Source organism: Cervus elaphus, unplaced genomic scaffold, assembly GCF_910594005.1.
Source record: "Cervus elaphus unplaced genomic scaffold, mCerEla1.1, whole genome shotgun sequence".
Lineage (NCBI taxonomy): Eukaryota > Metazoa > Chordata > Mammalia > Artiodactyla > Cervidae > Cervus > Cervus elaphus.
Genome location: NW_025316781.1, coordinates 5557576 through 5700592, shown reverse-complemented (window position 1 = coordinate 5700592; position 143017 = coordinate 5557576). Strand labels below are relative to the sequence as shown.

The 143017-nt window shown below is 49.1% G+C and overlaps 1 protein-coding gene, 1 long non-coding RNA gene and 1 other non-coding gene across 3 annotated transcripts; 1 reads left to right on the top strand and 2 right to left on the bottom strand.

Moving 5' to 3' along the window:
• Positions 1–64473: 64473 nt before the first annotated feature.
• On the bottom strand, positions 64474–113803 carry LOC122691392 (proto-oncogene tyrosine-protein kinase receptor Ret-like). The gene is given in 20 exon segments (XM_043897965.1): positions 64474–64781; positions 66255–66278; positions 66280–66358; positions 67406–67543; positions 68815–68885; positions 71005–71127; positions 71210–71424; positions 72622–72729; positions 74150–74297; positions 76779–77044; positions 77987–78109; positions 78925–79035; positions 80555–80680; positions 81395–81653; positions 83780–83979; positions 85260–85455; positions 86745–86986; positions 89350–89637; positions 91442–91705; positions 113486–113803. Coding segments are annotated over 20 exon segments (3231 nt in total). The 5' UTR covers positions 113556–113803; the 3' UTR covers positions 64474–64601.
• Positions 113804–113853: 50 nt separating this feature from the next.
• On the top strand, positions 113854–137317 carry LOC122691395. Its single transcript, XR_006340405.1, has 6 exons — positions 113854–113920; positions 114419–114504; positions 116212–116281; positions 136128–136279; positions 136510–136665; positions 137200–137317. It is a non-coding gene; the product is annotated as an uncharacterized LOC122691395 (long non-coding RNA).
• TRNAE-UUC lies at positions 130731–130803 on the bottom strand. Its single transcript has one exon. It is a non-coding gene; the product is annotated as a tRNA-Glu (tRNA).
• Positions 137318–143017: the final 5700 nt, after the last annotated feature.

Below are 143017 nucleotides of genomic sequence, written 5' to 3'. Positions count from 1 at the left end.
GAAACAGGGGAGAAGAATACGAGGAGCAAGAAAAAAAAAGCAAAATACAAAAACGAGGAGAACACAAGGGGCGAAAATCAGAGGAGGATCAACAGTATGCCACTACGTGGAGTAAGAGAAGTGTGAAAAACCCGAGGCGAAGAAACAGGGGAGAAGAATACGAGGAGCAAGAAAAAAAAAGCAAAATACAAAAACGAGGAGAACACAAGGGGCGAAAATCAGAGGAGGATCAACAGTATGCCACTACGTGGAGTAAGAGAAGTGTGAAAATGCTGATGCGAAGAAACAGGGGAGAAGAATACGAGGAGCAAGAAAAAAAAAGCAAAATACAAAAACGAGGAGAACACAAGGGGCGAAAATCAGAGGAGGATCAACAGTATGCCACTACGTGGAGTAAGAGAAGTGTGAAAATGCTGATGCGAAGAAACAGGGGAGAAGAATACGAGGAGCAAGAAAAAAAAAGCAAAATACAAAAACGAGGAGAACACAAGGGGTGAAAATCAGAGGAGGATCAACCGTATGCCACTACGTGGAGTAAGAGAAGTGTGAAAAACCCGAGGCGAAGAAACAGGGGAGAAGAATACGAGGAGCAAGAAAAAAAAAGCAAAATACAAAAACGAGGAGAACACAAGGGGCGAAAATCAGAGGAGGATCAACAGTATGCCACTACGTGGAGTAAGAGAAGTGTGAAAAACCCGAGGCGAAGAAACAGGGGAGAAGAATACGAGGAGCAAGAAAAAAAAAGCAAAATACAAAAACGAGGAGAACACAAGGGGCGAAAATCAGAGGAGGATCAACAGTATGCCACTACGTGGAGTAAGAGAAGTGTGAAAAACCCGAGGCGAAGAAACAGGGGAGAAGAATACGAGGAGCAAGAAAAAAAAAGCAAAATACAAAAACGAGGAGAACACAAGGGGCGAAAATCAGAGGAGGATCAACAGTATGCCACTACGTGGAGTAAGAGAAGTGTGAAAAACCCGAGGCGAAGAAACAGGGGAGAAGAATACGAGGAGCAAGAAAAAAAAAGCAAAATACAAAAACGAGGAGAACACAAGGGGCGAAAATCAGAGGAGGATCAACAGTATGCCACTACGTGGAGTAAGAGAAGTGTGAAAAACCCGAGGCGAAGAAACAGGGGAGAAGAATACGAGGAGCAAGAAAAAAAAAGCAAAATACATAAACGAGGAGAACACAAGGGGCGAAAATCAGAGGAGGATCAACAGTATGCCACTACGTGGAGTAAGAGAAGTGTGAAAAAGCTGATGCGAAGAAACAGGGGAGAAGAATACGAGGAGCAAGAAAAAAAAAGCAAAATACAAAAACGAGGAGAACACAAGGGGCGAAAATCAGAGGAGGATCAACAGTATGCCACTACGTGGAGTAAGAGAAGTGTGAAAAACCCGAGGCGAAGAAACAGGGGAGAAGAATACGAGGAGCAAGAAAAAAAAAGCAAAATACAAAAACGAGGAGAACACAAGGGGCGAAAATCAGAGGAGGATCAACAGTATGCCACTACGTGGAGTAAGAGAAGTGTGAAAATGCTGATGCGAAGAAACAGGGGAGAAGAATACGAGGAGCAAGAAAAAAAAAGCAAAATACAAAAACGAGGAGAACACAAGGGGCGAAAATCAGAGGAGGATCAAAAGTGTAGCACTACGTGGAGTAAGAGAAGTGTGAAAATGCTGATCCGAAGAAACAGGGGAGAAGAATACGAGGAGCAAGAAAAAAAAGCAAAATACAAAAACGAGGAGAACACAAGGGGTGAAAATCAGAGGAGGATCAACAGTATGCCACTACGTGGAGTAAGAGAAGTGTGAAAAACCCGAGGCGAAGAAACAGGGGAGAAGAATACGAGGAGCAAGAAAAAAAAAGCAAAATACAAAAACGAGGAGAACACAAGGGGCGAAAATCAGAGGAGGATCAACAGTATGCCACTACGTGGAGTAAGAGAAGTGTGAAAAACCCGAGGCGAAGAAACAGGGGAGAAGAATACGAGGAGCAAGAAAAAAAAAGCAAAATACAAAAACGAGGAGAACACAAGGGGCGAAAATCAGAGGAGGATCAACAGTATGCCACTACGTGGAGTAAGAGAAGTGTGAAAAACCCGAGGCGAAGAAACAGGGGAGAAGAATACGAGGAGCAAGAAAAAAAAAGCAAAATACAAAAACGAGGAGAACACAAGGGGCGAAAATCAGAGGAGGATCAACAGTATGCCACTACGTGGAGTAAGAGAAGTGTGAAAAACCCGAGGCGAAGAAACAGGGGAGAAGAATACGAGGAGCAAGAAAAAAAAAGCAAAATACAAAAACGAGGAGAACACAAGGGGCGAAAATCAGAGGAGGATCAACAGTATGCCACTACGTGGAGTAAGAGAAGTGTGAAAAACCCGAGGCGAAGAAACAGGGGAGAAGAATACGAGGAGCAAGAAAAAAAAAGCAAAATACAAAAACGAGGAGAACACAAGGGGCGAAAATCAGAGGAGGATCAACAGTATGCCACTACGTGGAGTAAGAGAAGTGTGAAAATGCTGATGCGAAGAAACAGGGGAGAAGAATACGAGGAGCAAGAAAAAAAAAGCAAAATACAAAAACGAGGAGAACACAAGGGGCGAAAATCAGAGGAGGATCAACAGTATGCCACTACGTGGAGTAAGAGAAGTGTGAAAAACCCGAGGCGAAGAAACAGGGGAGAAGAATACGAGGAGCAAGAAAAAAAAAGCAAAATACAAAAACGAGGAGAACACAAGGGGCGAAAATCAGAGGAGGATCAACAGTATGCCACTACGTGGAGTAAGAGAAGTGTGAAAAACCCGAGGCGAAGAAACAGGGGAGAAGAATACGAGGAGCAAGAAAAAAAAAAGCAAAATACAAAAACGAGGAGAACACAAGGGGCGAAAATCAGAGGAGGATCAACAGTATGCCACTACGTGGAGTAAGAGAAGTGTAAAAATGCTGATGCGAAGAAACAGGGGAGAAGAATACGAGGAGCAAGAAAAAAAAAGCAAAATACAAAAACGAGGAGAACACAAGGGGCGAAAATCAGAGGAGGATCAACAGTATGCCACTACGTGGAGTAAGAGAAGTGTGAAAATGCTGATGCGAAGAAACAGGGGAGAAGAATACGAGGAGCAAGAAAAAAAAAGCAAAATACAAAAACGAGGAGAACACAAGGGGCGAAAATCAGAGGAGGATCAACAGTATGCCACTACGTGGAGTAAGAGAAGTGTGAAAAACCCGAGGCGAAGAAACAGGGGAGAAGAATACGAGGAGCAAGAAAAAAAAAGCAAAATACAAAAACGAGGAGAACACAAGGGGCGAAAATCAGAGGAGGATCAACAGTATGCCACTACGTGGAGTAAGAGAAGTGTGAAAAACCCGAGGCGAAGAAACAGGGGAGAAGAATACGAGGAGCAAGAAAAAAAAAGCAAAATACAAAAACGAGGAGAACACAAGGGGCGAAAATCAGAGGAGGATCAACAGTATGCCACTACGTGGAGTAAGAGAAGTGTGAAAAACCCGAGGCGAAGAAACAGGGGAGAAGAATACGAGGAGCAAGAAAAAAAAAGCAAAATACAAAAACGAGGAGAACACAAGGGGCGAAAATCAGAGGAGGATCAACAGTATGCCACTACGTGGAGTAAGAGAAGTGTGAAAAACCCGAGGCGAAGAAACAGGGGAGAAGAATACGAGGAGCAAGAAAAAAAAAGCAAAATACAAAAACGAGGAGAACACAAGGGGCGAAAATCAGAGGAGGATCAACAGTATGCCACTACGTGGAGTAAGAGAAGTGTGAAAAACCCGAGGCGAAGAAACAGGGGAGAAGAATACGAGGAGCAAGAAAAAAAAAGCAAAATACAAAAACGAGGAGAACACAAGGGGCGAAAATCAGAGGAGGATCAACAGTATGCCACTACGTGGAGTAAGAGAAGTGTGAAAAACCCGAGGCGAAGAAACAGGGGAGAAGAATACGAGGAGCAAGAAAAAAAAAGCAAAATACAAAAACGAGGAGAACACAAGGGGCGAAAATCAGAGGAGGATCAACAGTATGCCACTACGTGGAGTAAGAGAAGTGTGAAAAACCCGAGGCGAAGAAACAGGGGAGAAGAATACGAGGAGCAAGAAAAAAAAAGCAAAATACAAAAACGAGGAGAACACAAGGGGCGAAAATCAGAGGAGGATCAACAGTATGCCACTACGTGGAGTAAGAGAAGTGTGAAAATGCTGATGCGAAGAAACAGGGGAGAAGAATACGAGGAGCAAGAAAAAAAAAGCAAAATACAAAAACGAGGAGAACACAAGGGGCGAAAATCAGAGGAGGATCAACAGTATGCCACTACGTGGAGTAAGAGAAGTGTGAAAAACCCGAGGCGAAGAAACAGGGGAGAAGAATACGAGGAGCAAGAAAAAAAAAGCAAAATACAAAAACGAGGAGAACACAAGGGGCGAAAATCAGAGGAGGATCAACAGTATGCCACTACGTGGAGTAAGAGAAGTGTGAAAAACCCGAGGCGAAGAAACAGGGGAGAAGAATACGAGGAGCAAGAAAAAAAAAGCAAAATACAAAAACGAGGAGAACACAAGGTGCGAAAATCAGAGGAGGATCAACAGTATGCCACTACGTGGAGTAAGAGAAGTGTGAAAAACCCGAGGCGAAGAAACAGGGGAGAAGAATACGAGGAGCAAGAAAAAAAAAGCAAAATACAAAAACGAGGAGAACACAAGGGGCGAAAATCAGAGGAGGATCAACAGTATGCCACTACGTGGAGTAAGAGAAGTGTAAAAATGCTGATGCGAAGAAACAGGGGAGAAGAATACGAGGAGCAAGAAAAAAAAAGCAAAATACAAAAACGAGGAGAACACAAGGGGCGAAAATCAGAGGAGGATCAACAGTATGCCACTACGTGGAGTAAGAGAAGTGTGAAAATGCTGATGCGAAGAAACAGGGGAGAAGAATACGAGGAGCAAGGAAAAAAAAGCAAAATACAAAAACGAGGAGAACACAAGGGGCGAAAATCAGAGGAGGATCAACAGTATGCCACTACGTGGAGTAAGAGAAGTGTGAAAAACCCGAGGCGAAGAAACAGGGGAGAAGAATACGAGGAGCAAGAAAAAAAAAGCAAAATACAAAAACGAGGAGAACACAAGGGGCGAAAATCAGAGGAGGATCAACAGTATGCCACTACGTGGAGTAAGAGAAGTGTGAAAATGCTGATGCGAAGAAACAGGGGAGAAGAATACGAGGAGCAAGAAAAAAAAAGCAAAATACAAAAACGAGGAGAACACAAGGGGCGAAAATCAGAGGAGGATCAACAGTATGCCACTACGTGGAGTAAGAGAAGTGTGAAAAACCCGAGGCGAAGAAACAGGGGAGAAGAATACGAGGAGCAAGAAAAAAAAAGCAAAATACAAAAACGAGGAGAACACAAGGGGCGAAAATCAGAGGAGGATCAACAGTATGCCACTACGTGGAGTAAGAGAAGTGTGAAAATGCTGATGCGAAGAAACAGGGGAGAAGAATACGAGGAGCAAGAAAAAAAAAGCAAAATACAAAAACGAGGAGAACACAAGGGGCGAAAATCAGAGGAGGATCAAAAGTGTAGCACTACGTGGAGTAAGAGAAGTGTGAAAATGCTGATGCGAAGAAACAGGGGAGAAGAATACGAGGAGCAAGAAAAAAAAAGCAAAATACAAAAACGAGGAGAACACAAGGGGTGAAAATCAGAGGAGGATCAACAGTATGCCACTACGTGGAGTAAGAGAAGTGTGAAAAACCCGAGGCGAAGAAACAGGGGAGAAGAATACGAGGAGCAAGAAAAAAAAAGCAAAATACAAAAACGAGGAGAACACAAGGGGCGAAAATCAGAGGAGGATCAACAGTATGCCACTACGTGGAGTAAGAGAAGTGTGAAAAACCCGAGGCGAAGAAACAGGGGAGAAGAATACGAGGAGCAAGAAAAAAAAAGCAAAATACAAAAACGAGGAGAACACAAGGGGCGAAAATCAGAGGAGGATCAACAGTATGCCACTACGTGGAGTAAGAGAAGTGTGAAAAACCCGAGGCGAAGACAGGGGAGAAGAATACGAGGAGCAAGAAAAAAAAAGCAAAATACAAAAACGAGGAGAACACAAGGGGCGAAAATCAGAGGAGGATCAACAGTATGCCACTACGTGGAGTAAGAGAAGTGTGAAAAACCCGAGGCGAAGAAACAGGGGAGAAGAATACGAGGAGCAAGAAAAAAAAAGCAAAATACAAAAACGAGGAGAACACAAGGGGCGAAAATCAGAGGAGGATCAACAGTATGCCACTACGTGGAGTAAGAGAAGTGTGAAAAACCCGAGGCGAAGAAACAGGGGAGAAGAATACGAGGAGCAAGAAAAAAAAAGCAAAATACAAAAACGAGGAGAACACAAGGGGCGAAAATCAGAGGAGGATCAAAAGTGTGGCACTACGTGGAGTAAGAGAAGTGTGAAAATGCTGATGCGAAGAAACAGGGGAGAAGAATACGAGGAGCAAGAAAAAAAAAGCAAAATACAAAAACGAGGAGAACACAAGGGGCGAAAATCAGAGGAGGATCAACAGTATGCCACTACGTGGAGTAAGAGAAGTGTAAAAATGCTGATGCGAAGAAACAGGGGAGAAGAATACGAGGAGCAAGAAAAAAAAAGCAAAATACAAAAACGAGGAGAACACAAGGGGCGAAAATCAGAGGAGGATCAACAGTATGCCACTACGTGGAGTAAGAGAAGTGTGAAAATGCTGATGCGAAGAAACAGGGGAGAAGAATACGAGGAGCAAGGAAAAAAAAGCAAAATACAAAAACGAGGAGAACACAAGGGGCGAAAATCAGAGGAGGATCAACAGTATGCCACTACGTGGAGTAAGAGAAGTGTGAAAAACCCGAGGCGAAGAAACAGGGGAGAAGAATACGAGGAGCAAGAAAAAAAAAGCAAAATACAAAAACGAGGAGAACACAAGGGGCGAAAATCAGAGGAGGATCAACAGTATGCCACTACGTGGAGTAAGAGAAGTGTGAAAATGCTGATGCGAAGAAACAGGGGAGAAGAATACGAGGAGCAAGAAAAAAAAAGCAAAATACAAAAACGAGGAGAACACAAGGGGCGAAAATCAGAGGAGGATCAACAGTATGCCACTACGTGGAGTAAGAGAAGTGTGAAAAACCCGAGGCGAAGAAACAGGGGAGAAGAATACGAGGAGCAAGAAAAAAAAAGCAAAATACAAAAACGAGGAGAACACAAGGGGCGAAAATCAGAGGAGGATCAACAGTATGCCACTACGTGGAGTAAGAGAAGTGTGAAAATGCTGATGCGAAGAAACAGGGGAGAAGAATACGAGGAGCAAGAAAAAAAAAGCAAAATACAAAAACGAGGAGAACACAAGGGGCGAAAATCAGAGGAGGATCAAAAGTGTAGCACTACGTGGAGTAAGAGAAGTGTGAAAATGCTGATGCGAAGAAACAGGGGAGAAGAATACGAGGAGCAAGAAAAAAAAAGCAAAATACAAAAACGAGGAGAACACAAGGGGTGAAAATCAGAGGAGGATCAACAGTATGCCACTACGTGGAGTAAGAGAAGTGTGAAAAACCCGAGGCGAAGAAACAGGGGAGAAGAATACGAGGAGCAAGAAAAAAAAAGCAAAATACAAAAACGAGGAGAACACAAGGGGCGAAAATCAGAGGAGGATCAACAGTATGCCACTACGTGGAGTAAGAGAAGTGTGAAAAACCCGAGGCGAAGAAACAGGGGAGAAGAATACGAGGAGCAAGAAAAAAAAAGCAAAATACAAAAACGAGGAGAACACAAGGGGCGAAAATCAGAGGAGGATCAACAGTATGCCACTACGTGGAGTAAGAGAAGTGTGAAAAACCCGAGGCGAAGACAGGGGAGAAGAATACGAGGAGCAAGAAAAAAAAAGCAAAATACAAAAACGAGGAGAACACAAGGGGCGAAAATCAGAGGAGGATCAACAGTATGCCACTACGTGGAGTAAGAGAAGTGTGAAAAACCCGAGGCGAAGAAACAGGGGAGAAGAATACGAGGAGCAAGAAAAAAAAAGCAAAATACAAAAACGAGGAGAACACAAGGGGCGAAAATCAGAGGAGGATCAACAGTATGCCACTACGTGGAGTAAGAGAAGTGTGAAAATGCTGATGCGAAGAAACAGGGGAGAAGAATACGAGGAGCAAGAAAAAAAAAGCAAAATACAAAAACGAGGAGAACACAAGGGGCGAAAATCAGAGGAGGATCAACAGTATGCCACTACGTGGAGTAAGAGAAGTGTGAAAAACCCGAGGCGAAGAAACAGGGGAGAAGAATACGAGGAGCAAGAAAAAAAAAGCAAAATACAAAAACGAGGAGAACACAAGGGGCGAAAATCAGAGGAGGATCAACAGTATGCCACTACGTGGAGTAAGAGAAGTGTGAAAATGCTGATGCGAAGAAACAGGGGAGAAGAATACGAGGAGCAAGAAAAAAAAAGCAAAATACAAAAACGAGGAGAACACAAGGGGCGAAAATCAGAGGAGGATCAACAGTATGCCACTACGTGGAGTAAGAGAAGTGTGAAAATGCTGATGCGAAGAAACAGGGGAGAAGAATACGAGGAGCAAGAAAAAAAAAGCAAAATACAAAAACGAGGAGAACACAAGGGGTGAAAATCAGAGGAGGATCAACCGTATGCCACTACGTGGAGTAAGAGAAGTGTGAAAAACCCGAGGCGAAGAAACAGGGGAGAAGAATACGAGGAGCAAGAAAAAAAAAGCAAAATACAAAAACGAGGAGAACACAAGGGGCGAAAATCAGAGGAGGATCAACAGTATGCCACTACGTGGAGTAAGAGAAGTGTGAAAAACCCGAGGCGAAGAAACAGGGGAGAAGAATACGAGGAGCAAGAAAAAAAAAGCAAAATACAAAAACGAGGAGAACACAAGGGGCGAAAATCAGAGGAGGATCAACAGTATGCCACTACGTGGAGTAAGAGAAGTGTGAAAAACCCGAGGCGAAGAAACAGGGGAGAAGAATACGAGGAGCAAGAAAAAAAAAGCAAAATACAAAAACGAGGAGAACACAAGGGGCGAAAATCAGAGGAGGATCAACAGTATGCCACTACGTGGAGTAAGAGAAGTGTGAAAAACCCGAGGCGAAGAAACAGGGGAGAAGAATACGAGGAGCAAGAAAAAAAAAGCAAAATACAAAAACGAGGAGAACACAAGGGGCGAAAATCAGAGGAGGATCAACAGTATGCCACTACGTGGAGTAAGAGAAGTGTGAAAAACCCGAGGCGAAGAAACAGGGGAGAAGAATACGAGGAGCAAGAAAAAAAAAGCAAAATACAAAAACGAGGAGAACACAAGGGGCGAAAATCAGAGGAGGATCAACAGTATGCCACTACGTGGAGTAAGAGAAGTGTGAAAAACCCGAGGCGAAGAAACAGGGGAGAAGAATACGAGGAGCAAGAAAAAAAAAAGCAAAATACAAAAACGAGGAGAACACAAGGGGCGAAAATCAGAGGAGGATCAACAGTATGCCACTACGTGGAGTAAGAGAAGTGTGAAAAACCCGAGGCGAAGAAACAGGGGAGAAGAATACGAGGAGCAAGAAAAAAAAAGCAAAATACAAAAACGAGGAGAACACAAGGGGCGAAAATCAGAGGAGGATCAACAGTATGCCACTACGTGGAGTAAGAGAAGTGTGAAAAACCCGAGGCGAAGAAACAGGGGAGAAGAATACGAGGAGCAAGAAAAAAAAAGCAAAATACAAAAACGAGGAGAACACAAGGGGCGAAAATCAGAGGAGGATCAACAGTATGCCACTACGTGGAGTAAGAGAAGTGTGAAAAACCCGACGCGAAGAAACAGGGGAGAAGAATACGAGGAGCAAGAAAAAAAAAGCAAAATACAAAAACGAGGAGAACACAAGGGGCGAAAATCAGAGGAGGATCAACAGTATGCCACTACGTGGAGTAAGAGAAGTGTGAAAATGCTGATGCGAAGAAACAGGGGAGAAGAATACGAGGAGCAAGAAAAAAAAAGCAAAATACACAAACGAGGAGAACACAAGGGGCGAAAATCAGAGGAGGATCAACAGTATGCCACTACGTGGAGTAAGAGAAGTGTGAAAATGCTGATGCGAAGAAACAGGGGAGAAGAATACGAGGAGCAAGAAAAAAAAGCAAAATGCAAAAACGAGGAGAACACAAGGGGCGAAAATCAGAGGAGGATCAACAGTATGCCAATACGTGGAGTAAGAGAAGTGTGAAAAACCCGAGGCGAAGAAACAGGGGAGAAGAATACGAGGAGCAAGAAAAAAAAAGCAAAATACAAAAACGAGGAGAACACAAGGGGCGAAAATCAGAGGAGGATCAACAGTATGCCACTACGTGGAGTAAGAGAAGTGTGAAAAACCCGAGGCGAAGAAACAGGGGAGAAGAATACGAGGAGCAAGAAAAAAAAAGCAAAATACAAAAACGAGGAGAACACAAGGGGCGAAAATCAGAGGAGGATCAACAGTATGCCACTACGTGGAGTAAGAGAAGTGTGAAAATGCTGATGCGAAGAAACAGGGGAGAAGAATACGAGGAGCAAGAAAAAAAAAGCAAAATACAAAAACGAGGAGAACACAAGGGGCGAAAATCAGAGGAGGATCAACAGTATGCCACTACGTGGAGTAAGAGAAGTGTGAAAATGCTGATGCGAAGAAACAGGGGAGAAGAATACGAGGAGCAAGAAAAAAAAAGCAAAATACAAAAACGAGGAGAACACAAGGGGCGAAAATCAGAGGAGGATCAACAGTATGCCACTACGTGGAGTAAGAGAAGTGTGAAAAACCCGAGGCGAAGAAACAGGGGAGAAGAATACGAGGAGCAAGAAAAAAAAAGCAAAATACAAAAACGAGGAGAACACAAGGGGCGAAAATCAGAGGAGGATCAACAGTATGCCACTACGTGGAGTAAGAGAAGTGTGAAAATGCTGATGCGAAGAAACAGGGGAGAAGAATACGAGGAGCAAGAAAAAAAAAGCAAAATACAAAAACGAGGAGAACACAAGGGGCGAAAATCAGAGGAGGATCAACAGTATGCCACTACGTGGAGTAAGAGAAGTGTGAAAAACCCGAGGCGAAGAAACAGGGGAGAAGAATACGAGGAGCAAGAAAAAAAAAGCAAAATACAAAAACGAGGAGAACACAAGGGGCGAAAATCAGAGGAGGATCAACAGTATGCCACTACGTGGAGTAAGAGAAGTGTGAAAAACCCGAGGCGAAGAAACAGGGGAGAAGAATACGAGGAGCAAGAAAAAAAAAGCAAAATACAAAAACGAGGAGAACACAAGGGGCGAAAATCAGAGGAGGATCAACAGTATGCCACTACGTGGAGTAAGAGAAGTGTGAAAAACCCGAGGCGAAGAAACAGGGGACAAGAATACGAGGAGCAAGAAAAAAAAAGCAAAATACAAAAACGAGGAGAACACAAGGGGCGAAAATCAGAGGAGGATCAACAGTATGCCACTACGTGGAGTAAGAGAAGTGTGAAAAACCCGAGGCGAAGAAACAGGGGAGAAGAATACGAGGAGCAAGAAAAAAAAAGCAAAATACAAAAACGAGGAGAACACAAGGGGCGAAAATCAGAGGAGGATCAACAGTATGCCACTACGTGGAGTAAGAGAAGTGTGAAAAACCCGAGGCGAAGAAACAGGGGAGAAGAATACGAGGAGCAAGAAAAAAAAAGCAACATACAAAAACGAGGAGAACACAAGGGGCGAAAATCAGAGGAGGATCAACAGTATGCCACTACGTGGAGTAAGAGAAGTGTGAAAAACCCGAGGCGAAGAAACAGGGGAGAAGAATACGAGGAGCAAGAAAAAAAAAGCAAAATACAAAAACGAGGAGAACACAAGGGGCGAAAATCAGAGGAGGATCAACAGTATGCCACTACGTGGAGTAAGAGAAGTGTGAAAAACCCGAGGCGAAGAAACAGGGGAGAAGAATACGAGGAGCAAGAAAAAAAAAGCAAAATACAAAAACGAGGAGAACACAAGGGGCGAAAATCAGAGGAGGATCAACAGTATGCCACTACGTGGAGTAAGAGAAGTGTGAAAAACCCGAGGCGAAGAAACAGGGGAGAAGAATACGAGGAGCAAGAAAAAAAAAACAAAAAACAAAAAAAAGGAGAACACAAGGGGCGAAAATCAGAGGAGGATCAACAGTATGCCACTACGTGGAGTAAGAGAAGTGTGAAAAACCCGAGGCGAAGAAACAGGGGAGAAGAATACGAGGAGCAAGAAAAAAAAAGCAAAATACAAAAACGAGGAGAACACAAGGGGCGAAAATCAGAGGAGGATCAACAGTATGCCACTACGTGGAGTAAGAGAAGTGTGAAAAACCCGAGGCGAAGAAACAGGGGAGAAGAATACGAGGAGCAAGAAAAAAAAAGCAAAATACAAAAACGAGGAGAACACAAGGGGCGAAAATCAGAGGAGGATCAACAGTATGCCACTACGTGGAGTAAGAGAAGTGTGAAAAACCCGAGGCGAAGAAACAGGGGAGAAGAATACGAGGAGCAAGAAAAAAAAAGCAAAATACAAAAACGAGGAGAACACAAGGGGCGAAAATCAGAGGAGGATCAACAGTATGCCACTACGTGGAGTAAGAGAAGTGTGAAAAACCCGAGGCGAAGAAACAGGGGAGAAGAATACGAGGAGCAAGAAAAAAAAAGCAAAATACAAAAACGAGGAGAACACAAGGGGCGAACATCAGAGGAGGATCAACAGTATGCCCCTACGTGGAGTAAGAGAAGTGTGAAAATGCTGATGCGAAGAAACAGGGGAGAAGAATACGAGGAGCAAGAAAAAAAAAGCAAAATACAAAAACGAGGAGAACACAAGGGGCGAAAATCAGAGGAGGATCAACAGTATGCCACTACGTGGAGTAAGAGAAGTGTGAAAAACCCGAGGCGAAGAAACAGGGGAGAAGAATACGAGGAGCAAGAAAAAAAAAGCAAAATACAAAAACGAGGAGAACACAAGGGGCGAAAATCAGAGGAGGATCAACAGTATGCCACTACGTGGAGTAAGAGAAGTGTGAAAAACCCGAGGCGAAGAAACAGGGGAGAAGAATACGAGGAGCAAGAAAAAAAAAGCAAAATACAAAAACGAGGAGAACACAAGGGGCGAAAATCAGAGGAGGATCAACAGTATGCCACTACGTGGAGTAAGAGAAGTGTGAAAAACCCGAGGCGAAGAAACAGGGGAGAAGAATACGAGGAGCAAGAAAAAAAAGCAAAATACAAAAACGAGGAGAACACAAGGGGCGAAAATCAGAGGAGGATCAACAGTATGCCACTACGTGGAGTAAGAGAAGTGTGAAAAACCCGAGGCGAAGAAACAGGGGAGAAGAATACGAGGAGCAAGAAAAAAAAAGCAAAATACAAAAACGAGGAGAACACAAGGGGCGAAAATCAGAGGAGGATCAACAGTATGCCACTACGTGGAGTAAGAGAAGTGTGAAAATGCTGATGCGAAGAAACAGGGGAGAAGAATACGAGGAGCAAGAAAAAAAAAGCAAAATACAAAAACGAGGAGAACACAAGGGGCGAAAATCAGAGGAGGATCAACAGTATGCCACTACGTGGAGTAAGAGAAGTGTGAAAAACCCGAGGCGAAGAAACAGGGGAGAAGAATACGAGGAGCAAGAAAAAAAAAACAAAATACAAAAACAAGGAGAACACAAGGGGCGAAAATCAGAGGAGGATCAACAGTATGCCACTACGTGGAGTAAGAGAAGTGTGAAAAACCCGAGGCGAAGAAACAGGGGAGAAGAATACGAGGAGCAAGAAAAAAAAAGCAAAATACAAAAACGAGGAGAACACAAGGGGCGAAAATCAGAGGAGGATCAACAGTATGCCACTACGTGGAGTAAGAGAAGTGTGAAAAACCCGAGGCGAAGAAACAGGGGAGAAGAATACGAGGAGCAAGAAAAAAAAAGCAAAATACAAAAACGAGGAGAACACAAGGGGCGAAAATCAGAGGAGGATCAACAGTATGCCACTACGTGGAGTAAGAGAAGTGTGAAAAACCCGAGGCGAAGAAACAGGGGAGAAGAATACGAGGAGCAAGAAAAAAAAAGCAAAATACAAAAACGAGGAGAACACAAGGGGCGAAAATCAGAGGAGGATCAACAGTATGCCACTACGTGGAGTAAGAGAAGTGTGAAAAACCCGAGGCGAAGAAACAGGGGAGAAGAATACGAGGAGCAAGAAAAAAAAAACAAAATACAAAAACGAGGAGAACACAAGGGGCGAAAATCAGAGGAGGATCAACAGTATGCCACTACGTGGAGTAAGAGAAGTGTGAAAAACCCGAGGCGAAGAAACAGGGGAGAAGAATACGAGGAGCAAGAAAAAAAAAGCAAAATACAAAAACGAGGAGAACACAAGGGGCGAAAATCAGAGGAGGATAAACAGTATGCCACTACGTGGAGTAAGAGAAGTGTGAAAAACCCGAGGCGAAGAAACAGGGGAGAAGAATACGAGGAGCAAGAAAAAAAAAGCAAAATACAAAAACGAGGAGAACACAAGGGGCGAAAATCAGAGGAGGATCAACAGTATGCCACTACGTGGAGTAAGAGAAGTGTGAAAAACCCGAGGCGAAGAAACAGGGGAGAAGAATACGAGGAGCAAGAAAAAAAAAGCAAAATACAAAAACGAGGAGAACACAAGGGGCGAAAATCAGAGGAGGATCAACAGTATGCCACTACGTGGAGTAAGAGAAGTGTGAAAAACCCGAGGCGAAGAAACAGGGGAGAAGAATACGAGGAGCAAGAAAAAAAAAGCAAAATACAAAAACGAGGAGAACACAAGGGGCGAAAATCAGAGGAGGATCAACAGTATGCCACTACGTGGAGTAAGAGAAGTGTGAAAAACCCGAGGCGAAGAAACAGGGGAGAAGAATACGAGGAGCAAGAAAAAAAAAGCAAAATACAAAAACGAGGAGAACACAAGGGGCGAAAATCAGAGGAGGATCAACAGTATGCCACTACGTGGAGTAAGAGAAGTGTGAAAAACCCGAGGCGAAGAAACAGGGGAGAAGAATACGAGGAGCAAGAAAAAAAAAGCAAAATACAAAAACGAGGAGAACACAAGGGGCGAAAATCAGAGGAGGATCAACAGTATGCCAATACGTGGAGTAAGAGAAGTGTGAAAAACCCGAGGCGAAGAAACAGGGGAGAAGAATACGAGGAGCAAGAAAAAAAAAGCAAAATACAAAAACGAGGAGAACACAAGGGGCGAAAATCAGAGGAGGATCAACAGTATGCCACTACGTGGAGTAAGAGAAGTGTGAAAATGCTGATGCGAAGAAAAAGGGGAGAAGAATACGAGGAGCAAGAAAAAAAAAGCAAAATACAAAAACGAGGAGAACACAAGGGGCGAAAATCAGAGGAGGATCAACAGTATGCCACTATGTGGAGTAAGAGAAGTGTGAAAAATCCGAGGCGAAGAAACAGGGGAGAAGAATACGAGGAGCAAGAAAAAAAAAGCAAAATACAAAAACGAGGAGAACACAAGGGGCGAAAATCAGAGGAGGATCAACAGTATGCCACTACGTGGAGTAAGAGAAGTGTGAAAAACCCGAGGCGAAGAAACAGGGGAGAAGAATACGAGGAGCAAGAAAAAAAAAGCAAAATACAAAAACGAGGAGAACACAAGGGGCGAAAATCAGAGGAGGATCAACAGTATGCCACTACGTGGAGTAAGAGAAGTGTGAAAATGCTGATGCGAAGAAACAGGGGAGAAGAATACGAGGAGCAAGAAAAAAAAAGCAAAATACAAAAACGAGGAGAACACAAGGGGCGAAAATCAGAGGAGGATCAACAGTATGCCACTACGTGGAGTAAGAGAAGTGGGAAAAACCCGAGGCGAAGAAACAGGGGAGAAGAATACGAGGAGCAAGAAAAAAAAAGCAAAATACAAAAACGAGGAGAACACAAGGGGCGAAAATCAGAGGAGGATCAACAGTATGCCACTACGTGGAGTAAGAGAAGTGTGAAAAACCCGAGGCGAAGAAACAGGGGAGAAGAATACGAGGAGCAAGAAAAAAAAAGCAAAATACAAAAACGAGGAGAACACAAGGGGCGAAAATCAGAGGAGGATCAACAGTATGCCACTACGTGGAGTAAGAGAAGTGTGAAAAACCCGAGGCGAAGAAACAGGGGAGAAGAATACGAGGAGCAAGAAAAAAAAAGCAAAATACAAAAACGAGGAGAACACAAGGGGCGAAAATCAGAGGAGGATCAACAGTATGCCACTACGTGGAGTAAGAGAAGTGTGAAAAACCCGAGGCGAAGAAACAGGGGAGAAGAATACGAGGAGCAAGAAAAAAAAAGCAAAATACAAAAACGAGGCGAACACAAGGGGCGAAAATCAGAGGAGGATCAACAGTATGCCACTACGTGGAGTAAGAGAAGTGTGAAAAACCCGAGGCGAAGAAACAGGGGAGAAGAATACGAGGAGCAAGAAAAAAAAAGCAAAATACATAAACGAGGAGAACACAAGGGGCGAAACTCAGAGGAGGATCAACAGTATGCCACTACGTGGAGTAAGAGAAGTGTGAAAAACCCGAGGCGAAGAAACAGGGGAGAAGAATACGAGGAGCAAGAAAAAAAAAAGCAAAATACAAAAACGAGGAGAACACAAGGGGCGAAAATCAGAGGAGGATCAACAGTATGCCACTACGTGGAGTAAGAGAAGTGTGAAAAACCCGAGGCGAAGAAACAGGGGAGAAGAATACGAGGAGCAAGAAAAAAAAAGCAAAATACAAAAACGAGGAGAACACAAGGGGCGAAAATCAGAGGAGGATCAACAGTATGCCACTACGTGGAGTAAGAGAAGTGTGAAAAACCCGAGGCGAAGAAACAGGGGAGAAGAATACGAGGAGCAAGAAAAAAAAAACAAAATACAAAAACAAGGAGAACACAAGGGGCGAAAATCAGAGGAGGATCAACAGTATGCCACTACGTGGAGTAAGAGAAGTGTGAAAAACCCGAGGCGAAGAAACAGGGGAGAAGAATACGAGGAGCAAGAAAAAAAAAGCAAAATACAAAAACGAGGAGAACACAAGGGGCGAAAATCAGAGGAGGATCAACAGTATGCCACTACGTGGAGTAAGAGAAGTGTGAAAAACCCGAGGCGAAGAAACAGGGGAGAAGAATAAGAGGAGCAAGAAAAAAAAAGCAAAATACAAAAACGAGGAGAACACAAGGGGCGAAAATCAGAGGACGATCAACAGTATGCCACTACGTGGAGTAAGAGAAGTGTGAAAATGCTGATGCGAAGAAACAGGGCAGAAGAATACGAGGAGCAAGAAAAAAAAAGCAAAATACAAAAACGAGGAGAACACAAGGGGCGAAAATCAGAGGAGGATCAACAGTATGCCACTACGTGGAGTAAGAGAAGTGTGAAAAACCCGAGGCGAAGAAACAGGGGAGAAGAATACGAGGAGCAAGAAAAAAAAAGCAAAATACAAAAACGAGGAGAACACAAGGGGCGAAAATCAGAGGAGGATCAACAGTATGCCACTACGTGGAGTAAGAGAAGTGTGAAAAACCCGAGGCGAAGAAACAGGGGAGAAGAATACGAGGAGCAAGAAAAAAAAAGCAAAATACAAAAACGAGGAGAACACAAGGGGCGAAAATCAGAGGAGGATCAACAGTATGCCACTACGTGGAGTAAGAGAAGTGTGAAAAACCCGAGGCGAAGAAACAGGGGAGAAGAATACGAGGAGCAAGAAAAAAAAAGCAAAATACAAAAACGAGGAGAACACAAGGGGCGAAAATCAGAGGAGGATCAACAGTATGCCACTACGTGGAGTAAGAGAAGTGTGAAAAACCCGAGGCGAAGAAACAGGGGAGAAGAATACGAGGAGCAAGAAAAAAAAAGCAAAATACAAAAACGAGGAGAACACAAGGGGCGAAAATCAGAGGAGGATCAACAGTATGCCACTACGTGGAGTAAGAGAAGTGTGAAAAACCCGAGGCGAAGAAACAGGGGAGAAGAATACGAGGAGCAAGAAAAAAAAAGCAAAATACAAAAACGAGGAGAACACAAGGGGCGAAAATCAGAGGAGGATCAACAGTATGCCACTACGTGGAGTAAGAGAAGTGTGAAAAACCCGAGGCGAAGAAACAGGGGAGAAGAATACGAGGAGCAAGAAAAAAAAAGCAAAATACAAAAACGAGGAGAACACAAGGGGCGAAAATCAGAGGAGGATCAACAGTATGCCACTACGTGGAGTAAGAGAAGTGTGAAAAACCCGAGGCGAAGAAACAGGGGAGAAGAATAAGAGGAGCAAGAAAAAAAAAGCAAAATACAAAAACGAGGAGAACACAAGGGGCGAAAATCAGAGGAAGATCAACAGTATGCCACTACGTGGAGTAAGAGAAGTGTGAAAATGCTGATGCGAAGAAACAGGGCAGAAGAATACGAGGAGCAAGAAAAAAAAAGCAAAATACAAAAACGAGGAGAACACAAGGGGCGAAAATCAGAGGAGGATCAACAGTATGCCACTACGTGGAGTAAGAGAAGTGTGAAAAACCCGAGGCGAAGAAACAGGGGAGAAGAATACGAGGAGCAAGAAAAAAAAAGCAAAATACAAAAACGAGGAGAACACAAGGGGCGAAAATCAGAGGAGGATCAACAGTATGCCACTACGTGGAGTAAGAGAAGTGTGAAAAACCCGAGGCGAAGAAACAGGGGAGAAGAATACGAGGAGCAAGAAAAAAAAAGCAAAATACAAAAACGAGGAGAACACAAGGGGCGAAAATCAGAGGAGGATCAACAGTATGCCACTACGTGGAGTAAGAGAAGTGTGAAAAACCCGAGGCGAAGAAACAGGGGAGAAGAAAAAGAGGAGCAAGAAAAAAAAAGCAAAATACAAAAACGAGGAGAACACAAGGGGCGAAAATCAGAGGAGGATCAACAGTATGCCACTACGTGGAGTAAGAGAAGTGTGAAAAACCCGAGGCGAAGAAACAGGGGAGAAGAATACGAGGAGCAAGAAAAAAAAAGCAAAATACAAAAACGAGGAGAACACAAGGGGCGAAAATCAGAGGAGGATCAACAGTATGCCACTACGTGGAGTAAGAGAAGTGTGAAAAACCCGAGGCGAAGAAACAGGGGAGAAGAATACGAGGAGCAAGAAAAAAAAAGCAAAATACAAAAACGAGGAGAACACAAGGGGCGAAAATCAGAGGAGGATCAACAGTATGCCACTACGTGGAGTAAGAGAAGTGTGAAAAACCCGAGGCGAAGAAACAGGGGAGAAGAATACGAGGAGCAAGAAAAAAAAAGCAAAATACAAAAACGAGGAGAACACAAGGGGCGAAAATCAGAGGAGGATCAACAGTATGCCACTACGTGGAGTAAGAGAAGTGTGAAAAACCCGAGGCGAAGAAACAGGGGAGAAGAATACGAGGAGCAAGAAAAAAAAAGCAAAATACAAAAACGAGGAGAACACAAGGGGCGAAAATCAGAGGAGGATCAACAGTATGCCACTACGTGGAGTAAGAGAAGTGTGAAAAACCCGAGGCGAAGAAACAGGGGAGAAGAATACGAGGAGCAAGAAAAAAAAAGCAAAATACAAAAACGAGGAGAACACAAGGGGCGAAAATCAGAGGAGGATCAACAGTATGCCACTACGTGGAGTAAGAGAAGTGTGAAAAACCCGAGGCGAAGAAACAGGGGAGAAGAATACGAGGAGCAAGAAAAAAAAAGCAAAATACAAAAACGAGGAGAACACAAGGGGCGAAAATCAGAGGAGGATCAACAGTATGCCACTACGTGGAGTAAGAGAAGTGTGAAAAACCCGAGGCGAAGAAACAGGGGAGAAGAATACGAGGAGCAAGAAAAAAAAAGCAAAATACAAAAACGAGGAGAACACAAGGGGCGAAAATCAGAGGAGGATCAACAGTATGCCACTACGTGGAGTAAGAGAAGTGTGAAAAACCCGAGGCGAAGAAACAGGGGAGAAGAATACGAGGAGCAAGAAAAAAAAAGCAAAATACAAAAACGAGGAGAACACAAGGGGCGAAAATCAGAGGAGGATCAACAGTATGCCACTACGTGGAGTAAGAGAAGTGTGAAAATGCTGATGCGAAGAAACAGGGGAGAAGAATACGAGGAGCAAGAAAAAAAAAGCAAAATACAAAAACGAGGAGAACACAAGGGGCGAAAATCAGAGGAGGATCAACAGTATGCCACTACGTGGAGTAAGAGAAGTGTGAAAAACCCGAGGCGAAGAAACAAGGGAGAAGAATACGAGGAGCAAGAAAAAAAAAGCAAAATACAAAAACAAGGAGAACACAAGGGGCGAAAATCAGAGGAGGATCAACAGTATGCCACTACGTGGAGTAAGAGAAGTGTGAAAAACCCGAGGCGAAGAAACAGGGGAGAAGAATACGAGGAGCAAGAAGAAAAAAGCAAAATACAAAAACGAGGAGAACACAAGGGGCGAAAATCAGAGGAGGATCAACAGTATGCCACTACGTGGAGTAAGAGAAGTGTGAAAAACCCGAGGCGAAGAAACAGGGGAGAAGAATACGAGGAGCAAGAAAAAAAAAGCAAAATACAAAAACGAGGAGAACACAAGGGGCGAAAATCAGAGGAGGATCAACAGTATGCCACTACGTGGAGTAAGAGAAGTGTGAAAAACCCGAGGCGAAGAAACAGGGGAGAAGAATACGAGGAGCAAGAAAAAAAAAGCAAAATACAAAAACGAGGAGAACACAAGGGGCGAAAATAAGAGGAGGATCAACAGTATGCCACTACGTGGAGTAAGAGAAGTGTGAAAAACCCGAGGCGAAGAAACAGGGGAGAAGAATACGAGGAGCAAGAAAAAAAAAAGCAAAATACAAAAACGAGGAGAACACAAGGGGCGAAAATCAGAGGAGGATCAACAGTATGCCACTACGTGGAGTAAGAGAAGTGTGAAAATGCTGATGCGAAGAAACAGGGGAGAAGAATACGAGGAGCAAGAAAAAAAAAGCAAAATACAAAAACGAGGAGAACACAAGGGGCGAAAATCAGAGGAGGATCAACAGTATGCCACTACGTGGAGTAAGAGAAGTGTGAAAAACCCGAGGCGAAGAAACAGGGGAGAAGAATACGAGGAGCAAGAAAAAAAAAGCAAAATACAAAAACGAGGAGAACACAAGGGGCGAAAATCAGAGGAGGATCAACAGTATGCCACTACGTGGAGTAAGAGAAGTGTGAAAAACCCGAGGCGAAGAAACAGGGGAGAAGAATACGAGGAGCAAGAAAAAAAAAGCAAAATACAAAAACGAGGAGAACACAAGGGGCGAAAATCAGAGGAGGATCAACAGTATGCCACTACGTGGAGTAAGAGAAGTGTGAAAAACCCGAGGCGAAGAAACAGGGGAGAAGAATACGAGGAGCAAGAGAAAAAAAGCAAAATACAAAAACGAGGCGAACACAAGGGGCGAAAATCAGAGGAGGATCAACAGTATGCCACTACGTGGAGTAAGAGAAGTGTGAAAAACCCGAGGCGAAGAAACAGGGGAGAAGAATACGAGGAGCAAGAAAAAAAAAGCAAAATACAAAAACGAGGAGAACACAAGGGGCGAAAATCAGAGGAGGATCAACAGTATGCCACTACGTGGAGTAAGAGAAGTGTGAAAATGCTGATGCGAAGAAACAGGGGAGAAGAATACGAGGAGCAAGAAAAAAAAAGCAAAATACAAAAACGAGGAGAACACAAGGGGCGAAAATCAGAGGAGGATCAACAGTATGCCACTACGTGGAGTAAGAGAAGTGTGAAAAACCCGAGGCGAAGAAACAGGGGAGAAGAATACGAGGAGCAAGAAAAAAAAAGCAAAATACAAAAACGAGGAGAACACAAGGGGCGAAAATCAGAGGAGGATCAACAGTATGCCACTACGTGGAGTAAGAGAAGTGTGAAAAACCCGAGGCGAAGAAACAGGGGAGAAGAATACGAGGAGCAAGAAAAAAAAAAGCAAAATACAAAAACGAGGAGAACACAAGGGGCGAAAATCAGAGGAGGATCAACAGTATGCCACTACGTGGAGTAAGAGAAGTGTGAAAATGCTGATGCGAAGAAACAGGGGAGAAGAATACGAGGAGCAAGAAAAAAAAAGCAAAATACAAAAACGAGGAGAACACAAGGGGTGAAAATCAGAGGAGGATCAACAGTATGCCACTACGTGGAGTAAGAGAAGTGTGAAAAACCCGAGGCGAAGAAACAGGGCAGAAGAATACGAGGAGCAAGAAAAAAAAAGCAAAATACAAAAACGAGGAGAACACAAGGGGCGAAAATCAGAGGAGGATCAACAGTATGCCACTACGTGGAGTAAGAGAAGTGTGAAAAACCCGAGGCGAAGAAACAGGGGAGAAGAATAAGAGGAGCAAGAAAAAAAAAGCAAAATACAAAAACGAGGAGAACACAAGGGGCGAAAATCAGAGGAGGATCAACAGTATGCCACTACGTGGAGTAAGAGAAGTGTGAAAAACCCGAGGCGAAGAAACAGGGGAGAAGAATACGAGGAGCAAGAAAAAAAAAGCAAAATACAAAAACGAGGAGAACACAAGGGGCGAAAATCAGAGGAGGATCAACAGTATGCCACTACGTGGAGTAAGAGAAGTGTGAAAAACCCGAGGCGAAGAAACAGGGGAGAAGAATACGAGGAGCAAGAAAAAAAAAGCAAAATACAAAAACGAGGAGAACACAAGGGGCGAAAATCAGAGGAGGATCAACAGTATGCCACTACGTGGAGTAAGAGAAGTGTGAAAAACCCGAGGCGAAGAAACAGGGGAGAAGAATACGAGGAGCAAGAAAAAAAAAGCAAAATACAAAAACGAGGAGAACACAAGGGGCGAAAATCAGAGGAGGATCAACAGTATGCCACTACGTGGAGTAAGAGAAGTGTGAAAAACCCAAGGCGAAGAAACAGGGGAGAAGAATACGAGGAGCAAGAAAAAAAAAGCAAAATACAAAAACGAGGAGAACACAAGGGGCGAAAATCAGAGGAGGATCAACAGTATGCCACTACGTGGAGTAAGAGAAGTGTGAAAAACCCGAGGCGAAGAAACAGGGGAGAAGAATACGAGGAGCAAGAAAAAAAAAGCAAAATACAAAAACGAGGAGAACACAAGGGGCGAAAATAAGAGGAGGATCAACAGTATGCCACTACGTGGAGTAAGAGAAGTGTGAAAAACCCGAGGCGAAGAAACAGGGGAGAAGAATACGAGGAGCAAGAAAAAAAAAAGCAAAATACAAAAACGAGGAGAACACAAGGGGCGAAAATCAGAGGAGGATCAACAGTATGCCACTACGTGGAGTAAGAGAAGTGTGAAAATGCTGATGCGAAGAAACAGGGGAGAAGAATACGAGGAGCAAGAAAAAAAAAGCAAAATACAAAAACGAGGAGAACACAAGGGGTGAAAATCAGAGGAGGATCAACAGTATGCCACTACGTGGAGTAAGAGAAGTGTGAAAAACCCGAGGCGAAGAAACAGGGGAGAAGAATACGAGGAGCAAGAAAAAAAAAGCAAAATACAAAAACGAGGAGAACACAAGGGGCGAAAATCAGAGGAGGATCAACAGTATGCCACTACGTGGAGTAAGAGAAGTGTGAAAAACCCGAGGCGAAGAAACAGGGGAGAAGAATAAGAGGAGCAAGAAAAAAAAAGCAAAATACAAAAACGAGGAGAACACAAGGGGCGAAAATCAGAGGAGGATCAACAGTATGCCACTACGTGGAGTAAGAGAAGTGTGAAAAACCCGAGGCGAAGAAACAGGGGAGAAGAATACGAGGAGCAAGAGAAAAAAAGCAAAATACAAAAACGAGGAGAACACAAGGGGCGAAAATCAGAGGAGGATCAACAGTATGCCACTACGTGGAGTAAGAGAAGTGTGAAAAACCCGAGGCGAAGAAACAGGGGAGAAGAATACGAGGAGCAAGAAAAAAAAAAGCAAAATACAAAAACGAGGAGAACACAAGGGGCGAAAATCAGAGGAGGATCAACAGTATGCCACTACGTGGAGTAAGAGAAGTGTGAAAATGCTGATGCGAAGAAACAGGGGAGAAGAATACGAGGAGCAAGAAAAAAAAAGCAAAATACAAAAACGAGGAGAACACAAGGGGCGAAAATCAGAGGAGGATCAACAGTATGCCACTACGTGGAGTAAGAGAAGTGTGAAAAACCCGAGGCGAAGAAACAGGGGAGAAGAATACGAGGAGCAAGAAAAAAAAAGCAAAATACAAAAACGAGGAGAACACAAGGGGCGAAAATCAGAGGAGGATCAACAGTATGCCACTACGTGGAGTAAGAGAAGTGTGAAAAACCCGAGGCGAAGAAACAGGGGAGAAGAATACGAGGAGCAAGAAAAAAAAAAGCAAAATACAAAAACGAGGAGAACACAAGGGGCGAAAATCAGAGGAGGATCAACAGTATGCCACTACGTGGAGTAAGAGAAGTGTGAAAATGCTGATGCGAAGAAACAGGGGAGAAGAATACGAGGAGCAAGAAAAAAAAAGCAAAATACAAAAACGAGGAGAACACAAGGGGTGAAAATCAGAGGAGGATCAACAGTATGCCACTACGTGGAGTAAGAGAAGTGTGAAAAACCCGAGGCGAAGAAACAGGGGAGAAGAATACGAGGAGCAAGAAAAAAAAAGCAAAATACAAAAACGAGGAGAACACAAGGGGCGAAAATCAGAGGAGGATCAACAGTATGCCACTACGTGGAGTAAGAGAAGTGTGAAAAACCCGAGGTGAAGAAACAGGGGAGAAGAATAAGAGGAGCAAGAAAAAAAAAGCAAAATACAAAAACGAGGAGAACACAAGGGGCGAAAATCAGAGGAGGATCAACAGTATGCCACTACGTGGAGTAACAGAAGTGTGAAAAACCCGAGGCGAAGAAACAGGGGAGAAGAATACGAGGAGCAAGAAAAAAAAAGCAAAATACAAAAACGAGGAGAACACAAGGGGCGAAAATCAGAGGAGGATCAACAGTATGCCACTACGTGGAGTAAGAGAAGTGTGAAAAACCCGAGGCGAAGAAACAGGGGAGAAGAATACGAGGAGCAAGAAAAAAAAAGCAAAATACAAAAACGAGGAGAACACAAGGGGCGAAAATCAGAGGAGGATCAACAGTATGCCACTACGTGGAGTAAGAGAAGTGTGAAAAACCCGAGGCGAAGAAACAGGGGAGAAGAATACGAGGAGCAAGAAAAAAAAAGCAAAATACAAAAACGAGGAGAACACAAGGGGCGAAAATCAGAGGAGGATCAACAGTATGCCACTACGTGGAGTAAGAGAAGTGTGAAAAACCCGAGGCGAAGAAACAGGGGAGAAGAATACGAGGAGCAAGAAAAAAAAAAGCAAAATACAAAAACGAGGAGAACACAAGGGGCGAAAATCAGAGGAGGATCAACAGTATGCCACTACGTGGAGTAAGAGAAGTGTGAAAAACCCGAGGCGAAGAAACAGGGGAGAAGAATAAGAGGAGCAAGAAAAAAAAAGCAAAATACAAAAACGAGGAGAACACAAGGGGCGAAAATCAGAGGAGGATCAACAGTATGCCACTACGTGGAGTAAGAGAAGTGTGAAAAACCCGAGGCGAAGAAACAGGGGAGAAGAATACGAGGAGCAAGAAAAAAAAAGCAAAATACAAAAACGAGGAGAACACAAGGGGCGAAAATCAGAGGAGGATCAACAGTATGCCACTACGTGGAGTAAGAGAAGTGTGAAAAACCCGAGGCGAAGAAACAGGGGAGAAGAATACGAGGAGCAAGAAAAAAAAAGCAAAATACAAAAACGAGGAGAACACAAGGGGCGAAAATCAGAGGAGGATCAACAGTATGCCACTACGTGGAGTAAGAGAAGTGTGAAAAACCCGAGGGGAAGAAACAGGGGAGAAGAATACGAGGAGCAAGAAAAAAAAAGCAAAATACAAAAACGAGGAGAACACAAGGGGCGAAAATCAGAGGAGGATCAACAGTATGCCACTACGTGGAGTAAGAGAAGTGTGAAAAACCCGAGGCGAAGAAACAGGGGAGAAGAATAAGAGGAGCAAGAAAAAAAAAGCAAAATACAAAAACGAGGAGAACACAAGGGGCGAAAATCAGAGGAGGATCAACAGTATGCCACTACGTGGAGTAAGAGAAGTGTGAAAAACCCGAGGCGAAGAAACAGGGGAGAAGAATACGAGGAGCAAGAAAAAAAAAGCAAAATACAAAAACGAGGAGAACACAAGGGGCGAAAATCAGAGGAGGATCAACAGTATGCCACTACGTGGAGTAAGAGAAGTGTGAAAATGCTGATGCGAAGAAACAGGGGAGAAGAATACGAGGAGCAAGAAAAAAAAAGCAAAATACAAAAACGAGGAGAACACAAGGGGCGAAAATCAGAGGAGGATCAACAGTATGCCACTACGTGGAGTAAGAGAAGTGTGAAAAACCCGAGGCGAAGAAACAGGGGAGAAGAATACGAGGAGCAAGAAAAAAAAAGCAAAATACAAAAACGAGGAGAACACAAGGGGCGAAAATCAGAGGAGGATCAACAGTATGCCACTACGTGGAGTAAGAGAAGTGTGAAAAACCCGAGGCGAAGAAACAGGGGAGAAGAATACGAGGAGCAAGAAAAAAAAAGCAAAATACAAAAACGAGGAGAACACAAGGGGCGAAAATCAGAGGAGGATCAACAGTATGCCACTACGTGGAGTAAGAGAAGTGTGAAAAACCCGAGGCGAAGAAACAGGGGAGAAGAATACGAGGAGCAAGAAAAAAAAAGCAAAATACAAAAACGAGGAGAACACAAGGGGCGAAAATCAGAGGAGGATCAACAGTATGCCACTACGTGGAGTAAGAGAAGTGTGAAAAACCCGAGGCGAAGAAACAGGGGAGAAGAATACGAGGAGCAAGAAAAAAAAAGCAAAATACAAAAACGAGGAGAACACAAGGGGCGAAAATCAGAGGAGGATCAACAGTATGCCACTACGTGGAGTAAGAGAAGTGTGAAAAACCCGACGCAAAGAAACAGGGGAGAAGAATACGAGGAGCAAGAAAAAAAAAGCAAAATACAAAAACGAGGAGAACACAAGGGGCGAAAATCAGAGGAGGATCAACAGTATGCCACTACGTGGAGTAAGAGAAGTGTGAAAATGCTGATGCGAAGAAACAGGGGAGAAGAATACGAGGAGCAAGAAAAAAAAAGCAAAATACAAAAACGAGGAGAACACAAGGGGTGAAAATCAGAGGAGGATCAACAGTATGCCACTACGTGGAGTAAGAGAAGTGTGAAAATGCTGATGCGAAGAAAAAGGGGAGAAGAATACGAGGAGCAAGAAAAAAAAAGCAAAATACAAAAACGAGGAGAACACAAGGGGCGAAAATCAGAGGAGGATCAACAGTATGCCACTACGTGGAGTAAGAGAAGTGTGAAAAACCCGAGGCGAAGAAACAGGGGAGAAGAATACGAGGAGCAAGAAAAAAAAAGCAAAATACAAAAACGAGGAGAACACAAGGGGCGAAAATCAGAGGAGGATCAACAGTATGCCACTACGTGGAGTAAGAGAAGTGTGAAAAACCCGAGGCGAAGAAACAGGGGAGAAGAATACGAGGAGCAAGAAAAAAAAAGCAAAATACAAAAACGAGGAGAACACAAGGGGCGAAAATCAGAGGAGGATCAACAGTATGCCACTACGTGGAGTAAGAGAAGTGTGAAAATGCTGATGCGAAGAAACAGGGGAGAAGAATACGAGGAGCAAGAAAAAAAAAGCAAAATACAAAAACGAGGAGAACACAAGGGGCGAAAATCAGAGGAGGATCAACAGTATGCCACTACGTGGAGTAAGAGAAGTGTGAAAAACCCGAGGCGAAGAAACAGGGGAGAAGAATACGAGGAGCAAGAAAAAAAAAGCAAAATACAAAAACGAGGAGAACACAAGGGGCGAAAATCAGAGGAGGATCAACAGTATGCCACTACGTGGAGTAAGAGAAGTGTGAAAAACCCGAGGCGAAGAAACAGGGGAGAAGAATACGAGGAGCAAGAAAAAAAAAGCAAAATACAAAAACGAGGAGAACACAAGGGGCGAAAATCAGAGGAGGATCAACAGTATGCCACTACGTGGAGTAAGAGAAGTGTAAAAATGCTGATGCGAAGAAACAGGGGAGAAGAATACGAGGAGCAAGAAAAAAAAAGCAAAATACAAAAACGAGGAGAACACAAGGGGCGAAAATCAGAGGAGGATCAACAGTATGCCACTACGTGGAGTAAGAGAAGTGTGAAAAACCCGAGGCGAAGAAACAGGGGAGAAGAATACGAGGAGCAAGAAAAAAAAAGCAAAATACAAAAACGAGGAGAACACAAGGGGCGAAAATCAGAGGAGGATCAACAGTATGCCACTACATGGAGTAAGAGAAGTGTGAAAAACCCGAGGCGAAGAAACAGGGGAGAAGAATACGAGGAGCAAGAAAAAAAAAGCAAAATACAAAAACGAGGAGAACACAAGGGGCGAAAATCAGAGGAGGATCAACAGTATGCCACTACGTGGAGTAAGAGAAGTGTGAAAATGCTGATGCGAAGAAACAGGGGAGAAGAATACGAGGAGCAAGAAAAAAAAAGCAAAATACAAAAACGAGGAGAACACAAGGGGCGAAAATCAGAGGAGGATCAACAGTATGCCACTACGTGGAGTAAGAGAAGTGTGAAAAACCCGAGGCGAAGAAACAGGGGAGAAGAATACGAGGAGCAAGAAAAAAAAGCAAAATACAAAAACGAGGAGAACACAAGGGGCGAAAATCAGAGGAGGATCAACAGTATGCCACTACGTGGAGTAAGAGAAGTGTGAAAAACCCGAGGCGAAGAAACAGGGGAGAAGAATACGAGGAGCAAGAAAAAAAAAGCAAAATACAAAAACGAGGAGAACACAAGGGGCGAAAATCAGAGGAGGATCAACAGTATGCCACTACGTGGAGTAAGAGAAGTGTGAAAAACCCGAGGCGAAGAAACAGGGGAGAAGAATACGAGGAGCAAGAAAAAAAAAGCAAAATACAAAAACGAGGAGAACACAAGGGGCGAAAATCAGAGGAGGATCAACAGTATGCCACTACGTGGAGTAAGAGAAGTGTGAAAAACCCGAGGCGAAGAAACAGGGGAGAAGAATACGAGGAGCAAGAAAAAAAAAGCAAAATACAAAAACGAGGAGAACACAAGGGGCGAAAATCAGAGGAGGATCAACAGTATGCCACTACGTGGAGTAAGAGAAGTGTGAAAAACCCGAGGCGAAGAAACAGGGGAGAAGAATACGAGGAGCAAGAAAAAAAAAGCAAAATACAAAAACGAGGAGAACACAAGGGGCGAAAATCAGAGGAGGATCAACAGTATGCCACTACGTGGAGTAAGAGAAGTGTGAAAAACCCGAGGCGAAGAAACAGGGGAGAAGAATAAGAGGAGCAAGAAAAAAAAAGCAAAATACAAAAACGAGGAGAACACAAGGGGCGAAAATCAGAGGAGGATCAACAGTATGCCACTACGTGGAGTAAGAGAAGTGTGAAAAACCCGAGGCGAAGAAACAGGGGAGAAGAATACGAGGAGCAAGAAAAAAAAAGCAAAATACAAAAACGAGGAGAACACAAGGGGCGAAAATCAGAGGAGGATCAACAGTATGCCACTACGTGGAGTAAGAGAAGTGTGAAAAACCCGAGGCGAAGAAACAGGGGAGAAGAATACGAGGAGCAAGAAAAAAAAAGCAAAATACAAAAACGAGGAGAACACAAGGGGCGAAAATCAGAGGAGGATCAACAGTATGCCACTACGTGGAGTAAGAGAAGTGTGAAAAACCCGAGGCGAAGAAACAGGGGAGAAGAATACGAGGAGCAAGAAAAAAAAAGCAAAATACAAAAACGAGGAGAACACAAGGGGCGAAAATCAGAGGAGGATCAACAGTATGCCACTACGTGGAGTAAGAGAAGTGTGAAAAACCCGAGGCGAAGAAACAGGGGAGAAGAATACGAGGAGCAAGAAAAAAAAAGCAAAATACAAAAACGAGGAGAACACAAGGGGCGAAAATCAGAGGAGGATCAACAGTATGCCACTACGTGGAGTAAGAGAAGTGTGAAAAACCCGAGGCGAAGAAACAGGGGAGAAGAATACGAGGAGCAAGAAAAAAAAAGCAAAATACAAAAACGAGGAGAACACAAGGGGCGAAAATCAGAGGAGGATCAACAGTATGCCACTACGTGGAGTAAGAGAAGTGTGAAAAACCCGAGGCGAAGAAACAGGGGAGAAGAATACGAGGAGCAAGAAAAAAAAAGCAAAATACAAAAACGAGGAGAACACAAGGGGCGAAAATCAGAGGAGGATCAACAGTATGCCACTACGTGGAGTAAGAGAAGTGTGAAAAACCCGAGGCGAAGAAACAGGGGAGAAGAATACGAGGAGCAAGAAAAAAAAAGCAAAATACAAAAACGAGGAGAACACAAGGGGCGAAAATCAGAGGAGGATCAACAGTATGCCACTACGTGGAGTAAGAGAAGTGTGAAAAACCCGAGGCGAAGAAACAGGGGAGAAGAATAAGAGGAGCAAGAAAAAAAAAGCAAAATACAAAAACGAGGAGAACACAAGGGGCGAAAATCAGAGGAGGATCAACAGTATGCCACTACGTGGAGTAAGAGAAGTGTGAAAAACCCGAGGCGAAGAAACAGGGGAGAAGAATACGAGGAGCAAGAAAAAAAAAGCAAAATACAAAAACGAGGAGAACACAAGGGGCGAAAATCAGAGGAGGATCAACAGTATGCCACTACGTGGAGTAAGAGAAGTGTGAAAAACCCGAGGCGAAGAAACAGGGGAGAAGAATACGAGGAGCAAGAAAAAAAAAGCAAAATACAAAAACGAGGAGAACACAAGGGGCGAAAATCAGAGGAGGATCAACAGTATGCCACTACGTGGAGTAAGAGAAGTGTGAAAAACCCGAGGCGAAGAAACAGGGGAGAAGAATACGAGGAGCAAGAAAAAAAAAGCAAAATACAAAAACGAGGAGAACACAAGGGGCGAAAATCAGAGGAGGATCAACAGTATGCCACTACGTGGAGTAAGAGAAGTGTGAAAAACCCGAGGCGAAGAAACAGGGGAGAAGAATACGAGGAGCAAGAAAAAAAAAGCAAAATACAAAAACGAGGAGAACACAAGGGGCGAAAATCAGAGGAGGATCAACAGTATGCCACTACGTGGAGTAAGAGAAGTGTGAAAAACCCGAGGCGAAGAAACAGGGGAGAAGAATACGAGGAGCAAGAAAAAAAAAGCAAAATACAAAAACGAGGAGAACACAAGGGGCGAAAATCAGAGGAGGATCAACAGTATGCCACTACGTGGAGTAAGAGAAGTGTAAAAATGCTGATGCGAAGAAACAGGGGAGAAGAATACGAGGAGCAAGAAAAAAAAAGCAAAATACAAAAACGAGGAGAACACAAGGGGCGAAAATCAGAGGAGGATCAACAGTATGCCACTACGTGGAGTAAGAGAAGTGTGAAAATGCTGATGCGAAGAAACAGGGGAGAAGAATACGAGGAGCAAGGAAAAAAAAGCAAAATACAAAAACGAGGAGAACACAAGGGGCGAAAATCAGAGGAGGATCAACAGTATGCCACTACGTGGAGTAAGAGAAGTGTGAAAAACCCGAGGCGAAGAAACAGGGGAGAAGAATACGAGGAGCAAGAAAAAAAAAGCAAAATACAAAAACGAGGAGAACACAAGGGGCGAAAATCAGAGGAGGATCAACAGTATGCCACTACGTGGAGTAAGAGAAGTGTGAAAATGCTGATGCGAAGAAACAGGGGAGAAGAATACGAGGAGCAAGAAAAAAAAAGCAAAATACAAAAACGAGGAGAACACAAGGGGCGAAAATCAGAGGAGGATCAACAGTATGCCACTACGTGGAGTAAGAGAAGTGTGAAAATGCTGATGCGAAGAAACAGGGGAGAAGAATACGAGGAGCAAGAAAAAAAAAGCAAAATACAAAAACGAGGAGAACACAAGGGGCGAAAATCAGAGGAGGATCAAAAGTGTAGCACTACGTGGAGTAAGAGAAGTGTGAAAATGCTGATGCGAAGAAACAGGGGAGAAGAATACGAGGAGCAAGAAAAAAAAAGCAAAATACAAAAACGAGGAGAACACAAGGGGTGAAAATCAGAGGAGGATCAACAGTATGCCACTACGTGGAGTAAGAGAAGTGTGAAAAACCCGAGGCGAAGAAACAGGGGAGAAGAATACGAGGAGCAAGAAAAAAAAAGCAAAATACAAAAACGAGGAGAACACAAGGGGCGAAAATCAGAGGAGGATCAACAGTATGCCACTACGTGGAGTAAGAGAAGTGTGAAAAACCCGAGGCGAAGAAACAGGGGAGAAGAATACGAGGAGCAAGAAAAAAAAAGCAAAATACAAAAACGAGGAGAACACAAGGGGCGAAAATCAGAGGAGGATCAACAGTATGCCACTACGTGGAGTAAGAGAAGTGTGAAAAACCCGAGGCGAAGAAACAGGGGAGAAGAATACGAGGAGCAAGAAAAAAAAAGCAAAATACAAAAACGAGGAGAACACAAGGGGCGAAAATCAGAGGAGGATCAACAGTATGCCACTACGTGGAGTAAGAGAAGTGTGAAAAACCCGAGGCGAAGAAACAGGGGAGAAGAATACGAGGAGCAAGAAAAAAAAAGCAAAATACAAAAACGAGGAGAACACAAGGGGCGAAAATCAGAGGAGGATCAACAGTATGCCACTACGTGGAGTAAGAGAAGTGTGAAAAACCCGAGGCGAAGAAACAGGGGAGAAGAATACGAGGAGCAAGAAAAAAAAAGCAAAATACAAAAACGAGGAGAACACAAGGGGCGAAAATCAGAGGAGGATCAACAGTATGCCACTACGTGGAGTAAGAGAAGTGTGAAAATGCTGATGCGAAGAAACAGGGGAGAAGAATACGAGGAGCAAGAAAAAAAAAGCAAAATACAAAAACGAGGAGAACACAAGGGGCGAAAATCAGAGGAGGATCAACAGTATGCCACTACGTGGAGTAAGAGAAGTGTGAAAAACCCGAGGCGAAGAAACAGGGGAGAAGAATACGAGGAGCAAGAAAAAAAAAGCAAAATACAAAAACGAGGAGAACACAAGGGGCGAAAATCAGAGGAGGATCAACAGTATGCCACTACGTGGAGTAAGAGAAGTGTGAAAAACCCGAGGTGAAGAAACAGGGGAGAAGAATACGAGGAGCAAGAAAAAAAAAGCAAAATACAAAAACGAGGAGAACACAAGGGGCGAAAATCAGAGGAGGATCAACAGTATGCCACTACGTGGAGTAAGAGAAGTGTGAAAAACCCGAGGCGAAGAAACAGGGGAGAAGAATACGAGGAGCAAGAAAAAAAAAGCAAAATACAAAAACGAGGAGAACACAAGGGGCGAAAATCAGAGGAGGATCAACAGTATGCCACTACGTGGAGTAAGAGAAGTGTAAAAATGCTGATGCGAAGAAACAGGGGAGAAGAATACGAGGAGCAAGAAAAAAAAAGCAAAATACAAAAACGAGGAGAACACAAGGGGCGAAAATCAGAGGAGGATCAACAGTATGCCACTACGTGGAGTAAGAGAAGTGTGAAAATGCTGATGCGAAGAAACAGGGGAGAAGAATACGAGGAGCAAGGAAAAAAAAGCAAAATACAAAAACGAGGAGAACACAAGGGGCGAAAATCAGAGGAGGATCAACAGTATGCCACTACGTGGAGTAAGAGAAGTGTGAAAAACCCGAGGCGAAGAAACAGGGGAGAAGAATACGAGGAGCAAGAAAAAAAAAGCAAAATACAAAAACGAGGAGAACACAAGGGGCGAAAATCAGAGGAGGATCAACAGTATGCCACTACGTGGAGTAAGAGAAGTGTGAAAATGCTGATGCGAAGAAACAGGGGAGAAGAATACGAGGAGCAAGAAAAAAAAAGCAAAATACAAAAACGAGGAGAACACAAGGGGCGAAAATCAGAGGAGGATCAACAGTATGCCACTACGTGGAGTAAGAGAAGTGTGAAAAACCCGAGGCGAAGAAACAGGGGAGAAGAATACGAGGAGCAAGAAAAAAAAAGCAAAATACAAAAACGAGGAGAACACAAGGGGCGAAAATCAGAGGAGGATCAACAGTATGCCACTACGTGGAGTAAGAGAAGTGTGAAAATGCTGATGCGAAGAAACAGGGGAGAAGAATACGAGGAGCAAGAAAAAAAAAGCAAAATACAAAAACGAGGAGAACACAAGGGGCGAAAATCAGAGGAGGATCAAAAGTGTAGCACTACGTGGAGTAAGAGAAGTGTGAAAATGCTGATGCGAAGAAACAGGGGAGAAGAATACGAGGAGCAAGAAAAAAAAAGCAAAATACAAAAACGAGGAGAACACAAGGGGTGAAAATCAGAGGAGGATCAACAGTATGCCACTACGTGGAGTAAGAGAAGTGTGAAAAACCAGAGGCGAAGAAACAGGGGAGAAGAATACGAGGAGCAAGAAAAAAAAAGCAAAATACAAAAACGAGGAGAACACAAGGGGCGAAAATCAGAGGAGGATCAACAGTATGCCACTACGTGGAGTAAGAGAAGTGTGAAAAACCCGAGGCGAAGAAACAGGGGAGAAGAATACGAGGAGCAAGAAAAAAAAAGCAAAATACAAAAACGAGGAGAACACAAGGGGCGAAAATCAGAGGAGGATCAACAGTATGCCACTACGTGGAGTAAGAGAAGTGTGAAAAACCCGAGGCGAAGAAACAGGGGAGAAGAATACGAGGAGCAAGAAAAAAAAAGCAAAATACAAAAACGAGGAGAACACAAGGGGCGAAAATCAGAGGAGGATCAACAGTATGCCACTACGTGGAGTAAGAGAAGTGTGAAAAACCCGAGGCGAAGAAACAGGGGAGAAGAATACGAGGAGCAAGAAAAAAAAAGCAAAATACAAAAACGAGGAGAACACAAGGGGCGAAAATCAGAGGAGGATCAACAGTATGCCACTACGTGGAGTAAGAGAAGTGTGAAAAACCCGAGGCGAAGAAACAGGGGAGAAGAATACGAGGAGCAAGAAAAAAAAAGCAAAATACAAAAACGAGGAGAACACAAGGGGCGAAAATCAGAGGAGGATCAACAGTATGCCACTACGTGGAGTAAGAGAAGTGTGAAAATGCTGATGCGAAGAAACAGGGGAGAAGAATACGAGGAGCAAGAAAAAAAAAGCAAAATACAAAAACGAGGAGAACACAAGGGGTGAAAATCAGAGGAGGATCAACAGTATGCCACTACGTGGAGTAAGAGAAGTGTGAAAAACCCGAGGCGAAGAAACAGGGGAGAAGAATACGAGGAGCAAGAAAAAAAAAAGCAAAATACAAAAACGAGGAGAACACAAGGGGCGAAAATCAGAGGAGGATCAACAGTATGCCACTACGTGGAGTAAGAGAAGTGTGAAAAACCCGAGGCGAAGAAACAGGGGAGAAGAATACGAGGAGCAAGAAAAAAAAAGCAAAATACAAAAACGAGGAGAACACAAGGGGCGAAAATCAGAGGAGGATCAACAGTATGCCACTACGTGGAGTAAGAGAAGTGTGAAAAACCCGAGGCGAAGAAACAGGGGAGAAGAATACGAGGAGCAAGAAAAAAAAAGCAAAATACAAAAACGAGGAGAACACAAGGGGCGAAAATCAGAGGAGGATCAACAGTATGCCACTACGTGGAGTAAGAGAAGTGTGAAAAACCCGAGGCGAAGAAACAGGGGAGAAGAATACGAGGAGCAAGAAAAAAAAAGCAAAATACAAAAACGAGGAGAACACAAGGGGCGAAAATCAGAGGAGGATCAACAGTATGCCACTACGTGGAGTAAGAGAAGTGTGAAAAACCCGAGGCGAAGAAACAGGGGAGAAGAATACGAGGAGCAAGAAAAAAAAAGCAAAATACAAAAACGAGGAGAACACAAGGGGCGAAAATCAGAGGAGGATCAACAGTATGCCACTACGTGGAGTAAGAGAAGTGTGAAAAACCCGAGGCGAAGAAACAGGGGAGAAGAATACGAGGAGCAAGAAAAAAAAAGCAAAATACAAAAACGAGGAGAACACAAGGGGCGAAAATCAGAGGAGGATCAACAGTATGCCACTACGTGGAGTAAGAGAAGTGTGAAAAACCCGACGCAAAGAAACAGGGGAGAAGAATACGAGGAGCAAGAAAAAAAAAGCAAAATACAAAAACGAGGAGAACACAAGGGGCGAAAATCAGAGGAGGATCAACAGTATGCCACTACGTGGAGTAAGAGAAGTGTGAAAATGCTGATGCGAAGAAACAGGGGAGAAGAATACGAGGAGCAAGAAAAAAAAAGCAAAATACAAAAACGAGGAGAACACAAGGGGTGAAAATCAGAGGAGGATCAACAGTATGCCACTACGTGGAGTAAGAGAAGTGTGAAAAACCCGAGGCGAAGAAACAGGGGAGAAGAATACGAGGAGCAAGAAAAAAAAGCAAAATACAAAAACGAGGAGAACACAAGGGGCGAAAATCAGAGGAGGATCAACAGTATGCCACTACGTGGAGTAAGAGAAGTGTGAAAAACCCGAGGCGAAGAAAAAGGGGAGAAGAATAAGAGGAGCAAGAAAAAAAAAGCAAAATACAAAAACGAGGAGAACACAAGGGGCGAAAATCAGAGGAGGATCAACAGTATGCCACTACGTGGAGTAAGAGAAGTGTGAAAAACCCGAGGCGAAGAAACAGGGGAGAAGAATACGAGGAGCAAGAAAAAAAAAGCAAAATACAAAAACGAGGAGAACACAAGGGGCGAAAATCAGAGGAGGATCAACAGTATGCCACTACGTGGAGTAAGAGAAGTGTGAAAAACCCGAGGCGAAGAAACAGGGGAGAAGAATACGAGGAGCAAGAAAAAAAAAGCAAAATACATAAACGAGGAGAACACAAGGGGCGAAAATCAGAGGAGGATCAACAGTATGCCACTACGTGGAGTAAGAGAAGTGTGAAAAACCCGAGGCGAAGAAACAGGGGAGAAGAATACGAGGAGCAAGAAAAAAAAAGCAAAATACAAAAACGAGGAGAACACAAGGGGCGAAAATCAGAGGAGGATCAACAGTATGCCACTACGTGGAGTAAGAGAAGTGTGAAAAACCCGAGGCGAAGAAACAGGGGAGAAGAATACGAGGAGCAAGAAAAAAAAAGCAAAATACAAAAACGAGGAGAACACAAGGGGCGAAAATCAGAGGAGGATCAACAGTATGCCACTACGTGGAGTAAGAGAAGTGTGAAAAACCCGAGGCGAAGAAACAGGGGAGAAGAATACGAGGAGCAAGAAAAAAAAAGCAAAATACAAAAACGAGGAGAACACAAGGGGCGAAAATCAGAGGAGGATCAACAGTATGCCACTACGTGGAGTAAGAGAAGTGTAAAAATGCTGATGCGAAGAAACAGGGGAGAAGAATACGAGGAGCAAGAAAAAAAAAGCAAAATACAAAAACGAGGAGAACACAAGGGGCGAAAATCAGAGGAGGATCAACAGTATGCCACTACGTGGAGTAAGAGAAGTGTGAAAAACCCGAGGCGAAGAAACAGGGGAGAAGAATACGAGGAGCAAGAAAAAAAAAGCAAAATACAAAAACGAGGAGAACACAAGGGGCGAAAATCAGAGGAGGATCAACAGTATGCCACTACGTGGAGTAAGAGAAGTGTAAAAATGCTGATGCGAAGAAACAGGGGAGAAGAATACGAGGAGCAAGAAAAAAAAAGCAAAATACAAAAACGAGGAGAACACAAGGGGCGAAAATCAGAGGAGGATCAACAGTATGCCACTACGTGGAGTAAGAGAAGTGTGAAAATGCTGATGCGAAGAAACAGGGGAGAAGAATACGAGGAGCAAGGAAAAAAAAGCAAAATACAAAAACGAGGAGAACACAAGGGGCGAAAATCAGAGGAGGATCAACAGTATGCCACTACGTGGAGTAAGAGAAGTGTGAAAAACCCGAGGCGAAGAAACAGGGGAGAAGAATACGAGGAGCAAGAAAAAAAAAGCAAAATACAAAAACGAGGAGAACACAAGGGGCGAAAATCAGAGGAGGATCAACAGTATGCCACTACGTGGAGTAAGAGAAGTGTGAAAATGCTGATGCGAAAAAAAAGGGGAGAAGAATACGAGGAGCAAGAAAAAAAAAGCAAAATACAAAAACGAGGAGAACACAAGGGGCGAAAATCAGAGGAGGATCAACAGTATGCCACTACGTGGAGTAAGAGAAGTGTGAAAAACCCGAGGCGAAGAAACAGGGGAGAAGAATACGAGGAGCAAGAAAAAAAAAGCAAAATACAAAAACGAGGAGAACACAAGGGGCGAAAATCAGAGGAGGATCAACAGTATGCCACTACGTGGAGTAAGAGAAGTGTGAAAAACCCGAGGCGAAGAAACAGGGGAGAAGAATACGAGGAGCAAGAAAAAAAAAGCAAAATACAAAAACGAGGAGAACACAAGGGGCGAAAATCAGAGGAGGATCAACAGTATGCCACTACGTGGAGTAAGAGAAGTGTGAAAAACCCGAGGCGAAGAAACAGGGGAGAAGAATACGAGGAGCAAGAAAAAAAAAGCAAAATACAAAAACGAGGAGAACACAAGGGGCGAAAATCAGAGGAGGATCAACAGTATGCCACTACGTGGAGTAAGAGAAGTGTAAAAATGCTGATGCGAAGAAACAGGGGAGAAGAATACGAGGAGCAAGAAAAAAAAAGCAAAATACAAAAACGAGGAGAACACAAGGGGCGAAAATCAGAGGAGGATCAACAGTATGCCACTACGTGGAGTAAGAGAAGTGTGAAAAACCCGAGGCGAAGAAACAGGGGAGAAGAATACGAGGAGCAAGAAAAAAAAAGCAAAATACAAAAACGAGGAGAACACAAGGGGCGAAAATCAGAGGAGGATCAACAGTATGCCACTACGTGGAGTAAGAGAAGTGTAAAAATGCTGATGCGAAGAAACAGGGGAGAAGAATACGAGGAGCAAGAAAAAAAAAGCAAAATACAAAAACGAGGAGAACACAAGGGGCGAAAATCAGAGGAGGATCAACAGTATGCCACTACGTGGAGTAAGAGAAGTGTGAAAAACCCGAGGCGAAGAAACAGGGGAGAAGAATACGAGGAGCAAGAAAAAAAAAGCAAAATACAAAAACGAGGAGAACACAAGGGGTGAAAATCAGAGGAGGATCAACAGTATGCCACTACGTGGAGTAAGAGAAGTGTGAAAAACCCGAGGCGAAGAAACAGGGGAGAAGAATACGAGGAGCAAGAAAAAAAAAGCAAAATACAAAAACGAGGAGAACACAAGGGGCGAAAATCAGAGGAGGATCAACAGTATGCCACTACGTGGAGTAAGAGAAGTGTGAAAAACCCGAGGCGAAGAAACAGGGGAGAAGAATACGAGGAGCAAGAAAAAAAAAGCAAAATACAAAAACGAGGAGAACACAAGGGGCGAAAATCAGAGGAGGATCAACAGTATGCCACTACGTGGAGTAAGAGAAGTGTGAAAAACCCGAGGCGAAGAAACAGGGGAGAAGAATACGAGGAGCAAGAAAAAAAAAGCAAAATACAAAAACGAGGAGAACACAAGGGGCGAAAATCAGAGGAGGATCAACAGTATGCCACTACGTGGAGTAAGAGAAGTGTGAAAAACCCGAGGCGAAGAAACAGGGGAGAAGAATACGAGGAGCAAGAAAAAAAAAGCAAAATACAAAAACGAGGAGAACACAAGGGGCGAAAATCAGAGGAGGATCAACAGTATGCCACTACGTGGAGTAAGAGAAGTGTGAAAAACCCGAGGCGAAGAAACAGGGGAGAAGAATACGAGGAGCAAGAAAAAAAAAGCAAAATACAAAAACGAGGAGAACACAAGGGGCGAAAATCAGAGGAGGATCAACAGTATGCCACTACGTGGAGTAAGAGAAGTGTGAAAATGCTGATGCGAAGAAACAGGGGAGAAGAATACGAGGAGCAAGAAAAAAAAAGCAAAATACAAAAACGAGGAGAACACAAGGGGCGAAAATCAGAGGAGGATCAACAGTATGCCACTACGTGGAGTAAGAGAAGTGTGAAAAACCCGAGGCGAAGAAACAGGGGAGAAGAATACGAGGAGCAAGAAAAAAAAAGCAAAATACAAAAACGAGGAGAACACAAGGGGCGAAAATCAGAGGAGGATCAACAGTATGCCACTACGTGGAGTAAGAGAAGTGTGAAAAACCCGAGGTGAAGAAACAGGGGAGAAGAATACGAGGAGCAAGAAAAAAAAAGCAAAATACAAAAACGAGGAGAACACAAGGGGCGAAAATCAGAGGAGGATCAACAGTATGCCACTACGTGGAGTAAGAGAAGTGTGAAAAACCCGAGGCGAAGAAACAGGGGAGAAGAATACGAGGAGCAAGAAAAAAAAAGCAAAATACAAAAACGAGGAGAACACAAGGGGCGAAAATCAGAGGAGGATCAACAGTATGCCACTACGTGGAGTAAGAGAAGTGTAAAAATGCTGATGCGAAGAAACAGGGGAGAAGAATACGAGGAGCAAGAAAAAAAAAGCAAAATACAAAAACGAGGAGAACACAAGGGGCGAAAATCAGAGGAGGATCAACAGTATGCCACTACGTGGAGTAAGAGAAGTGTGAAAATGCTGATGCGAAGAAACAGGGGAGAAGAATACGAGGAGCAAGGAAAAAAAAGCAAAATACAAAAACGAGGAGAACACAAGGGGCGAAAATCAGAGGAGGATCAACAGTATGCCACTACGTGGAGTAAGAGAAGTGTGAAAAACCCGAGGCGAAGAAACAGGGGAGAAGAATACGAGGAGCAAGAAAAAAAAAGCAAAATACAAAAACGAGGAGAACACAAGGGGCGAAAATCAGAGGAGGATCAACAGTATGCCACTACGTGGAGTAAGAGAAGTGTGAAAATGCTGATGCGAAGAAACAGGGGAGAAGAATACGAGGAGCAAGAAAAAAAAAGCAAAATACAAAAACGAGGAGAACACAAGGGGCGAAAATCAGAGGAGGATCAACAGTATGCCACTACGTGGAGTAAGAGAAGTGTGAAAAACCCGAGGCGAAGAAACAGGGGAGAAGAATACGAGGAGCAAGAAAAAAAAAGCAAAATACAAAAACGAGGAGAACACAAGGGGCGAAAATCAGAGGAGGATCAACAGTATGCCACTACGTGGAGTAAGAGAAGTGTGAAAATGCTGATGCGAAGAAACAGGGGAGAAGAATACGAGGAGCAAGAAAAAAAAAGCAAAATACAAAAACGAGGAGAACACAAGGGGCGAAAATCAGAGGAGGATCAAAAGTGTAGCACTACGTGGAGTAAGAGAAGTGTGAAAATGCTGATGCGAAGAAACAGGGGAGAAGAATACGAGGAGCAAGAAAAAAAAAGCAAAATACAAAAACGAGGAGAACACAAGGGGCGAAAATCAGAGGAGGATCAACAGTATGCCACTACGTGGAGTAAGAGAAGTGTGAAAAACCAGAGGCGAAGAAACAGGGGAGAAGAATACGAGGAGCAAGAAAAAAAAAGCAAAATACAAAAACGAGGAGAACACAAGGGGCGAAAATCAGAGGAGGATCAACAGTATGCCACTACGTGGAGTAAGAGAAGTGTGAAAAACCCGAGGCGAAGAAACAGGGGAGAAGAATACGAGGAGCAAGAAAAAAAAAGCAAAATACAAAAACGAGGAGAACACAAGGGGCGAAAATCAGAGGAGGATCAACAGTATGCCACTACGTGGAGTAAGAGAAGTGTGAAAAACCCGAGGCGAAGAAACAGGGGAGAAGAATACGAGGAGCAAGAAAAAAAAAGCAAAATACAAAAACGAGGAGAACACAAGGGGCGAAAATCAGAGGAGGATCAACAGTATGCCACTACGTGGAGTAAGAGAAGTGTGAAAAACCCGAGGCGAAGAAACAGGGGAGAAGAATACGAGGAGCAAGAAAAAAAAAGCAAAATACAAAAACGAGGAGAACACAAGGGGCGAAAATCAGAGGAGGATCAACAGTATGCCACTACGTGGAGTAAGAGAAGTGTGAAAAACCCGAGGCGAAGAAACAGGGGAGAAGAATACGAGGAGCAAGAAAAAAAAAGCAAAATACAAAAACGAGGAGAACACAAGGGGCGAAAATCAGAGGAGGATCAACAGTATGCCACTACGTGGAGTAAGAGAAGTGTGAAAATGCTGATGCGAAGAAACAGGGGAGAAGAATACGAGGAGCAAGAAAAAAAAAGCAAAATACAAAAACGAGGAGAACACAAGGGGTGAAAATCAGAGGAGGATCAACAGTATGCCACTACATGGAGTAAGAGAAGTGTGAAAAACCCGAGGCGAAGAAACAGGGGAGAAGAATACGAGGAGCAAGAAAAAAAAAGCAAAATACAAAAACGAGGAGAACACAAGGGGCGAAAATCAGAGGAGGATCAACAGTATGCCACTACGTGGAGTAAGAGAAGTGTGAAAAACCCGAGGCGAAGAAACAGGGGAGAAGAATACGAGGAGCAAGAAAAAAAAAGCAAAATACAAAAACGAGGAGAACACAAGGGGCGAAAATCAGAGGAGGATCAACAGTATGCCACTACGTGGAGTAAGAGAAGTGTGAAAAACCCGAGGCGAAGAAACAGGGGAGAAGAATACGAGGAGCAAGAAAAAAAAAGCAAAATACAAAAACGAGGAGAACACAAGGGGCGAAAATCAGAGGAGGATCAACAGTATGCCACTACGTGGAGTAAGAGAAGTGTGAAAAACCCGAGGCGAAGAAACAGGGGAGAAGAATACGAGGAGCAAGAAAAAAAAAGCAAAATACAAAAACGAGGAGAACACAAGGGGCGAAAATCAGAGGAGGATCAACAGTATGCCACTACGTGGAGTAAGAGAAGTGTGAAAAACCCGAGGCGAAGAAACAGGGGAGAAGAATACGAGGAGCAAGAAAAAAAAAGCAAAATACAAAAACGAGGAGAACACAAGGGGCGAAAATCAGAGGAGGATCAACAGTATGCCACTACGTGGAGTAAGAGAAGTGTGAAAAACCCGAGGCGAAGAAACAGGGGAGAAGAATACGAGGAGCAAGAAAAAAAAAGCAAAATACAAAAACGAGGAGAACACAAGGGGCGAAAATCAGAGGAGGATCAACAGTATGCCACTACGTGGAGTAAGAGAAGTGTGAAAAACCCGACGCAAAGAAACAGGGGAGAAGAATACGAGGAGCAAGAAAAAAAAAGCAAAAAACAAAAACGAGGAGAACACAAGGGGCGAAAATCAGAGGAGGATCAACAGTATGCCACTACGTGGAGTAAGAGAAGTGTGAAAATGCTGATGCGAAGAAACAGGGGAGAAGAATACGAGGAGCAAGAAAAAAAAAGCAAAATACAAAAACGAGGAGAACACAAGGGGTGAAAATCAGAGGAGGATCAACAGTATGCCACTACGTGGAGTAAGAGAAGTGTGAAAAACCCGAGGCGAAGAAACAGGGGAGAAGAATACGAGGAGCAAGAAAAAAAAGCAAAATACAAAAACGAGGAGAACACAAGGGGCGAAAATCAGAGGAGGATCAACAGTATGCCACTACGTGGAGTAAGAGAAGTGTGAAAAACCCGAGGCGAAGAAACAGGGGAGAAGAATAAGAGGAGCAAGAAAAAAAAAGCAAAATACAAAAACGAGGAGAACACAAGGGGCGAAAATCAGAGGAGGATCAACAGTATGCCACTACGTGGAGTAAGAGAAGTGTGAAAAACCCGAGGCGAAGAAACAGGGGAGAAGAATACGAGGAGCAAGAAAAAAAAAGCAAAATACAAAAACGAGGAGAACACAAGGGGCGAAAATCAGAGGAGGATCAACAGTATGCCACTACGTGGAGTAAGAGAAGTGTGAAAAACCCGAGGCGAAGAAACAGGGGAGAAGAATACGAGGAGCAAGAAAAAAAAAGCAAAATACAAAAACGAGGAGAACACAAGGGGCGAAAATCAGAGGAGGATCAACAGTATGCCACTACGTGGAGTAAGAGAAGTGTGAAAAACCCGAGGCGAAGAAACAGGGGAGAAGAATACGAGGAGCAAGAAAAAAAAAGCAAAATACAAAAACGAGGAGAACACAAGGGGCGAAAATCAGAGGAGGATCAACAGTATGCCACTACGTGGAGTAAGAGAAGTGTGAAAAACCCGAGGCGAAGAAACAGGGGAGAAGAATACGAGGAGCAAGAAAAAAAAAGCAAAATACAAAAACGAGGAGAACACAAGGGGCGAAAATCAGAGGAGGATCAACAGTATGCCACTACGTGGAGTAAGAGAAGTGTGAAAAACCCGAGGCGAAGAAACAGGGGAGAAGAATACGAGGAGCAAGAAAAAAAAAGCAAAATACAAAAACGAGGAGAACACAAGGGGCGAAAATCAGAGGAGGATCAACAGTATGCCACTACGTGGAGTAAGAGAAGTGTAAAAATGCTGATGCGAAGAAACAGGGGAGAAGAATACGAGGAGCAAGAAAAAAAAAGCAAAATACAAAAACGAGGAGAACACAAGGGGCGAAAATCAGAGGAGGATCAACAGTATGCCACTACGTGGAGTAAGAGAAGTGTGAAAAACCCGAGGCGAAGAAACAGGGGAGAAGAATACGAGGAGCAAGGAAAAAAAAGCAAAATACAAAAACGAGGAGAACACAAGGGGCGAAAATCAGAGGAGGATCAACAGTATGCCACTACGTGGAGTAAGAGAAGTGTAAAAATGCTGATGCGAAGAAACAGGGGAGAAGAATACGAGGAGCAAGAAAAAAAAAGCAAAATACAAAAACGAGGAGAACACAAGGGGCGAAAATCAGAGGAGGATCAACAGTATGCCACTACGTGGAGTAAGAGAAGTGTGAAAATGCTGATGCGAAGAAACAGGGGAGAAGAATACGAGGAGCAAGGAAAAAAAAGCAAAATACAAAAACGAGGAGAACACAAGGGGCGAAAATCAGAGGAGGATCAACAGTATGCCACTACGTGGAGTAAGAGAAGTGTGAAAAACCCGAGGCGAAGAAACAGGGGAGAAGAATACGAGGAGCAAGAAAAAAAAAGCAAAATACAAAAACGAGGAGAACACAAGGGGCGAAAATCAGAGGAGGATCAACAGTATGCCACTACGTGGAGTAAGAGAAGTGGGAAAATGCTGATGCGAAGAAAAAGGGGAGAAGAATACGAGGAGCAAGAAAAAAAAAGCAAAATACAAAAACGAGGAGAACACAAGGGGCGAAAATCAGAGGAGGATCAACAGTATGCCACTACGTGGAGTAAGAGAAGTGTGAAAAACCCGAGGCGAAGAAACAGGGGAGAAGAATACGAGGAGCAAGAAAAAAAAAGCAAAATACAAAAACGAGGAGAACACAAGGGGCGAAAATCAGAGGAGGATCAACAGTATGCCACTACGTGGAGTAAGAGAAGTGTGAAAAACCCGAGGCGAAGAAACAGGGGAGAAGAATACGAGGAGCAAGAAAAAAAAAGCAAAATACAAAAACGAGGAGAACACAAGGGGCGAAAATCAGAGGAGGATCAACAGTATGCCACTACGTGGAGTAAGAGAAGTGTGAAAAACCCGAGGCGAAGAAACAGGGGAGAAGAATACGAGGAGCAAGAAAAAAAAAGCAAAATACAAAAACGAGGAGAACACAAGGGGCGAAAATCAGAGGAGGATCAACAGTATGCCACTACGTGGAGTAAGAGAAGTGTAAAAATGCTGATGCGAAGAAACAGGGGAGAAGAATACGAGGAGCAAGAAAAAAAAAGCAAAATACAAAAACGAGGAGAACACAAGGGGCGAAAATCAGAGGAGGATCAACAGTATGCCACTACGTGGAGTAAGAGAAGTGTGAAAAACCCGAGGCGAAGAAACAGGGGAGAAGAATACGAGGAGCAAGAAAAAAAAAGCAAAATACAAAAACGAGGAGAACACAAGGGGCGAAAATCAGAGGAGGATCAACAGTATGCCACTACGTGGAGTAAGAGAAGTGTAAAAATGCTGATGCGAAGAAACAGGGGAGAAGAATACGAGGAGCAAGAAAAAAAAAGCAAAATACAAAAACGAGGAGAACACAAGGGGCGAAAATCAGAGGAGGATCAACAGTATGCCACTACGTGGAGTAAGAGAAGTGTGAAAATGCTGATGCGAAGAAACAGGGGAGAAGAATACGAGGAGCAAGGAAAAAAAAGCAAAATACAAAAACGAGGAGAACACAAGGGGCGAAAATCAGAGGAGGATCAACAGTATGCCACTACGTGGAGTAAGAGAAGTGTGAAAAACCCGAGGCGAAGAAACAGGGGAGAAGAATACGAGGAGCAAGAAAAAAAAAGCAAAATACAAAAACGAGGAGAACACAAGGGGCGAAAATCAGAGGAGGATCAACAGTATGCCACTACGTGGAGTAAGAGAAGTGTGAAAATGCTGATGCGAAGAAAAAGGGGAGAAGAATACGAGGAGCAAGAAAAAAAAAGCAAAATACAAAAACGAGGAGAACACAAGGGGCGAAAATCAGAGGAGGATCAACAGTATGCCACTACGTGGAGTAAGAGAAGTGTGAAAAACCCGAGGCGAAGAAACAGGGGAGAAGAATACGAGGAGCAAGAAAAAAAAAGCAAAATACAAAAACGAGGAGAACACAAGGGGCGAAAATCAGAGGAGGATCAACAGTATGCCACTACGTGGAGTAAGAGAAGTGTGAAAATGCTGATGCGAAGAAACAGGGGAGAAGAATACGAGGAGCAAGAAAAAAAAAGCAAAATACAAAAACGAGGAGAACACAAGGGGCGAAAATCAGAGGAGGATCAACAGTATGCCACTACGTGGAGTAAGAGAAGTGTGAAAAACCCGAGGCGAAGAAACAGGGGAGAAGAATACGAGGAGCAAGAAAAAAAAAGCAAAATACAAAAACGAGGAGAACACAAGGGGCGAAAATCAGAGGAGGATCAACAGTATGCCACTACGTGGAGTAAGAGAAGTGTGAAAAACCCGAGGCGAAGAAACAGGGGAGAAGAATACGAGGAGCAAGAAAAAAAAAGCAAAATACAAAAACGAGGAGAACACAAGGGGCGAAAATCAGAGGAGGATCAACAGTATGCCACTACGTGGAGTAAGAGAAGTGTAAAAATGCTGATGCGAAGAAACAGGGGAGAAGAATACGAGGAGCAAGAAAAAAAAAGCAAAATACAAAAACGAGGAGAACACAAGGGGCGAAAATCAGAGGAGGATCAACAGTATGCCACTACGTGGAGTAAGAGAAGTGTGAAAAACCCGAGGCGAAGAAACAGGGGAGAAGAATACGAGGAGCAAGAAAAAAAAAGCAAAATACAAAAACGAGGAGAACACAAGGGGCGAAAATCAGAGGAGGATCAACAGTATGCCACTACATGGAGTAAGAGAAGTGTGAAAAACCCGAGGCGAAGAAACAGGGGAGAAGAATACGAGGAGCAAGAAAAAAAAAGCAAAATACAAAAACGAGGAGAACACAAGGGGCGAAAATCAGAGGAGGATCAACAGTATGCCACTACGTGGAGTAAGAGAAGTGTGAAAATGCTGATGCGAAGAAACAGGGGAGAAGAATACGAGGAGCAAGAAAAAAAAAGCAAAATACAAAAACGAGGAGAACACAAGGGGCGAAAATCAGAGGAGGATCAACAGTATGCCACTACGTGGAGTAAGAGAAGTGTGAAAAACCCGAGGCGAAGAAACAGGGGAGAAGAATACGAGGAGCAAGAAAAAAAAGCAAAATACAAAAACGAGGAGAACACAAGGGGCGAAAATCAGAGGAGGATCAACAGTATGCCACTACGTGGAGTAAGAGAAGTGTGAAAAACCCGAGGCGAAGAAACAGGGGAGAAGAATACGAGGAGCAAGAAAAAAAAAGCAAAATACAAAAACGAGGAGAACACAAGGGGCGAAAATCAGAGGAGGATCAACAGTATGCCACTACGTGGAGTAAGAGAAGTGTGAAAAACCCGAGGCGAAGAAACAGGGGAGAAGAATACGAGGAGCAAGAAAAAAAAAGCAAAATACAAAAACGAGGAGAACACAAGGGGCGAAAATCAGAGGAGGATCAACAGTATGCCACTACGTGGAGTAAGAGAAGTGTGAAAAACCCGAGGCGAAGAAACAGGGGAGAAGAATACGAGGAGCAAGAAAAAAAAAGCAAAATACAAAAACGAGGAGAACACAAGGGGCGAAAATCAGAGGAGGATCAGCAGTATGCCACTACGTGGAGTAAGAGAAGTGTGAAAAACCCGAGGCGAAGAAACAGGGGAGAAGAATACGAGGAGCAAGAAAAAAAAAGCAAAATACAAAAACGAGGAGAACACAAGGGGCGAAAATCAGAGGAGGATCAACAGTATGCCACTACGTGGAGTAAGAGAAGTGTGAAAAACCCGAGGCGAAGAAACAGGGGAGAAGAATAAGAGGAGCAAGAAAAAAAAAGCAAAATACAAAAACGAGGAGAACACAAGGGGCGAAAATCAGAGGAGGATCAACAGTATGCCACTACGTGGAGTAAGAGAAGTGTGAAAAACCCGAGGCGAAGAAACAGGGGAGAAGAATACGAGGAGCAAGAAAAAAAAAGCAAAATACAAAAACGAGGAGAACACAAGGGGCGAAAATCAGAGGAGGATCAACAGTATGCCACTACGTGGAGTAAGAGAAGTGTGAAAAACCCGAGGCGAAGAAACAGGGGAGAAGAATACGAGGAGCAAGAAAAAAAAAGCAAAATACAAAAACGAGGAGAACACAAGGGGCGAAAATCAGAGGAGGATCAACAGTATGCCACTACGTGGAGTAAGAGAAGTGTGAAAAACCCGAGGCGAAGAAACAGGGGAGAAGAATACGAGGAGCAAGAAAAAAAAAGCAAAATACAAAAACGAGGAGAACACAAGGGGCGAAAATCAGAGGAGGATCAACAGTATGCCACTACGTGGAGTAAGAGAAGTGTGAAAAACCCGAGGCGAAGAAACAGGGGAGAAGAATACGAGGAGCAAGAAAAAAAAAGCAAAATACAAAAACGAGGAGAACACAAGGGGCGAAAATCAGAGGAGGATCAACAGTATGCCACTACGTGGAGTAAGAGAAGTGTGAAAAACCCGAGGCGAAGAAACAGGGGAGAAGAATACGAGGAGCAAGAAAAAAAAAGCAAAATACAAAAACGAGGAGAACACAAGGGGCGAAAATCAGAGGAGGATCAACAGTATGCCACTACGTGGAGTAAGAGAAGTGTAAAAATGCTGATGCGAAGAAACAGGGGAGAAGAATACGAGGAGCAAGAAAAAAAAAGCAAAATACAAAAACGAGGAGAACACAAGGGGCGAAAATCAGAGGAGGATCAACAGTATGCCACTACGTGGAGTAAGAGAAGTGTGAAAATGCTGATGCGAAGAAACAGGGGAGAAGAATACGAGGAGCAAGGAAAAAAAAGCAAAATACAAAAACGAGGAGAACACAAGGGGCGAAAATCAGAGGAGGATTAACAGTATGCCACTACGTGGAGTAAGAGAAGTGTGAAAAACCCGAGGCGAAGAAACAGGGGAGAAGAATACGAGGAGCAAGAAAAAAAAAGCAAAATACAAAAACGAGGAGAACACAAGGGGCGAAAATCAGAGGAGGATCAACAGTATGCCACTACGTGGAGTAAGAGAAGTGTGAAAATGCTGATGCGAAGAAACAGGGGAGAAGAAAACGAGGAGCAAGAAAAAAAAAGCAAAATACAAAAACGAGGAGAACACAAGGGGCGAAAATCAGAGGAGGATCAACAGTATGCCACTACGTGGAGTAAGAGAAGTGTGAAAAACCCGAGGCGAAGAAACAGGGGAGAAGAATACGAGGAGCAAGAAAAAAAAGCAAAATACAAAAACGAGGAGAACACAAGGGGCGAAAATCAGAGGAGGATCAACAGTATGCCACTACGTGGAGTAAGAGAAGTGTGAAAAACCCGAGGCGAAGAAACAGGGGAGAAGAATACGAGGAGCAAGAAAAAAAAAGCAAAATACAAAAACGAGGAGAACACAAGGGGCGAAAATCAGAGGAGGATCAACAGTATGCCACTACGTGGAGTAAGAGAAGTGTGAAAAACCCGAGGCGAAGAAACAGGGGAGAAGAATACGAGGAGCAAGAAAAAAAAAGCAAAATACAAAAACGAGGAGAACACAAGGGGCGAAAATCAGAGGAGGATCAACAGTATGCCACTACGTGGAGTAAGAGAAGTGTGAAAAACCCGAGGCGAAGAAACAGGGGAGAAGAATACGAGGAGCAAGAAAAAAAAAGCAAAATACAAAAACGAGGAGAACACAAGGGGCGAAAATCAGAGGAGGATCAACAGTATGCCACTACGTGGAGTAAGAGAAGTGTGAAAAACCCGAGGCGAAGAAACAGGGGAGAAGAATACGAGGAGCAAGAAAAAAAAAGCAAAATACAAAAACGAGGAGAACACAAGGGGCGAAAATCAGAGGAGGATCAACAGTATGCCACTACGTGGAGTAAGAGAAGTGTGAAAAACCCGAGGCGAAGAAACAGGGGAGAAGAATAAGAGGAGCAAGAAAAAAAAAGCAAAATACAAAAACGAGGAGAACACAAGGGGCGAAAATCAGAGGAGGATCAACAGTATGCCACTACGTGGAGTAAGAGAAGTGTGAAAAACCCGAGGCGAAGAAACAGGGGAGAAGAATACGAGGAGCAAGAAAAAAAAAGCAAAATACAAAAACGAGGAGAACACAAGGGGCGAAAATCAGAGGAGGATCAACAGTATGCCACTACGTGGAGTAAGAGAAGTGTGAAAAACCCGAGGCGAAGAAACAGGGGAGAAGAATACGAGGAGCAAGAAAAAAAAAGCAAAATACAAAAACGAGGAGAACACAAGGGGCGAAAATCAGAGGAGGATCAACAGTATGCCACTACGTGGAGTAAGAGAAGTGTGAAAAACCCGAGGCGAAGAAACAGGGGAGAAGAATACGAGGAGCAAGAAAAAAAAAGCAAAATACAAAAACGAGGAGAACACAAGGGGCGAAAATCAGAGGAGGATCAACAGTATGCCACTACGTGGAGTAAGAGAAGTGTGAAAAACCCGAGGCGAAGAAACAGGGGAGAAGAATACGAGGAGCAAGAAAAAAAAAGCAAAATACAAAAACGAGGAGAACACAAGGGGCGAAAATCAGAGGAGGATCAACAGTATGCCACTACGTGGAGTAAGAGAAGTGTGAAAAACCCGAGGCGAAGAAACAGGGGAGAAGAATACGAGGAGCAAGAAAAAAAAAGCAAAATACAAAAACGAGGAGAACACAAGGGGCGAAAATCAGAGGAGGATCAACAGTATGCCACTACGTGGAGTAAGAGAAGTGTAAAAATGCTGATGCGAAGAAACAGGGGAGAAGAATACGAGGAGCAAGAAAAAAAAAGCAAAATACAAAAACGAGGAGAACACAAGGGGCGAAAATCAGAGGAGGATCAACAGTATGCCACTACGTGGAGTAAGAGAAGTGTGAAAATGCTGATGCGAAGAAACAGGGGAGAAGAATACGAGGAGCAAGGAAAAAAAAGCAAAATACAAAAACGAGGAGAACACAAGGGGCGAAAATCAGAGGAGGATTAACAGTATGCCACTACGTGGAGTAAGAGAAGTGTGAAAAACCCGAGGCGAAGAAACAGGGGAGAAGAATACGAGGAGCAAGAAAAAAAAAGCAAAATACAAAAACGAGGAGAACACAAGGGGCGAAAATCAGAGGAGGATCAACAGTATGCCACTACGTGGAGTAAGAGAAGTGTGAAAATGCTGATGCGAAGAAACAGGGGAGAAGAATACGAGGAGCAAGAAAAAAAAAGCAAAATACAAAAACGAGGAGAACACAAGGGGCGAAAATCAGAGGAGGATCAACAGTATGCCACTACGTGGAGTAAGAGAAGTGTGAAAATGCTGATGCGAAGAAACAGGGGAGAAGAATACGAGGAGCAAGAAAAAAAAAGCAAAATACAAAAACGAGGAGAACACAAGGGGCGAAAATCAGAGGAGGATCAAAAGTGTAGCACTACGTGGAGTAAGAGAAGTGTGAAAATGCTGATGCGAAGAAACAGGGGAGAAGAATACGAGGAGCAAGAAAAAAAAAGCAAAATACAAAAACGAGGAGAACACAAGGGGTGAAAATAAGAGGAGGATCAACAGTATGCCACTACGTGGAGTAAGAGAAGTGTGAAAAACCCGAGGCGAAGAAACAGGGGAGAAGAATACGAGGAGCAAGAAAAAAAAAGCAAAATACAAAAACGAGGAGAACACAAGGGGCGAAAATCAGAGGAGGATCAACAGTATGCCACTACGTGGAGTAAGAGAAGTGTGAAAAACCCGAGGCGAAGAAACAGGGGAGAAGAATACGAGGAGCAAGAAAAAAAAAGCAAAATACAAAAACGAGGAGAACACAAGGGGCGAAAATCAGAGGAGGATCAACAGTATGCCACTACGTGGAGTAAGAGAAGTGTGAAAAACCCGAGGCGAAGAAACAGGGGAGAAGAATACGAGGAGCAAGAAAAAAAAAGCAAAATACAAAAACGAGGAGAAGACAAGGGGCGAAAATCAGAGGAGGATCAACAGTATGCCACTACGTGGAGTAAGAGAAGTGTGAAAAACCCGAGGCGAAGAAACAGGGGAGAAGAATACGAGGAGCAAGAAAAAAAAAGCAAAATACAAAAACGAGGAGAACACAAGGGGCGAAAATCAGAGGAGGATCAACAGTATGCCACTACGTGGAGTAAGAGAAGTGTGAAAAACCCGAGGCGAAGAAACAGGGGAGAAGAATACGAGGAGCAAGAAAAAAAAAGCAAAATACAAAAACGAGGAGAACACAAGGGGCGAAAATCAGAGGAGGATCAACAGTATGCCACTACGTGGAGTAAGAGAAGTGTGAAAATGCTGATGCGAAGAAACAGGGGAGAAGAATACGAGGAGCAAGAAAAAAAAAGCAAAATACAAAAACGAGGAGAACACAAGGGGCGAAAATCAGAGGAGGATCAACAGTATGCCACTACGTGGAGTAAGAGAAGTGTGAAAAACCCGAGGCGAAGAAACAGGGGAGAAGAATACGAGGAGCAAGAAAAAAAAAGCAAAATACAAAAACGAGGAGAACACAAGGGGCGAAAATCAGAGGAGGATCAACAGTATGCCACTACGTGGAGTAAGAGAAGTGTGAAAAACCCGAGGTGAAGAAACAGGGGAGAAGAATACGAGGAGCAAGAAAAAAAAAGCAAAATACAAAAACGAGGAGAACACAAGGGGCGAAAATCAGAGGAGGATCAACAGTATGCCACTACGTGGAGTAAGAGAAGTGTGAAAAACCCGAGGCGAAGAAACAGGGGAGAAGAATACGAGGAGCAAGAAAAAAAAAGCAAAATACAAAAACGAGGAGAACACAAGGGGCGAAAATCAGAGGAGGATCAACAGTATGCCACTACGTGGAGTAAGAGAAGTGTAAAAATGCTGATGCGAAGAAACAGGGGAGAAGAATACGAGGAGCAAGAAAAAAAAAGCAAAATACAAAAACGAGGAGAACACAAGGGGCGAAAATCAGAGGAGGATCAACAGTATGCCACTACGTGGAGTAAGAGAAGTGTGAAAATGCTGATGCGAAGAAACAGGGGAGAAGAATACGAGGAGCAAGGAAAAAAAAGCAAAATACAAAAACGAGGAGAACACAAGGGGCGAAAATCAGAGGAGGATCAACAGTATGCCACTACGTGGAGTAAGAGAAGTGTGAAAAACCCGAGGCGAAGAAACAGGGGAGAAGAATACGAGGAGCAAGAAAAAAAAAGCAAAATACAAAAACGAGGAGAACACAAGGGGCGAAAATCAGAGGAGGATCAACAGTATGCCACTACGTGGAGTAAGAGAAGTGTGAAAATGCTGATGCGAAGAAACAGGGGAGAAGAATACGAGGAGCAAGAAAAAAAAAGCAAAATACAAAAACGAGGAGAACACAAGGGGCGAAAATCAGAGGAGGATCAACAGTATGCCACTACGTGGAGTAAGAGAAGTGTGAAAAACCCGAGGCGAAGAAACAGGGGAGAAGAATACGAGGAGCAAGAAAAAAAAAGCAAAATACAAAAACGAGGAGAACACAAGGGGTGAAAATCAGAGGAGGATCAACAGTATGCCACTACGTGGAGTAAGAGAAGTGTGAAAAACCCGAGGCGAAGAAACAGGGGAGAAGAATACGAGGAGCAAGAAAAAAAAAGCAAAATACAAAAACGAGGAGAACACAAGGGGCGAAAATCAGAGGAGGATCAACAGTATGCCACTACGTGGAGTAAGAGAAGTGTGAAAAACCCGAGGCGAAGAAACAGGGGAGAAGAATACGAGGAGCAAGAAAAAAAAAGCAAAATACAAAAACGAGGAGAACACAAGGGGCGAAAATCAGAGGAGGATCAACAGTATGCCACTACGTGGAGTAAGAGAAGTGTGAAAAACCCGAGGCGAAGAAACAGGGGAGAAGAATACGAGGAGCAAGAAAAAAAAAGCAAAATACAAAAACGAGGAGAACACAAGGGGCGAAAATCAGAGGAGGATCAACAGTATGCCACTACGTGGAGTAAGAGAAGTGTGAAAAACCCGAGGCGAAGAAACAGGGGAGAAGAATACGAGGAGCAAGAAAAAAAAAGCAAAATACAAAAACGAGGAGAACACAAGGGGCGAAAATCAGAGGAGGATCAACAGTATGCCACTACGTGGAGTAAGAGAAGTGTGAAAAACCCGAGGCGAAGAAACAGGGGAGAAGAATACGAGGAGCAAGAAAAAAAAAGCAAAATACAAAAACGAGGAGAACACAAGGGGCGAAAATCAGAGGAGGATCAACAGTATGCCACTACGTGGAGTAAGAGAAGTGTGAAAATGCTGATGCGAAGAAACAGGGGAGAAGAATACGAGGAGCAAGAAAAAAAAAGCAAAATACAAAAACGAGGAGAACACAAGGGGTGAAAATCAGAGGAGGATCAACAGTATGCCACTACGTGGAGTAAGAGAAGTGTGAAAAACCCGAGGCGAAGAAACAGGGGAGAAGAATACGAGGAGCAAGAAAAAAAAAGCAAAATACAAAAACGAGGAGAACACAAGGGGCGAAAATCAGAGGAGGATCAACAGTATGCCACTACGTGGAGTAAGAGAAGTGTGAAAAACCCGAGGCGAAGAAACAGGGGAGAAGAATACGAGGAGCAAGAAAAAAAAAGCAAAATACAAAAACGAGGAGAACACAAGGGGCGAAAATCAGAGGAGGATCAACAGTATGCCACTACGTGGAGTAAGAGAAGTGTGAAAAACCCGAGGCGAAGAAACAGGGGAGAAGAATACGAGGAGCAAGAAAAAAAAAGCAAAATACAAAAACGAGGAGAACACAAGGGGCGAAAATCAGAGGAGGATCAACAGTATGCCACTACGTGGAGTAAGAGAAGTGTGAAAAACCCGAGGCGAAGAAACAGGGGAGAAGAATACGAGGAGCAAGAAAAAAAAAGCAAAATACAAAAACGAGGAGAACACAAGGGGCGAAAATCAGAGGAGGATCAACAGTATGCCACTACGTGGAGTAAGAGAAGTGTGAAAAACCCGAGGCGAAGAAACAGGGGAGAAGAATACGAGGAGCAAGAAAAAAAAAGCAAAATACAAAAACGAGGAGAACACAAGGGGCGAAAATCAGAGGAGGATCAACAGTATGCCACTACGTGGAGTAAGAGAAGTGTGAAAATGCTGATGCGAAGAAACAGGGGAGAAGAATACGAGGAGCAAGAAAAAAAAAGCAAAATACAAAAACGAGGAGAACACAAGGGGCGAAAATCAGAGGAGGATCAAAAGTGTAGCACTACGTGGAGTAAGAGAAGTGTGAAAATGCTGATGCGAAGAAACAGGGGAGAAGAATACGAGGAGCAAGAAAAAAAAAGCAAAATACAAAAACGAGGAGAACACAAGGGGTGAAAATCAGAGGAGGATCAACAGTATGCCACTACGTGGAGTAAGAGAAGTGTGAAAAACCCGAGGCGAAGAAACAGGGGAGAAGAATACGAGGAGCAAGAAAAAAAAAGCAAAATACAAAAACGAGGAGAACACAAGGGGCGAAAATCAGAGGAGGATCAACAGTATGCCACTACGTGGAGTAAGAGAAGTGTGAAAAACCCGAGGCGAAGAAACAGGGGAGAAGAATACGAGGAGCAAGAAAAAAAAAGCAAAATACAAAAACGAGGAGAACACAAGGGGCGAAAATCAGAGGAGGATCAACAGTATGCCACTACGTGGAGTAAGAGAAGTGTGAAAAACCCGAGGCGAAGAAACAGGGGAGAAGAATACGAGGAGCAAGAAAAAAAAAGCAAAATACAAAAACGAGGAGAACACAAGGGGCGAAAATCAGAGGAGGATCAACAGTATGCCACTACGTGGAGTAAGAGAAGTGTGAAAAACCCGAGGCGAAGAAACAGGGGAGAAGAATACGAGGAGCAAGAAAAAAAAAGCAAAATACAAAAACGAGGAGAACACAAGGGGCGAAAATCAGAGGAGGATCAACAGTATGCCACTACGTGGAGTAAGAGAAGTGTGAAAAACCCGAGGCGAAGAAACAGGGGAGAAGAATACGAGGAGCAAGAAAAAAAAAGCAAAATACAAAAACGAGGAGAACACAAGGGGCGAAAATCAGAGGAGGATCAACAGTATGCCACTACGTGGAGTAAGAGAAGTGTGAAAAACCCGAGGCGAAGAAACAGGGGAGAAGAATACGAGGAGCAAGAAAAAAAAAGCAAAATACAAAAACGAGGAGAACACAAGGGGCGAAAATCAGAGGAGGATCAACAGTATGCCACTACGTGGAGTAAGAGAAGTGTGAAAATGCTGATGCGAAGAAACAGGGGAGAAGAATACGAGGAGCAAGAAAAAAAAAGCAAAATACAAAAACGAGGAGAACACAAGGGGTGAAAATCAGAGGAGGATCAACAGTATGCCACTACGTGGAGTAAGAGAAGTGTGAAAAACCCGAGGCGAAGAAACAGGGGAGAAGAATACGAGGAGAAAGAAAAAAAAAGCAAAATACAAAAACGAGGAGAACACAAGGGGCGAAAATCAGAGGAGGATCAACAGTATGCCACTACGTGGAGTAAGAGAAGTGTGAAAAACCCGAGGCGAAGAAACAGGGGAGAAGAATACGAGGAGCAAGAAAAAAAAAGCAAAATACAAAAACGAGGAGAACACAAGGGGCGAAAATCAGAGGAGGATCAACAGTATGCCACTACGTGGAGTAAGAGAAGTGTGAAAAACCCGAGGCGAAGAAACAGGGGAGAAGAATACGAGGAGCAAGAAAAAAAAAGCAAAATACAAAAACGAGGAGAACACAAGGGGCGAAAATCAGAGGAGGATCAACAGTATGCCACTACGTGGAGTAAGAGAAGTGTGAAAAACCCGAGGCGAAGAAACAGGGGAGAAGAATACGAGGAGCAAGAAAAAAAAAGCAAAATACAAAAACGAGGAGAACACAAGGGGCGAAAATCAGAGGAGGATCAACAGTATGCCACTACGTGGAGTAAGAGAAGTGTGAAAAACCCGAGGTGAAGAAACAGGGGAAAAGAATACGAGGAGCAAGAAAAAAAAAGCAAAATACAAAAACGAGGAGAACACAAGGGGCGAAAATCAGAGGAGGATCAACAGTATGCCACTACGTGGAGTAAGAGAAGTGTAAAAATGCTGATGCGAAGAAACAGGGGAGAAGAATACGAGGAGCAAGAAAAAAAAAGCAAAATACAAAAACGAGGAGAACACAAGGGGCGAAAATCAGAGGAGGATCAACAGTATGCCACTACGTGGAGTAAGAGAAGTGTGAAAAACCCGAGGCGAAGAAACAGGGGAGAAGAATACGAGGAGCAAGAAAAAAAAAGCAAAATACAAAAACGAGGAGAACACAAGGGGCGAAAATCAGAGGAGGATCAACAGTATGTCACTACGTGGAGTAAGAGAAGTGTGAAAAACCCGAGGCGAAGAAACAGGGGAGAAGAATACGAGGAGCAAGAAAAAAAAAGCAAAATACAAAAACGAGGAGAACACAAGGGGCGAAAATCAGAGGAGGATCAACAGTATGCCACTACGTGGAGTAAGAGAAGTGTAAAAATGCTGATGCGAAGAAACAGGGGAGAAGAATACGAGGAGCAAGGAAAAAAAAGCAAAATACAAAAACGAGGAGAACACAAGGGGCGAAAATCAGAGGAGGATCAACAGTATGCCACTACGTGGAGTAAGAGAAGTGTGAAAATGCTGATGCGAAGAAACAGGGGAGAAGAATACGAGGAGCAAGAAAAAAAAAGCAAAATACAAAAACGAGGAGAACACAAGGGGCGAAAATCAGAGGAGGATCAACAGTATGCCACTACGTGGAGTAAGAGAAGTGTGAAAAACCCGAGGCGAAGAAACAGGGGAGAAGAATACGAGGAGCAAGAAAAAAAAAGCAAAATACAAAAACGAGGAGAACACAAGGGGCGAAAATCAGAGGAGGATCAACAGTATGCCACTACGTGGAGTAAGAGAAGTGTGAAAAACCCGAGGCGAAGAAACAGGGGAGAAGAATACGAGGAGCAAGAAAAAAAAAGCAAAATACAAAAACGAGGAGAACACAAGGGGCGAAAATCAGAGGAGGATCAACAGTATGCCACTACGTGGAGTAAGAGAAGTGTGAAAAACCCGAGGCGAAGAACCAGGGGAGAAGAATACGAGGAGCAAGAAAAAAAAAGCAAAATACAAAAACGAGGAGAACACAAGGGGCGAAAATCAGAGGAGGATCAACAGTATGCCACTACGTGGAGTAAGAGAAGTGTGAAAAACCCGAGGCGAAGAAACAGGGGAGAAGAATACGAGGAGCAAGAAAAAAAAAGCAAAATACAAAAACGAGGAGAACACAAGGGGCGAAAATCAGAGGAGGATCAACAGTATGCCACTACGTGGAGTAAGAGAAGTGTGAAAAACCCGACGCAAAGAAACAGGGGAGAAGAATACGAGGAGCAAGAAAAAAAAAGCAAAATACAAAAACGAGGAGAACACAAGGGGCGAAAATCAGAGGAGGATCAACAGTATGCCACTACGTGGAGTAAGAGAAGTGTGAAAATGCTGATGCGAAGAAACAGGGGAGAAGAATACGAGGAGCAAGAAAAAAAAAGCAAAATACACAAACGAGGAGAACACAAGGGGCGAAAATCAGAGGAGGATCAACAGTATGCCACTACGTGGAGTAAGAGAAGTGTGAAAATGCTGATGCGAAGAAACAGGGGAGAAGAATACGAGGAGCAAGAAAAAAAAAGCAAAATGCAAAAACGAGGAGAACACAAGGGGCGAAAATCAGAGGAGGATCAACAGTATGCCACTACGTGGAGTAAGAGAAGTGTGAAAAACCCGAGGCGAAGAAACAGGGGAGAAGAATACGAGGAGCAAGAAAAAAAAAGCAAAATACAAAAACGAGGAGAACACAAGGGGCGAAAATCAGAGGAGGATCAACAGTATGCCAGTACGTGGAGTAAGAGAAGTGTGAAAAACCCGAGGCGAAGAAACAGGGGAGAAGAATACGAGGAGCAAGAAAAAAAAAGCAAAATACAAAAACGAGGAGAACACAAGGGGCGAAAATCAGAGGAGGATCAACAGTATGCCACTACGTGGAGTAAGAGAAGTGTGAAAATGCTGATGCGAAGAAACAGGGGAGAAGAATACGAGGAGCAAGAAAAAAAAAGCAAAATACAAAAATGAGGAGAACACAAGGGGCGAAAATCAGAGGAGGATCAACAGTATGCCACTACGTGGAGTAAGAGAAGTGTGAAAATGCTGATGCGAAGAAACAGGGGAGAAGAATACGAGGAGCAAGAAAAAAAAAGCAAAATACAAAAACGAGGAGAACACAAGGGGCGAAAATCAGAGGAGGATCAACAGTATGCCACTACGTGGAGTAAGAGAAGTGTGAAAAACCCGAGGCGAAGAAACAGGGGAGAAGAATACGAGGAGCAAGAAAAAAAAAGCAAAATACAAAAACGAGGAGAACACAAGGGGCGAAAATCAGAGGAGGATCAACAGTATGCCACTACGTGGAGTAAGAGAAGTGTGAAAAACCCGAGGCGAAGAAACAGGGGAGAAGAATACGAGGAGCAAGAAAAAAAAAGCAAAATACAAAAACGAGGAGAACACAAGGGGCGAAAATCAGAGGAGGATCAACAGTATGCCACTACGTGGAGTAAGAGAAGTGTGAAAAACCCGAGGCGAAGAAACAGGGGAGAAGAATACGAGGAGCAAGAAAAAAAAAGCAAAATACAAAAACGAGGAGAACACAAGGGGCGAAAATCAGAGGAGGATCAACAGTATGCCACTACGTGGAGTAAGAGAAGTGTGAAAAACCCGACGCAAAGAAACAGGGGAGAAGAATACGAGGAGCAAGAAAAAAAAAGCAAAATACAAAAACGAGGAGAACACAAGGGGCGAAAATCAGAGGAGGATCAACAGTATGCCACTACGTGGAGTAAGAGAAGTGTGAAAATGCTGATGCGAAGAAACAGGGGAGAAGAATACGAGGAGCAAGAAAAAAAAAGCAAAATACACAAACGAGGAGAACACAAGGGGCGAAAATCAGAGGAGGATCAACAGTATGCCACTACGTGGAGTAAGAGAAGTGTGAAAATGCTGATGCGAAGAAACAGGGGAGAAGAATACGAGGAGCAAGAAAAAAAAAGCAAAATGCAAAAACGAGGAGAACACAAGGGGCGAAAATCAGAGGAGGATCAACAGTATGCCACTACGTGGAGTAAGAGAAGTGTGAAAAACCCGAGGCGAAGAAACAGGGGAGAAGAATACGAGGAGCAAGAAAAAAAAAGCAAAATACAAAAACGAGGAGAACACAAGGGGCGAAAATCAGAGGAGGATCAACAGTATGCCACTACGTGGAGTAAGAGAAGTGTGAAAATGCTGATGCGAAGAAACAGGGGAGAAGAATACGAGGAGCAAGAAAAAAAAAGCAAAATACAAAAACGAGGAGAACACAAGGGGCGAAAATCAGAGGAGGATCAACAGTATGCCACTACGTGGAGTAAGAGAAGTGTGAAAATGCTGATGCGAAGAAACAGGGGAGAAGAATACGAGGAGCAAGAAAAAAAAAGCAAAATACAAAAACGAGGAGAACACAAGGGGCGAAAATCAGAGGAGGATCAACAGTATGCCACTACGTGGAGTAAGAGAAGTGTGAAAATGCTGATGCGAAGAAACAGGGGAGAAGAATACGAGGAGCAAGAAAAAAAAAGCAAAATACAAAAACGAGGAGAACACAAGGGGCGAAAATCAGAGGAGGATCAACAGTATGCCACTACGTGGAGTAAGAGAAGTGTGAAAATGCTGATGCGAAGAAACAGGGGAGAAGAATACGAGGAGCAAGAAAAAAAAAGCAAAATGCAAAAACGAGGAGAACACAAGGGGCGAAAATCAGAGGAGGATCAACAGTATGCCACTACGTGGAGTAAGAGAAGTGTGAAAAACCCGAGGCGAAGAAACAGGGGAGAAGAATACGAGGAGCAAGAAAAAAAAAGCAAAATACAAAAACGAGGAGAACACAAGGGGCGAAAATCAGAGGAGGATCAACAGTATGCCACTACGTGGAGTAAGAGAAGTGTGAAAAACCCGAGGCGAAGAAACAGGGGAGAAGAATACGAGGAGCAAGAAAAAAAAAGCAAAATACAAAAACGAGGAGAACACAAGGGGCGAAAATCAGAGGAGGATCAAAAGTGTGGCACTACGTGGAGTAAGAGAAGTGTGAAAATGCTGATGCGAAGAAACAGGGGAGAAGAATACGAGGAGCAAGAAAAAAAAAGCAAAATACAAAAACGAGGAGAACACAAGGGGCGAAAATCAGAGGAGGATCAACAGTATGCCACTACGTGGAGTAAGAGAAGTGTGAAAAACCCGAGGCGAAGAAACAGGGGAGAAGAATACGAGGAGCAAGAAAAAAAAAGCAAAATACAAAAACGAGGAGAACACAAGGGGCGAAAATCAGAGGAGGATCAACAGTATGCCACTACGTGGAGTAAGAGAAGTGTGAAAAACCCGAGGCGAAGAAACAGGGGAGAAGAATACGAGGAGCAAGAAAAAAAAGCAAAATACAAAAACGAGGAGAACACAAGGGGCGAAAATCAGAGGAGGATCAAAAGTGTGGCACTACGTGGAGTAAGAGAAGTGTGAAAAACCCGAGGCGAAGAAACAGGGGAGAAGAATACGAGGAGCAAGAAAAAAAAAGCAAAATACAAAAACGAGGAGAACACAAGGGGCGAAAATCAGAGGAGGATCAACAGTATGCCACTACGTGGAGTAAGAGAAGTGTGAAAAACCCGAGGCGAAGAAACAGGGGAGAAGAATACGAGGAGCAAGAAAAAAAAAGCAAAATACAAAAACGAGGAGAACACAAGGGGAGAAAATCAGAGGAGGATCAACAGTATGCCACTACGAGGAGTAAGAGAAGTGTGAAAAACACGAGGAGAAGAAAAAGTGGAGAACAATACGAGGAGCAAAAAAATAAAAATAAAAGACAAATACGAGGAGCAGACAAGGGGGGAAAATAAGAGGAGGATCAAAAGTGTGGAAATACGAGGAGCAAGAAAAGTGGGAAAAACACGAGGAGAAGAAAAAGGGGAGAACAATACGAGGAGCAAAAAAGAAAAAAAAAAGAAAATACGAGGAGCAGAAAAGGGGGGAAAATAAGAGGAGGATCAAAAGTGTGGAAATATGAGGATCAAGAAAAGTGGGAAAAACACGAGGAGAAGAAAAAGGGGAGAACAATACGAGGAGCAAAAAAAAAAAGAAAAATACGAGGAGCAGACAATGGGGGAAAATAAGAGGAGGATCAAAAGTGTGGAGATACGAGGAGCAAGAAAAGTGGGAAAAACACGAGGAGAAGAAAAAGGGGAGAACAATACGAGGAGCAAAAAAAAAAAAGAAAAGAAAAAGTCAAGGAGCAGACAAGGGGGAAAAATAAGAGGAGGATCAAAAGTGTGGAAATACGAGGAGCAAGAAAAGTGGGAAAAACACGAGGAGACGTAAAAGGGGAGAACAATACGAGGAGCAAAAAAAAAAAAAGAAAATACGAGGAGCAGAAAAGGGGGGAAAATAAGAGGAGGATCAAAAGTGTGGAAATATGAGGAGCAAGAAAAGTGGGAAAAACACGAGGAGAAGAAAAAGGGGAGAACAATACGAGGAGCAAAAAAAAAAAAGAAAAGAAAAATTCGAGGAGCAGACAAGGGGGAAAAATAAGAGGAGGATCAAAAGTGTGGAAATACGAGGAGCACGAAAAGTGGGAAAAACACGAGGAGAAGAAAAAGGTGATAACAATACGAGGAGCAAAAAGAAAAAGAAAAATACGAGGAGCAGACAAGGGGGGAAAATAAGAGGAGGATCAAAAGTGTGGAAATACGAGGAGCAAGAAAAGTGGGAAAAACACGAGGAGAAGAAAAAGGGGAGAACAATACGAGGAGCAAAAAAAAAAAGAAAAATACGAGGAGCAGAAAAGGGGGGAAAATAAGAGGTGGATCAAAAGTGTGGAAATACGAGGAGCAGGAAAAGTGGGAAAAACACGAGGAGAAGAAAAAGGGGAGAACAATACGAGGAGCGAAAAAAAAAAAAAAAAAGAAAAATACGAGGAGCAGAAAAGGGGGAAAAATAAGAGGAGGATCAAAAGTGTGGAAATACGAGGAACAAGAAAGGTTTGAAAAACCCGAGGCGAAGAAAAAAGGGAGAAGAATACGAGGAGCAAAAAAAAAAAAAGAAAAAGAAAAATACGAGGAGCAGACAAGGGGGGAAAATAAGAGGAGGATCAAAAGTGTGGAAATACGAGGAGCAAGAAAAGCGGGAAAAACACGAGGAGAAGAAAAAGGGGAGAAGAATACGAGGAGCAAAAAAAAAGAAAAATACGAGGAGCAGACAAGGGGGGAAAATAAGAGGAGGATCAAAAGTGTGGAAATACGAGGAGCAAGAAAAGTGTGAAAAATCCCAGGAGCAGGAAAAGGGGAGAAAAATACGAAGAGCAAAAAAAAAAAAAAAAACAGAAAAATACGAGGAGCAGAAAAGTGTGAAAAATAACAGGAGCATCAAAAGTGTGAAAATACGAGGAGCAAGAAAAGTGTGAAAAATCCCAGGAGCAGGAAAAGGGGAGAAAAATACGAGGAGCAAAAAAAAAAAAAAAAGACGAGGAGCATGAAAAGGTGTGAAAAATGCGAGGAGCCAAAAAAAAAAAAAATCCCCTGAGAGTTCTGCCCCGCCCTCTCCTCTATCATCTTAAGCTGCTGGGCAATGTGATCATCACACATATTTTCACATCCTTTAAAAAAAACATAGTTTTAAAAAAAATGCCTAAATGTAAATGGATGCAAAGTCAGACATTTACAAACAAAAAGGTTCAGAGCAGACTTTGGTTTCATTCAAACCAGAAACACTCTTAAAAAGCATTACAGAGAGTAAGGACAGTGCAGAGAGCAGGAACAATGTGGCTAGAATCTAGTAAATGCATGTGAAATTCTACCATAGAGTTTGTTTTCAATCCATGTGGAGGGGAGGGTGCGAGGGAGGGGAACATTATTACAGTCCCCCAGGGGTGTCTCCTCCTCTGACAGGCCATCATCATACAACAGTGAGTCGGATGGGGTGGACATGGCCAGGTCCAAGTAGTCCTGGAAGGGAGAGAGACCTGGTCACTCCTGGAGCAGGTCATTGCTGGACATGCCCACCCCTCCCCACCCCCGCCCTGCCTGATAGCAGAAGCCCCAGCCGAGTCCCACCCCGCACCTATCAACCTCTCGCCAGATCTGAGCCCCTGGCCAGGTCTGTCAGCATGAGTTCCCCCAGCCTCTGGTCCTCATCACAGAAAATCACCTCTTGGAGGCAGAAATGTGTTCCCTCATTGTTCTGGTCCTCTCTCTGCAGCGCTAGGGGCACCAGGCCCAGCACTGGAGAACAGGCCTGTTTATAAAACCTGAGGCTCTGGGATTGCAGTCCCGTGACTCATGTGGGAAGGCCAAGACACATTCCCCATCTGCTCCACACTTTCTGGCTTCCCTCCAGGCACTCCTGCCATCTCCAATATCAAGTCAGGACCAAGAAATCTGAGTCATCGGTGTGGGTTTTGCATAAGATGCTGCTAGAGGCTTCAGCTCCCAAGCAGGATGATTTGTGAGGACCGGCTACTTCCACTGCCCTGGTTAAAGGTGTCAAGAATGCTTCCAGTGTGTTTCTGGCTGGTTCTCAGCACTGTTCTAGGAAAGCTGTTTGTAGGCATCAGCTATTACCTCTGTTTAGGGCAAATCATAGGATGTGCCCAAACGATACACCAAGGTTGGGTTTTATTCCAAGGGGCCCAGTCCATGCATCTTGCCTTCCATGTTTGGAGAAATGACAACTTTCAGTAACTGTGTCAATTTAAGGATGAAACCACCAGAGGGCAAGCAAGGTCTGTGTCTATTTTCTTTACTTGCATCCCCAGCATCTAAGGCAGAATACAGGAGGCAGCCCATTGCCCAATCAATATTAGTGAAAACTGTGTTGATTTCCTCTATCACCTAGAGTTGTAAACTGGAGGCACACAGATATGTTGTTTGGCCCACACTGAGCTTTTGGAAATTGCTATAAAAACTGGGAAACATAAACATCCCTTAAAAAGCCCTGGCATGCTGGCACTCTTATTCCTACAGGTTACATTGTCTATGGTAACAGGTCCTTCAGAGCCAGCTGGTAGGTTACTATTTGTCACAGTTTCCACTGCTCCCTTCACTTCCCACCCCTAGCCAGACCCTTCATAGAATCTGAATTTAGGACACATTCATTCCAACTTTACTTCCTCAAGTTCCATTATTGAAAATAATTTTGTTTGGCTTTGGCATATCTTCTTCCCACCCCTGTCTGTGGAGGGCTCTTCCTAAGTGTCAAGGTAAAAATCCTGGTTTCTCCCTAATTTCAAGAAGTCCAAGAGGCCTGGATTAAGGATAAAGGTTCGTGCCCGCCCCGCCCCCTGCCCCCAGTCTGCCCTGCCCCCTACCAGGAGACGACATGACCATCTCACTCTGCACAGCCGCACTCTGCCTTTGTATTGGGAATTCCATGAACTGGGGTGAGGGAAGTGGCACCAGGGATTGGCTCCGGGTACTCACTCTGCTCTTAACCATCATCTTAGATATCTAGGTCTTTGCTGATGTCGGCAAACACTGGCCTCTTGTCTGGTTCCCGCTTCCAGCACTGCAGCATTAGACTGTACCTGGTGAGACAAACAGGTGGGTGGTGACAATCCAGCAAGGATTGCCCAGTCACAACCACCACACCCAGTACAGTGCACCTGGGCCCCAGAGGCTCTGGTCCAAAATCCCAAAGCTGTTCCTGTGTCACTGACATCCTTCTCTGAGTTGGGCCAGGGTATGATGGGTCAGCAGGGGCTCACAGTGTCTGGCGCTGTGGTCCAGCCATGCTTGTTATGGCAGCTAACGCAGAAATGCCAGTCCTTAAAACTCTTATGAAGGATGAACTGTGTATGAACACAAAAACCTGCCAAGCACACTCTGTCTTGCACCTCCCTCCCTCCCTCCCCTGGGGCTCTGGCAGGGCTGCAGGGGCCACCTTGTGGGTGAGTGCTGGGCCTGTGCCTGCCAGTCTAGGGTGCCCAGGGAGGCAGCACCTACTCACCCTTGCACTCCCACAGCCCTGAGCCAGGCACATGGCAGGTGCATGACAGACTTTGTAGAATGAATGGACCAGTGTGTGTCTAACTATGGACGACCCCCTTCTCATGTGTTCTCAACCTGTTCTCCAAGGATCATCTGATGGAACCACCATTTGATGAGAAGATTCTGGTGCCCTCGAGCTGAAGTCCAGGTGCCATCTGCCTGCTCTTTGTCTGCCTTGGTGTCTCCACTTGGGCGCTCCCCTGTATGTACCCCTGGGGCCATTCTGAATTACCTGCCCCTCCCCAAGCATCCTGGGACAGGTCTCTAGCCTTAGACTGAAGCTGCTCCCTCATCCTTCCACCACCTCTCCTGGGGTCCTGCTCCCCCTCAGCTTGTAAGTCCCCCCAGGAGGCCCACCCAGCCCCCAGTGGAATCTGGGTCCCCAGCATCTGCCATCATGCCCAAGGGTGGTTCTCTGTCATCTGTGCCTTTGTCTTAGCCCGTTGCTTCCAGCTGCCCAGCTCGCCTAGGGCTGGCACCCAGGGCTGCCCAGCAGTGGGAAAGGATGAGTGTGCATGACCCCATCCCTCCAAAACCTGGAGTGTCAGTGGCTGGGGAGGCTGGACCAGAGAAAGCATGCTCACATCTCCTCGCTGCAGTTGTCTGGCCTCTCCATCCGATAGTCTGTCTTCAGAAGGTTGAAGAGCCGCTCTGGAGGAATCCCAGGGTAGGGGTTGCCGCCCAGGGTCACAATCTCCCACAGCAGGACACCAAAGGACCACCTGCAGAACCAGAGGGCCAATGAGCGACTGCACTGAGTCTGTGGCATCCTCAGCGCCCCAGATATCCTCCCCCTGGGCAGCAACAGGACCCGAGTTCCCTGTACAGAGAGTGGTCCAAGTGCCCACAGTTTCAGCCTAGGCTGACCAGACAGATGGAAGTGGAATGGAGGCGGGACCAGGTGTCTGCCTGCCCTGCCCCAACCCCCTGGCAAGCTGCTGCCCAAGCTCAGCCCCCATATCCAAAAAGGGCAGGTGGCTGACCCCTGAGGTGAAGCTCTGTAGCATCAGAGACGGCACAGGGAATGCAAATGAGCACAGTGAAAAGCAGGTCAAACTGAGGCCACAGGGCACCAGGGCACTCTGCAAAACCCTTTCACCTTTTCTGTGTGCCTGGAAATTTTCATAAGATGTTAAAAGGAAAAAACACTGCAATGGGAAAATATCAACTGTGAGGGAAAATTTACTGTCAAGTGGGGACAAAATCATCACAAAACAGCATTATCACACAAGCCCGTTTACAGTAATAAAGAATGCCTGCATGCCACGGACAACTCTAGGCAAGGCCTGTGAGTGCTGGCCGTAGTTATTTTGGGATGGTGGGGCCCCATTGACTTTTAGTCTCATTATGCTTTCCCCTGCATTTCCAGTTGTTTTACAGTCCACTTGGTAATCAGAACACAGCTGTTAAAACTGTTTAAGAATTGCCTTTTCACAGCCTACTTTATTTAAAACATGCAAGGCTGTTTACAGCAGAACATTTGGAAACAAGTCTGTTGTGGTTTTCAAAACAATTGAGAATGCAGTTGGACTTGGAAGACTTTGAGTTTTGGTCTTGGAGCAGTTTGGGTACCGGAAACCCATTCAAGGTCACTCCACCCTAAACCTGTCTCTGGGTGGGGACCAGTCTCCAGGGACCTGCTTGAAGCCCGCTCACACTCAGGCTCACAGAGAGGGAACTGTTCAGCTGGGACTGTGTGTCACTGAGATGTCCAAAGAGAGGGCAGGGGAGGTGGGGGAGGCAAGGGGGCTGCAGCTATGGCTCACATCCTCATGCATTCCACCGTGGCACTCAGAACTACTGCCTGGGCCTTTGCCATTTGCTGTGTGAGTACACAAAGCTTCCCCATCCACAGCCCCCCAGTTTGGGGAGGTCACTCTGGACGGCTGGAATGAGCTGACAGGGACTCAGGGCAACTCTGTTCCCCAGCAGAGCTGCCCAGACAGGTGCATACATGTAACCTCCACCCCAGGAAGGCAACACCCAGACTCACACATCACTCTGGGTGGTGTAGATATGATCAAAGAGGGACTCAATGGCCATCCACTTGACTGGGATCCGACCCTAAGGAAGGAGTGAAAGAAAGGCATTAACGTTGCTCTGAGATCCTAGGAACTGGTGTGTGTGGGGGACACATCTCAGGCTCTTTCAGCTCTTAGGGAACACTGAGTAATGACTCCAGTGTGTTCCTGGGTAGAGGCCAGCAGCCCAGCCTCACAGGGGCTGGAGTCCTAGCCCCGCCTTCCTAGGCTTGGCTGAGACCCCCGAGGGAGTCAGTCGGCCTGCCCACAGCTATACAAGGTGTGCTGGTCATGCACCACATCCCAAGGAATTGATGCTAAGTGCAAGCCAGGCCCCACTGTGGTCACTTCTCGGGAGATCAGGGGCACTGCACCCTGGGTGCTGCCCAGTGGGTAGGCTGGAAGCACTTCCATCAAGATCTCCCCTGATTTCTGAGGGTGAAGGGGTCTGGGAAGCCAACATCCAGTGTTTCCATCTTGGGAATTTCTGACACAAATGAACACACTAAAGGCCTTTCTAAGAAGCTCTGAGCGAAGAAATCAATGTGAGTGTCTTGAGTCTGATTTTTCCCTTATTTTATCCCAGGGCCCTTTTAGCATCCTCTAAAAGACTGTCCTCCACCATGGAGAGGCTGGAGTTCAACCTAACAAATCCTTTCTAATGCAACTTAAGAAATAGCTTTTTGGTACAAATAGATCAGCGGGCTTTCCTGGTGGCTCAGTGGTAAAGAATCCACCTGCAGTGCAGGAGATGCGGGTTTGATCCATGGGTCAGGAAGATACCCTGGAGGAGGAAATGGCAACCCACTCCAGTATTCTTGCCTGGGGAATTCCATAGACAGAGGATCCTGCTGGGCTACAGTCCATGGGTCGCAAAGAGTCAGACACGACTGATCGATTAAACAACAACAAACAGGTCAGCATCAAGGCACAATCAATTAAAAAAAAGGCATTTGCTTTGGATTTTAATGCATTTATTGTACTTCTTTTTTTTTTTTTAAAGTACTATTTAGGATTCATACCCTACATGAAGTGTGACTGCTTCGAGGGTGTGTGTTTCTAACAATGCAACCTGCAGGCTGTGCTCTCAGGGGCCGAGCTTGGGCACCTTGTGCTTCCTTGCTGGGTGACACAGGGCCTTCCCGAGGACCAGTGCATCAACAGGAAGTTCCATCCAGTCCCCTCCACGGGGTAGGGAGCACCCCTCTCCACTTCCCCTTCAGCACTTCTAAGATGTGCTGTCACAACAGAAACCCCACAAGAAATCAAATGTCATCCTCACAGCCCCAGGAGCACCTGGGCTTCACTCGCCCCTCAGAGCAAAGCTGAAGTGTATGTCGTGGCTTTCTGTGTTTTTCTTTTTGAGCAGCATCTGTTCTGAATGCCAGCTTAGCTGTGTGTCTTGAGGGGGCCTGTGATCTTCCCTGTCTAGTCTGTCACAGGGAGGCTACTAGAAAGGGGTTGGGAGGATAGCAGCACCAAGAAAGTCAAGACCAATGTCACAGGGAAGGGGACCATACCAGGGAACCAGGTTTCCCAAGAAGGTCCCCGAACCACCTGTTTTAGTGACTTGGAAAAAGCTTCCCAAATCTCTACACTGCAACTCTGGACTTTGTCTCCAGGATCCTCCTGATTGCCTTCCAAACTCACTTAGTCAGCCGTTCCTAGGCCCTTGGACCAGGAGCATACCCTGCTGTAAAGTGGTTCAATCCTTTCTGTAAAGAATGACTAGCAAGCTTGGGTTTAATTCATTTCTTTTCCCCAAGCAAAGGACTAAAGTTACACAGAAAGTAAAACAGTGACCTTCACTCTGCAGCAGTGAGAGGAGCAACTGCAGACAAGAAGATTGTTATTTCTGCAGTGGTGGGTGACCTTTAGAAGTGATAGTGATGAAAAGTGAGAGAAGCTGCAGGAACCCCACTCCCAGCAGGGAGCTCCAAAACAGCACGTGTGGCTGTGAGGAAGAGAAGGAACAGGCTCAAGACTGAGTCCTGCTCTGGGTCTCTGGGGACCCAGGACTAGGAAAGAGTTCGGGGATGAGGACTGGAAGTTTGCACTCTAAAAACCCGCTTTATCTTCCTCAGATCAAAATCTGTCCCCACCCTGTGGGCTCCCTGACCATGCCCTCTGCCCTCAGGCCATCACACCCCAGAGCCTGGTACCTTGCTCCTCTTCACGTAGGAATCCTCTTCATAAACATCTCGGGACAGACCAAAATCTGAGATTTTCATCCTGTGGCCCTCGGCTACCAGGATGTTTCTGGCTGCCAAGTCCCGATGGACAAGCTGTGGAAAAGACAACAGCAGGGACCCCTGAACCCCGGGCCAATCGCTGGCGGAGGGGGCGCGGGGCTGGGGCGGCACGCACCTTCATCTCAGCCAGGTACTGGATCCCTTGTGAGATCTGCCAGGCAAAGGAGACAAGGTCGCCCATGGTCAGGGCCTGCTCCTCCAGGTTGTCCAGGTAACTGGAGTTGCGGCTGCCCCCGCTGCCCACGTAGCCAGGTCCCGCCTTGCGGCTCTCTCGGAGGAAGCCCCGCAGGGAGCCGTACTTGGCATACTCCACGATGAGGAGCAGTGGCCCTAGGGGCAGAGCAGTAGGTACGTGGGCTGGCTGCTTAGGTGACCCTGGGCAGGCAGAAGTTGGGCCAGCACGGGGCAATCGCTTCCAGCAGCCTGAGGACTCAAGCCTCAGCTCACTCTCCCATCACTCTGCTCTCCACCTTGCAGCACTATGTTACTTCAGTCATGTCTGACTCTTTGTGACCCTATAGACTGTAGCCTGCCAAGCTCCTCTGTCCATGGGATTTTCCAGGCAAGAAGAGTGGAGTAGGTTGTCATGTCCCCCTCCAAGGGATCTTCCTGACTCAGGGATTGAACCCAAGTCTTTTACATCTCCTGCATTGGCAGGCAGGTTCTTTATCACTAGTGCCACTTGGGAAGCTCCTCCATCTTGCAGGGGCTTTGGATTCCAAAGCCAGCTGCCTGGACAGTTGACCACAACCTCTTTCCTGGGTGTCCAGGGCAAGCAGTCACTGCATTTGAAGCTGCCCTGGGAGATAACCACTGCTGCTCGGATGTCAGGAACTTTCTGTACCCCTGGTCTTGCCACAGTATGGCCTGGGGACAGCTGATGGAGGCAGAGGTTCTGGACTGCCCCTGGCCACCCTCTCCCTGCCCTGCCTGCTCTCAGGCCACAGTCCTCCCCGAGGCCCGGCCCTGAGTGCTACTGGTGCCCCTGCTGCTCTCTCCCTGTCGGCCTCCCATCTCCCTCACACCCGAAATACACATGCACCCACGCGCACATGCACACACACACACACACACACACACACACACACACAAAGTGGGAGGCCCCCAGGGTGGCAAAGCAGTTTTGGAAGACTAATAGAGCAAAATGCTCTTATGTGAAAAATGATCTGCCATTGCCTTTGCCACCCCAGGCTGGGGTGGGGTTGAGATCACCTGGAGGTTATGGCATATCTAGTAGGTGCCCAGGAGACACTGCTCATCTCTGGACTTCCCTGTCTTAAGGGCTCAGCCTGGGGCAGGGTGCTGACAACCAGGATGTCGCCAGAGACCCCAGGGAACACTCCTGTGGCAGCCCTCATGGTCCACTGACACACAAGTTTCAGGCAAGAGCCAGAGAAACCATGCTTCCAGGAAGAGAGAGGACAGGTGCCAGAGAAGAAAAGGATGGGGATGAGGGAGAATGCAGAATGGAGCAGCCCAGAGCCCCTGGCTTGTGCCCAGCAGCTGCTAGTCCCCGGCTGGTCTTACCATCCTGGCTGCAGGCCCCGTACAGCTTGATGACTTGCGGGTGGTTGACCTGCTTCAGGAGGTTGAACTCTGATAGCAGGTCCCACAGCTCGCTTGGGGAGGCATTCTCTGAAATGCACAGAAACAAAGCAGGTCACAAAGTCCCTGCTACCACCATGCTGGGTCACAGGCGCAAACGAGGGGTCTACACAGACTTGTCTCCTTCCCAGACATCCTACTCAGGTTCAGACTGAGGCCTGCCAGGACCTCACTGCTTGGAGCTACTCTCAGCCCATGGGAGGGTCAACAGCGGCCTCAATTGCCTACAGGGAGTAAGAACCAGAGGAGCGCACTTCCATGTGAGCAGAGTCTTTCCATGGAAAGCCTTCTGGGCTGGGCTATGCATGCAAATGGCATTATTTCCCTGCAATCACCATCTCTCAAAGACAGTGGCGTTAACCCTTCATTAACCCTTCTGGGGAGGTAAAGGGACTCCCTGGTGTCCCCAAACACCTGCCAACCAAGCACTTGGCAAAGGGGGGTGAGGCCCTGGAGAAAGGTGAAGGCCATGAGACTTCACAGAAGTCGTCTTGCCATGCTGAGTGTGTGTTTTCCAAGGGCAGAGATAGTTGTGCTCAGGAGCTTGGGTGTGGAGGTCTCCTGGCCAACTGTCCTCCTGGGTCATGGCCCCACATCCCACTGCCCAGTTGTGCCACTGCCTCTGGCTGTAGACTTGTCTGGAAATGAGAAGACAGCTGCAAGATGGGGCATTGGAACCCTTTGGACCACACATGAGTGACCCAGGGCCAGTCTCACTGTGCCCTCTTAGGGCCTGGGGTCTCATAGACAAGGGGCAACCCCAGTCTGAGGGCCTGGGTAAGTACACAAAAGTACCCGGCACTGCATGGCTCCCCGACTGCTGAACATCAGAGTGCATCAGCCTAAAATGTGCCCATCACATGGCCACTGGGCCCTCAGTTGGTCAAGCTGAGGCAGAACTCAGCCATGGCAGAGGACTGTCTACCCAGTCCCTGCTGAGAAGCAGCAGTGAGGATACCCAGCATGTGCTAAGACTGGGGCAGTGCTGGCCCACTAAGGGCTGGGGGGGATGGGGACTGGGAAAGGCAGGGACCTGGGGGACAGGGGCCAGTCCTTACAGGTGGTCTCTTCACCAGGACCTCAGTGGACGCTTGGCGAAAGAAATTAATGGGGCAGACTGAGGTGGGGATAGCTGTCGGTTTTGAACTTAAGGGCTTTTAATTTAAACTCGGATCTTTACCCAACATTGATACACAAGCAACATGGCTCTGAAAGCTTTCAAGGGAGGAATGTCTTACCCTGCTTCTCCAGGGACCACACCAGCCCACATCATCCATGGTGGAGGTCCCTAGACTGCAGCCACTCAAGAAGAGCAGGGGAGGCGTATTGGTTCTTCAGGAGGCAGCAGGCTGATTGCCAGAGTCCTGGCTGTCATAAGGGCTTCATCCACCCACTGGGGCCCCCGCAGGTGTGAGTGGCAGAGCCCCCTGTGTACTGCCTGGGCACGTACCTTTCAGCATCTTCACAGCCACAGTCGTGTACCCTGCTTTGCCTTTCAGCCGAAAGGCTGTGGCCTTGACCACTTTTCCAAATTCACCTTCTCCCAGAGTTTTTCCAAGCACCAAGTTCTTCCGTGGGAATTCCCACTTGGGATCCTCCTACATTGGGTTTGAAGGAAAAAGAGAGGGAAGAGAGATGGCGAAGGTAAGAAGAAAGGAAGAAGGCAAGAGCCGGCGGACAAGCTCCATGTGCAGACGGCCGACTGTCACCTGAAGTGACAGGTGACAGTCACCATGTCCAAGGGCAAGACCCCACAGTCAGGCCCTGAGGTGCCATGACAAGATGCGTCCCCCCACAGGAAGGCAGGTGTTGCCACAGACTGGCTGGACTCCGTATGCTCATACCCTCACTGGCCTCCATCTACTATAGATGCCCTGGGCCACCTCAGGCCCAGGGCCTGGTATCTCCAGTGAGAGAGTCAGGGTTTACTCAGCACCCACAGGTGCTCACAGGGGGACCACAGCCTCTTCCCTGGGACTCAGGCCCAAGCCTCATGGCACCACCTCTGTTTTGGACACCAGGCACTGACAGTGGCCCAGGCTCCAGGACTTCCAAGAGAACTCAAGTGGCAGCTGTGGCCCCAGTTGCCTACCAGCCCTGCACTCCCAGCTACAGGATGGGGTGTCAAGAACACCTTCCTGGTGTGGCAGCCTCTAGAAAGTTACCACTGTGCCCCTCAGGTACCCCCCCATCCCTCCCTGACAATGTGTGGAAGAGTCTGCTCCTCCCACAGCCCAGCCACTGGCCAGAACTTGCACACACCGGCCTTCCCAACACACCATGCCCACTGAAGACCCCTCTGGGGTGGGGTCTTCCCAGACCCCAAGACTGGCTCGAAGACCTGAACTCTGGGGATGCTGAAGCCTGTCTGGAACCTGCCTTCCCGTCAGCACTGGATGCCCAGGTCCCCAAGTCTTGCTGTGGCTGGGTGTGGGCATGGCTCCAGGGGCTGCTTATGATGTGCCTGGCAGGCTCGCCTAACCCACAGACACACACTGGTGACCCACTTCCCCCCCCCCCCAGGGACCAGAACCCTGTGTTCTTACGTCTGGGAGCAGAGGCAGGCTCCTCTAAGCACCACAGCCAGGGGCGCCTTCCAGCCAGCTCCCCAGGTGTCCTGGTGTCTCAGCTTCCCCAATAACCCATGTTGTTTGTTCTTTAAGTTGCAAAAGAGGCAGTCGTGTCTGACTCCCATGGACTGTAGCCAGGCTCCTCTGTCCATGAGATTCTCCAGTCAAGAATACTGGAGTGGGTTGCCATTTCCTCCTCTACCAAGAATCCATAGTCAGGCTCAAAGGTGACAACAGAGTCACCACCACCCTGGTGTCCACCCTGCACTGGATAACAGCTGACTGCACATAAAGACTGGGCTAAGAGGGGATATCTCTCATTTGTTTCTCTTTAAAAGTGCTAAAACCCCAAAGTGTCCTCCCCACTTTATCTAAGACAGAACTAAGGCCAAAGGGTCGAATAATGTGTCTAAGACCTCAGAGCTGGTCAGTGTGGTCCTGGGCCTCCGGCCCAGCTCTGGCTTCTCTGCACTCTGGGCTAGAGGCTGAAAGTGGTCCGTGGCCCCCCCCCCCCACAGAAGAACCTCTCTCATTGTGTGTCTCAGCACAAACCGTCAGGGCATATAAGGGAATCAAATGGCTCGTCCCTGGGCCACGAGGGCCATTCCCAGATGTGGTGGCCACAGAGGCCTCCTTCCTGACTTTGCTGGTTCCAAACACTCAGCAGGTGGGAGGTCTCCAGCCCCCAGTCCCCATAGTATTTCAGTCTCCTCAGCAAAAACACTGGAGGGCAGACAGGCGGAGGAGCAGCCTGGCCGGGCAGGAGGTGGTGTCTGAGCCTCCCACACTAACTGCAGGCCCAGACCATGTCATGGAGGAGGAGGCTTGGGCTGATTCTCCCCTCTTGGCAGGCCAGTCACAGAGTCCTGGGGCCAGGCTCCCCTGATGGTGCCTGAGAGGCCTCTCAGCAACCCCACTCTCCAAGCCACAGACAGAATCCCCTCCTGGCTGCGGCCAGGCCCCCCACCTGCCAGTCTCTCTCGCCTGGATGGGGACAGTGTTTCATCATGGGGCTCCTACCCAACAGACTCCCCAGCAGAGCGACCCGTGGAAATGAAGGCAGAACATCAGCCTCCAGCCCTAGGGTGGTCCTACCTTCTGAGAATAAAACCCACACACTCCTCCTCAGGGCCTCCCCCAAGGCTGCATCCTCCAGCACTTGGGGCCTCCGTAGGAGATATCTTAGGTGGGTACAGCATGGCCTGCCCTCTCCTTGGAGCCTAATGGCCCAGATCTCAGTCATTTAAATCCACACCCATCCTTTTCCACACTGATTCACGCTCTCTGCCCCACCCCTGCCTTCTGCCCTCCCTGAAAGACATCTCGGTGGAGGTTAGAAGACAGCTGGAAGCTCACGAGGTCCTCCTGGCAGGCAAGGATGCAACAACCCCAAGGGCCCTGCCCCTTCTGTCCCCCCCTCCTTCCCCAGCTGCCCTAGACCAGAGGCTACCCACATGGCTACCTGGAAGGGCTGCCTCCCTGGCCCTGCTGCCACATGGAGAACCTCACCGGGATCTTGAAGGTGTCCACTGAGACCTGGTTCTCCATGGAGTCCAGAGAGGGCCGGCAGGCACCAGATGAGGAGTAGCTGACCGGAAAAGCTTGGGCGGGTCGACAGAAGGTCATCTCAGCCGAGGCAATGGGCGGCTTGTGGGCATTCTTGCGGTAGCGGTGGATGCAGAAGGTGGACAGCAGCACAGACAGCAGCACAGATACGATGGAGAAGACCACAGCTGCCGTGATCACTGTGCAGCAGAGGTCATCACGCAGGGTGTCTGCGGGCGAGTAGGGGCTGTGAGAGTAGACACCCCACAAGGGGGACCCCCAATACCCAACAGAGCCACACCTGTGACAGCCAGGAAGTGGCTGCTGTGACCGACTGTGAGCTGCCTGCCAACACTCCTGACCCATGGCAGGTACTGTTCTGTATGTTTTTGCTACAAGAGACTATTATTGCCCTTTTCTGGAAGGAATGAGCATTTATAAACATCCTGCCTGAGGTCACACACCAGAGGTTGTGCACCCCTGCACCTCCCCCACCCTGGAACGTTGCACTGAAGCCAGAGGCCCAGGGGCCCGGGGGGTGGGAGAAGTTCTTCTCCTGCATTCCTAATATCTTCTGTATTTTCTTCATGTTCAATATATAGTGGAGAGGAAAGACAAGTGGCCCAGGATCTGGGCCATGCAATGACCACCCAAATGCCAGAAAAGCTCCCCATGTGTTCAGTGGGGCCCCCCTGTTCTAGAAGAAGCACCTGGAGGGTGCTGGGAGGGGGGACCCAGCTGGCCAATGCCACAGGCCCAGGAAAGGCTCTACACAGGCACAGTCTGAGGAGATGCTGAGCTATTTGGTGGAATAACTAGTTTTCCAGCCCAATCTTTATTATAGAACTTGAGGCCAGGGAATTCTTTGGTGGTCCAGCAGTTAGGACAAGGAGCTTTCACGGCTGTGGCCAAGATTCAATCCCTGGTTGGGCACCTAAGATCCCATAAGCCTTGCCAAAAAAAAAAAAAGGAACTTCGGGCCACAAGGCAGTCTTAGTAGCCTTGAGCCAGCTCCTTGTCTGCACACATGGGGGAACCAAGACCCCAGGGAAGGAGGAAGATCTCCTAGGTTTCTCTTCCTTCCTGCAATCTTCTCCCTTGCTCCCTGGAGGCTCAGGGAGGTGTGGGGATCCCGGCCAGCTGTGCCCCCCACCCCCCCACCCCCAATGCACCTTGGCTATCCTCCGGCTCGCAGAAGCACTTCTTCTTCTCAGGGAAGCAGTTGCAGATACCGAAGCCAGCTTTAATCCCCCGGCGCTCCCCAGGTTCGTGCCCACCAATGATGCTGCCGCCCCCTGAGGACAGACACCACCCACTCAGCAGCCCACTCTCAGCCTCCAGGGGGACCTGGCCAGCCAGGACCACCAGACAGGATCATGAGAGGCCCCTCCCCACCTGATGTCAGCACTCTCACGCCCAGGGAGCACAGTGAGATCAGAAGTCTAGGTCACCCCAGGCAAGAGCCTCAGCATGCATGCATGTGTGCTAAGTCGCTTCAGTCAGGTCGACTCTTTGCAACACTGTGGACTGTAGCCCACCAAGCTCCTCTGTCCATGAGATTCTCCAGGCAAAAATACTGGAGTGGGTCACCAGGCCCTTCTTCAGGGGATCTTCCCAATCCAGAGATCAAACCTGCGCATCTCCTACATTGGCAGGTGGGTTTCTTTACCACTAGCGCCATCTGGGAAGCCCCAGTTGCAGCATGATGAGCCCCCAAACCAGCTCCCTGGCTGCAGCAGGTGAGAGGAGGAACCCACAGGCTGCCCTGGGCCCAGGTCAAGGTCCACACTTGGTTACTTTTCAGAAGCAGAAAAGGGGCAGAGGGGGCAGCTGGCAGTCAGCAAAACGGGGGACAGGGAGTCGTGCCCCATGAGTTGGCTAGAGCAACACTGGAAGGGTGTGGGTCAAGCCAGCAAGCTCTAATTTGGGGGGAGGAGCGCCTTTATTAAAAAAAAATGTTAGGAAAGGGCTCAGCACGCAAAACCCAGAAGCTTGGCTGGTCTGGCTGAAATGCAGGTGAGAGTCCAAGCCCCTTTAGCTTGTTACTCCCCCCACCCAATCAGGCTCCTGCTCGCTCAGAGTCACGGTGCAGGCTCATCGGGCTGCTTACGGAGGCAGTCCTGGGGGCAGATGTTGGGGTCTCTGCTCTCCACGGCATCACAGTGTCCATCGGGGCAGGTCCTGATGCTGGGGGAGCAGGTGGAGAAGTTCCTGGTTATCCCTACAACACAGAGTGGGCAGTTATGACCACAAGGGAGCAGCTGCCCTGTTCAGACTGCAGAGCCAGGAGGGTCATACCCCAGGGCCTTCCAGGTCAACCCTGTACCCCACCCCATCCCCTGCAAGGAAGAGCAAACTGAGATCTGAGCAGAGAAGAACCACACACAGAGCCCTACCAGCAGGGCATCCCTGAGGTACAGGGCAGCCAGGATGGTGGGGGCCAGAGGAGCCAGGCAGTCCCAGAGCTGTGCCAGGCTCACATCAGAGAGGCCAGAAGAGACCAGATGAGGCTGGGACCCTCTCTAGGCTGCACTGTGGGTGGGACCCTCAGATTGGTGGGCCCAGCTGGCAGCCAGTTACTGTCCACACCCAAGGCTGCTCAGGTCCCTCCTATTTGGGTCCATGTCCCCTGGGCTGGGAACTCCTGGGTAGAGCCTCTCTGAAGACCACTTTGGATATTTTGAATTATTTTAAGGTTTGTGTTTTCATGAAGTAAAGCCAACCATAAATGACATGTCAACAGTGTAGTCTACCTTAATTCCTCCACTTCTTGGATGCACAGTAATATTACCAAGAGATCTTCGAAAAGTGTCTGTGAACTATGTGTTTAAAAGCATTGGGTGAATGGGGGAAGAGTGGGGAGAAGGGATAGTCAGGGAGTTTGGGATACACATGTATACACACTATATTTAAAATAACCAACCAGAACCTACTGTATAGCACATGGAACTCTGCTCAATATGCTATAAAAACCTCAACGGAAAAAGGATTCGAAAAAGAATATATACACGTATATGTATACCTGAATCACTATGCTGTACACTGGAAACTGACACAACATTGTTCATCAACTATGCTCCAATATAACATAAAAAGTTAAAAAAAAAGAGAAGGCATTGGGTGAATATAGTGGCTCAGATAGTAAAGCGTCTGCCTGTAATGCTGGAGACCTGAGTTTGATCTCTGGCTTGGGACAGTCCCTGGAGAAGGAAATGGCTACCACTCCAGTATTCTTGTCAGAGAATTCCATGGACAGAGGAGCCTGGTGGGCTACAGTCCACAGAGTCCCAAAGAGTCAGACACGAGTGAGCGACTAACACTTTCAATTTCACATTCACAACTGCACATGTATTTATGTGTATATGGGTAGAGAAATGGATATATACATGTTAATTACCATCTGGTTTAGGCACCAATACAGAAATTCAGAATTTTAGAATAAAGTAAAAAGAAAACACACACATCTCAACTTTGGCCCCGACCTTCTCAAGTCCAGAGCGAGCTCAGTCTCAGGCACCTGTGATCCCATCGGTGATAAACAGTTGGAAGGTTCTCTGTTCCCTGCGCTCGTGACCACCCTCTCCTGGCATCAGGAGCCACGGCAGGGACCAAGCGCAGGGGAGGACTAGATGGGCAGGGGTGGGGGGTGTCACAGAGGCTGGCAGGGCCTGCATGCACAGACCCTACTCCCCCTCAGCCCCCATCACGCTCCCCGCCGCCTGGCTCTGCCCAGGGCTTACCTTTGCCATCTCCCTGTCTCCACTCGCACCTGCCTGTCAGAGAGCCCAGGCCACCGCATTCCTCACATTCGGGCTGCCTCTTGCTGACCACGCAGGACAGGGGGCAGCCAGGCTCTTCAGGCATGTCTAGGGGTGGCAGAAAGCAGTCATGGGGGGCCAGCCTGCCATGGGCACCCATGGGTGCAGGCAGCACTGGCTGGAGCTGTCCCGAGTTGAGCCCAGAGGGGAGGCAGTCACTAAACTCTGGGGGCGCAGGGTAGTGAGGGGGCTGCTGGGGGAGGGGTGGCATCATAGTCACACAGCAGGGGCAGCTAAGGGGCTGAGTATGGAGTGGGGATGGGAGGTGGCCAGACTCATCCAGGGACACGCAGGACACCCAATTAAACTTGAACTTCAGAGAACAGTGAATACCTGCTTTGTGTAAATATGGCCCTAATATCACAGGGACATAGGGGAGTTTGTCTTCTAATTCACTGCAAAGGCTGCACGAGATGTACTTACACCACAATAATTGCTTGTTGTTTACCTGAAATTCACACTCAACCTGGGTCCTATATTGTACCTGGCAGCCCTAAAACAAGTGCACAGGTAGGTCCTGCTGACAGAGGCGATGGGCAGCAGCGGCCACCCACAATGCTGTCACACTGGACTAAACTGTGTCATACCTCCCCCATCATCCTTCCAGTGCAGCTGTGCGCTGTTTTCTCATCTTACAGAGAAGGAGGCTCAAGAAAGCCCACTGGTCAGTGACGGGGTATAGGACGGCACCCTTCTGCAGGAACAGCCCGAGGCTCTGCCACGCCCCATCCACCCTGACCCTTCCCGCAGCCGGGCACTCACACATCCCTTCCACGGTAACGAGCAGCAGGGCCTGGGCTTGCTGGTGGGTTGGTTTCTCGGTGGCCACCACTGTGTACTGGAGCTGGGAACACTCGGGCCGCTGCAAGGCCTCCGTGTCATTCACGAACAGGGTCCCCGAGGTGTCCTCAGCTGAGGTGACCATCCCCAGGGCGCTGCAGTTGGCGCTGGAGGGCTGCAGCCTGTACTGCACTTGGATGCCGCTGAACTCCTGGCAGTTTTCCACGCAGACTTTCCCAATCTAGGCATGGGATCACGGAACCCTTAGCCAGGTGAGTAGACCACCTGGGACAGTGGCTGGAGGGGCTCCATGCCAGCTGAGTCCCAGGACAGTTTCCCACTCAGCCCAGAGATGGTGGCCCCCAATCTCCCCATCCTCCATGCCCCTGGAATCTGCAGACCCATCTGCCTGCCTGGCCTGGCCTGGCCCTGCGCAGACCGTGACACCACCCTTCATCCCTGCTCCTGGGAGCCGGAGGTGAAAAGAACACAGGGTGCCGGGCTTTGGTTTAGGGACTGGCCCTCCAGGGAGGCGCTTGCTGGCTTGCCCGGCTCACCCCTCACTTGCTCCCTCATTTGGGCACAGAGGCAGCCTGGATGCCTCCCACACACCTCCCTCCCCTCTGGGCAGGGGCCGTCGTGCTCTGGGCACCACTAGGGTCCATCCTCAGTGTCCTGCCTGGGTCACCTGCCTGGTCAGCCAGAGCACAGCACCCGGGCCATAATTCACACAGCAGGGTTGCTGTCCCACCCAGGTCCTGGAGCCTCCTCCGAGACTTGGGCCGGAACCCCTGGGAGAGAAGGGATACTTCTCCAGGGATGCCTCATGGCCACAGTGGTCACTGGGGCCTGAACTCTCCTTTTCCCTCCCTCACCACCCAAGGTGGAGTTAGGGCTGCTGGGGCTTGAGATCAGAAGCTCTGACCAGTCAAGGTCGAGGGCTGCGGGCCTGGCGGCAGTGATGGCACAGGGCCCCCTGCTTGCAGCCACAGGCCAGGCCCTTGCTCAGCCTTGCTCAGGCCCAGGGCAGAGCCAGGCTCCACCAAGCCCACTCCTCATACCACAACAAAACCACCTCCTAGGCTCCGAGCACTTCCTTGTACAGAGCAGGTTCACTTCCACTTTCTCCTGTGATCCTCAAAATTGCCTGAGATCACCACCTTCAATTTATAATCATGAATACTAAGGGGGGGCTGGTGAGAGACAGCAGTGTGTGTAAGGCTGGGCCAAGACTCGGGTCTCTGCACCCTCGTGAGTCCAGGCACAGGGAAAGACTTAGTCGTCAGGGGTGGGCGGTGTTGCAGAGGCTGGCAGGGCCCGCCCTCTCAGACCCCACTCCCACTCAGCCCTCATCACCCTCCCCACTGCCTGGCTCTGCTGACACACCCCTGGCAATGCCTATGCCTGCCTCAGCCCCCCTGGACACCCCTCAGGGCCCCCTGCTTCGTCACCTCTCACCAGCCTTGCCCTCTGCTTCCAGGAAAGGCCTGGCGGGGGTGGCAAGTGGGGTGGCCTGGCCACGTCCAAGGATGTGGCTCTTCTTGTGCTGGGTCCTAAGTGGCTGCCAGGAGCGGAGGTGGCATGGGAACCAACCACAGAAACTGGCAAAGCCACTGTCCTAATTAGGAGATGACCCTAAATGGGATATTCTAAAGGGCACATGGCCACAGCTATGCCATTAGGAGAATGCAGTATGTTAAGTCATGCCTGCCATAACTGCAAGTAAACTTTAAAAAGTGCTTCAGAGAAACATTCTAGAAAGAATTGCACCAAAACGTTAAACACTGGCTGATATGAGGAAAAGAGATCACTCTTATCTATCCCTTATATCCTTTTGATGAATTCTTACCACTTCCCTTTTTTTCTACTTCTAATCACTATTTTCTGATGACAAATGCAAAATAAGCTCTAGCAAACAGACTTGCAGGAAAGTAGGAAATAGAAGCACTTCCTGTCTTTCCTTGCAGAGGTCTCCATTAATGCCTATGTTTGCACACTTGGAAATTTCTGGCAATGAAGACTTGGTTTTGAACATATGGAGCCACCTAAGACCAATACTTCTGCAAACTACTTTTCCCACTTCATTCACCAGGAATGTCTTTCCAAGTCAGCATAGATTTAACTGGCACTGCTCTTTCATTAGTAAAAAATGTAAACATGCTGAGAAGGGAGAGGGCAAAGAGGGGCCCACAAAGCCCACCAGCCCCACTCCTTTCTCCCACGGCCTTAGCCTCCTTGGCTTTGTGCCTGTTGCTCCCCAGGGCCACTCTGTGTGCTCAGGGAGGTGGTGTCCCCCATGTGACCCCATCCTGGGAGTCCCTGCTCCTCCATTCCCCTCCCCAGGCTGGCAAGAGGCCAGGAGCTCACCTGGGCAAAGCGGTGGGCCCGCTGGCTCACGGAGAAGGAGTAGGCACTGGGCAGGCTCAGGCTGATGGGCAGCACGGACACATTGAAGTGGAGGAGGACGACACCCTCCCCCAGGCCCTGGAAGTCTGAGTCGTTGACCAGCACGGCCAGCTGCACAGCCCAGCTCTCCGAGATGGGGAGGCTCTGGTTGAGAACCAGCCCTGCAGGTGGAGGCATGTGATGATAGGTAGGGGCCCTGCCCAGGGTGGAGACCACTGCCCCACGATGCTGCACATCTCCCCTGCAAAGCATTCCCTGGACACATGGGCATACGTGTGACAACAGGTACTTCTACCCACACGGTACACAGACAACAGACCTGGCTGTAGGCACTAAGGTTGAAATATTTTAAATGTGAGTCACTGTGCTGAGCCGAGCCCAGAAGACCCTCCTCAGCTGGGAGGTAACCTCAGTGAGGTGTGTGTGTGTGTGCATGTGTATAAGAAAGATGCATGTCAGGGCAAGGACACACAGGTAAAGACCCACCACCACCACCAGCAAGGTCCCAGAAAGACCGTCCTGGCCCCTGAGAACTTCTCGCAACAGTACCAGCCTCCTATGGACCCTCAGATTCCACAGGCCTCAAGCACCCAGGAGCTTCCACACTCCTGAGCAGTCACCGTGTGCCAAGGCTAAGATCCCCATTTAGTGGAGTACAAAGGAGGCGAGGATCTCTGGGTGCACATGGCATACAGAGTGAGTGTGCAGGGGCAAGGATGACATTTTCCCTTGCACAGAATAGAGGTCATCAGAGCTTGGTGAGGAAGAAGACAGGAAATAGGATTAGGTCAGGCAGAAAGGGGTAAAGGCACCAGTGATCCTGGGTTCCCCAGAAGCAGGCCTCCAAACAAGGATCCAAGCACAAGTGGCATATTTGAAAGGTGATCCTACAAAACATAGGCAGGAGAGCAGGCGAGGGAGGTGGGGAGGTTTGGCAACTGATGAGGACACCCAATCCTGCAGGTGAGCCCTGGGGGCACGTGGTGCTTAGCCCTGAGGGTGGGCACATTTCAGAAGTCAGACAGGACAGTCATCCCAGAACCCTCCAATTTGAGGGCACAGAGCTGCTACTGGACATCAACTCCTGTTAGTGGAGAGTTGCTGGGGGGGTGGTGGTTAAGGATCCCTGGGCACTTGGGCACCTAGGAGGTTGCGGTGAGCCCTGGCGTGGTCAGCACAGGGTAGTGTGGTGGGGGTCCTGCCAGGGTCAGCCTTGGCCTTGGGGCAGTTCAGCGAGAAAGGACAGCCTGTAAACACCCACCAAGGTGGCCAAGGTGAGCCCAGCAGAGACAAAGGCTGGGAAGAGGGTTGGAAGGGGTGGCCACCTGGGGCTGAGAGGGCCAGGACAGGTGTCTACTTGTGCAGGGTGCTGCCCTGCCCAAGGAAAGCAGGTCGCCAGTTCCCCAGGGGGCCCTGTCAGGCCACACTGGTCCCCTCTTACTGTAGTCATGCACGGTTGCCCGCACAAAGCTGCCGTTGGCCTGGGCCAAGGTCTCATTGGGCATGTGCTCCACTCGGAAGGTCCGGAGGGCCTTGGCATCCCCAGAGAGCAGCGTGTTCGTGTACCGTCTCAGGAGCTCCCCAGAGGCTGGCACCACGTCTGCATCGAAGACACGTAACGTGGCTACCACTGTGCCCTGCAAAGAATATGGGGGCCAGTCAGGGCCCCGAAAGCCAGAGCCCATAGGAGGGCATGTGCCCTGCAGGTGGATCAGGTGTGTGCGGTCAGAGCTGGCTCCAGGGACAGCCTGACCAGGGTTCAAGCTGCAAGGGGCCCCCAGCCAGCCTGCTTGTCACCCTTCCTGGGCCACTGCACCTCACCTCTGCAACAGGTGCAATGGCATCTCCAGACTTCCCATGATTATGGGTTAGAACAGATGCCCTGGTGCTCTGTGGAAGACCTCATTCAGGTCCCCACAGTGCAGAGTGGGCACCCCCACTCTCCTTCCAGGAAGCTGGGCCCCGCACAGTGGAGAAGTTAGCTCAATGTCATGCAGTGACAGATGACAGAGCTGGGACCTAAGCACAGTGTCCACCAGAATGCTCTCCTACAGCTTCTTCTGTACCCCAGGCTAGATGGGGTCATGAGGGGGGTTCTGAGTAAAGCCACATGTCATCTCTGCTCTCACTCCTGGCCAAGCTCCACAGTGTTACCATGGAGCTGCCCCGCCAGGCTCATGGGACATTTCCCTACTCCATGTGCTTTCCTCTTGCCCATCCATCCACCAAACCTGCTCCCTGGGTGTCCAGAGAAGCAGGCAACCACAGCATATCCGACCCCGACCCTCCCCTTGCTCCCGCCAGCCTGCCGGCTGCAGGACAGCCCAGGGCCCAGCAGGTGGCAGTCACGCTCCGCCTGCACAGGCAAGAGGAAGGCGGGGCCCCGATGGGAGGGGCGGCGCAGGGACACCCCTGCCGGATCCACTGGCCTGTCTTCCTCCACTCTGGGGTACCCTCCCTGAACTCACTGGCCCTCCCTTGAGGGGCTGACAGCCCGAAGAAGGGAACACCCTCCTGGCAGATGTCCTCTCCGTCTCCTTGGGGCAGTGTGCCCCGCCTCTGCAGTACCACAGTTGTGCCCCTCTGATGCGAGCCCTGATGGTTGAGTCAGAGGCTGGGCACCCTTACCCTCAACCCCACCGGCACCCCAACCCCTCCCCTCACCCGCTTCCCAGGGCAGAGGTCAGCTCGGGGCCAGCGGGGCTGGTCCTCTCTCCTCCTCAGCTGTCCTGGAAACCAACAAAACCCCAACAGACAGACTGATGGACAAATGAAAGACGAATAACCACAGTGATGGTCAGCCACATGTCTGGATGGCTAGATGGACAGCTGAATAGACCGAGGAACAAATGACGAATGGAGAGACCCAGATGCACAACAAAGAGATGACAGACACTAGAGAAGCACCAGACAAACGCATAGGCACCTCCTTCCGCTTGAACTCCACCACCGCGCTGGCACTGTCGACGCCCCCGAAGAAGGTGGGCGCAGAGTCGTCCTCGTCGTACACGGTCACAGGGAAGGGCACCATCACCTCCTCCTCGCGCATGCCCATGCGAACCGTGCACGCGGCCACCAGCTCATACTTCTCCCGCTGCTCACGGTCCAGGGTCCAGCGCGTGCTCACCTCCAGGCTGTCCAGATCGCAGCGGAAAGGCAGACTCTCACCTGAGCACCAAACAGACCAGCAACCCCAGGATGACCCTGAGCTGAGGGGAGGGTGAGCTGCCTTCCTCAGGGCCCCACAGGGAGCAGTGTGCAAGAGGAGACAGAGCTGGGGTGCATGCTGGGCCTGGGCCGTGGCCCCTCTTCAGCTTCCACAGTGGAGCACAGCCTCCAAGCACAGTTTGCAGTGGAGATTATGCTCTGAGCATCACTGTGCCTGCAGCCTGCACTGGTGCTGATAGGGAAGAGCAGGGACCAGGAGGTCTGCCTCAGGTCCTCAACCCAATCACCTAGGAGGGCACACCCCTTCACACACCCTGCCTGCCTCCTCTGTGGCGAGGGCTGGCACCAGTCACGCTGCAGGCCCAGAGATCCAGCTCCTAGCGTTTGCTGGTATCTGAAAAACTGTCAGGAATTTTCTTAACTGTGGAAGCAAGACATGCTCATTTTAGAGAATGTGAGAAAAAAGCCACAATTCCACCACTTGAAAACCAACATTGGGGACATCTGGTGTAATTTCATGTTAACACACAAATATTTCTGACTGCCTGGTTTGGATCCCTGCCCTATACACCTGCAGGCTGCGTGGCCTGAGGCTGATGGTTCTGTCTCTGTTCTTCAGCTTCCTCGCCAGAAGATGAAGTGAAGTGAGAGTTGCTCAGTCATGTCTGACTCTGCGACCCCATGGACTATACAGTTCATGGAATTCTGTAGGCCAGAATATTGGAGTGGGTAGCCGTTCCCTTTTCCAAGGGGGTCTTCCCAACCCAGGGATTGAACCCAGGTCTCCCACACTGCAGGTAGATTTTCTATCAGCTGAGCCACCAGGGAAGCCCCAGAAGATGAGATGCTGTGTGTGTTCATCGCCAGACACTGCTGTAAGTTCAATGACTAACTGCAACCTGGTGAGGGGAGGACCAGTAATAACAATATACTCTTCAACCCAAGCCTGTCCTCGAATTCATCCTCCAGAAAGGACCCAGAAAGGGGGAAAAGCTGAACGCTTGAAGGTCAACAGTGACCACCCCATAGCCAACCTCAGGAGGGCTGTCAACTCCACTTGGTGGAAAATCACATCAGAGCCACATATTACATGTGAACTACACATTTCCCTGTATTGCTTATAGTTACAAAAATGGCTTTTCTTTTTAAGCGAAAAAGGCAGCACACTAAACCATATGCTTTGGGGACAATTTTGTACAAAGACATCCATCCCTGTGGCAGGATAAATGAAGGGATGTGGAAGTGTGAGTGACTACTTTCCTTACACTACTGAGTGCTCCTTTAACGTTATGACCATGTGTGGGTGCCATCAACCTGGGGGGAATCCAGGCTTCACTTACCAGCCATCCAGCATAAAAGTGTCCCCTTTAAGTCCCCTTTAAACTGTCCAATGGCACCTCACACACAGCGGCTCAGTTGCCTTCTCTCATCTCCACTCGGATCCAGTGCCCTTCCCCTACCCCATATCCATGTGGCTTCCCCAGGGCCATCGTGTGGTAGGACTATCTTGTGACAAGGTCCACTGTCCTTACAGTGGCTCAGGCGGAATCCTGGAACCATGCTTGGTCCCCTTGTGAATCTCTCAACACCCCACATTCAACTCCCCAGAAAATCTTGCTGGATCTTCCTGCAAAAACATGCCCAGAATCTGCCTGCTTCTTGTGGCCTAAAGGCTTTCACCCTCAACCCCAGTCCTCATCCTCTCACTCAAGGATGTCTCCTGCCTCTTCATAGTTTTCCTGCTTCCTCCAAACCACTCGCCCCAAATCATTTCGAACACATCAGCCCGACTAACCTTTTAAAGTAAGTTATATCCTGTCAATGACACCCTCCCCCCACTCCTGAAAACACCTTCTATGGCTCCCTAGTCCCCTCATCAGGAAGTCCTGCCCCCTCCCTTGCATTTTTCTGCCCTCAGCAGCCTCTGCCCTCCCCTCCAGCCGCACCTCCCCCTCCGCACTTTTGAATGAGCTCGCCCTGCTTGCTGGGCACCCTCCTTTACCTTGCTCCAGCCACCTGATTTAGGACAGTGGTCTCCACCAGTCCGTGCCTTCTCAGCATTACCTCCCACCTGGTCCCTTCAGAGGCCACCCAACGTCCTTAGCGCCTGTGTGGTCTCCACCTGCCCCAGGCATTGAAGGTCCAGACAGGCAGGATTTCGGCCTGAACTTGTTCACTGTTTCATCCCTGGTCCCTAGAACCATGCCTGGCCTGTGGCCAGCATACATGAGATACACGTGGACCTCTGAATGAATGGATGATGGGGTGGTGTAGTCAACTTGGACGGCTCATGTAGAGGAACTGCAGGGCCATGCCTGGCACTCGGCAGGCATCGAGGAAGGCTCCATGCGGCTGGCACTCACCTCCCAGGAGCCTGTAGGCCACACTGACGTTGGGGCAGAGGAACTGCACGGGCAGCAGGCAGAACTGGTGGAAGGTGCCAGGGGGCCTGTTCTCCCGGATGCGGAAGGACAGGCCTGACTCAGGGAAGCAGAGCTCCCGGGGCTTGAGGGCGCCGCAAGCTGGGAAGGAGGCATTGATGATGGAGAAGTACACTCGGGCACAGCCTGGCCACTGGCACTCGCCCTCACGTAGGGATGTGGGTGACAGGAAGACCCGCAGGTAGATGGTAAGCAGCGGGAAGCCGCCCTCTGCAGAGACAAGTCAGGCCCCGCCAGGGTGTCAGCCACACCTGCCCAGCTGGGATCTGAATGGGGAGAGGGCAGGAGCTCCGGGCTGGTGCAAAGCCTAGTCCTCACCAAGGCTAGCAGGGCTCTGCTGGGAACCCCGCCCTGCCCCCTACCTCCTGCTTGCCCCCTACGGCCCTGGACTTGGGATCTGGCAGCCTCAGGGCCCTATGGCTCTGCTCCCTCATCCTGGGGGGTGCCTCACAGGTCCATCTCTCTGATTATTCCAAATCTCAGTTCAAATACCCTTCCTCAGAGAGGTGCGCTGAACCCTGGGTCTAAGATGGAGTGCTTCCCCAAGGCAGGCTCTTGGCACCTCAGGTGACCTCCCTTCCCTCCCTCACCCACTACCCCAACCACTTTCTTTCTTTTCTCACTTTTAAAAACACTACAGGGGTGGAATTGGGTGGGAGGGGGGAGAGAGGTTCAAGAGGGAGGGGACATATGTATACCTATGGCTGATTCATTGTGATGTATGGCAGAAGCCAACACAATACTGTAATTATCCCTCAATTAAAAATAAATAAAACACTTATTCTATTCTATTTTTGCCAGTGTTGCTGCTTGTGGGATCTTAGTTCCCTGACCAGGGACTGAACCCAAGACCTCAACAATGAAAGCTCAGAGTCCTAACCACGGGACCCCCAGGGAATTCCATGCCACCCCTGCAGAGACACAGACTTCCCCAGCACCTAGAGAGGGGATTTCTGGCAAATTCCATCATGGAGGCACCATAGCAACCCCCGTCCAACCCATCTGGATCTCAGCTGGGGCGGGGGCTCTTCCTGGGCCTTCTATCTTAGCTCTAGGTAAGTGTCCCCCCGCTACATCTACTCCTCCCATATTCATCAGTTCTCTGCTTCTTACTAGCCTGTCCTCTGTTGCTCCAGTCCCCTGCTGTGGTTAATAATTCTCCGTATAAACTTTCTCTGTTCTAATTACTGTGATTTCTCTCCTGACTAGAGCTGGCAGGTGCATGAGGCTGCTCTCCAATCACGAACAGAACAGGCCTCCTATGAAACTCAGACCCTTGGCAAATTTCACTCTGGCAGTACTGTTCACAGCAGAGTGTCTGCCTCTCAGCACTCACAGGAGCTCAGAGCTGGCGTGAGGGCCCAGGGAGGCCATGTCTATAGAGCAAGAGGTGGGGTTGTGATCACCATTTGGTGCCACAAGGCAGAACTCTGCTCCACAAACAACCTCCTCCCAGTACCAGGGTCACACATGGCCTTCACTCCAGCTTGGACCCCTGCTCTGAGAAGCCGTCCAGGCCTTCCTCCTGCTCCACTTTCCTCCCCGGCACCAGGCCCCAGTCCTCACCAGGTGCCAAGAGCAGCCTGCTGCTGATGGTAAGGTGGGCTTTCTGTGCAAACAGCTGCTTCTCCACCAAGTTCCAGATCATCCACTAAATCAAGATCTTGGGATGTCTCTAGCCTTTCTTAACTCTTCTCTCACAACCCCACATCTCTGTTAATCCAACTGGAAGACATTTGGAGCCAGCATGGAGAGAGCCCCTCAAGTCCTCCACATAAGTTCTCCAAAATCCCAACAGCCTCAGGAGGCCTGAGGGTCATCAGTGGTCCTCAAGCTCATCCTGGCTCCCTCACGGGCTGGACAAAGAGGACAGGCCAGCCCCATCTCACTTGCTCCACTCTTACACAGCAGGAGTCGTAGGAGCTGTGTGATGGGCTCTAAGGAAGGACCAGGTGAGGGCAGGGCGGGGTGGGTAATGAGGCATGTGGGGGTGGGGTCAGGGCCGCCCCCTTACTGCGGATGTTGAGCTTCTCCCAGGAGCTGTGGTCCAGGCTCTGGTTAAGGTAGAGAAGCCCCGTGTCCTCCTGGATGCGGACCCAGTCATTCTCGTGCAGCCGCGTGTGGTAGGCGCTGTAGAGGTGCTAGCCCAGGCGGAAGCTGGGCATCTCCTCTGGCACGTCCTGCAGGGCATGGACATAGAGCAGGGGCGTGCCGGCCGGCTGGTCCACGTATAGCTTCTCCCAGTAAGCGTCCCTGGAGAAGTAGAGTCCCAGCGGGGCTGTGGGAGGCAGGGAAACACGTGAGGGAAGGAGGGACTGAGGGACGACCACGGTGCAGAGCCCAGCAGCCCTCCCAGGCAGATCACCTTTCCCAGCGGCCTAACTTCACATTTTAGTAATAGCTTCCTTGTGGGCCAAAAAAGAAAACTTAGGTCTTTCTCATCTGTATTCCTAAGAACATCAACACACAGTTATCTGTATAGCTAAACACTAGCTGCAAATACACTGCTTTAAAACAGAAAAAGGAGGAAGTGAGGAAGCATAAACAGTTGCAATATCATCCTCGATTACCTGAGATAGATAAGCACGTAAACCACTCGGCTTTCACCCAAGCTTCTGAGCAAATCACCTGGAGCCAGAGTTTTGAAGTGTACAAGACGCTGCCAGACAAGCAGAGCAGGCAGGGGTCCCCAAAGATGAACTAGAGCACTTTATAAGTAACAACATTCGTGCATGCTAAGTCACTTCAGTCGTGTCCAACTCTTTGTAACCCTATGCACTATAGCCCTCCAGTCTCCTCTGTCCTTGGAATCCTCCAGACAAGAATACTGGAGTGGGTTGCCATGCCCTCCTCTAAGAGATCTTACCGACTCAAGGATTGAACCTGCATCACTTACACCTCCTGCATTGGCAGGTGGGTTCTTTACCACTAGTTCCACCTGGGAAGCCCCTGTAAGTAACAAAATCTTCATCTAAAGTCAAACATGCTCCTACCATAGTACCGAAAAATTCCACTCCATTTATCTGAAAAAAATGAAAACATATGTCCGTCAAGTGACTTGTTCACAAATGCTGGGGTTATTCACAGAGCCAAGAACTGGGAAGAACCCAGATGTGTTCCAGCAGGTTATCAGATAACAAACCTCAGTCCATCACACCATGGAACCCTATGCAGTTAGGATGGGGCACAAACTATTGATACACACGACAGCCTGGACACATCTCATAGACATCCTGCTAAGTGGAAGAAGCAGCACAAAAGAATCACATGGCACCATTCCAGACTGATTTTAGGTGACAGAAATCAAACTGGGTACCAGCTGGGGGTAGGGGAGGTAATAGACTGGAAAAGCAGGGGGCATATTCTGGGAAACATACATGTTTCATATCTTGATGGGGTGTGGGTCACACAGGGACATCCATTTGTCAACAACATACAGCCAAGATTTGTGCATTTCAACGTATGTAATTGTGGCCTAAATTTATCACTGAGAGGCTGTGGGTAGAGCTGTAAATGCCATGAGGAAGAGGGATGCTGACCATGGCCACGCTGGGTGAACCAATGGGGCACTCATCCTACTACTCTCTTGACTTGGTGTATGTTCAACATTTTGCATCATAAACAGTTATTTTTAAATAGTAAGAAATTTTAAAAAGATGGATAAATGGGCAGGTGATGCTTTAAAAAAAAACTGAAAACCTGCCAATATTCTCTACAAAGCATAAAAAATACTAACACACAAAGCAAACATGAGAAACATTGTACTTGTGTGTGAGCGATTTCTCTTTTCAATCAATTTGTTTCCACCTACATTCTGCTTCTCTTGCAGCCACCAAGATGAGTGGTTGGTCCACTCCACACCAGTGGAAGATACCCTGGGGCTGCCTGGGTCCTTGAAGACACACTTGTGTGTGGGAAACAATCAAGAGCCAACTAGAGTCAGGTGAGGAGAACTGGTGAAGACCTTTTGGATCCCAAAGTGGTGAAACAGAAGAAAACTGGAAGGTTGCCAGCACTGTGCCAGGCTTCCCAAGGATGACTTCAAAGGCAACCCGGCTGGGAATGCCAACTTGAAGTGTGCATTGATTGGGTCCCACCCACCCAGTGTGGGTGCTGCCCTGCCAAACAGGCTGGACCACGGAGCCAGCAGGAGAGGGAGGGAACAGGAAGAGAAACAGAGGGAGAGAGAGGGAAGGAGGGAAAAGACAAATGGGGCTAAGGACAAAGGTAAGTAAGGCAGAGAGGATGGAGGGGAGAGATGCTCTGGCCAGTAGTCAAAGGCTACTGCACACCCGGCACTAAAGACAGAGATGGAAGGAGGGGGCTGCAGGTACGGAGCTGACTTATTAGACCTTCGGAAAACTGCTCCCTAGGAGTGCTGTCCCTGGAGTGGGACCCAGAATCACTGGGTCTCTGCAGGTGAGGTACTGGGAAGGGCAGCTGAACTCCAAGGAGCTGGCCCTGTGCCCAAGTCAGGCTCTGCGTGTGGCCTTCCTGCCCTGCCACCTCTTGGGGGAAGGGATCCACCCAGAGCATCATGCTGCCTGCCATCCAAGGGGGTGGCAGCTCCAGGAGCCCTAGGAAGAAGTCACTCTGGGGAACTCTGGGGAGGGAGCACTGAGACCTGACTTCCCTTGCCGGGGGTCTCACTGGTAGAGACCACGACAGGAGCCACCCACACATGGCTGGATGCCACCCTCCTGTCCCACAGCCTCCCAACTGGCCACGAGGACATGGACTGCCTCTCAGATACACTCAGAGTGTTCATTTCTTCGGGATTTAGTAGCCAACCCTAGCAGGGATGGCTGGCAGCTCAGAGAACTGTGTCAGCCCCAAATGGCCTCAAGACTGGCCTTGATGCTTCTGTGAAAAGGCAGCCAATGGCACTAGCTCGGAGCAGGCCTTTTGCAAGCTGGGCAGAGTGACAGGCCACAGCTGACAGATCCTCCTGCACAGCTAGGATGCACTCCACTGGCTCACGCTTCCTGAGAAGTACACAGTTCGGGGTCCCAAAGAGGACCCTACAGCACTGCTCATACTGCTCTTGTGACAAAGGCAGGAGGGTTCCTGTGGTGTTTCCTCAGCCAACGAGAGGGAAGGGGCAGCTGCTCCCCACCTGTAGTGCACTGAAGCCCCACTGCACTGCCTGGCAGAGTAATAAACCTGGGTCTGCACTCCTCACAGAAATCAGAAGGGCTCCGAGCCCACGGTGGCCCCCTGTCCTGCCCCAGTAAGGCCGGGTCTGGGAAGGCAGATTCAAAGTGGGGGTCAACACCAGACACAGCCCTGCTGCCCCAAAACAAGTGCCTGATTCATAAGCAGCAGCCCAGCTTCCTTTCCCTCCAACACTCCATGAAGGTTGCAAGTCAAAGAGTCTAGGGGGAGCTCTGGGGTGGGCTGTGGGGGGCTGGGGAAGGAGCGCAGAAGCTGATGCTCACAGCCCTGCGGACAGCAAGAGGAGTGGCTTGCTTTTCCCTCCACTGCCACCTTCTCCAGAGGACCTGGCCCACCGCATTCACCCACCCCGCCTCTCAAAGGTGCAGAGTGGGGTGAGCACGGCCAGGTGGACTCACACAGCACGAGGCCAGGCCCCGTGGCACATGGTGACCCTGCATTTTCTTCGCAGCCCCAGATGGAGCTGCTGATGGGATCACTGCTTTGCAAACAGACACCTGGGCAGGACAGAAAGAAAGTTGTTTGTATGCTCGAGGGCACATGTGCAGCCAGCCAGGGGATTGGGATTTGGAGGGCTGTCTTTCCAGCAGCATAGCCCTCACCGGCCTGCTCAACCCCATGTCACATGGTCCAGAACCCACGGTTACTGTGCCCACCCTCCACCCCCACCCCAAGTCCTGGGCAGTGACCGCAAGTCAGGGACACTGGCCTGCAGTAGAAAGCAGCCCCGGAGGGTGAACCATCTTTCGGGAAGGTTGACTTTCTGGCCACAAAGAGAATGAGAGATTTCCCAGTGGCTTGACAGGGTGGTGACCTGGTGGCAGTCCAGGCTTGTGACACCATGCTGGATGGGAAGGGGGCTCTGTGCTGCCAGCCTCCTTCTCATCCTGGCAGAAAGGTGAGCGCCAACCACTAGCGATCTGAGATGCTGCCTTCAGGGCCCCAACCCCAGAGCTGCAGGAGACTCAGTTGGTGGGGAGGGGGAAAGCCCAGGGTGGGTGTGGGTGGGTCCCCCAGATGGCACACAGCCAAGGGCAGCCTGTGTCTGCCAGCCTGCCTGGCCACCAGCTCTCCTTGGTGTGCCAGAGCTCTCCGTGGAGAAGTGAGGTCTGCATTCTGGTCTCCGGAGTACTGTCAAGGATGGTGTGGGACGCCTGCACCCACATCAGCAGAATATCGCGACTTTTGCCTTCTTATTCTCTCAGGATATAATCCCTGTGGCCTCGGTCAGCTGTGCAAGAACTGGCAGCCCTGGGAGCCACCCATGGGGGGTAGGGCTTGCAGATCGGTCTTCTAAGCGGGGGCGAGATGCTCACTCCACCTACCAGGTAGTGAGGAGCAGATCCAGAATAGGGCTCCTCCCCTGGGGCCCCCTTGAGCACATGTACATTCAATGGTCCAGGGGCTGGGAGGTGCCTTGAGCTCCAGGGAGCCCCCACCTCCGAGCTGGTCCAGTCACCACCACACAGACTTCACGTGCAGGATGAGAGCACTGCCTGCTCTCATCTCCGAGCCAGGTCCTACAGGATCCATGTGGGGCCTGGTCTGTTGCTGCCAAAAGTGATTTGTGGGTTGGGCGATGATTGTGAGCAGAAACAGTCTTAAATGCACTTAAAATGCTTCCCAGGTGGTCCCTACTCAGGGCATGGCCGCCTTAATGCTCCTCCTTGTCACAGACACGTTTAGATGGAAAAACACATGGTCCAAGGTAGGGAACGAGGGTGTGGGTGCAGGGCTGGCCTCAGGGGGGTGTAGCCTGGGGAGACCACAGTTCCCCATACTTGGTTTAATGCTCTCCTGTCATTGTCCTAAAATAATTCATAATTCTAGAACAATCTGCATTCTATGGTGGGCCCTACAGATGATGGGGCCAACCCCAGAGGGTGAAGGAGAAGAGCCCGGAAAGGGCCATCAGAGGTGTCCAGTTTCCTGGGGCTGTGCAGCCTCTGTAAAGTTCTAGCCTCCTCTGGGCCTCACTTTCTCTGACTGTGAACAAGAGAAGGGCAGGCTGGGGAGAGGAGGAGCTGGTATAGGCCTCACCTTTGCACAGGTACACGCGGTATGAAGTTCACACTTCCGATTTATAATCACTGGGCAAACCTCTTCACTGCCCCATTAAATAGGTAAGAACACGGAGGCTGGGAGGTGAGAAGACTTCCCATGGTCAAACAGCTGGAGGGTGGGCATCTTGGGGTTTGGACGATGACTAACAAAGCGGCGATGGGACTCAGGAGCAAGGCAGATGCTGGCCCCACCAGGAAGCCCCAGGCCTTGCCAGCTGACCACCCCTCCCTGCTGGCACCGTTTTGCCAGGAAGGGCTTTTTGACCAACCTCTGATGAGAGTCTCCCCTGGAACTTGGGGCAGGTCGACACAGCAGGACTTGTAAAACCTGCCCCACCCACACCTTCCACCCCGAATGCTGCTGGGTGACAGGGTCCTCCCCCAACACCTAGTCCCACGTTTCTGCCTCGACAGATGTTGCCAGCACCACGTGGGGTTCTGGCCCCTCAAGTTGCCCTGGCATCACACCAGAGGGTGAGGAGCTGGGCTTTGCTCTCACAGGAGTGGGGATGGGTCCCACACTGCTCATGACATACCTGCCAAAGGTCCTGGCTGCTGCTCGCATTTGCAGAGACCCCAGGCCCCCTTCATGGCATGTGTGTGTATATGCATGAATGTGTATGCACAGGTATGCAGCAGATGGAAACAGAGACAGGCATGTGGGCCCAAGGCCCCATATGCTCCCACCCTGCCCCACCCCTGCAGGAGAAGATGTGCAACTAACACTCAGTGGGGACAGCGGGCTGTCCTGTTCCAAGGAGGGCCTCCTCCAGCATCTTTACAAGCAGAGCCACCAGGCATGGATGGTCTCATTCGGCACACGCAGTCACCAGCCTTTTTGTATCCTGGAAAGGCAGTCTTCAATGCTCCACACCTGGCTGGATGTGTCATTTACTCACATTTGTATGCAGAGAGAAGCAGGCCCAAGTCTCTACTTCACTTTCACTCATTCAACTGTCCACAAGCTCAGCCCTGTGTGAACACTCACACATGAACACTGGTCATACTCGTACACATTCTCAGACCCACACAGAAGCTGTGAGTGCCCTCCTGTGCGGTGGAGAACCACGCAGGTGGACGAGGGTTTCTGGTTGTCATCCCTCACTTCTGCAGCACATTGTGGGGACATCCTGCATGCTCTGCCTCAGTCCATGCCAAATGCACGCAGCCCCTTGGCGCCAATGTAGCCCACGCCCTTGCCCCGCGATCACCTCCCATAGCCCCCAGATGCACCCATCACCAGCCTTTGTGCACCAGCCTCAGCTCCCCCGTGTACTGGAGGGTCACCTCCCGCTGGCCCCCGAGGCTGCAGACCAGTCCTGGCCCCTGCAACCCAGCCAACTTCTCAATATGCAGTGAGCTGTGACCCCACTCTGGGGAGGGAGCCCCTTCCCCAAGCTCCTGCCCTCTGCCTCAGGGTGGCCCACAGCTCTCTTACACTCATCACTGCCGATCAACTCTTATGTTAACCTCCTCTGGTCCAGTCGCTGTGTGGGTGTCTCTGGATTGGACCCAGACTGATACACACATCTCTCTTACACTTAGCATGTCACATGCACATTCTCTCACACTGTTGCAGACCCACCCCCACCTCCCCCATCTTCTTGCTCATTTAGTGAGACATACCGAGCCTACCCAGTCCTAACTGCAGGCTCACCTCACCAGTGCCCCCTGGTCAGCCCTGGCCATGAGAGGCCATGCACAACTCCCCTGAGGTTCCTTTGACCTCCTTGCTACCCTCGACTGAGGATGTGCTGCCAGTCTGACCATACCAACCCAGATCCAGGCAGGTGCTTCCTAACTGGGCACCCTTGACTAGAGTGAGTGGCAGTCACCGTGGTCATCCCACACAAGGCCCCAGACAACCAATGTCCTAGGACTGCAATGTAAAAGCCAGAATTTGGGGCTCTCAAGAAAAAAACACATGGCAAGATGGTCTGATCTAAGAACTGAGTGGGGTGACAATAGTGCCCACATGTGTGTGCAAGGCAGTACCTTCCCGCAGAATCCACTCACCGGGCAGCCCTGCTCCTGCCTGTGACGAGCACCAGATCCTGCAGATGACAGCTTTATTATGGCCCAGCACAATCTCCTTAACAGACGGTGGTTTCCTAATGCCATCACTTCTGCAGGAACAGGAAGCAGACCTCATGGACTCCTCCCCAGGGACTGCCCCTCTCCCTGAGGGCCAGCTGTCCCTGTGGAGGGTCCCCCTAGCCCCACCGCCCAGACAGCAACTTTTGGCACCATTATCCTCTCCTCGTCCACCCCATGCCCCTCCTCTCATATCCTGTTCACATTTTCTCTTTATTCTAGTTGAATATTTGACATGTACAAGCAGTATATTTTGCAGAACATTTATGTCAAAATAGTGTTCTGCAACAAACACTCATGAACCTGTGGCCAACTTAACTGGACGTTTAGCAACAGTGCTGCCCCTCCCACACGCCCCTTCCACCTCATACACTCACAGAAACATGAATCTGGGTCTTTGTTTCCCTTGCCCCTCTTTTTAAAACACTTTTACCTTATTCTTGAAAGGCACTTCTGCTGGGCAGAGAATTCTGTGTGTGTGAGTGTTCAGTCATGTCCAACTCTTTTGTGACCCCATGGACTGTAGCCTGCCAGGCTCCTCTGTCCATGGAATTTTCCAGGCAAGAATATCTGGAGGGAGTTGCCATTTTCTCCTCCAGGGGATTTTCCCGACCCAGGGATTGAATCTGCATCTCCTGCATTGGCAAGCAGACCCTTTATCAACTGTGCCAACTGGGAAGCCCACTTGGGAAGCCCTGAGACTTCTACAGGACAGTTATTCTGTCCTTCAAAAGCGTGATTCTGCTGTCCTGCTTCTGAGAGGTCTGTACTCAATTCTGATGATTCCCTTCTTGGTTCTCTCTTCTCTCTGGTTGCTTCAGGACCTCCTGTGTTTGGTGCTTTCCTATTTCATTCTGATGAGCCAGCCTGCTCACCCCCATGTGGGTTTCCTCCGTCTCAGCTTATCTTCTAGGTGTTCTCTCCAGAGCATCCTTAAGCAAATGGCAGCCAGTCCCACAGCTCGAATGGCTGCCTCTGGGCCAAGGAATGCCACGTTCACCAGCCCTGACCTCCACCCAAGTACCAGAGACATCCGTACCAACTCGCTCCATCCTCTCCCTCATCTCAGTTCAGCTTAGAGGACCACCTAGCCTCCCTGAGCCCACTCTTTTTTTTTTTTTTTTGGCTGTACTGGATCTTAGTTGTGGCATGCAAGATTTAAGTTCCTGGACCAGGACTGAAGCCAGGCCCCCTGCTTTGGGAGCACAGAGTCTTAGTCACTGGACCACCAGGGAAGTCCCTCCTTGAGACCACTCTTGACCCCATAGGCCACTTGCCCCAGAGCAGCCAGGGTCAGTCAGATCATGTCACAATCTGTCTGAAACAACAAACTAGTGAGTGAAACAACAAAGGAATCCAGGAAGGAACAAACTAATACATAAATGGTTTTAAGCACAGAGTGGCGGGGGGAAGGTGGGCGGGAGGTTAACAGCTGGGCACATTTGGAAAACAGTGAGACTTTGGGATAGGAGAGGGGGCAGGGTATCAGAGAGATGGGTGATATCACCTTGGTCAAGACCCCCTGGCTTGGTCTGACAGGCACAGGGAGCCACAGGTGGGTGGCCAGTGGCAGGATGAGTGCAATGGAGCCTCACGGATGCCCCTCCCCACCCCATGAGGCTCACGTGGGGCACACAGCACTCTCTAGTGCACGACCTGCCTGGGTGAGGCCAGAGTTGGCATTGAGCAAAGAAACCCTGAGGACACCTAAGAACAAAATCACTGACCACAGCTCAGGAAATGATGGCCTGGTAACTGAGGAACACTGCCAACTGGGAGACATTAGGCAGAATGACATACACATGCACACACACACATGTGCACTCTCAGGCAGGGTCACCCTGTAGGATGCTCCACACACCCCACGATCTCCATTTTTTGTCCCAGATGGAGGCTGGTTTTGCAAGGGATTGTAATGTAATTTTGGCTTTTTAGGAAAAAAGCACAGGTCAGGAGAACCAGTGCCTATGAGCGCAGAGAGGGCCCTGCAGGCCAGCCCCACTTTGGCCATAAATGGGGCTGATGGTATGCTCAGTACCTCCTGTGTGTGGCCATAAAACCATCACCACCATCACCACCATTACCCAACCACAATCACCACCCCCAGCTACACCATTACCACTACCATGATCACCACTCTCCCCACAAGCACCATCACCTTCACCCCCCTCACCTACACAGCATCACCACCACCATCACTAACTTCACCTGAACTCCAGCCCCCCACTATATTATCATCCCCACACCCTAACCACTACTGACACCATCACCACCCTCCCCACAACCATCACCTCACACCTTCACCCACCAGCTTCACCACTACTGCTGACCATGCCTACACCATCACCACCCACCATCACTCCACCCTCCAACCATCGCCACCATCATCACTCTGCTAGGCATCCAGAGGCTTCCAAATGAAGCAGCTTTGCCAGGTTTGACCCACATAAGATGTGGGAAGAAAGCTGGACTGGAAAGACCCACAAAGCCAGCCCGGGCCTGTCCTGTTCACTGCTGCATTCCCAGAACCTTGCCTGATGCCTGGCACAGAGCAGGCGAGAAGGGAAGGCCTGGGTGGCCCTTTGAGAGCCAGCCACCTCTGTTCACGGGTCCTGGGCTCAGCTTAGATGTCACAAGCCAGTGCCTCCTTGCAGGGAATATGACAGCTTGCCCCAGTCCTCATGCTGGGAACTGAAGCCTCTCTACAAAATCATCAAGAAAACTCTGGCCTGTGCAGGTGTACCCAAAGCTGAACAGCTAAGTGCATACATGGGTGGTGAATACAAGCCAGGGCTAGCTACTTTACTTGGTGCCCAGTGAGGACACTAATCACCATGAGAGCAGCCTCAATTCCAGTCTTAAATTCCCTCTTCCCAAATGCTGCCAGCAGCCCTCAGTGGACAGCCTGTGTGCCACTGTGGCCACAAGGCTGAGTGGCCTTCCTGGCCCGGACTGGGCACACAACAAAGGCCAGCTGGCACAAAGGCCTGGCACACAAGGAGGAGTGAGCAGCCACCCTGGCACACCCTGGATGCCTGGGGCTCTCCACGCTCCTGAGGATTCTGTCTAGTGCAGAGCCCAGGCACCTGCCTGCCTGTCTGGTCAGGGACTTCACACATAGCCCAGCTCTGCAGGCTTTCCCTCCATCATCCCTTCAGACTGAGCCTCATCGTGTGGTCCACGGTGGGCAGGGCAGGCGATCACATGCAGGGGTACTGTGTCTCCCCACACACCTGTCTGCGTGGGCCCTGCCTGGACAGGGTGGCTGGTGGCCTGGAGAGAGGAGGAGAAACCCGAGGACCAGGCCTTGCCTCAGAGGCACCACAGACCTGTACGTACAGGTACATTCCTCCACACGTGAAAAGCTCTGACTTGCCCACCTTACCCGAGCTCTTACTGTAGACCTCAGTCTCCCCGTCTGTTTCCCAATTCTGAGGAAGAGAATTCACTTCTTGCTCTCAGAATGGAACTGCAACCAGGCCTAGGTCTCCTGACAACCCCCTCCTCTGCCATGCCATCTACGTAGTCCTCTGCTGATGGGCAGGAAGGGGTCAGGGTGTGGCTGAAGTTTGGGGTAGTGAGGTGTGCAGATGAGATCTGCAGCCCAGCTGCATGGAGCCAGCAGCCCAAATTCCTCCCTTGTGCCCAGGCCCCAACCTTCTGTTCCCAGAGGCCTGAGGGCCAGGCTGCACCTAGCAGGCACCCGTGGCCACCACCCACATCCCCAACCACCCGGACCAGCTGCAACAGCTTCGCTCAGATGATGGACACTCATGCCCAAATGTGATTTCCCAGCTGCCACTGAGTTACTCACCAGCCTCACTAGCAGTTCCTTCCAGCTTCTATGCAAAGGAAACTGCGAATTAGGTTACAATTAATTTCTTTACCCAGGGCAAAGCCTGACTGGAAAAAGACTGGCCACCCAAGTGGCCTGATGATGACTGTTCTGCAGGTCACCAGGCTCCCTTGGCTCTGGGGTTCCTGTGCTTTGTAACCCCAGCCAACGGCAGGTGTATCAGCCCCGGCCTGGTCAGGTCAGCCCTGGCGACTGGCCAGGACATCCCAGGCTTTGACTCTGCTGCTGCTGCCCAGCAACTGTCCCCCTCTCACCCAGCAGGGCACTATGACTCAGATCTCAACAAATGTGTCACCTCATTGGACCTCCTTGAACAGCCATGGTCCTGCCCCTTTCTGCCCCTCCCCCCAGCACCGGTCTCGCCCAGCCCAGGTTTACCATTAACCAGCAAGGGCTTCCCCGAAGGTTCATCAGGTAAAGAATCTGCCTGCGATGCAGGAGACACAGGTTCGATCCTTGGCTCGGGAAGATCCCCTGGAGGAGGAAATGGCAACCTACTCCAGTATTCTTGCCTGGAGAATCCCATGGACAGAGGAGTCTGATGGGCTACAGTCTATGGCGTTGCAAAGAGTTGGATTTAACTCAGCAAGAGTGAGACTTCTTTATTGGGTTGGCCAAAAAGGTCGTTTGAGTTTTTAATGCATGATATTACAGAAAAACCCAAACGAACTTTTTGGCAAGCCAATGCATTCTTCCCGAGAGGCTCTATTCCAAATGTTTCACGTGCATCACCCTACTAATGGACACGACAACTGCCAGAGGTAAGGACAACTTCTGGTTCCTGTCTTAGAGCAAGGAAACCAAGGCAGAGAGAGGCTACCTTGCCCAAGGCTGTACAGAGTGAGTGAGCCAGGACTTAAGGGTTCTACTCTTAGGTATACATGGCCACCAGGCTCCTCTGCTCGGTGACGGCTGTGCACACACATGTGGAAAAGCCAGGGCACCATGACCTGGGACTCCAGGCCACCCATCCACCTGCTTGCTGACCAGGTGGAAAATGCAACCTAAATAATCCTCCATAGTCTTCTTCAGTCTCCTCAAAAATGCAGGTGCCCTTAAAAGTCTCCTCGTGGAAATTTGCTCTTTCATATCTCAGTGAAACAGAGCAAAGGCCCAGGAAGGCATGAACAGGGGGGAGTTTGCTCGGCCAGCGCTGTCCAACAGGGACAGACATGGTCAAGGCTGCTGAGTGTGCAGGTACCTGGGGATGCTGGGGGCCTGATGTGCCCATGCCCCCTGGACACAGGACTGAGCCTTGAGGGGTCCTTTTCTTTGCTGCTGTTAGATCCTACTATTCGATACCTGGGTTGGGAAGATCCCCTGGAGGAGGAAATGGCAACCCACGCCAGTATTCTTGCCTGGAGAATCCCATGGACAGAGGAGCCTGGAGGGCTAGAGTCCATGTGGTTGCAAAGAGTAGGATACAACTGAGCATGTGTGCGTGCACACGTGCACATGCATGCACGTACACACACACATTTCACCTTCAGAAGTGAGTCTAGATACAAAGGAGAGATTTCAGTGTGACTCGTGAAAGCAGAGAGACAAGTGCAGAGCCAGGCCCAGGCCACGCTCCTTCTCTGTCTTCCTGCATGGCCCACTCAGTGCTCAGCCTCTCTGCGTCTGTTCCCAGCTGTGAACAGGGACAGGGACCCTCCCTGGAAGGGCTGCTGGGACCAAGCACCTACTGGTGGGAGCCAGAGCCACTTCTCCTCTTTTCTCCCTCTCTTTTTTTTTTTTTTTTTGCAAAGAACTTGTGGTTTATTAAAGACAACTTGTCGTCAGCAGCATTTATTCAACGAACAAAACAAATGAAAAAATAAAAGCAGACTAACATTCTGACCCTTAGAGTGAGACTAACTGAATTCATTCAGCCCAGTGTCCAGAGTCCTAGGGGCAGCTTCCCAAGGAGGAAGCCTTGGAGTCTCGGGGTCTCTTGGCACCTCCCTTGAGAGTCTTGCCGGGGGGTGGGGGCGTGGAAATTGCCAAGGGTAATTCTTCCCTTTGGAGGAGTTCAGTCTAACCTGGGTATGGTCCCTGTGCTCTTTTGACCTTCATCACAAAGTCAAGGAGAGGACACTGGACCCAGGTCTGCCACTGAGGCAAATCAGATGCAGTGATGCAGGATGGTCCCAGGAAAGAGGAGGGCAGAGGGACAGGCGAGAGGGAATGCACTGGGGTCCTGGTCAGTGTCTGCTGGGTCACAGGCTGCGGCCCCAGCCTCGGGCTGTGAAGGGATCACGCAGGGGCTGACCACCAGCAGACGAGTTCTGGTACAAGGGTGACCCAGGCTGCTGGGAGGATGTGTGTTTCTGCCTCATACTGGTGTGGTGTCTTTACACACTAGTTCTCCCTTACACTCAGTTCTACCACAGAGCTCAGAGCTCCCCCAGCCAGGACCTTCTGGAAAACCAAGAAGGTCCCAGAAGGCAGGGAGAGAGGATGCTGACTGACTCTGGAAGGTCAGGAAGACCATGTCTCCAACCTGCTTCCTCCTTTCCAGCCTTACCCTTCATTTCCAAACCAAGCACTTGCCAACCCGCAATAAATAACCAGGAGTCCGAATAAAGAGCAAAAATCTTCCAGATACTGTGTGGGAAGAGGAAGAAAAAGGGAAGCATACAAAGTCCCAGAAGCATCCACAGGACAGCCTGGCAAGGAGCCGCCTCCTCCCTGACTCCTGAATGAGACCTCCTTGGGCCCACAAAGGCTTCCTGATAACCCCCTAGTCAAGATCTTCCCACCCTGAGCAGGTGGGAACACCTGGTGGAAATTTGATAAAGCAAAGTAAACTCAACAACAAAAGAAGGTCCACCCAATTGAAACAGGGGCAAAATAGTTGCTTCCCCAAAAAAGATACAAATGGCCGAGAAGGAAGTAAAAAGACTCTCAGCATCACTGATAATTAAGAAAAAGCAAATCAAAACCATAGGTGAGGACACTGCTTGTATCCAAGAAAATTGATACAATTTAAAAATATAAACAGAAACTAACATGTGTTGGTGAGGATGTGGTAAAACTAGAACTCTCACACACAGCTGGTAAAATTGTAAAATGTTTCAGTTGTTATCAGAAAATAGCTTGGCAGTTCCTCAGAAAAGAGCTTGGCAGTTCCTCAGAAAAGTTGAAATTATCACATGACCCAGCAATTCTACTCCAAAATAAACACCTAAGAGAACTGAAAACAGGGATTCAAACAGATACTCACACAAAAATATCCACAGCAGCATTATTCACAAAAGTCAAAAGATGTAAACAACCCAAATGTCCACCAAGAGATGAATGAATAAATAAATGTGATACATGTTGCATTGGCCCTAAAGTTCATAAACCCAAACAAACTTCCTGGCCAACCCAATACATGCAATGTAATATTACTCACCCTTAAAAAGGAATGAAATACCAATACATGCTACAACACGGATATACCTCCAACCAAGTAAAAGGAGCCTGATACAAATGAAAGGTCAATTTATTTTAAATATCCAAAATAGACAAGCCCATAGAGACAGGTGCAGAGTGGCAGTTACCAGGGGCTAGTGTGGGGGGACTAGGCGCACTGCCTAATGGGTATGGGGTTTTCTTTGGGGGGTTAACAATAATGTTCTGGAACTACACAGGGGTGATGAATATGCAATGCTGTGAATGTACTAAATCCCACTCAACTGTTCACTCTAATTTTGTTATGTGAATTTCATACCTCAAAAGAAGTGAATTTTAATTGTTTACCACCTGTTCTTCCCCCCATCTCCGCAGGAGAGACCACCCTGGAAGAGGCAGGGGCACAAGTCCAGAGCGGACCCCAGGAGCCTGCACAGGTGCCCCAGTGTGCATCCCACCAAACCACCATGCTCTCCTCTGCACACTGGCTTCTCTTGCAGAGAAAAGGACCCTGTGATGGGATTCCAGCCTGTGGAAATGGGCAAAGAGCCCAGGGCCCTAGAAACCCGACTCCTCAGAGCTCTGGGCCCCTCTTGTGCACACAGTCAGGTGTGGAGTGGCTGCCAAGGGCAGGGGGCGGGGAGCAGGAGACAAATGAACAGTGTTGAGACGTTGAGACTGGGGGTTTCTGTCACCCCCAAGTTCATAGTCTTTCCTGCTCACATAGGTACAGGGGATAGGTGGCTGCAGAAGAAGATTCAAGAGGGTCCCAGCGGAAACTTCTCAAGGCTCTGTGGAGTCACATGTGTGATCTCCTGTAAAGATCCCCTGCAGGTGCCAATCTGATGAGGAGGCTCAACCCAGTGGCAAAGCATGTGCTCACAGCACAGAGTACACGGTCACCTTGCACCCATGTCATGGCCAAGAGGTGGCGGAATGGAGTGCTGATTCCATCCTTTCTCCTTCCCAGAAAGAAAAAAAAAGAGCATCAGATGCACCATGGGCAATGCTGGAAAGGCAGGATAGGGGAGGAGGGAAGGAGAAAGCACACTCTGAACCAGCCCCCCAGCTTCTGGGTCTTTCCCTGTTTCACCGTATCTGTGTCTTTGACTGTTTCAGGGGTAGAAAAACTTGAGAAAGAAACTCCATAAACTCTTTCCCTCCACTCGGACTCCCACCACCACGCTGTGCACCCCAGATCGCCCCCCACCCCCACACCTGTCTCACTCTCAGGTTCTGGCACACAGAACATATATCTTCCCAAGCATTTTCCAGGCTGTTAGTTAAAGCTTAGGAACTTATAGTTTTTCTTTTCCTTTTTTTTTTTTTTTTGTTAATTAAAGCTTAGGAACTTACATGGTTTCTTTCCCCCTTTTGCTAAGACTAAGAACCACTGGAGGTTTCTGGCAATCCCATAGGCAGGAATGGGGGACTAGAACCAGTTCTGATGTCCATTATCTCACCAGAGAGGTTCTGACTGTTTCAGAAGCCAAATTGTTTCTTCAATCACAGGGCAGTCAGAGCTGGTAATCAGGGCACAGCTTGGAGCTCTGCCTCCCTCTCCCGGCCACCCTGCCCCTTAGATACTTCTCTGGAGCCCAGGGCCCTGTGGAACCCAGACAGTAGCTCCCAGGTCAGAAGAGTGAAGGCTTAAGATGGGGATAAAGTAAAGTCCCAGTACCTGAATCTGGGGGCAGTGGGCTGGGGCCCCCAGGACGTGGGTCTGCAGGGGCAGGGGTGTCTTCCCTGAGTGGGTCCCAGAACTGATCCCTGCCTGCCACAGAGGCCCCCAGTCCCACTAGGTATCCTTGATGTCATGGAGAGCCTGCATCGGCCGGACCAACAGGTGGGCACACACCTGTCCAGGTGCACAGGTGACCTTTCTACAGTGGTGCCTTGGCTGCTATACTCTGTGGAGCCGCTCACCAGGCAAAAGCAAACAGAGGTGTTTGCTCAGGGCTGGCCACCTGCTCTCCTTGAGGGCCCAGGTGGTGCCTGATCTGCCTTCCCCAAGCTCCTGCTGGCGTCATCACACCCACAACCACGCTTTCTAGGGGGTATCAGTTCTACCTCCCTGCTCTCTCTCGCCCCACCCTACCTTGCCCAGGGTCTTGCAGTGGACAGCTGATAGGGCCACTGGCTTTCAGGCTCCAGCCTCAGGGACAGGTGCCAGGGGCTCCCACAATTACCCAGCTGTGAGGCCAGAGCTTGATGGAAGCCCAGGTCTCGTCTGGTCCAGAGCTTGGGAAGGCGGATGGTGGGAGGATTGGGAGGTGAAGCCAGGCAGGAAGTGGGCCCCGTCCACAGGGGCTCCCAGGGCTTCAGCCCAAAGAGGACAATACCCTCAGGTCCTCTCAGGTATGGCGGAGCTCTGTCTTGGGAGCCACAGCCTCCCTTGAGCATGGGAACACGGGGGTCAGGGAGGGGGACCTGCGCTGCCAGTCCGCTGCTCTGGGGTAGGGAGGGAAAGCCATGTGGGCTCTGGAGGCCTGAGTCTTCATACCCCTTCAAGCCCCTCTGAGACTACCCAGGTCATGGCCCTGGGTGATCTCTCTGAGTCACACCAACCCCCCAGTCTTCCAGGAGCTGAAGCATGCCCACCCATAAAGCATAGCACTCTGCCCTTGAAGACCCAGGGGAAGCAAGTGAGAAGGCAGGAGGGAGGGAGGGAGGGGGATGTCCTCCACCGCCTTCACACCCTGTGGCCCAAGCCCAGAAGGGCCCCTTTCCTGCCTGGCAGCCCACCATCCCTGCTTCCACCCGGCCCCACAGCCTGCCTTCTGCCATGCACTTCCATTTGATATCACACACACACATTTGAGATAAATGACAGCTTGGCGCTTCCTTTACTGCCCATTTCTCCTACATGGAGATAGCTCTGAGGTCAAAGTCACCTTCTGCATTCTCCCCGGGTGCACCCCTAGTCCTGGAGAAGCTGCCTGGGTGGCAGGTGGTCCCTCGGAGCGTGTATGTGGGCTGCTCACCAGTACTGTTATTGTTACTATTAAGTCACTCTCTCAGAAAAACAATTGCAGAAACCAGGAGGAAGAAGAGAAAGAAATGAAGAGGAGAAGATGAGGGACTGGAGCCTGAACACAACCCCCACAGGAGGAAGTGTCCTCCCCCACATCCACAGGAAGGGGGTGGGTCTCCAGAGTGGAGACTAGCCACTTCTTCAGGATAGAAGGAAGCAATACCGCTGTTGGGGGGCACTTCTCCAGCTCTGCCTCTTTCCTGGGGAGCCCAGTGGGCACTTTCTTCTCCCAGAATGTCCTGGAGTCCAGGTAAGGAGACACAGTCATACCCATGTGCCCTGAAGCCCAGCCCCTGCCCTCCCCCACTCCTCAGCACAGTGGCTTCTGTCAGGTTCTAGGTCCCCAGGCAGAGGCGGGTACAAGGGTCACACTCTCAGCCTACACCACTAGCACGCTCCCTCCCCTGGGGCCAGTTATGACAGGATCCCACCTGGAGGCAGTTCCTGGACCTGTAGGACTCCCAGACATCAGCTACAGTAGCAGTCCCATCTGAGAATCAGCCAGAGTCCTGCGGGCTCCTGACTCAGGTGTTGGGGAGCATGGCAGCACACTTCCGTCCCAGACCCAGGCCAGGCTGTCCCTCGGGCCCCTGGAGCACCCCACCAGAGGGTGACCAGTGGGTGAGCAGACTCAGGGCCACCTTCCCCACACCCATCCCCGGACTCCTCCTGAGCCCTGTTGCAGGTCCCCACCACCGCTGGCCCAGAGGAGGGGCTTGCTGAAAACCAGAGGACCAGGGCCACAGAGTCATGAAGTCCTCTTCACGGGCTCAGGTACACGGGCTGTGGGAGCCTCAGTTTTCTTACCTATGAAATGGGAATACAAGGCCACATCCCTCAGGGTTTCAGGAGGATACAGTGAGTAGCAGACAGGCGGTGCTGAGCACAGGATCAGCATGCTGTGGGCCCCCTGGGGTGGCTGTTGCTGGCATCACCTTATCCAGTTAAGACCAATAGGCAGAGGGCACCTCTTTTGGGTCACAGGGGGAGAAGCCCTCAGGCAAGGCAGCAGTTTCCTGCCCCCCCCCCCCACTTCCGCTTGGCACCCCATACTTCAGGTTAACAGATCCCATAATTTTTCATTTGTTTTCTCCTCCCCTGGCTAAAAGGCCATTAGCACCCCATTAGGTAAAAGAATCCCATTTTCTTCACACCACCAAGGAAACAGTGATTTACTTAGCCATCCTTAATGCAATTCTGCAGAATAAAGGCAATTTTGCAATGGTCTCAATAAACTTCCCCATTTGCTCTCTGCTTGCAGACCCTACTCTTAGGAGCCTACCAGCTGACCCAGCCCCTTGCTCCCTCAGAAGGCTGGACTCTGCTAGGGCCCAGGACAGTCAGTGTGGAGCGCAGGCAGCTCTCAGAGGCCAGAAGGGCTTAGGGGGACCCAGGTGAGCCTGATGAAGCACACCACCACTCGTCCCTGGCCAGAGAGGGAAGGGGCAGAAAGAGAAACAAAGAGGTCGGCAGAGCAGTCTTCCTGGCTGAGGGGCTGCGCTGGCACCTGCTGGTCCCAGCAAAAGTGGCACACCCAGGTCCAACTGCAGAGGGGCAGGGCCCACAGCCTGGAGAGCAGGCTGGAAGTCATGGCCAGTACTGGGAGTGAGAGGCCCCAGGGGCGTGCAGGCACAGGGGGCAGGTCTCTCCTTGTGGGCAGAGGTACTGAGCAAAACAGGAACCCAGAAGCCAGGCCAGGAAGATGGGAGGTGCGAGGCCTCATGAGGAAGAGCAGGGAGAAGGTGCTGGGTGAGCAGTCAGCCTGAGACATTCAGGGAGAGCCCTGGAAGCTGGGAATCAGTCTCTTCATCCATGCCACGGGGACATCTGTACCTGCACTGGAGCAGTAAAACGCCACACACTCTTCTGAGAACAACTTCTAGATGGGTCCAGGATGCCCCAGGTGGACAGGCTGTGCCCCCTGAGTGTGAATAGGGAGGAGCAGGTGTCCCTGTGTATACACGCAGGGGTCGCAATGTGTGGGAGTAGCAGGGAGGGGGGCTGGGTTTCCCAGATAAGGGTGTAGTGTGAGGGGCCGAGCATGGGTGTGAGTGTGTCCACAGGCCTCATGATCACATATCCTTGAGAAAGGGCAGTGGTGTCTCGGTGATCACCAAGAGTGAGCATGAGAGTGTGTGAGCATGGATTCAAGAGTGTGTGTGTGTGCCCATGTGTGCCCTCACACAGATACCAGAGTGTGGGTGAGGAGTACTGCCCTACTCTGGGAGTCTGTGTCTGGGATGGCGCCTTTTTCTGAAGGCGTGTGAATTCTTACACAATGAGAGTGTGTACACATGGAGAGGGGCACACACTAGGGGTCTGGTGATGTCCTATGACCTTGGTCTGAGCACCCCTGAGCCCTCTAGCCCATCCCTGCCAGCCCTGAGGCAGTGCTTTCCTTCCCCAACACTGGGGTCCAGGCCACTGCCGCTCCATCTGGTTGCCTCCCTACCCTGCCTCTCATCAGTCATCCAGCACAGAAGAGAGCTTCCGGTCTGGGGGAGGTAGGTCTAGGCCAGCAGGGAGGGCTTTCATCCCCTAGAGACCCAGCCCATACCCCAGGTAAGAGGCACGGCCACTGAAGGGCTGCATCCACAAGGGGCCGCCCTGAGGCCGGGCTACTCCCAGCCTGGGTGAGTCCCGGAGCAGTGGCCCTGGCTCACTTGCGGCAGTCTGGAGCGCCACACTGAGAGAGCTCCAGAACTGCCACTCTGAGTAGTGTGCCCGCAGGCCTCTCCAAACGCCCAGCTGTCTCCTCCTGAGTACCGCGGGGCCACCTCTCCACTCTCAGTGTCGTCAATCAGTTTCTTACTCATCCTGTTGGAAGAGTGGGTGGGGCAGGAGACCTGCTTTCCCTGGATTGGAGGGCCTTTCTCCCACCACCCAACTCCTTAAGTCCAGGCTGTGAAAAAGCCACTTGCATTCCTACCAAGTGTCACAGGTCCATGCTAGCAGCCCCGCTCCCAGTCCAGTCCTCCTAGCCTCAGCTGGACACCTTGGCTAAGCACAGGAGAGGCATGGGAAGTCCTCTTCTAGGTTCTGAGGCCACCAAGTCCACCCTGGCTTCGGCCTCTCACCTGATCACCCGCCCATTACTACAAAGTTGCAACGCAGAGTTACAAGAGATCTTCTGAAGGCCTTGTCTGTGTTTACTTCTGCGGAGTCTTCATCCTTCTTCTGTCTGTTTCCGCCTCACAGCACCCTGACCCCAGACTCCCAATGCTTCCCCCATTCTTCCCCGGGGCATGGGAAGGATTTCTCCCCTGCCTTTCCTGTGATGGGCTGGGGGCCCATCCTAGTGTAAGTATCTGACTCTTGAGTTTAGGATCCAGTCATACAAATGAAACCTTGGGCAGGCCTGTGAACCCACCGTCTGTGCAGGACCCAGGGCCAGAAGCAGGGAACCACTCACTGCCTCTTGTATTCCCAAAGGCTGAAGGGAAAGGTGGGGAAGGGTGGTGGGGGCTACTCTCAGAGGGAAATTTAGTACATACACATAAGTATTTAAGAAAAAGAAATCAGGGACAATTTGAGAGAAACTAAAATTCGTGGCCACGGGGGGCAGGGGGTAAGAAGCAGATTCCACAGCCTTGGGGTTCATTCATCTGTTGAGAGTTTTGGAGGTGGGGGCAGTGACCAGCCTCTGCAAAGCCACTTCGAATCCTCCCAGCACTGATGCTGACAACACACAGCCCTACTCCACTCCAGGATGGTAAAAGCGCTTGGTGCATGTTGGCCCCGAACCGTCAAACGGTGCCAAAGGCTGCACCTTCAGGTACCCCTGTGGGGCAGCAACAGGGGACTCTAAAGAAGTGGGTGGGACTGGAGCCAGGGCCGGTGGCGCTGGGCCAGCCTGAGCGGGCCCTCGAGGGCAGCCTCCCTAAAAACCACAGGCTTGGGGGATTTTTAAGAAGTAGGGTGGCAAAAACTCACAAGGAAAAGCAACCGTTTTAAAAAGATCAGATCCCCTCCGCTCTCACCTGAGAGAGGATATCAGAGCTGGAGGAGAAACGCACCGACGTGGAGTGTGACAAGGAAACCAAAATGGAGCAATCGTTTACAGAAACACAACTCCTCCTGCCCCAGTGGCAGGCTTTTTAGGGCTACCTTACCCGTCCTCCCCTACCTGCACCAAAACGCCAACAAGATCCGCTTGGTTCGCCCCGAGACGCTGCTGTGGCCCGAGGCGCAACCAGGCAGGCGAGCGTGGCTGCGACTCGGGCCCTGGGCACAGGCGCCTGGCCCGTGTCCGGCTCCGGCCGAGACCCACCCAGCCTGGGGCCCGAGGCGCGCTGCCCGCCACACCACCCCACTCCCAGTGGAGCCCAAGTGGCCAGTAACTGCCTGGCCCGCTGCCCGCCGTGAACAGAAAGGCATTTTCAAACGCGTCCACTCCACCGCACGGCTCCAACTTCACCCCGGCCGCTGCGGGCACCAGTCCTCGACAGAACTCACCTTCCCCGAGCAGGGGCAGCAGCAGAAGCAGCAACCTCAGCCCCACGGCGCTGGCCGTCGCCTTCGCCATCGCCGATGCACGCTGCGGCTGCGGCGAGAGGGACGCTTCCTTGGGCTGGGGGGCTCAGCAGCGGGGTGCGGCGCTCAGCACCGCCCGTCCTGGAGCGGAGGACGCAGTGAACACTGCGGGCACCGAGCGTCGGGGCGCGGGCTCCAGGGCACTCTCCGCAGCTGTGCTCGGGGCTCGGAGCACATGACTGAGGAGGGGAGGGCGCGGGCTGCGCACGAGGCGAGAGCAGGGGCGGGGCGGGGCAGTGAGGGCGGCGTGGGGGGGGGGCGCGGAGTGGCGGGGGGGCGGGGCCAGGGTGCGGAAGTAAAGGCGGGGCGCCGGGTACCTCCCCAGGCGATCCCTGGTGCGCTTACCCCAGGGCGAGGGTTAGTAGACCAGAGCCGGACGCGGGGTGCAGGCCGGGCGGGGCACGAGTAGGGGCGAGGTGCGGGGTCCGGGTACCGGCCTGGCAGCCGCAGCCCCAAGCCGTGCACCTCCGCACGCACAGTCACTCTTCCTCAGCCTGTGCGCCCTCTCGCTGTCTCTGCGCTTCGACCTTCCCTGCCGCCCAGAGAGGGCAGGGAAACCAGGCGGGGATGCGGATTCTGGGCGGACTGGCTGGGAGTGAGCCGGAAGGGACCTGCAGACCAGGCAGGTGCCCCGCCTCCAGGCTCCGGGCACGGGCGCATCCTCCGCCATTTCGCGGAGGGGGGAGGTGCGGTGGGTGCGCGGCCTCTCTGGCGGCCGAAGGTGGGAGGAGGGGAAGAGCCCCCGCGAGGGACCCTGAGCCGGCGCCTTCTGTGCACTCCAGGGGTGCGCCTGGTGAGTGGCTTCTGTAGTCCCTCTGGGGGTGTCCTAGCGTTAGTTTGTGAACCCCTCTTTAGGACTGGTCCAGCCAATGAAAACAGGGATCTGACCGGGCACACCTTTCAAAGAGACCTGGAGCCAGCGTTAACGGAATGCTTGGAGGGTAATACCCTTTCCCCCCCACCACACATTAGAGTTCTTAGGATGTGGGGCTGACAGGGTAGCAGAGCAAGTAACAAGAAGGAACTGGAGCCCAAAAGAATTTAATTTTTGCACCAAGAAATGATGCCTATAAACACATCTGATACTAAAGAGGGAAGACTCTGGGTCCCTAACATGGGAGGTCCTGGGGTGAGGGGGGAGGTGAGTACTAGGCTCCTGTGGGAAAAGTCCACTGTTCTCCTCCCACCTCCCAGCTGCCTTTTGAGGTCTGGCCCCCACCAGGGCACAGAGGAATGGGATGCACATGGGAGCTTGGGGTGGGAGGATCCCAGGTCCCTAGGCCTGAGGTGCCCCTATTTCAGGGTCTTTTCTTCCTGCTGTGCACAGAGCTGCGCCCTCCTGCCTGGCTGAGCTCAGAGCTGAGTAAGAGCTGTGCACATCACTGCAGATATGAAGTCAAAGTGAAGTCACTCGCCATGAGGAGGAGGAGCTGCCGAGACAGGCTGGCTGGGGGCTCTGCCCCCTGAGATGTCCAAGCCAGCCTGTTGGCAGAAGGCCAGGGCACAGTGCTATCAGCTCAGGAGAGCCACCCTGCGGCCACCAGACCTTATGTTGCCTGCCTCACCCTCCCAGGGCTTCAGGCTCTTGGACATCTGGGGCTGGAGTTGGCTGTGGGGGATTCCCCTGGGTGTGGGCGAGCTACCTCTGGTGCTAATAGTAACCACCAAGGCTGAGCTGCTCAGGCCTGTGCACAGCGAAGGGACCTGAGTTAGGAAGGGAGATCCCAAGAGAGACTTCTTTGTTACACACAGACTTCTGTGACAGGAGGATGCAGAATGAAGGGGGGTGGCCTGGTGCATTCTTTCCAACTGGCCCCACCCTTGTGGAACTGCCCCAGCCAAGCCTTGGCTGACACTGGTCAGGCCGGATGTCCAGTCGTGCTCTGGGTGACCACCTCAAGGGCCCATTGGACACTGTGCTCCTGCCTGATCCCCTCAGGCCCTTCCACTCCTTCCCCACCACCACCCTTGGGGGTCTTGAGAGGACATCTAAGACTATGGTGGGGGTATTGCCTTCTTCTTAGAAAAAAGTCCAGGGAGCCTCCTATGTGTAGTTTTATCCCCGTCTGTGTATGTACACATGTATGCATGAGCATATACCTGTGTCATGTGCAGGACACGGATGTACACTCGCCCCCATGTGTATGCCCAGAGACCTGACCAGATAATCATCTAGGAGAGGGCAGAGGTGAAGCGTTGGGCTTTCTGGCCTTGGGTCCTGCATATCTATGAGACCCCCATGAGTCCCAGACAAGGCCCATCTCCACCAGGAGGCCTGACATCAACTCTTTGCCCCAGTCACCCTTCCATGGGCCACCCCAATGGAGTTGTTTTTCTCCTCTGAATTTCTGGCCCCACCTTGCTCTTTTCCCTTCCTTCCTCTGTTCTTCCTTTTCCTCCCTTGCCTGCTTCCCTCCCTCTTCTCTGGAAGAATCTCTTCTCCATTCCTCCCCACAGCACAAGAACCAGGCTAGCTGCATCACTGGGGCCTTGGGGTCTTCATCATGTACTAGAACATGGGAGTAATAATACAGTAACTACCTGGCAGTGCTGTGAGGCTGAACCCAAATGAAGCTTTGACAGAATCAGCACTGTTTCTGGTTGTCTAGAAAATGAGCTTTTTTTTTTTTTTTTGGCTCTTCTTCCAGGGGTCCTCTAAAGTCCAAGGTGCTGTCTGGATGTTAGGCTGGGGGCAGTGACCTGGTGTGAAGGTTGCAGGTAGGCTCTGAGTTGTATCGAAGCCATCTCTCTCTGGTCTGTGTGACCTCAGCATGTTTGCAACATCTCTGGGCCTCAGGAAAGCAGAGCTCTCTCCCTTTAGGTGCCTGAGGACAGGTGAATCCGAGGCAATGGGCAGGAGCTGTCCTTGTTATCACTGGTTCCCGTCAGCTGTGGAAGCTGAGCTGAGGCAAGAGTGGTCGGTGGACCTAGCTCAGGTAGCACAGAACACAGGTGACCCCTAAAACGGGCTGTCTGCTGCCCCAGCTCTGGCTTCCCACCTGCACAGGTAACAAGTCACACCTGCATGGGGCTGGCAGCCAATGATACCAGCCTGCAGGAGCCAATGCCTGTCTCCAGCCCTCCCCACAGGACCTACAGCTTTCTCAGTGGAAGGAGAGAGAGCCCTAGAACCCCAGAGTCCTCTTTGCCACCGCAGCACTTATCTGAGCATGTAATTACACATTCGGGAGTGGTGGGTTGATTTCTGCTCATACCTCACCCAGGCTTTGGGGGCTTTGCTCACATCAAGTCCCCAGCCCAAGGGTACCACTGGCTGGAGACCACTGGAACCTAATGGGGCCTCAGGCCTGGCAGTGCCTGCCTCTTGCCTCAAGGACACCAAAGAGAAGGACTGACCTAGCTTACAAGCAAGCCATAGCAGTAACAGGGAGCTCGAATTGGCCAGTCCAACAGGTATGACCTGAATGCTCTTTAGAAAAAACATCTCCCAGGGCAGTTTCATAATCTGCCTTGTAATGCAGATTTAGACAAGTTTTTATGAATGCACTTTTTAAAATAGGTCTTAATGGATCCTTTGCAGTAGTTACAGCCCATTGTGTAAATGCAAACAGAAGGTTTTTTGAAAACATGTATTATTGATCAGAAAGGCAGCAGCAATTAGAAGCCAGTATGTCATGTCATTCAATACACACTTCCTATACAGTCCTGCTTGTGCTCATTCATAACTTTCTGACAAATTATCCTGTCACTGGGAAGCCTTTTCTTTTCCCTTTTGCTTCTAGAAGCAAAGGCGAACCTCTCCATCAGTTATTAGCTAGAGGTGAATGAAAAATTAAGCTTACCTTTACCATCACAAAACCTATTTATGAATTCTCCAGTTTCCAGACTGAAATGACAAAACCTTCAGGTAAGATGGATGATGCCTCTCGATTTGTTCTGTGGCCCACAGTGGAAAAACAAAACAAAACTGGTGACAGGTAGCATATGCTACCTGTCATGTTCAGGTGGGCAGAATCACAAAGCCAGGGAGGTCTGCCTTGTGGCAGGGTTGCTTAGCCAGGGTCTACAAGGAGGGGCCTTGAATGTCCCTCCCTGGTCATGTAACCTAAAATGATCAACAAGCATGAAGTTGAGCCTTGTTTTTGCTCAAAAATTCACATCCGAGTCTGTATTTCACCTGATCTGCACATTTACCATTTACTCTTCTTGAAAAGTTCATCTATTTAATAAATACTTGCTGGGCACTATTTTCCCAGCACCCTTTTCAAACTACAGTGAGCTAAGCCAAGACCCTTCCTTTGGGGTGCTTCTCAAGGACAATCACCAACACATAAGGTACAGACACACAGAGCATTCACAAGTGACCCCAGATGGGGAGGGGCATGGGGCAGGGTGTCTGTCAGGGCGGATGTCCCGGGGAGTTGACTTTGGGCAAAGAAGACAGAGCTCTGGGGATGGTGCTGCCCACAGGGAGTGGGGGAAGTGACAGGGTGGGCCTTGGGGTTTCCTCTGTTGCCCCAGCAGGGATAAGGGGTCTTTGTCTCCCCATGAAGCACCTCCTTGGCAGCCTCACCTCACCCCTCTAGAAGGTGCAGTTCTGGTCTCTGAGAGGGTTACAGCCTGCAGGATTGGCAGAGTGAATGCTCTGACCCAGGCAATCTTTAGGAGTGGAAAATGTCTGCTGTGTTCTTGGTGTGCTGACAAATAGGAAGTCCATTGACTTAATGTCCTGTAATGGCTTCTGAGGCCTCCTTGCCCAGGATGGGGTGGGTGCAGCTCCAGGCACGGTGTGCTGCTTCTACATCCATCTCAGGCCTGCGGGTGCTGAGGCAGTGTGTGTGTGGGGGTGCCGCCATCCCTGGAAAGGAGGGGGAGGGGGGCTGGCCACCTGCCTGTGGGAGGGCATAACCTGTGTGGCTCCCCCAGCCACCTGTGCTTACAGACAAGCCCGCGAGCAGCAGGGCACTGACTGACCCCCGTTCTCCCCACCCCAATCCAGGAAGTGCTCCTAAAGACCTTGTTCAGTGATGGCAGCAGCCCCAGGTGGCCAGGGGAGGTGGGGAGTGCTGTCTCGGGTAGATCTAGGGTGCCACCATTGCTTCCTCTCTAACACCTCCCTAAAGGTGGCTATCTGAACCTAGGTGCATGGTTGGGAGGTAGCTCCCAGCTCTGCTGTAGACACCTCACCCAGCCCAGGTGGGCACCCCTCAGCACCCCTGTTTGCTGAGAAGCTGGCCAGCCTGGCCTTCATCCCCAGTGCTGTCCACAGAATGTTCTGTGATGGTGGTAACTTCCTCCTCTGTTCCATCCAATGTGAGGGCCACTAGCCAAGTGTGGCTGTGGAGCACTTGAGATATGGATGGTGCGACTCAGGAACTGAATTTACAATAATGTAAAATTAAGTAGTCATACATGGCTATGTACTTATTGGGCATTGATGCTCTAAGAAACACCTTCCCGGCTTTACCCTGGGGCTCCTGGGGGGCTGGGCAGGCTCCTAGCCCAAACCTCCCCCGCTGTGGGGAGAGCAGAGAAACCAGAGCCTGCTGAGTCCCAGTGGGCTGTCTGATCCAGCAGCTTCCACTCTGTTTCCTGGTGGATTGAAAGTGCCAGAGCCCCCACCCCCACCCTCAACAGCAGCAGTCTTGCTGGGGTTCCCCCTGGGCACACTCTCTCTCGTCCTGGGGAATCTTCTGTTCCCCTGCAGACCCAGCACCAAGCCTGACCACGTCTACTGAAACCCCTGCCTCCTGTAGGCAGAGTGGGCGTTGGAGGGCCCTGTTCTCAGGGGCCTCTTTGGAAAGGGGCTGATGAGCTCATGCATGTTAATATGTTGTGATGAAGGGCTGTCAGGGGACTCTGTGCAGCAGCCTGAGACCCAAGGGCTTGCTTGCTGGGGCTGGGAGCTCAGCATCTAGCCCCTCTCCAGGGCCTACCTCCCTCTGCTCCCGAGCCACCCTGCCTCCAATGGTCTCAGACTCCCTACGTGTTCTGTGGCCACTGACCTCCACTGGCTGTTCCTTCTGTCTTCCTGCCTGCCTCTGGCCCCCTCTGTTGTTCAACTCTTAATTGTCACTCAGAAGTCTGGGCTCCAAGATACCACTCTCCCTAGCCAATACTCAGATGCTCCATCTAAACAATTTGAAGGGAACCCAGTATGCTTCCTGGGTTTCCCTGGTGGCTCAGTGGTAAAGAATCTGCCTGCGTTGCAGCAGTCGCAGGAGACGTGGGTTTGATCCCTGGGTTGGGAAGATCTTTGGAGGAGGATATGGCAACCCACCCCAGCAACCTTGCCTGGAGAATCTCACAGACAGAGCAGACTGGCAGGCTACAGTCCATGGGGTCGCAAAGAGTTGTACCCGACTGAAGCAACTGAGCACACACACACACACACACGCAGTGTGCTTCCTGTTTTGTTTTTGTTTTTGTTGTTGTTTTGGCCATGCCCTGCAGCATGTGCGAGCTTAGTTCCCCAACTAGGGATCAAACCCATATCCCCTACATCGGGAGCATGGAGTCTTAACCACTGCACAGCCAGGGAAGTCCTGCTTCCTGGTTTAACTGTGCTGGATTTATCTCCCGGCCCTCTCCATGGGGACATGATGAGGACTCAGGGTGCTAGTTGGATGACCTGCTGTGAGGAATGGCCCTGGAAGCTAAGAAGACAGCCTGGGCAGAGGCACAAGGTGCATTCAGGAGGCAGGAGGTAGGGCAGGGCCATCTGCTGTGACAGCATCAGTCCTTACCGGTGCACACTCACACCCCTCTGCCCCCAACTCCCTCTGGGCTGCCTCCTTGGTGTGAACAGAAGCCTGTTGAGTCTGTAAACATCAGTGGAAAGGGTGACAGGAGCAGGGCTGGAGCCGGAAGACAATTCACAGGGAGGGAACAGGAGGCCCCAAATAAATCATTCAGGGCCTGACATTTGGAGCATTTGAGTTTGAGACCAAACACAGATGCCCTTTAGATAAATACATTCTTGAGACGTGTTCCACAGGAGAAGTTTATGACTTGAATAGGTTTTTAGTGTCAGATGAGCATCAGGAAGTGTTTTGTTGAGAGACCTTCTCTTAAAAGCTCAGAATCCTTCTCCTCCCTCTGACCCTTTAAACAGAAGGATACAGGGATCCTCAACAAGGGGAGCTTCTCTTTCTCCAGGTTCCCTGGGGATTGGCCCTGGGCTGGGATTGCTCAACTGAGGAAGGTTCTGGAAGGTTCTGAAGACCTCAGTGCTCCAGGCCAGCAGGGTTGGGGGTGAGGGTCTCTCAGGAAGCTGATTTAGAAGCATAGAAGCACCCTCCTCACTCAGAGCAGCTCTCCCACTCCCCACCCCCAATTCCTCTCTCCACAGAGGTCCACAGGAATGAGAAGGGCTCTGTGTGGAGATCGTGGGTCCCCCTCAAGCCTACAGAGGTTGGCAATTTTCTGTGGGTTGGAAACTTTACAAAGTTCCCCCACGCTGAAGCCCAGGAATACGAAGGAGCTGGGCTCACTGCAGGCCCTACGCCAGAGAAAGGAGACATGAGGAGAAGGTCAGATGCAATCATGTCTGGAAGCTTCTCCCTTCTGGCTTAGAGACAGGCCCCTACCTGCCCATCCCGGGCTCTGTCCCAGGACCTCCAGGGAGCCCTGCGGCTGCTCTCTGCCCAGCTCCAGCCCGGACACCAAGTAGCCACTGGTGGGGCTGCTTCTACTACCCTGTGTGTGCTGCTCAGCCCTTGCCCTGCCCCCCAAGACAGGGGCTGCATTGTGAGGGGTGGATGCAGTTGCAACCTCTGCGAATTGTAACCTGTCCTTGAATGAGGCTACCATGGAAGAACTCACCACAGATTGTCTGTGCTGTGACTCAGCCACACAGGGAGGCCCCCTGGCTGAGCCAGGCAGAACTTGGGCTTGTCTTTCCACCACACGTGGGTGTGGGTGGGCTGGGGGCACACAGGAAGGCCTAGGACCTGGCTCACGGAAACCACATGGATGGAACTGAAAGGAAGCCCATGTGAACTTTGTGGGCACAGCAGTCCACCTCCTAGTACAGCTGTGAGATGAGCACTCAGGTGGTGGGGGATGGGAGAGAAGGGACCACTGTGTCTGTGCTGTTCTCCACACAGGACATCTCCCGGGGGCAGGAGAAAGGTTCTAATCAATCAATACACCAAGACTCCACACTGATTTCAGGGAGGGCCCCTCGTTTCCCTTAGGTGACTTCTGAGGACACCCGGAACCACATTTTCAACCACTCCTATAACTGAGAAACTGCTGTAACTGAGAAACTGAACCTCGGCTTTTCCACGTCTGTGGATAATTCTGCCCTCCCACTCCGCCCCTCCATCTCCCACCCCCTAGCAATGGCCCTCAGAGGCCTGTCTCAGACCCTCTCTTTGCCCCAGATCCCTGGGGTCTCGTGGAAAGCTGATTCAGAAGCTTAGAAGCATCCTCCTCACTCACAGCAACTCTCCTTCCCCTCCCCAACCCCCACCCCCTCCTACCCACAGGAACCTGATGGCTGGTCTACAAGATGTATTTATCTAAATGGCCAGATCACTCCCTGTCCTAGTCATTTCATCCATGGCTGTGTCAGGCAATGAATGAACAGGGAGACTGATGCAGAGAGGCCGGGACTGAGCAGGCACCTGGGTGCCTGCTCTCCTCCCTACCCCCGCCCCGGGGCCCCGAGCTTACCTCCTTCGCTCCTGGGACTTGCCCAGACCCTCATCAGGAGTCCACCTCAGGGATGGAAGAGAAGAGTTTGGATGAAGCACCTATGATCTTCTAAAGCTTCGCTCCTGCCTCATAATTGTTTCCTTACAGGATCCAGACGCTTGGATACAGCTGATTCTCTAACACCATTCACAACCTTTTTTTGTTTTCTTCACGGTTGTCTTGGAAGCAGCTGCCCACAAATGCAAGCAGCCTTCGTCTTTGGGGGCTCCTGCGACCTTGCCTATGGTGGGGGGCAGGAGGGAGTGACCTCTGTTTTATTTCCCAGGTGGATACCCAGGCTGCAGAGGGGCTTTGCCTGGTTACCCATTTGTATCTGTAATTTATCAGCAATCTCAAAATCCTAAAGGTTGAATTATGCATGTCTGACCCCTGGAAGAAAAGCTGAGTGAGGTTTCCCTGGGAGGCAAAGCTCTGAGGCCTGAATCATCTCTCCTAGAAGAGGAGGCCGGCCTTGAGTGAGCACAGTGGGAATGGCTCATGGCTGTGGAGAACCTACATGGGGGCAGCCCTGGACTGGAGCTTCTAACTCATTCAGGGTCACAACACCCGCCTGGGTGGGAGCAGTGCCCCATTTTCCAGGCAGATTGCTGAGGTGCAAACCCAGCTGTTCCTTCTCTGGGCTTCTTGCCCTCACTTCACTGTTGGTTTCCAAATTCTAGTGCAAGGCTGGTCAAACACACTGTGAGCCTGCCCCCCAGGTTCTAACTCTGGGTGTGGGGGTAGGGTGACACATTGTCCTCGGGACTAGATCCCTGGGGCTGCTGATGCCGCTGGTACCCGGCCCACTGGGTGGGGATCAGCTGCCCAGAGCATGGTGCAATGGGAGAGACACAGGTGAGGATCTCAAAATGGAAGGTGCCTGCTTCACTCTGCTGCTCGCACGCCCTGTTCCCAGTGAGCCTCCCCTCCTCTGTGTCTCCTCCCTTTCTGCAGCCTCCATCTGCCCCTGGCTGATGCCCATGGCCCTGGCTTTGCTGGGAGCCCACCCAGAACTCACCTTCTCTGCTCCTCTTCAGGGACCCACCTGTGTTTGCAGACAGCTGTCTCCTCCTAACACCCGTTTTTTTCAGCTGGGTCCCTCATGGGAGACTCAGACCCGACTGAGTCCACTGGGTGATCCAGCACACTCACTGTGCAGGTAAAGGGTGGTCATCTCTTTGTTTTGGCTGGATTCTACTGCCATCCAACTCTTGCATGGGGTGGAGCTTCAGAGAGTCTCCAGCAAACATGATTCTCTCATCTGCAAAGCAAGTGGGCTGTCACCATCACCCAGAACATGCCTGCTCCATTCCTCTGCAGGGACACACCTGTATTTGCAGACAGCTTTCTTCCCCTAACACCCATGTCTTCAACTGGGTCCTCAGAGCAAGACGGTTATTGCCATCATCCTGATGACCACGTGTTTGGCTCTCGGGGACCTGGTCTCTGCCAAGCCATGGTCCCTTGACAGAGGCTAATTCAGGTCCTGTGCATGGCCAAGGGGGACTGGGGAAAAAGAGGAAAGAGAGGATGCCAGGGGACTCTGCCCCTTAGTCAGAGGCTCACAGGCCCCTCCAGACAGCGCATATACATGGCAGTGGTGGTGCTGGCAGCAGTGACTCTGGCTGGCCTGTGCATTGTTATTTCCAAAGACCGAGTCTTTGAAGCAAAGGAATTTTCATTCCTTTTACATTAATGAAAAAACTTGCAACCAGAGGAAGCACCCCACTAAATGACTGATGCTCCACAAGATACGCACTGTTCAGAAATGTCTCCTAGTCAATGAAGAAGTCAGTGGAATAAATAGTCAGTGGAATAAAAAGTAATCTGGCTACTCTAGGAATTAATATAAAAATATCAGATGCAGGATTTATAAGGGATGCCACCTCCAGCTAACCCTCCCTGGGTTAAATACCCCAAGGATGATGATTTACATCCTGTGCTGCAGGGCTCTGCCAGCATAATCGATAGGGGTGAGAAATGGGGCCACCCGGCCATGCTTGCCTGCAGGGCTGGGGAGGGGAACTGAGGGGGCACAGGGCAGCCCTGCAGGCTGCTAGGAGCAACAACCCACTTGAGCTGTCTGTCCTTTCTTCCCCTTCCTCTGCCTCACTGGTGAGCTCCAGACCCGTGGCCCATGTGTTTCTGGAAGCCTGGGCCATGGTCCCACTGGTCCTCACCCCTATGCCCAGCTCCTCCAGGCCTACAGGAGGCGGCCTAGGGAGAGGAGGGCAGGGCAGGCTGAGCCAGGTGCTGCCAAGACCAGAGCAGTGGGACCCGCACCCCAACCCTGGAAGCCTGGGCAAACCTCCTGACAGTAAGCAATCACACAGCCATCTTTGCTCTGCAAGAATTACTGTCCCCAAGTCTTGGTTTAGGGTGAAACTTGCCTAAGCAACTATTTATTCCCACTGTCCCAGACTTAGGATCTGCTGTTGGATTTAAGCCCTTGTTGGGCATTCCTGGGGTGCTTCCCTGAGGGAGCTCCAGGCTGGGGCTCGTGCCCGGAAACAGATGGGCCTCACTGCAGCTACAGGGCTGGCTTCCCTGCTGTGCTAGGTGAGATGTGCATCATCCCCACTCCTCCATGGTGAGGGCTATGCCTGCTCAGTTTTGCCCCAGTGTGCACCAGCCACACTTGGCGGGGGCTGGGCAGTGGGTTGGACCAGCCGGTGTCAGGGCCAGCCAGGCTGCCCCTGGGGGGTGGAGCAGGGGGCAGAGGAATATCCTGTCATCTGGCCCTTGATGTTGAGGCCCCGGAAGAGGCGAAAGCAAGGAAGACAAAGTGTTTACTTACTCCTCAGCCCCTCCCTGCCAAGCCTCCCATGGTCCCTCAGCCACACTCTCTACTCTGGAGTTGCAGCAGCTGTTGGGGGAAGGGGCACCAGCCTCTCATCATGCACTGCCCAGCCCTCTGCTCTAGCATTAAGCCTAGTCATTGCCCTTCAGGAGTGTCATCTTCTTCTCTGACCATCCAGCCCTCAAGGGAAATTCCTGTAGGGCTGGCAGTGAGGAAAGTCTGCGGGAAAGAGAAACTAGGGTTCCTTGTTCTTGATCCCACAAGAACCTGGCCCTTCCCCGGGAGGCCTACTGGTGTCTCCTTAGCACATCCACCCTGAGCAGCCTGGCTGAGTGCCCCGGTGTCCGCCACACTTCTGTTCACACCCACACTGAGTGGGCCCAGCACAGGCCTCCATGCCTCATGTGAACTAAAGCCAGGGACAAGTGACCCTGAGCAATCTCAGGGACAGAAAGGCCCAAAGGGACCACTCGGTCTAAGCCTTATCACAGAAAGACTGAGGTTCCACTGAGACTGGCCAAGGCCACAGGGTAAAGCTGGCCTCCTGGCCTGAGGGCAGTGCCCTCTGCCCTCTGCCTGCCAAATCACCCTGATGCTGGTCTAGGCTACTGTGCAGTCATCCTCAGTCCTACTAAAGGGAGAAACATAAACTCAAATACGATTTTCATTGTATCAGGAGTTGAATGGTGTCCCCCCAGATCCATATATTAGAGTCCTGACTCTGTTAGCTTAGAATGTGATCTGATTCAGAAACAGGGTCTTTACAGATGTAATCAGGTTAAAATGAGGTCACTGGGGTGGGCCCCAATCCAATATCACTGGTGTCCTTATAAAAAGAAGGAATTTGGACAGAGTCAGGCCCAGAGGGAAGGTGAGGTGAAGAGACATAAGCTGAGGAGAGAGCCCGTCGAAAGATCCTCCCATCACAGCCCTCAAAGGAACCAGCCATGATTTCAGACTTCCGACTCCAGAACCGTGAGATAATAACAAGCCATGCAGTCACCGGAAACTGATGCAGACTGGAAAGAAGGTCCTGGTAATGAACATAGAGCACTATTAATTTTACTTTTTTTGGGGGGGTGCTTTTGGTGTTTCAGATTTTGCTGTTGTTTAGTCACTAGTCGTGTCTGACCCTTTGTGACCCCATGGACAGTAGCTTGCAGGCTGTTCTGTCCATGGGATTTTCCAGGCAATCATACCGGAGTGGGTTGCCATTTCCTTCTCCAGTTCCAATTATTTGTATGCTTTTAGTTTTCATTATGAATTCACAAACTGGGGTGTATTTATCAACGGTCAGAGACTCAGGAGAGGATGCTGATGGGGAAGTCTGCTCAGTGCATTCCAGGAGCTGAGGCCCTCCTGGGATGTGGGTTCCCAGGTTGCTGGGATAGAGGGCAGAGAATTGCTGGATATGTGTGTGGGCCACTGAAGTGTGAAATGGATGAGGACACTATAGCCCACATTTCCCGCTGTCTTAGTGATGTTTTCTGTCCACACTGATGGCAGTGACCTTGATCAGGAACCCCATGGTGACCCATACAGGGCACCTCCATCCAGCCAAAGAGATGGAAGCAATGGGCTACTGAGTGCTTGCTTGTCCCTTCACATAAAAACAGGTCAGTGTTGTTCTAGTGAAAAGGACTTTGTGGGCATTACTGCTGTAGGCGTAATCACACAATATGAATTCTAAACAAAATCACAGACCCCCATTTGGTGAAACTTATTCCAGGGAATTTCAGTGTATTGTTTGACACCCTGTTGACTCACACTGCTTAGTGCATTTTTGCTCTCACAGCAGCTCTGTCACTACTGGGTTTCAGTGGAGGCTTAAAAAAAGCAATTTCTCTGCAGGCCACAGCTCTAAGATCACAGGAGGGATTCACAGACCTCACAACCTTTGGGAAAATGACCAAATATCAAAACTAATACCAAACATTTTGCTACCAAGAAGACATTTCCCATTAAACAGAAACCCCCAGGGACTTCCCTGGTTGTCCAGTGGTTACAAATTCACCTTCCAATGTAAGGAGTGTGGGTTTGCTCCCTGGTCGGGGAGTTAAGATTCCCACATGCCTTGAAGCAAAATAAGTAAATAAAACAGAAGCAATGTTGTAAATATGAACTTTCCTGGTGGCTCCAGACAGTAAAGGACTTGCCTGCAGTGCAGGAGACCTGGGTTTGATCCCTGGGTTGGGAAGATCCCCTGTAGAAGGAAACGGCAACCCACCCCAGTATTCTTGCCTGGAGAATTCCATGGACAGAGGAGCCTGGCAGGCTACACCATGGGGTCGCAAAGAGTCAGACACAACTGAGTGATTAACACTTCCACTTTCAATGCTGTAACAAATTCAGTAAAGACTTTTTAAATGGTCCACATCAAAAAATCTTAAAAAAATATAAATAGAAACCACTTCCAGGAATGAGACACTTCCTCTCCCACATATGGCAGACCCTCTGGAGTAGCTCTCACTGACCCAAATGTACTAGAGCTCCCCCAGGACAAGGAACTCTGTGTCCACCCATATTCTCAGTCGGTCATCCACAGAGCAGGTGCTGCATCCCTGGGTCAGAGAAATTCAGGGAAGTCCAAGAGATCATCAAGGGCAGCATTCTCACTGTCTATTACTCAATAACAAGCCATCCCCAAACTGTCTTAAAACAACACCGTTATTTCTTTTGCTCACGAGTCTATAACATGGGCAGTCCTCAGCAGGCATATCTTGTCTCTGCTGCACTCCGCTTAGCTTAGGGTGGCTCACAGCAGGACTGGAATCACATGACTTGTGTCATGTAGAATCACATGGACTTCCTCACATGACTGTGTGTGGTGCTGGTTGCTAGCCCAGACCCTCTGCCTTCACTGGAACTGTCCACCAGGGCACAGACATACAGCCCTGTAGGAGCTGGGCTTCCTTAGAATACGGCGGTCAAAGTCGTATCACCTTCTGTATCCTTGTCTCCAAAGTCCCCCTGCATCCCTCCGTCACATTCTATTTATCATAGCAGTCACAAAGTCCAGCCCAATTTCTAGGAGAGGGGAAACAGAATCCATCTCTGGATGGGGGTGGTGGTGGCAGGATTCTGGAAGAGCCGGCAGGACAGAAATATTGCTGTGGTCATTTGCAGCCTGCGACATCCTGGTCCAGAGGTCACACTGGGGAGTCTGGGTCAAGGGGGCAGGTTCCCAATGTGGTCCACCATCAGGAGTTAGGGACAGAGTCCAAAAATGCCTCCCTACTGCTCCTGAAGTGAGTCTGAGCTAACACTGAACAGGCCACACCTGTGTCCCCTTTGGCTCCGTAGGCCCATCGGCACAAAGACCAGCAATAATCCTCTCTCAAGACTCCTCAGCTTCAGCTGTCTGTAATGCCAGGACTCTCTGATCTATGGAATGAGTCATCAGTGGCATCTCCTTCAGCAAATGACCCATTCAAAGGGAAGATTTGTTATGCCTGGGGCATTTTATGAATGTTGTTGCTTTGTCTGGCAAGCTGTGATTCCATTAGGAAAAACAGCCGGCATGAGATGATGCTGCCAGGGCAGATGCTTGGATCGAGGGCACATGGGGGGGACCGGTGGCCTGTACCATGGCTGCTTCCTCCCACCTACCTGAGGGGGACCCTGGGTGCTCAGCTCCTCCCAGCCAAATCATAGAGTGGAGGTTGCAGGCTCAAGCTTGCACTCTACATTTGTGACACCTGTGTGAGACAAAACAACCCTGAGCTGGGCTCCCCTGGACCCCAACACAAGGGAGGAGCTGGCCAGGCTGCAAAGACAGCTGTCTGCACCCAGCACCCAGGCCCATGCCCTGGTCTTCCACTGCCTGGTATGGGTGAGTGTGCACCACCACCTGAGGCCTGTGCACCTGTTCACAGGTGACACTCACCTGGCAGCGACAGGCAGCAAAGGGCTCAGCTTCAGGAGTGCTGGATGCCAGGGGCACACCCTCTCCTCCTTCCCTTGCTTTCCCCATGAGGCCTAGCACAGTGCTGGGCACACACAGGGTCCTGTGGCCTCCTGCTCATTCTCAGAACAGGTCAAGGAAGACATGGACCTCAGGGTCTCTGAGACGGGGCAGAGTGGGCTGTGGCTGTGATGCTAGGCAGGGCTGCTATGAGGACCCCAGAGGGCTGGGGTGGGTGTGTTCCTACCCCTGGTTGGAGTTCCCTCCAAATTCTGGATCAAACTATTGGATCTGAGACTCAGAAGGGACTGCAGCCATCTCCAAGGTCAATGGAAGAAAAGGGAGCACTTGAGTCCTCAGAAAGTGAGGGTCCTGGGCTCCTTGGAGCCTCTTCCACTCCTGGTCTGACCCCCGCATTTCTCTCCTTGTCACTAATCCCCATGGCCCCTCCCAGAGATTCTGTCCAATTACTGAGCCCTTCCTCAGCTGCAAACCCCCTGTCATCAGTGCAGAAAGGGTTCAAAGTGGTGCCTGCCCTAGGGTGGGGGTGAAACAGAGCAGGGTATGGGCGAGGGCTCTGGGAACTGAGTGTGATAAGGACAATCCACGGACATCTCTCTTCCTCTTCCCAACACTGCCCCCCAAATGTTCCTATTCACCCGGCAAAGCTCGACCTTGGGTGGCCCAGTTTTCTGCCTCCCCCGAGTCCTCGCCTGGCTGGAGGAGGTGAGGGAAGCTGTCTGTGTTCAGGACCCTCTCTCCACAACAGTGGTCTCAGCCACCCTGGTTGCTCGCTCCCTGTCTTCTGTGCCTCCGCAGCCCTCACAGCCACCTCCCTGGGCCTCCAGATCTCTTAGAAGGACCTACTCAGCCTTTTCCAGTCCGTCTACACCACCCACTCAGTCACAGCTCCTGAGCCTTGTGCATCGTCTTGCTGCAGCTTGAACCCACTTCTCAGGCTTCCTGGATCACTCCCTGTCAGAACATGCTGGAATGCTCCTCATCTTCAAACCCAAACTCCAAGACCTTGTGCCTATCCCTTATTCCTTGGCTCTTTTTCTGGGGGGAGGAGGGGCCTCATTGCTCGCAGGATCTTTGTTCTCCAACCAGAGATCGAACCTGTATCTCCTGCAGTAGAAGCATGGAGTTTGAACCACTGGACTGCCAGGGAATTCCCTCGGCTCTCTTGACAGGTGTTATCTTTGTAACCACCTCCTTTTCTGGCCCCTGTGGTCCCTGCAGCCCCCTGCAACCCCTGTGGGCCCCGCCCTGCCCTGACTCTGGCTTTGTCTAAGCCTGAAAGCTGAAGGACCTCCACCCAATGGGCCAGAAGTGACCCTCTGCTGTCCACGTACACTCAGCTCCTGGCAGCACTGGACTGCTCCTCCACCTGCCTGCACACCCGCACCCCCTCCTCCGCCCCCATCCCCAGGCCTCTCCTCACTTGGCTTCCTGGATACACCTCCTCCTCTTCTTCATCTGTGTGCCTTCCTTGTCTCCATTACTAAACATGGATGTGTTCACAAAAGATCCCCAACCTGGGCCGTCAGTTTAGCCCACACTGACTCCTCAGTGACCGCATCCAGACCCAGCTTGAAACCCAGTCCACCCCACCCCCAACACTCTCCTCCATCCCCCATCTATTCCCAGCCTCTCCTCCCCACTAAAGTCCACTCACTAAGCTGCCTGCCCTCCATGGACTCTCTGCATGGCCCCCAGAGGGCATCTCAGGTTTAATGCATCAAAAGTAAACTTTTTTTTTTTTTTTTTGTGGCTGTGTCATGTGGTTTGCAGGATCTTAGTTCCCCAAACTGGGATTGAACCAGTGACCTCAGCATTGAAAGTATGGTGTCTTAACCACTAGACTACCAGGGAATTCCCAAAAACAAACTCTTAATTTCCACTTTTCCCATCCCCAAATCTTGCTTGTCCTTCACTTATTCCCATCTTAGTAAAAGGGTTCATATTCACTCAGTTTCTCAGGACAAAGACCAAAGAGTTACAAGTGATTCCCTTCTCTCTTTCATACCTTGAATCTGACCCAACGGCATGTTCTGCTGGGTCTCCAGAACATACTCAGAATCTCATCCGTCTGCGTTGGTCCAAGCTGCTGTCCTCTCCAGGCTGTCACAGTGGCCTCCTTCTCAGGCTCCCACCATTGTTTCATCCCCTTCCCACAGTCCCAGAGGGGTGCTGGGGAAAAACTCAGCCCGTTGCATGGAGCAGGCAGCTGAGGTCCCAACCCCACCAGGGTGGAATCTCAGCAGCTGCACCAGATCACCTGCCCCTGAGCCTGCATCCTGAAGGGTAAGTAGTCCACAGCCAGCTCAGATGGGTGGCTGTCACCCATCTGATGCTCACCCACCAACCTCTGCTCACCCCACCTCCCTGACCTCAGCCTCCCCCTGCCTCCTCCTCCCCTCCCTCTTCTCCTCCTTCTCACTCCACTTGGGCTTCTCCAGCCTGTTGTAGGTGTGTGCTCAATTGCTCAGTCGTGTCCAACTCTTTGCGACCCCATGGACTGCAGCCCACCAGGCTCCTTTGTTCATGGGGATTCTTCAGGCCAGAATTCTTGAGTTGGTTGCCATTTCCTCCTCCAGGGGCTCGTCGCCTCTTAGGGATAGAGCCCTTGTATCCCTTGTTTCCTGCATTGGCAGACGGAGTCTTTACCACTGAGCCACTTGGGAAGTGCCCCGCCCACCCCACGACTGCTCTTCTTTAAATATAGCAAGCCTGTTGGTACTGGGGACTCTGCACTGGCTGTCCCTTCTATCTGGGAGATGCTTGCCCTTGACCTCTCCTTCACTTTGCCCAGATGTTGGCTCAGATGTTCCTCAGTGGCCATGCTCTAAGAAGCAGTCTCCCATGCTCTCCCTGCTCCACTGGGCTTTCTTTAGAATCCTGTTATGTTTGCATGGTTATATTTGTTGGTGTGCTTTGCACGTGCATGTATGGGTTTACATGAATGTAAGCTTCCAAGAACAGGGAGTTTGCTCTTTTGTGTCCCTAGTGCCTAGAATAATACTTGGAACATAGTAGATGCTCAAATAGCTGTTGATTAACTCAGTAAATGAGATGATGTTGCATCCACATCAGGACATGTGGGTTCCTGGGCCTTCCCAATAGCTGTGTGCTATTCCACAGGTGGACATGCTCAGGTTTAATTATCTGGCCCCTCACTTGAGGACATTTATCATTCTTATTCTTTTGCTACAATAAACAAAGTTTCATTGCACATCTTTGTACACCCATCTTTGCATTTATGTGTGAATATAGTGAAAAATCAACAATTACAGGCTCTGCACTTGCTGGATCAAGGAGTGTGTGCATTTAAAGCTTTGGTAGATAATCCTAAATTGTCACCCAAAAATATTTTTTACCAAATTATGATTTTTGAATTTTTAAAATATTTGAAAATCCATATGTCAAAGAATGAATTAGCCTCACTCCTTTAAAGAGCTCTTGAAACTGAGATCAGGCTCTGCGACTGAGTGTCATTTCACAAGGGTGAGACTGAGTCTCAGGGAGGGCATAGGGACTGTCATTCCTTGGCCATGGCCATGGTAGTCAACACACTCCAGCCCTGGGGTCCCACACCCTAGCCTCTTTCACCCTTACAGAAATCAGCCTTCAGTGCCTGTCACTGGCTGACTTTGGGAAAATTTAAGGACAGTCACTGAGAGTGGAGGGCTGTTATTATTCTGTATTGTCAGGAACTTCCTGAAGCACCAACCCAATAAGGATCTATTCAATGCTGGCTATGTGCTGCAACAGTGTGGACACAGCCTTCAACAACCCAGAAAAGCTTGGCCTTCAAAGAGCTTGCAGGGCATTCAAGGAGACAGATAATGAACAGGAGAGTACGTCAGATGGGAAGGAAGGATATGAGAAAGCCAAACCAACAGAAACCGTATGACTGCCAGTTTCAGACAGGGCTTCAGGTCTTCACACCTCTGAGTTCTCACACTCTTGTGCAGCTCCCTCCCTCCAAGTTTGAACTGGACCTGGGACTTTCTTTTAATGACTAGGAAAGGCAGAGTGATGGGCTGGCACTACCAAGACTAGGTTACAAATGCCTGTGAGGGGACTTCCCTGGCAGTCCAGTGGCCAAGACTCTGCACTCCCAATGCAAGGGGCTCAGGTTCAATCCCTGATTTTGGAACTAGATCCCACATGCTGCAACTAAAGATTTGGCACAGCCAAATTACTTAATTAAAAAACAAACAAACGTCTGTGAGTCTGTCTCACTGGCACGCCCTCCCTTTCCCCTTGCTCACATTGATGTTTTGAGCAGCACAGGAGGGCCCATGTGCCAGGGACTGAGGGCAGCCTGGGAAGAGACAATTACTGCCCACAGCCTCATAAGACAGCCTTATGCAGACCCAGCCCTGAAAGGACCCCAACCTAGCTTGCCTGAAGTTATGAGAGACCCAGAGGAATAACAAGACCACACCCATATTCCTGACCCATAGAAACTGTAAGATAAACATGCAAATACTGTCTTTAAGCTTCTACGTTTTGGGCTAACTTGTTACTCAGCAATAGCTAACTCACACAAAGGGGAATAGAGAGTGCCAGGGAGGTGATGCAGTTTAAAATAGGATAGGAGGGAAGGAATTATTTGAGAAGACTTGAAGAAGGGGGAGACTGAGCCTTGGGATTCCAGGGGCAGAGTTGGATTTTGGATGGCAGTTACAAGGGTGGCTGGAATAGAGTGAGAGGGGCAAGAGGCAGGGGCAGGAAAAAGATGGATGGAAGGATGTCACGCTAGCATTTTTTTTTTGACCCTGAACTTGGGCAAAGGGGGATTTTAAGACTTTGAGCAAATGCACATTTCAACAGGGTCCAGGTGGGTGATAGGTTTAAGGGAAGGTGGAGGGTAGCAGGGAGATGGCCAGAGGTGTCAGGTCCCCAGTTTACATGAAAGGTGACCATAATAATAGACGTAGGGTGTGAGGGAAGAGTTCCTACATCTAAGGGGTGGGGTGTAGGGGGCAGGTTTGGGGAAACCTGGCGGTTGGGGTTCACAGGCCCAAGATGCCTGTCCGACCTTGAGGCGGAGGGCTGAGCAGGCAGTTGGGTCAGGCAGTGTGTACAGTATTTAAGGCCAAAGGACAGGAGTGAGCGTGGGGGTAGGTGAGGAGAGGACCAAGGGGTGGGAGTGAGGCAGGGAGTTTGTAGTCCAGCCAAGGACAGCATGGGACCAAAGTGCTGGGTTACCGAGAGTTGAGGCTGAGCACTGACTTAGCAACTGGGACGGTCAGTGTAGAGTGAGTCCAACAGAGGCCTGTCTGAAGGACGAGGAAGTAAGCATATTTGGATCTGGTGGGAACAGACACAGTGTGTCTGCAGAGGGACACACTCAGGACACAACATCAAGGGAGGGAGTGGGAACCAGGCCCAAGACAGGGAGAGGGCAACAGCCCTGGGAGCTGGTGGGGAGTCAGGGCATCTGGTCCTCGGGAAATTCCAAGGACCCGGGTGCCCCTGCAGTTCATGCCTGCCCCCGGCCCCCCACCTCACTAGCAGACTAGTTACCCTGGGGGTATCAGCAGGGCTGGAGATAAACTGGGCAACTGCCTTCGGAATTTCCTGACCTGGATGAGGTTCAGCCTTTAATCTCATGTTGTATCTATAGCCTTGTCTCATGTGGTTTGTGAGAAGCTGGGGAAAAAAAAGAAAAGGGCTGATAAGCTTCACAGAGGGGAGGAGAGACCAACCCAAGACGTTTTGAGTGAGCTCCAAGGTGCCAGTGAGGGGAAGGACAGAGACTCAGGGGGCATGGGTCTGAGCTGAGGGTGCAGCCAGGGGATGCCGAGTGTGCCAGGCTGCAAGACCAGCCCCGGTCAGACACCCGCTGTGGGGCTGGACTTCCCAAGCCTGTTTCTCCATCAGACAAATGGCGTGCCTGGGAACACCACCTCACAGGCTGTAGAGCAGGAGCAGGAGGTGGGCAGGGAGGGACCTTGTGTCCTTCTGGGAGAGGGACTCAGGTGGCACCAGTGGTGGGGGGTGGGGAGAGTGCCCTGGAAAGTCGAAGTGTTGCTCTGTGTGATGGGTGGGAGGGTGGTGCAAAATCGTATCTGTGAAAGTATAAACCTACCACTGAACTGAGGAAAAATGCCGTCTGAAACAGCATCTGCTTCCCTTCCTCTTTGTCTGGGCCCAAGAGGATTTGCTGCCTCTCAGGGGCCAAGAAAGCAGGTAGGAAGAGCAGGATGCGAGGGCTGGATGTCTTGACAAATTGAATTTTCCTTCTTTTCTGGCCTCCTGGGGGAGATATTGTGTCCTGCATTGATGCAAATGTGTTCAAAGTGCACTTTCCACAGACTCAGAAATAACGAGCTGCCTTTCCGCTGAGGCCTGGGACCATGGCAAGGACCCTTTTGCTGAAGGTGGCCCGTGGCTGGTCACAGAATCTGTGGCTGGCACAGCGGCAGAGTCCAGGTGCCATGATGGGTGAGCCAGGGGAGCCTGCAGAAGGCATGCAGAGAGCAGCAACCCCAGGAAGCATCTAATATACTCCTTTTGCTGTGGGGAACCAGGGCCCAGAGAAGGCACTGAGCTGCCTGGGGCAGGCAGGGAGTCCTGGGCACCTGGCCTGCTTCTCCCTGCCCCACCCTCCAGGCCGTCTCAGACCAGGTTTGCTTCTGGGAAGGAGCAAGGAGCTGTCAGCCAGCAGTTGGTCTTCAGCCAGGAGTTTGGGCTTTGGCCAGGAGTTGGTATTTGTTAAAAGAGATGGAAAAGGTGAAACTGTTATCAAGAGGCAGTATCTGAGGGCTGAGTTCACTGCAGGGTCTCAGGAACTAGATAGCATCAGCCTGGCCTGCTCAGAGGACATGAAGGAAAACTAGGGCAGTCACACATGGGAGTCGCCTACTCTCCAGCTGGCCTGCCCAGTGCTCCTGAGAGCCCGGAAGATGGAAAACAGGTTAACAAGTCCGGGAGGAAATGAGCAGAGATGCCTTTGCTGCCAAGGGCTTGGTTCAGCAACCCGATTGCTTCTGGCTTCCTCACCGGCCTGAGGCTGGTAGTGATGGCCATTTCTGGCAGAAGGATGTCTGGGTTTGAAAGTTGGAAAGGAGTTCTTTGGAAGCCTCGGATCCTGGTCTGCATGGTTCTCAGCTTTGCTGTCTCAAGAAAATGTGGGCTCCCAGGTGGTCCCCATGGCTCAATATTTGCCTCTTGTTTCACAACAGGTGGGCCTCTATTTAGATGGAACCCAAGAGCGGAAGAGGGTTCTGCTGCTGAGAAAACGTTTGGTGAACTTCACTACCCACTCCTGATTCACTGAACATGGTCACGGATATTCCTTTCATGGGATAAAGAAAATAGTGGCAGACTCGGCAAGGTCATTCTTACCTTCCTTTCCCTTATGATCTGCACTAATTGCGGCTGGAAAGCTAATTAAATTCCCAGCCTGTCTTGAACTAAGTGTGGTCAAATAATACAGTTCTAGTAAATGAGATATAATTGGCAGTCAGCTGGGGGGTTCTGGGCAGACTTGTTTTCTTGATTAAAGAGCCATAGGTGGCTGGTATTTCTAATTTTCTCTCCATTTCCCTTTTTCCTGCCTTGCAGGTGGATATGACACCAGGAGTTGTGGCAGTCATGTTGTAACACTGAGGCAGAACACATGAAAAAGAGGCAAAGTCCTTATGGAGACAGGGCTTGACATGGCTGAGCTGTTGAACCTAGGCCAGCAGCTGTCAACTCACAGGCCTCTTGTAATCTGAGGTAAAACCAAGCTTTATTTGTCTAAGCTGTTGTGTTTGGAATTTCTGCAGCTGAAAGCACTGCTGGCTAATGCACACCACTATGACAAAGTATCAGCCAGCATCACAGGTGACAGTGAAACCCTACCTGCATTCCCACTACATTTTGAGATAGGGGTGTGTTCGCTGTAACCACCAAGAATGATAACAATACAAATAACATTTCTGAGTATTCATTACATGCCAACAACTATCCTAAGCAGTTAGCATATTGGCTCATCTGATCTTCCAACAATCCCGTGGGGAACGTTTTACAGGTGTCAAAACTAAGGCACAGAGAGGTTGAGGGAACTTGCTCAAGTTAGTAAGCAGTGAGCCAAGATGTGAATTCAGAAAGTCTGGCTCCAGGATCCATCCTCACAGTCACATGTGATACTCACCCTCTCTCTCTCTACAATTAAGAGTCAGGGGAGACCAGCATAGCCCTGATCGAGGCTTCTTGTCCTGAGCTTCATGGCTGCCTCATTCCTTCCTTTCATGCACTTCTCCGGGGAAGCCAGCTACCTGCTAAAGGAGGGTGGAGAGCCAGGATCAGAGCTGGAGGAACTGCGATCTGAAATGTTTGACAGCCTCGGGCTGGGGCAGCCTTTGGGGCTACTTCACAGACAGCCAAGACCCCTCCTCTGCTCCAGGGCATGTATGAGTGAACACTGTCAATATTTTTTCTCTTCCTTCTCCCATTTCCCAAGTTGATTAACCCCACTTCTGATGAACATCTTTTTCATTTATTTTTAAAGCTACTTTAGTATTCAGTAATGGTGAAGGCAATGGCACCCCAGTCCAGTACTCTTGCCTGGAAAATCCTATGGACAGAGGAGCCTGGTGGGCTGCAGTCCATGGGGTCGCTAAGAGTTGGACAGGACTGAGTGACTTCACTTTCACTTTTCACTTTCAAGCATTGGAGAAGGAAATGGCAACCCATTCCAGTGTTCTTGCCTGGAGAATACCAGGGACAGAGAAGCCTGGTGGGATGATGTCTATGGGGTCACACAGAGTCGGACATGACTGAAGCGACTTAGCAGCAGCAGCAGCAGCAGCAGCAGCAGTATTCAGTAATACTGGTGAGTCTTATAGGATGGGGAGCTGGCTGTCTCTTCTTCACCTATTATCACTTAGAGCATTTTTCTCTTTATTCATTTACTTATTTTAATGTGCTTTGTTGCTGTGTGGGCTTTCTCTAGTCTCAGTAAACCAAGGCTACTCTTTGTTGAGGTGTGAAGGCTTCTCAGTTCGGTGGCTTCTCTTGTTGCTGAGCACAGGCTCTAGGCACACTGGTTCAACAGTTGTGGTGCATGGACTTAGTTGCTCCTAGGCATACAGAATCTTCCTGGGCTAGGGATTGAACTCCTGCATTGGCAGGTATCTACCTGCCTTATCCACTGTACCACCAGGGAAGGGAAGTCCTTACAGCTTTTTTTTCAATTGTGAAGGAAATACATGGCTGCTATAAACCCTTAACATAGTTCAGAAGTGTGTGAAATGCAAAGTATGATTTTCTGCTCCTATGTTTTCAACCTCCAGGGTCTTTCCCCATAACTCAGAAGGATAATGTTGCCTATGAGATTGGAGTGTGTCCTTTTAGTTTTCTCTACAGAAACACAGTCACCTTTGTAAGATGCACATCTCTTATCTTAAATTTTAAAAAAATCAGACTATACATGGCATTTTGTAAATTTCTGCTTCTCCAAAAATAATTCATGGACTTAAATTTGGTTCATTTTAGGAAGGAAGTACTACAATTTCCTTAGTTAACTTTGTGTCCATGGACACTGATTGTTTCCAATGTGTTGCTTTCGTGTACTTGTGTGCTAGTTTGGGTTAAAGGGGTTCCTATAAATGGCACACTTGTGTGCATGTGCACACCTATCACCATCAAACAGGTATGACAGGCATGGCCAAGTGCCCTTTCTCACTCCTGTCCCAGGCCCTCTTCCACTGACTGAGGACAAGAGTGCTCCTCATCCATGCCTTGCTAATCGTAGATACTTTCAATACTTAAAAATGTTGCAAACACCCCATCACAACATGCAGTTCCCTGATCTTGGTTTCTAAATACAGCCCCCACTAAAAGGAACCAGGAACCAAGGCTCCTTGGAGAAATGATTGATTCCAGGGTTGGGGCAGGGAACTTAAAAATGGGCTTAGATGGACTTCCCTGGTGGTCCAGTGGCTAAGACTCTGTGCTCTCAATGCAGGGGGCCAGGGTTTGAGCCCTGATCAGGGAACTAGATCCCATATGCCACAACTAAGACCCAGCATGGCCAGATAAATACATAATTTTTTAAATGGGCTTAGAATAGCTTGCTGTGACAGAAGGTAAGAAAGTAATCAAACTATGATGGGGTGTGTCAAAGGGACACAGGAGCCAACTTGAAGGCTCCCATTGACCCAACTGGGATATTTTGAGCATCAAAATAAGTAATTACAAAAATGAATTATAACCACTAGAATTAAAAAACTCCATGCATCCTATGAGATTGCATGCTTGCTCAGTCATGTTCCACTCTTTGCAACCCTATGTAGCTTGCTAGGCTCCTCTGTCCATGGGATTCTCCAGGCAAAAATACTGAAGTGGATTGCCATTTCCTTTTTCAGGGGAGCTTTCCAATCCAGAGATTGAACCTGCATCTCCTGCAATGACATGCAGATTCTTTACCATCTGAGCCACCTGAGAAGCCTAGTAAAGAAAAAAGGAAAGGCTAGCCTTCACAGTAGAATGTCAGCTAAGAAGTATAGATAGAACTTAGAAAAATTATCATTTGGCAACAATTGTAATGATAACTGATACAGACGAGGATCAGCAGCAGATGAACTTGTTGATTACAAAAGGAAAAGTAGTAACTTGGGGCCTTCCCAAGGCAGAGTGGGGGTCTGGGAGATAAAGTTATAGTAGTCCTTACAGGGGAGGGGAGGATAGACAGAGTTCCAACTTTACATCCTCCTAGTGGATGATTCTGAAAGCTTCTCGGGGGGCCCAGCAGCCCCCGGTCCCCATGATGACCACCCTTCTATTGGACTTTCTCCTCTCTTACTCCTGCCTCCTGCCATCACCTCCCCAACCAACTCCCACCCCAAGTCCTATCTCAGGCCCTGCTTTGGTGGGGACCAAGGCAACCTGCTTGGTGGGCTGCTGAGCCCCAGGGTGTCCATGCAGCTTGGGGAGACCAGTCAGGAGCATCTGCCACGGTTGAGTTGAGGGCCACTGTGGCTGGGACTGGCGGGTTTGCTGATAGACCATGGGGGACAACAGCACAGTCATGGTGGCTCTGCTCCCAGGCTTTGGAATGGAGCACTGGAAGGACGAGGTTGCCACCTGCTGCTATGCGGGAGAGTTCCAGGCAGAGCTGTGCAAGTGCTGCTAGTTACCCTGGAGGTGCCTTCCAGAGCGTCAGAGTGACCTTTGTGGGTGACATCAGTGCACAGATGCATGAAGCCATTGCCTGAATGAGCTCACCATGGAAGGAGTGGGGAAGAGAGGAGGCTACCAAGAATGGAGGCTCCTGGGACATTCCAAAATCCACACATCAGGACAAGAGGGTGAGGCCAGCCAGGGAACCAAGGAGGGTGGGTGGCAGGTGAGGTGAGACTCCAAGCCAGCTGTGTGAGCCGGGATTCTGCTGCTGCTCTGCGGGTCCCAGCCAGGGAGAGGAGTGCTGCCAGGAGGGAGTGACTCACCCCGTCAAGGGCAGACAGCAGTGTGGAGGGCATGACAGCTTGGATGCGAGCGCATCCCTCAGACATCCCGAGATTCAGGAAGGAGGGGTCAGCTGCCTCTGGAGCTGCTGCATCTCTGATATGTCATTAGCACTCTGGAGGAGGACAACTGAGCTTTTCTCCTTTATGACTTTTTAAAAATCTGTTTTCTACTTTGAGCAGATGTTATTTTTTTGTGTAAGAAAAACCAGTGTATCTTATTTAATTTAAAGGTAAGTTAGGATATTTGTAAATTATGTATCAGCTACAGGGTTAATAACCAAAATATACAACAAACTTTTACAACTCAAAAGCAAAAAAAAAAAAGAAAAAAATGAAAGAAATTTGATTTAAAATGGGCAAAGGACCTAAATACAGACATACCTCCTTTCAGCATCCTTTGCTGTACTGTGTATCACAAATACTGCTTTTTATTTTTTCAAATTCAGTGTCCATAGCCAAAAAAAAGTAAGTTAGGTTCCAGACATAATCTAGATCCTTTAGGCACAGTGGTGGGCTAGTGATAACCTCATGGCTACCAAGTGCGTCTCGGGACTTTACACCCAGGGGAGGACAGTTCACCTGGGTTTTGGTTCAGTGGGGCTGGACTTCTAGGTGATCCCGAGCAGCTTCCCCTGGAGAGAACCAGACTCCCATTTCAGACAGCCTGTGTAGAGTCTCTTGTCCCCTCTGTGGTGCTGCTGCTTCTGTCCATGAGGACGGAAAAGTGGCCTCTGCACACTGGGTTGGCAAGGGGCAGAGGGGCAACACTGCCTGCCATGCTGTTTGTCTGCCATGACCTTCCTCAGAGGGCAGGCATGGAGGTCATTGTCTCCTGGCTCCAAGGCCAGCTCAGCAGGGCCATCTGACTGCCATCACAAGTATCCATGGTTAAAATAGATTTATTCAGCATTCACCTGTTACGTGGTAACTGAGCACCCACTCTGTGCCATCCACCATTCTGGTTGCTAGGTATGTAGCAGTTAAGGGAAGATGCAGTCAGAGTAAGGTCAGGGACCATCTAACCATCTCATCCTCTTGTTGTATGGCATCATTGACTCAATGGACATGAGTCTGAGCAAACTCAGGAGAAAGTGAAGGACAGAGAGGCCTGGCATGCTGCAGTCTATGGGGTTGCAAAGAGTGGGACATGACTGAGTGACTGAACAAAAACAACAAAGGTCAGGAACAGGAGGATGACTGTGACTGTGGATGCAATGAGCAGAGGCAGGCCCAAGGGCCTGAGCTGAGCTGCTGCTACAGCCCAGTCTGCAGTGCCTCTCCTAGTGGAGAACTGACAGTGGCCAGGCCTGGGAGCCCTTTGCAGAAGCAGCCCCACACCAGGCGAGGAGTCTGAGGACTGGGGCAGAAAGTGCTGCCCAGCGTCGTGAGTGAGTGCCCTTCTCCCAGCCTCAGCCCACTCACTGCCACTCCTTCACAAAACATTCCATGCTCACTCACCCTAGCTGCCCATGCTGAGCCCCTGGCCCCACCTGGCATGCTGCCCAGGAATGGTGACCTTGGCCTGTACCACAGGGACAGGTCACAGGCAGTGGCTCCTCTACAGGACAGGCCACACTGGAGTCATTTATAAACACATCACAGGACAACTCCAAGCCAGTCGAAAATCAATGCAGTAAAACAAAAAATCAAAAACCAGAAGTCTGCTAATGCAGTAACCATAAGCAGCTTTCTCTGGACCCTGGGCTCTGGGTGGTTTCTATGGTGATGGTTCCTTGGGGCTTTGGACCCCTGGAAATGTGGGGATCAGTGCTTCAGTTCTTCTCACAGCATCTCCATCAACTTCCTTTTCAGCTGAGTCTCCAGGGTGAGAGCCTTCTCATCACTTTGTTGTTTTGCTAGATTAGCCTGTCTTTTCTGATCTGTGCACCAAGCGTGAGTTACCTTTATAACTGAAAAGCCAATGCTTCCATTAAGATTCAGAGGAAAGTTTATAGTTTACTTATAAAAACAATAGAAATGGCTCTGGCCAAGTTGAGTTGGGTAAAGTAGGCGCCTGAGGGGTCTTCTGGCCAGCACCTGACCCACTGCGGAGCCTCTGGGTGTTTGGCAGGACACAGAAGTGAGCCAGTTGCCGATTCATGGATCCCAAGGCCTCTTGGTTTGGGCCTGGAGTCTTCCTGGCCTCTGGGTCTCCTCCTGTCGCTGTCCCCTCCCATTTTTCTTCTTCCAAAATGACCAAAAGAAATACAGCCTCCCATTTCAGTGGGGGAAAAAATTCATCTAAGTAGCTTTTTAATAAAAACAGAGGCTCTTGCTTGACCACAAAATCAATTAGTTGGTGGAGAATTTTATTAGTCAATCATGTAAGTAATTAAAAATATTGATTGATGGGGGCACCAGGGGCCGAAAGTGGCTGCTTCTCCCCAGCAGTGTGGGGCGGTGGCTGGCATGGGGGCACCGGGAAGTGATCCTAAGTGGGGACTTTTGAATCACTCCCCAGTGTGCCTCTCCCAAGGTCAAACTGGGACATATTAGACAAGGGAGTCAGTCGATCTTGGAGCCTCCATTTTCTCATGTGAAAAACAACAGGGCTGATAACATGGTATTCTTTCGTGGACTAAATGAAGCAGAACTTGGATGGTGAGTGGCATGGCTCT